General features: G+C 63.7%; 11 protein-coding genes across 23 annotated transcripts; 5 read left to right on the top strand and 6 right to left on the bottom strand.

Moving 5' to 3' along the window:
* Window positions 1–176: 176 nt before the first annotated feature.
* On the bottom strand, window positions 177–7,095 carry LOC141734590 (SLAM family member 9-like). Of its 2 annotated transcripts, none has more exons than XR_012584555.1 (7): window positions 6,441–6,738; window positions 3,211–3,552; window positions 2,445–2,738; window positions 2,207–2,326; window positions 2,027–2,107; window positions 1,147–1,271; window positions 177–1,051 (listed from the first exon to the last, which is right to left on the bottom strand). XR_012584555.1 is itself a non-coding variant. In XM_074566499.1 (7 exons), exons 1-6 carry the CDS (start codon window positions 6,511–6,513, stop codon window positions 1,155–1,157), a joined length of 1,038 nt encoding a protein of 345 aa, XP_074422600.1. In that variant the 5' UTR covers window positions 6,514–7,095; the 3' UTR covers window positions 177–1,051; window positions 1,147–1,154. The 2 variants fall into 2 exon arrangements, 1 of the variants encoding a protein (XP_074422600.1); XM_074566499.1 differs by having other exon boundaries at window positions 2,016–2,107; window positions 6,441–7,095.
* Window positions 7,096–7,236: 141 nt separating this feature from the next.
* Window positions 7,237–10,088, bottom strand: LOC141734736 (SLAM family member 9-like). Its single transcript, XM_074566847.1, has 4 exons — window positions 10,005–10,088; window positions 9,434–9,751; window positions 8,546–8,830; window positions 7,237–8,393 (listed from the first exon to the last, which is right to left on the bottom strand). Exons 1-4 carry the CDS (start codon window positions 10,066–10,068, stop codon window positions 8,281–8,283), a joined length of 780 nt encoding a protein of 259 aa, XP_074422948.1. The 5' UTR covers window positions 10,069–10,088; the 3' UTR covers window positions 7,237–8,280.
* A 4,596-nt stretch (window positions 10,089–14,684) lies between these two features.
* KIRREL1 (kirre like nephrin family adhesion molecule 1) lies at window positions 14,685–46,904 on the bottom strand. Of its 3 annotated transcripts, none has more exons than XM_074566494.1 (15): window positions 46,665–46,904; window positions 23,753–23,902; window positions 22,997–23,146; window positions 21,361–21,518; window positions 21,100–21,250; window positions 19,908–20,013; window positions 19,618–19,766; window positions 19,398–19,525; window positions 19,180–19,306; window positions 18,929–19,029; window positions 18,622–18,820; window positions 18,345–18,476; window positions 18,043–18,182; window positions 17,854–17,931; window positions 14,685–17,704 (listed from the first exon to the last, which is right to left on the bottom strand). In XM_074566494.1, the coding sequence occupies exons 1-15, from the start codon at window positions 46,714–46,716 to the stop codon at window positions 17,234–17,236; spliced, it is 2,292 nt and encodes a 763-aa protein (XP_074422595.1). In that variant the 5' UTR covers window positions 46,717–46,904; the 3' UTR covers window positions 14,685–17,233. The 3 variants fall into 3 exon arrangements, with proteins under 3 accessions (XP_074422595.1, XP_074422596.1, XP_074422594.1); XM_074566495.1 differs by having other exon boundaries at window positions 18,345–18,452; XM_074566493.1 differs by lacking the exon at window positions 46,665–46,904 and having other exon boundaries at window positions 23,753–23,987.
* Window positions 46,905–59,896: 12,992 nt separating this feature from the next.
* On the bottom strand, window positions 59,897–62,722 carry LOC141734728 (CD48 antigen-like). Its single transcript, XM_074566828.1, has 4 exons — window positions 62,481–62,722; window positions 60,819–61,139; window positions 60,459–60,743; window positions 59,897–60,186 (listed from the first exon to the last, which is right to left on the bottom strand). The coding sequence occupies exons 1-4, from the start codon at window positions 62,539–62,541 to the stop codon at window positions 60,038–60,040; spliced, it is 816 nt and encodes a 271-aa protein (XP_074422929.1). The 5' UTR covers window positions 62,542–62,722; the 3' UTR covers window positions 59,897–60,037.
* On the top strand, window positions 62,252–68,852 carry LOC141734510 (natural killer cell receptor 2B4-like). Of its 5 annotated transcripts, none has more exons than XM_074566357.1 (10): window positions 62,252–62,558; window positions 62,883–63,266; window positions 65,594–65,914; window positions 65,991–66,272; window positions 66,527–66,649; window positions 67,128–67,201; window positions 67,310–67,378; window positions 68,015–68,080; window positions 68,189–68,248; window positions 68,344–68,852. In XM_074566357.1, exons 1-10 carry the CDS (start codon window positions 62,510–62,512, stop codon window positions 68,419–68,421), a joined length of 1,506 nt encoding a protein of 501 aa, XP_074422458.1. In that variant the 5' UTR covers window positions 62,252–62,509; the 3' UTR covers window positions 68,422–68,852. The 5 variants fall into 5 exon arrangements, with proteins under 5 accessions (XP_074422458.1, XP_074422457.1, XP_074422459.1 ...); XM_074566356.1 differs by having other exon boundaries at window positions 68,189–68,266; XM_074566358.1 differs by having other exon boundaries at window positions 62,693–63,266; window positions 68,189–68,266.
* Window positions 68,853–72,459: 3,607 nt separating this feature from the next.
* On the top strand, window positions 72,460–75,353 carry LOC141734535 (CD48 antigen-like). 2 transcript variants are annotated; one of them, XM_074566392.1, is made up of 4 exons: window positions 72,460–72,740; window positions 73,646–73,954; window positions 74,037–74,300; window positions 74,570–75,353. In XM_074566392.1, exons 1-4 carry the CDS (start codon window positions 72,689–72,691, stop codon window positions 74,662–74,664), a joined length of 720 nt encoding a protein of 239 aa, XP_074422493.1. In that variant the 5' UTR covers window positions 72,460–72,688; the 3' UTR covers window positions 74,665–75,353. The 2 variants fall into 2 exon arrangements, with proteins under 2 accessions (XP_074422493.1, XP_074422492.1); XM_074566391.1 differs by having other exon boundaries at window positions 74,037–74,348.
* A 3,158-nt stretch (window positions 75,354–78,511) lies between these two features.
* Window positions 78,512–86,803, top strand: LOC141734529 (signaling lymphocytic activation molecule-like). Its single transcript, XM_074566382.1, has 7 exons — window positions 78,512–79,152; window positions 82,008–82,334; window positions 82,645–82,926; window positions 83,945–84,055; window positions 84,590–84,669; window positions 85,385–85,552; window positions 85,683–86,803. Exons 1-7 carry the CDS (start codon window positions 79,101–79,103, stop codon window positions 85,737–85,739), a joined length of 1,077 nt encoding a protein of 358 aa, XP_074422483.1. The 5' UTR covers window positions 78,512–79,100; the 3' UTR covers window positions 85,740–86,803.
* Window positions 86,804–89,379: 2,576 nt separating this feature from the next.
* Window positions 89,380–98,598, top strand: LOC141734724 (SLAM family member 7-like). 3 transcript variants are annotated; one of them, XM_074566823.1, is made up of 9 exons: window positions 89,380–89,575; window positions 91,356–91,646; window positions 91,739–92,002; window positions 93,177–93,203; window positions 93,930–94,031; window positions 94,215–94,259; window positions 95,653–95,705; window positions 96,034–96,132; window positions 96,353–96,618. In XM_074566823.1, the coding sequence occupies exons 1-9, from the start codon at window positions 89,524–89,526 to the stop codon at window positions 96,488–96,490; spliced, it is 1,071 nt and encodes a 356-aa protein (XP_074422924.1). In that variant the 5' UTR covers window positions 89,380–89,523; the 3' UTR covers window positions 96,491–96,618. The 3 variants fall into 3 exon arrangements, with proteins under 3 accessions (XP_074422924.1, XP_074422925.1, XP_074422926.1); XM_074566824.1 differs by lacking the exon at window positions 93,177–93,203 and having other exon boundaries at window positions 96,353–98,598; XM_074566825.1 differs by lacking the exons at window positions 95,653–95,705; window positions 96,034–96,132; window positions 96,353–96,618 and adding an exon at window positions 94,510–95,013.
* A 506-nt stretch (window positions 98,599–99,104) lies between these two features.
* LOC141734737 (uncharacterized) lies at window positions 99,105–102,521 on the top strand. Of its 2 annotated transcripts, XM_074566848.1 has the most exons (7): window positions 99,105–99,176; window positions 100,054–100,260; window positions 100,870–100,971; window positions 101,540–101,578; window positions 101,698–101,759; window positions 101,960–102,043; window positions 102,184–102,521. In XM_074566848.1, the coding sequence occupies exons 1-7, from the start codon at window positions 99,116–99,118 to the stop codon at window positions 102,241–102,243; spliced, it is 615 nt and encodes a 204-aa protein (XP_074422949.1). In that variant the 5' UTR covers window positions 99,105–99,115; the 3' UTR covers window positions 102,244–102,521. The 2 variants fall into 2 exon arrangements, with proteins under 2 accessions (XP_074422949.1, XP_074422950.1); XM_074566849.1 differs by lacking the exon at window positions 101,540–101,578 and having other exon boundaries at window positions 102,184–102,452.
* A 2,168-nt stretch (window positions 102,522–104,689) lies between these two features.
* On the bottom strand, window positions 104,690–121,952 carry VANGL2 (VANGL planar cell polarity protein 2). Of its 2 annotated transcripts, none has more exons than XM_074566821.1 (9): window positions 121,901–121,952; window positions 115,360–115,553; window positions 113,421–113,688; window positions 113,203–113,323; window positions 111,190–111,797; window positions 108,305–108,441; window positions 107,990–108,125; window positions 107,113–107,344; window positions 104,690–106,803 (listed from the first exon to the last, which is right to left on the bottom strand). In XM_074566821.1, the coding sequence occupies exons 3-9, from the start codon at window positions 113,489–113,491 to the stop codon at window positions 106,543–106,545; spliced, it is 1,566 nt and encodes a 521-aa protein (XP_074422922.1). In that variant the 5' UTR covers window positions 113,492–113,688; window positions 115,360–115,553; window positions 121,901–121,952; the 3' UTR covers window positions 104,690–106,542. The 2 variants fall into 2 exon arrangements, with proteins under 2 accessions (XP_074422922.1, XP_074422923.1); XM_074566822.1 differs by lacking the exon at window positions 121,901–121,952 and adding an exon at window positions 121,720–121,804.
* Window positions 121,953–130,502: 8,550 nt separating this feature from the next.
* Window positions 130,503–131,257, bottom strand: NHLH1 (nescient helix-loop-helix 1). Its single transcript, XM_074566799.1, has one exon. The coding sequence runs from the start codon at window positions 130,899–130,901 to the stop codon at window positions 130,503–130,505; it is 399 nt and encodes a 132-aa protein (XP_074422900.1). The 5' UTR covers window positions 130,902–131,257.
* Window positions 131,258–131,481: the final 224 nt, after the last annotated feature.

Below are 131,481 nucleotides of genomic sequence, written 5' to 3'. Positions count from 1 at the left end.
TGGGGTTTCTCGGGGTGCAGCCCCCAACCTGGGCAGTTTGCGCGGCCCCGGGGATGCTTTTGGTGCAACGGGTCCATGACTGGCTGCACAGAGAGCAACAGGCATGTACACGCATGTATGCACGTGTATGCACACGCGTGCCCACGTGTGCCCACCCCCCTGCCAGCTCTCCCCTGTGATCTCACCAACATTTATTTGCTGTTTGTACAGCGGCGGGAGGTCCGGCTGAGCGAGGGGCCCCGTGACAGTAGGTGCTGGACACACAGGCAGTGACACCCCCTCCGTCGCGACGGTGCACAAGCTGCACGGGCAACGGCTACGGCGGTGTGGGGGATGGGGGGGAAACGGGGGTGCTTCTTGGTGGATCTGCACGGGCGACGGTCCCTTCTGCATCCCTCTTTGGCCCCGGAGATGCCACCCGGGTCCCCTCCAATGGAGCCGCATGGGACGGGGCTGGGGGGGACATGCTGGGGTGTCTCCCCCCCTCCGTGTCTCTGTGGCAGTGGTGAAGCGGGTGGGACAGCACAGAAGGTCCCCGTGAGGAGCTGGAGGCTGGGAGGGGGCTGGGGAAGGATGGGGGGGGTCAGTGTCCCCCCAGGGGTCTCATCCTGGACCCGCAGTGCTGTGCCAGAGTGGCACGGCCCAACCAGCACCAGAATGTGTCCCTGTGCCCTCCCCAGTGTCCCCAGCCCTGGCCGAGCCTGGCAGTGGTGGCACGCGGGAGGTGAACCCCGGTGTCATCCCCCCCCCATTCCCAGAGCATCCCGGGGCATCCAGGGACCACGGAAGATCCCCCAGCTTCGCCGCCGCTGGTCTCTGCCTCGGTCCGAGATCCCGCTCCCCAGAAAGTCTCGGAGGGCGTCAGACAAGGAGGTTGGAGAGAAACTGGAGGTGTCGGGGGGAGAGGGGGGGCAAGCGTCCGTCCGGCTGTCACCCCGAGATGGGGCCTCCCATCCCCGGAGCCAAAACAGGGGCTGGAGGGTTCGGATTTGGCACACAACGCACTTTACAGCCCTTCCGGAAAATCCCGATGCTCCGGCTCTGCGGGTGCCTAGGGGAGAGAGGAACCCTTCAGCTGGGGGGGGATCCCCACATGCAGACGCCCCCTAGTCCCTGGTCCCCTTTTGGGGGCAGCCCCCGCCGCACCTGAGGGTCTATGTCACCTCCTCGGCCGTGTCCTCTGGCGCCCGGCGGATCTGCTCGTAGACGGTGGTGACTGGTGCTTTCTGCGGCGAGCTCTGCTCCTGGCTATTTTCGGGGTGACCCAGGCCCTGCAGCAGGAATTTGGGGGAACGAGGAGGGGGGATGGTGAGGGACCCACTGGCCCTGGGGAGCCCCTGCGGGATGCTCTGCCCCAGCAGAGCCGTGCACCCATGGGTGTCTGGGTGTCCCCTGGGGCCAGGACCCCGCTGTGGCTGGGACCCCTGGGGTTGCTGGGACCCCCAGTTTGGCTGAGACTCTCCAGTATGGCCGTGACTCCAGTGTGGCTGGGACCTTGATGCGGCTGGGACCCCCATGATGCCATGACCTCAGTGTAGCTGGGACCCCTGGGGTTGCTGGGACCCCCAGTTTGGCTGAGACTCTCCAGTATGGCCGTGACTCCAGTGTGGCTGGGACCCCCAGCATGGCTGGGACCCTGACGTGGCTGGGACCCCTGTGATGCCATGACCCCAGCATGGCTGGGACCCCCAGTTTGGCCTGAACCCTCCAGCATGGCCAGGACCCCTAGTATTGTTGGGACCTCAGTGTGGCTGTGACCCCAGTGTGGCCAGGACCCCCAGTTTGGGCTGTGGTTGGGACCCCCAGTGTTACCGGGACCCCTGGCGTGGCTGGACCCCCAGTGTGGCCAGGACTCCCATGTGTCCCAGCCCCCCGACACGGCTGTGACCCCGGTGTGGTGGGGCCCCCTGGTATGGCTGAGGACCCCCAGAGTGGCTGCACCCCCAGTTGGACTGTGACCCCCCGGCACAACCCTCCCCGGGTAGCAGCCCCCAGCCCCCCCCCGGGGGCCTCACCTGGTCATTACCTTCCGGGGGGCTCCGGCGCACGATCTCGGTGTACTGGGGGTCGGAGGGGCTCTCCTCGGCAGGGACCGTGGGGGTGGCAGCTGCAGGGGACCGGGACATCACGGGGGGCTGGGGAACACCCTCAGCCCCCCCAAAGCCGTGCCGGCTCTCGGAATGCCGGGGGCGGGGGCTTCACTTGCCTGGGTCTGCCGCCTTCTCGCTATTCATCCGCCAGCACCAGAAGGCTCCCCCCAGGCTCACCGCCAGCAGGATGAGGGTCAGGACGATGTACCCCGACTTGGAGAAGGACGTCTGTCCCCCTGGGGGGGAGCAGAGAGAGGCAACTGAGGGGTGCCAACCCCCCCGCCAAGGGCTGAGCCCACCCACCCCAGGAGGTGTGGGACCCCCGAGCCCCCCTCCCGGGTGCGAGGGTCTCACCTCCGCTTTGGCAGATGGCTTGCAGGTCAAAGAGGACGACCTTTTGGTCGGCGGGGTTGCTGACGGTGCAGGCGTAGGTGACGTTGGCGGCGGTGGGTGGCAGGGCCACCCGTAAGGTGGTGCCGTCCGGGGAGAGCTGGTGGCGGTCGGAGGTCAGGTCCCGGATGATGTTGTCCCTCTTCCAGGTGACGTTGACGGCGCCTTTGCCGGTGCCCTGGCACTGCAGCGTCAGGTTGCACCACTCCAGGGTGCTGGCCAGGAGCTGGCTGCGGGTCCGGGGGCTCGGCACCGACTCTGCGACCCATGGCAGGGACAGGTCACCATGGGGTGGCAGATTTTTCTCCACCCCGCTCGTCCCCACTGTCACGCTGGTCCCCAGCAAGGCACGGCACGGCCAGCCCAGGGAGCCCTGGGGTGACAGGATTTGGCCTTTTACAGAGCTTGAGGGGCTGCAAGCACTGGGGCACAAAGGTTGGGGTTTCACCTAACCCTGGGAAACCCATCAGTGCTCCCTGCCTCAGTTTCCCCACCTGTAAAAGGGGTTAGTACCCGTACTCAGGGCTTTTGATTTACCCCGGCGAACTCCATCATTGCTCTGTGCCTCAGTTTCCCCACCTGTAGAAGGGGTTAGTGCCTGTACTCAGGGCTTTCAATTTACCCTGGCAAACTCCATCATTGCTCCGTGCCTCAGTTTCCCCACCTGTAAAAGGGGTTAGTGCTCACATTCAGGGTTTTCTATTTCTGGCCCCAGCACGCAGCCGCTCACCGTAGATGGAGAGGTTGAAGGACTGATCCTCCACCAGCGCCGGGTGCAGTTTAATCCGAGCCCCGTAGACCCCGCTGTCGCCCCTCTCCAGGGCCCTGATCTTCAGCGCCGTCGCGTTGAACATCTCCAGCCGCTCCTTGAACTGGTCCTTGGGGTCGGGGCGCTCGAAGCCGCCGGGGCCGAACTCTGCCACTTGAATGGTGGCACCGGCGCCGGCTGAAAAGCTCCACTCGATCTCCTTCACCGTCTTGTTGGGGGGCAGAAGTGGGGAGAGCAGCACGGACCCCCCCAGGACGCCGTTCACCTGCCGGGGCTGCGCCCGGGCTTGGCCGAAGAGGAGCTCTGTGGACAAAGCTGAAAGTCACCGGGCGTCTGGGGACAAGACAGGGACAGCGGGGACAAGACAGGGACAGCAGGGACAAGTTGGGGACAGAAGGACCCTCAGGGATGAGTCCCTTTTTGGGGAGGGGGGGGAAGAAGCAGCATCTTCCTGCCCTGATGCAGCCGCCTGGTCTCCCCTCCGCCGGCCGGTCCCTCTCCAGGCTGGGGACAGGGATGTCCCCCCCAGGATGACCCGCTGTCCTGCTGGAGCCACCTCCTGCTCCGGCAGGGAAGGAAGGATGCCGGGCTTGGAAACTGGTTGCCACAGGAAAAATATAAAGCATCTACTGGTTCAGATGGAACGGCCCCATCTGAACGCTGCCGATCCCGGGGCTGCGGCCGGGCTCTCACCAGTACAACGTTCCAAGAGGCTCTGGGAGGAATTCCCAGCCAGCAGCTCCAAAACCTCATTGTCCGCCTTAAACCGCCCCTCGGCCAAGATGCCTATGAAAGATCGACAAGGGTTAAGGGGACGGCCGGGGGGTCCCTGCGTGGTGGGGGGCCGCTGCATCCGGGAGGGACAGAGCCACCCGGGGGGTGCAGGACCAGAGCGATTCCCGGTGGGATGGAGTTTGTTGCCTCCATCCCGGGCGAGTTTTGGCCCCTTCGCCTGAGCCTCCACCACGGCTTGGGTGGGTTTTTTTCGGCAGCATCACCAGCTCTCTGCAAAATCATGCCAGGAGCTGCTCGGCACCACCTCCCTCGCTCCTGGCAGCTCCCGCCTACCTACAAGCTGTCTCCTCTGCCGGCCCCCGCGGCCCCCCACGTCCCCTCTGCCGTGGGGAGAACAGCCCCCCCTTCTCCCGCTCCTCGGCCCACGCGGGGACCGGGATGCTCAGCCCTGGGGACGGCGAGGTCGGGGCAAGCGGCTTTGTCCCCGTCCCGGCTGGGTCCCCGCCATGGTGAGGGGTCCCGCATGGCCTGGGTGCCCCCCCTCGCCGCCCCCCTGGCCCGCGGGAGGCAGAAGCAGATGTGCCAGTATATTAAAGCAGATTAAACGCAGCCATCCCAGTGTTTACTTCGTATAAACCCCTCCCGCAGCCCCGCGTTACAAGCTGCCTCTTTGCTTCGCTGTATAAGACGCGCTCCGCGTCGCCGGAGCTTTTGTTGCTCTGATCCTGCTTATCCCCGGCCGCGATTCCCGTTCTTCCGGCCGAAATCTTAACCCTGACCAAATTTCGGACTCTTTTCTGGGGCAATTTGTGAAGTTTTTGGGGCCCCGCCTGATGCTGCCCCGGCCGCGGGCACTGTCGCTGCATGGCTCCGGAGGGAGGATGCTGAGCCCATGTGGGGGACGTCGGGGCGGGGGGGGATCAGTGGGGTGCTGATGGGGAAGCTGGGGGTCCCCAGGCGCCAAGGGGGACAGTAGGGGACAGCCACCACCCTGAGCAGGAGAAAGGAGCTGGGGGCGGGGGGATGCCTGGGGGAGGCTCATCGGGATTCTTATGGAGGAGCTTGGGCAGATGCGTCGGCCGTGGGAAGGCTGGAGGTGCACGTGTGCTGTCCCTCTGTCCCTCTGTCCCTCTGTCCCGCCATCCATGGGCTGTCCCTCCCTGGCGGGACAATGCCCACTGCGGTGAAACCAGGGGCTGCTGGCCCAGGGCACCCCGCAGGCAGGAGAAGAGGCAGGAGAAGAGGCAGCAGCATGGGCAGCGACACGGGCAGCGACACGGGCATCCTCCCTGCACCCCTCCCGGCATTTTCCACCCTCCCCTGGCACATCCGCGGCTCTCCGGGGGAAGTGTGTGTGTGGGGGGGGTCCCCACCGGCCGCCCCCGCGCTATTGTATGAGCGGCCGGAGGAAATGACGGCTGGGAAAAGGCGGCCGGTGCCAGGCCTCTGCCGAGCCTGGCCGTCGCCTCACCCCCCCTACCCGCCCCCGGCATCCTCCCGGCTCATCCTGTTTACCCCAGGATTTGGGGAACCCACCGCCTTGACACCCCCCCCATCCCCCGGCAGGATCCGGTGGGTGAGGAAGGGGGTAAAGGCGTCGATGCCCGATGCATCCTCTCGCATTCGGCACCTGGATTCACCCGACTGGGGGGGTCTCTGGGGCTGATTTTAGCCCAGGTTTTGCTCTTTCCCACCACTGCCCCACCCCCGCCCCCCCACTGCCGCCGCGCTCCGCTCTGATATCAAATAATTTTGATCAAAGAAAGCAGCTGGAAAACTCCGAAGCGTCGTTAACAGCCTATTTTCCGTCTAGCTGGGTCAGAGATTTGTCATCAGCGCTGGCAGGGCTGGCACCTTGTGCCATCACCGCCCGGTGACAGCCTGTCGTGCTCGTGAAGCTAATTAATCGTTAGGAAGATACCCCGTCCCCCCCCGTCCCCCCTCCCTGGCTAATCTGCCTGTACTATTAGATGCTTTCTGTAGGAATTGGGAGGTTTTATGGGAATTATTGAACGTGCGGATTAGCGGGCTGGGAATTAAGGGGATTCCTTGCTCCCGCTTTACGTAAGGAGCCGCTTTGCAGCCGCATCCGCCACGGCCCCGGGGGGTTAAAGGGCTCCTTGGGGCGACACGTTGGGGGCGAGGGGACCCTCACAGGGGGATGGAGCCGGTGGAAGGGGGGGGGTGGCATCCGCGGTTGCTCGGCCACCGCCTCGTTACGAAACCTCTCGTTAAGGCTGGACCGCTTGAAACCAGCGTTGCCCAAAACCATCCGGGGAGCACGGAGGGCTGGAGGATGGCGGTGGGGGGGGAGGCATCGGGGCGGGTCGGGATGAGCCCCCAGCGGGCAGGGAGAAGGCGGGATGGGGTCGGCATCCCTGCCCGCAGCCCACCCCACCGCCAGCCCCCTGCCACCCGCGGGACGGCGGCTGGGTGGCGGCCACCCACGCACTCACCTGGCCCAAGGCCCAGCAGCGCCAGCAGCAGCGAGGGCAGCCGGGCTTTGCTCCTGGCCAATTCCCCCTCCATTTCTCCTCCTCGGCTCTTCGTGCGGCTCAGTGGGCAGAGTCAGCGGCAGGAGAGACGGGGAGGAGCAAAGCCGCCTCTCGCCGCAACCCGTAGGAAGCCCTGCATCGCGGGGCGCAGCGAGCTTATTAATTAGCTCGCCAGAAATGATTAGGGAAGCGTGCAGGACCCACGCCGGCGGGGATGCGGAGGGAGCGTGGTGGGGGCTGACGGGTGACCCCCGACCCCGCGCGTCCCGCGTCAGTGCCCGGATTAACGGCGGCGATGCCCGTGCTGGGTGTCCCGCTGGCCCTGGGGGCTCGTTGAAACGGGCGTTTCCCAATGTCCAGAGCCCTTAACTGGGAAAAGCCAGGCAGCAGGAGCATCCCAGAGCCGGGTCGGGGGAGCACCCCCAGCTCCGCTCCCGGGGTCGGGGGTATGAGGGTGCCCGAGCACCCTTGGGTGCCGAAAGCAGCAGGGGAAGGGATGTCCCATGGGGCTGCGAGGTCTTGGCTGAATCACGGGGGATGCACCCGCGGAATGGGATGCCCTGGCAAGGGTGCGGCGGTGATGCCGACGCAACCGTGGACCTGCCAAACCATCCCCACGGGCTCCCCCCCCACCTCTCCCCCTTTGGGGGGGCTGCAGAAAACTGCCCCCCTGCTCCCCCCCGCGAGCCCTCCCAGCCAAGATTTAGGAGCCCTGAGCTGCTGCGGGGGCTGTGGCTGGAAGGAAGCGCTTTCCATTAGCGGCGCAGAAAGCTTATTTTTTATTTAAAAGCTCCAGCATGTCGAAGTGGAAAACAGGGAGGGGGGAAGCAGCCCCCGCAGCGGGGCTGCTCTCCCTGCAGCGGGACGGAGCGGGGGCGACAGCGTTGGCCGCCCCCTGCCTCTGAGCGAAATGAGTAACCTGCACGCCGGGGACAATTCACTCCAGCCCTTCTCACGGGGCGCATTCAAACGAGGATCCTCAAAGTGCTGGGGAAACTGAGGGCGGCCTGGGGAAGGGACACGGGATGTTTGTGACAAGTGAACGCCCCAAAATTGCCCGCCGGGGTCTCCCCGAGCGGAGCGGGCAGCCGAGCAGGGGCTGGACGCGCCACCCGCTCCGCCAGTTCCTCCCACACCTCTGGAAGGCGGAGGGGAAATGAAAGTTGCTGAGTTGAAACGGGGAAAACTGGCTGGTCTGAGAGCTGAGGAACAACGTGGCTGGGTGGCACGAAGACCATCCATCCGGCGACGGGGCTCTGCGGCAGGCGCTGGCCGGGGGTGACACCAGCCCTTGCGCGAGGCGGGGGTTTCCTTCTGCCGAACCCTCCTGCCCACGAGCCGGCGCTGAGGGGTTTTGCAGGCGGGGATGTCCCCGGCGAGGTGAAGCGTCACCATGTCAGACATCCCCCGTGGTCCCTGCGGGACGGGGAGATGGCAGCACCTCGCCGGGGCTTGCCCGAAGGCGTGGGGTGCCGGCTCCAGACATTGGGAAGCACCGAACTTTGGGAACCTTTGGGTCCATCACTCCCCCACCATTGCGCCGGAAAATGCCGCCAGCTCCATCCTCTGCCGGGATGTTCGGGGTGGGACCCAGGAGAAGGACACGGGATCGGTCCTAAGGTCGCCATTCCCGTTGGCATGCGCTGCTGCCGGAGCTGCTCCCTGCGGCTGGGAGAAGTTCTTGGCATGTGACAGACAGGGATGTCCCCACGGCACAGGGAGCGGCCGGGCAGCACCAGAGTGAAGCAGAGAGCGTCGGCGAAGGCGGGCACGGAGGTCTGAGCTGTCACCGCATCCCTCTTCATTGGTGACGGTGCCACGGAGGGACTTTGGGAAACTCCAGCCTGGCGGCGTAGGCTGCCAGCAGCATCCCTGCAGCCACCACGGTCCAGCGGCCGGGCCTGACGCCATCCCCTGCGCGGGGGAAAGGACAGCAGTGAGGGGATGCCCGGCTGCCAAAACAGCCCTTTTGGGGGGCAGGAGGGAGCTCGGGGGTACCTGGAGATACCAGGAGACCCCCCAAAAGCCCGTCGCCCTCCCCTCTGACCCCTCCACGCCGCTCTCACCTCCGTTCCAGCAGATGCTGGCCAGGTGGATGGATCGTCTCCGCTCCTCCAGGGCACGCCAGGCCCTGCAGGTGAAGGTGGTGTTGGGGGAGCCGGGCTGCACCCCAACCTGGAGCACCCCGCCGCAGAGGGCACGCACCCTGACACCCCCCGGCTCCCCCCAGCCTCTCATCCAGGCGACGGTGCCCCCCGTCCCGCTGGGTAGGTGGCACTCCAGCAGGAGGTGGCACCACGCGGGGCTCTTCGAAAGCAGCCAGCTCCGGATTCCAGGCTCCGGCAGCGGCTCTGTGACAGGAAGGGATTACACACACGGGTAAAAGCGGATCCTCCCCCCTGCCCTCCCATCGCGGGGGCAACCGAAAGGCTGGGAGCAGCCGGGATGCGGCCCAAGAAGCAGCATGGCCGCGGGGACCGGCCACACGCCCCGTTGCCGTGGCCGGCTGCCAGAGCCGATTAGCTCAAGCCCGGCACGGCCGCAGCGTGCCAGAGCCGGGAGGTCGGGAAATGGCATGGGGAGCTCAGAGCTGGAGCTGCCAACGTGCTCACCCGCCTGGGCTCGGCAGCCACCGTTTGGCAAGCGAGGTGCAGCGAGTGGCTATCTGCTGTGCGGGGGGAGAGCAGGGCCCTGGTCAGCGGCCGACGCTGAGCCCCGGGCAGGCAGGAGGGCAGGCACCGCGCTTGTTCGCGGCCAGGAAAACCACACGCCTTGCTGAGAACTCAGCTCGAGGTGACAGCAAATCGTCACTTCGCAGACGCGGAGGGCCGGGGACAGAGGGGCGAATCAGTCCCCAGGGCTGGGAACATCCCAGCTGTGCCAACGGAGGGGCCACGTCCTGAAAATAAATAATTCCTATGGTCTCCATCCCTCCCTGCTTTGCAGCCGCTCACCATAGACGGAGAGGTTGAAGGACTGATCCTCCACCAGCGCCGGGTGCAGTTTAATCCGAGCCCCGTAGACCCCGCTGTCGCCCCTCTCCAGGGCCCTGATCTTCAGCGCCGTCGCGTTGAACATCTCCAGCCGCTCCTTGAACCGGTCCTTGGGGTCGGGGCGCTCGAAGCCGCCGGGGCCGAACCCTGCCACCACAACGGTGGCACCGGCTGAAAAGCTCCACTCGATCTCCGTCACCGTCTTGTTGGGGGGCAGAAGCGGGGAGAGCAGCACGGACCCCCCCAGGACGCCGTTCACTTGCCGGGGCTGCGCCCGGGCTTGGGGTAATTTGAGCATCAGAAAAAAATGGGTGCATCAGGAAAAACAGGGTGCAGAAAAAAAGTGAAGGCAGGTGCCAGGAGCCCGTTTTCCCCCTTCCTTCCCCCCGGGGCTAAAGACACAGAAAGATGGGGGACCCCAAAACGCCCCCTCCGGGGGGGGGTCTGGCTGGCATGGTGGGATGCTCTGGCTGACCCCAGCCCTCCCTCCCCGTCTGTTTTGCAGACACCCCCTCCCTCACCCTCCACCCACCTGCAAAGCCGATGGTCGTGGCCAGCAAGGCAACCCCGAAAAGGCCGCCGCGGCACCGGCCCATCCTCGACCCTCCGCTGCCTTCTCGCCCTGCAGCAAACGAAAGCACAAAGCGGGGGTGGGAGGGGGGGGGGTCCGCGTTTGCAATATCGCACCGACACCACTTCCCCCCCCCCCGGCCGCGATTTCACACCTCGGCAAAGCCCTTCCTTCACCTCCTGCGCTGCCGGCCCCGCGGCAGCCAGCTCAGGGTGACACGGAGGGCACAATGAGTCGCCGGCCAAGTTGCCCCTTGGCTCGGCTCGGCGGAGGGGGGCGAGGAGCAGGAGCGATGCCCCGCCAGGCTGCGCCCCTCGCTTCAGCTCCCGAGAACGGGTGGCCGAGGCACCGCTGCGTGTTTTCCCCACCCGGTTTCTCTCCCTGCAGGTGACAGCCCGAGGCTGGGGGGGGCTTTCTCTGCTCCCAGTAACTCCAGAGATCTCCTGGCTGGAGAAGGATGCGCCCGCGTGGCCTTCCAGCAGAGGGAAGTGTGGCCTCAGGAAAGGACTCCCTGACAGTCCCGGCTGCTTGTCACCCGCCGCAGACAGAAAACAGGGTATTTTTGCGGGGATCTGGTGGGTGCCGTGGGTGGCATCTCACCCCCCACGCCTGGGGCTCACCCCCAGCGCTGCCGTCGCACGAGACGAAGGGCCAGGCCAGCGCTGGAGGAGGCACTGACCCCCGTGGCAAGCCGATGCCAGCCCCCCTTTCCCTCCAGCACACGCTGGTGACCAAAACCCACCCATTTAAAACCAGGAGGTAACATAAACGGGGGGGGGCCCGTGCCCCCCGCAGCCACGGCCGGAGCGGAACCTGCCAGCGCTGGGGCTGGGTCCCGGTTTCGCCGCGCTGCGAGGGGCAGGGGCAGCCGAACTCGGGAGAGCGAAGCCCCTTCGCCGCGGCCGAAGCACGCCAGGCTGCCGTGAGCGGCTCCCGCTGGCACTCGGTGTGTGTCCCCCCACAGCCCCCGCCAAAGCGCCGTGCTGCGAACTAGGCCAGCGCTCCAGAAACGGCCGCCGGAGGGGGCTGAGAAGAGAAACGCAGCGTTTTATTATTCATCACCGACAGTCTGGGATAGAGATTTCACTCTTACGGCGCGCTCCCTCCCGGGGCCGCGCCGGCAGTAACACTATTTAGCACTTTGCGAGCGGCGTCTTCCCCGGGAGAGCCCTGAAGCGCTCGGCAAACCCATCCCGTCCCCTCCTGCCCCCGCTCCGGGCTCGGCCGTGTCCTCCGGCACCCCCCGTGCTGCTCGGGGACGGCGTGTCGGCGTTCAGTCCCCCCAGGGACCTGCGTGTGGGTGAGGCTGCGGACGGAGGGACCCAGCTCTGGCCGCCGCCCCCCAGCCAGGGAGCAGAACAGGGTTATGGGGGTGGCGGACCCCCACCAGGGTCCCCAGTGTCCCCCAGCCTTGGGTCCCCCCAGCCCTGGCCCCTCCAGAGCCCCTGAGCTCGGGGTCAGATGCCAGCCCTGGCCCCTCCAGCCCTAAAATCATAGAATTGTTTGGAAAAGAGCTTTAAGATCAAACCCAACAGTTAACCCATGTGCCGGGGAGGTTTAGGATCGATTTTTAGGAAATATTTCTTTGCTGAAAGGGTTGTCAACCATCGGAATGGGCTGCCCATGGGAGGGCGGGGGGTCACCATCCCTGGAGGGATTTAAAAGCCGGGCAGACGCGGTGCTGAGGGCCGTGGGGGTTTGGGCAGGGCTGGGTTAAGGGTTGGACTCGATGATCTGAAAGGTCTCTCCCAACCCAGACCGTTCCATGATGCTACAAAGGCCACCACTAAAGCGTGGCCCTGAGCACCGCACCCACAGAGCTCCAGCCGGGCTGGTCAGCCTGGAGAAGAGAAGGCTCCGCGGAGACATTGGAGCCCCTTCCAGGCCCTCAAGGAGCTCCAGGAAAGCTGGGGAGGGACTCTGGAGCAGGGAGGGGAGCCATGGGACGAGGGGGAAGGGTTTCACACTGAAGGAGGGGAGACTGAGATTGGATATTGGGAAGGAATTCTTGGCTGTGAGGGGGGTGAGCCCCTGGCCCAGGTTGCCCAGAGAAGCTGTGGCTGCCCCATCCCTGGAGGGGTTCAAGGCCAGGTTGGACGGGGCTTGGAGCCACCTGGGCTGGTGGGAGGTGTCCCTGCCCAGGGCAGGGGGGACGGGATGGTCCTTAAGGTCCCTTCCCACACGAACCATTCCACGGCTCCATGATCTGCTCCACGAAGGGGCCCAGGCCCAAGCCCCCCCCATTCCCCCTGGACCCTCCAGCCCTCTCACCCCCCCCAGCCCCGTTCCCTTCAGGCCCTACCGAGACCATCGCCCCCCCCGCCCCCCGCCGCCGAGCTCCCCCCGGCCCTTCCCGGGGCCCTCTCGGTTCCCCCCACCGGCGACCCCACACCCCCCTGGGGCCGGGCGCGCAGTGATGACGTAGGAAGAGGGCGAAGCGAGCGCCCAGTGAGGACGTAAAGCGGGCGCAGCGGTGGCGCAAGCCCCGCCCCGCGCCTCGTTCTCACACGACTGCGGTACCACCCCCTCCCAAGTCTCGCGGGATTTGCCGGGGTTATAAATGGCCCCGCGGCGGGGAGGGACTCGCAGTGCCCGGGCGGGCCGGGTGTGGGAGGGAGGGTGTGTGCTGTGCGGCGAGCCCCCGCCCCGCCCCGCCCCGCCCCGCCCCGCCCCGCCCCGCCCCGCCCCGCCCCGCCCCGCCCCGCCCCGCCCCGCCCCGCCCCGCCCCGCCCCGCCCCGCCCCGCCCCGCCCCGCCCCGCCCCGCCCCTCTCAGGTGAGACAGGGCGGTTGCCCTGAAGGGGCGAGGCAGAGCTCTGTGAGCGTTGAAGCGTGTGAGGGCCCAGGCCTGCAGCTGAGGGCTGTGAGGGCAGAGGCCCAACGCTGAGCCTGGTCGCGAGGCCTGTGAAGACCAAGGCCTGGTGCGGATCCTGGCTCCCGAGGTCTGTGAGGGTAGAAGCCTGGCTCCCGAGGCCCGTGAGGGCAGAGGCCTGGTGCGGAGCCTGGCTCCCGAGGCCCGTGAGGGCAGAGGCCTGGTGCGGAGCCTGGCTCCCGAGGCCTGTGAGGGCAAAGGCCTGGTGCTGGGGTCTGTGAGGGCCGAGGTCTGATGCTGAGGCTGGCTCCTGAGCCCTTTGAGGCCCAGGACTGGCACTGAGACCTGTGAGAGCCGAGGCCTGGCGCTTAGGCCGGCTTCTGAGCCCTTTGAGGACTGAGGCCTGGGGCTGAGGGGGGAATCTCACCCCCTTGGTCCCTCTCTCCGCTCAAAGCAGCCGCCCTACCCAGGGTAGGCCCTGCCGGGCTGCAGCTGGAGGGGCGGTTGCTGTGTCAGACTGTCCCGCAGTCACTGCCCTCGTGGTTTGTTCCCGCTGCGGCCCTGCGGGAGCCCTGGGAACATGGGGAAACTGAGGCCTGTCGGCAGCTCCTGCCTGTAACAGCTGCTTTGCCTCGCTGCTTCCTGCGTCTGCCAGCACTGGGGGCGGCTGCTGATGCCGAGCACGGTGCTGGGGTGCTGGGTTAACCCACTTTTCCATCCTTCTGCCGTGCAGACAAATTCAGGGAACCTGAACCCTCCCTCTGTCTTTTTTTCCTTCCAAGAGCTCGTGATTTATTAGGAGCAAAATCAAATTATATTTTATCACCAGCCTGGGTAACAGAGGGCTGAAAGATTAAATTCCAGCGTGACAGCCGGCGGTGAGGGAAGGGACGGGAATCATATCTCTGTTTGGTTACAGCGTGTTATTATCGGGTGCTGGGCTCTGAGAGACAAATTACGGTTTTCTTGAGGGAATCTTTATTTAATTATTTTTTCCTTCTTTTTTAACCTGCTGCAGCTGTCAGGGTGACTCGGAGTGAAATCGCGGCTGTCTGTACCCCCCCAGTAAACAAGCTCCAGGCTGCGGGTTGGCAGTTTTGCTGGCACGGGATGGACTTTGGAGAAAATCCTGCGACCTGAGGGTGAGTATGTGTTGGTCCACGGGGGAGTTTTTCTTCCCCCACAAACGTGGGGATGAGGGCAGGGGTTTCACCCACCACCGCAAACTTTGGCAGAGACGCTTGCCTCCTGCCTGCCGCCCTCCTCTCCGTCGCATCGAGGGGAGAACGGGCCTGCAGGGATGGAATAGAAATAAAATCCCGCAGCCCACCCCGAATTCCTCCCCCCCTGCTCCCCCGAAGGCTGCAGCCTCGCGAGGGAAGCGGGAGGAAGAACAAGGCGAGAGATTTCTGTGCCGCTGTGAGGAGGCGGTGAGCCTGCCGCCGTCCTGGGGAATAAATTAGAATACAGCTCGGGAATAAATTAGCCGGATGGCGAGGAGGGGAGATTTGTTTCCTGGGGAAAGGAAGCTGCCTCTTCAGCGAGGTAGAGACACCTCTGGGGCTTGGATTTCGGGGCTGAGCCCGTCTCTTTGAAGCTGCCTGGCTTGGTTCGCACGGTGGTGTTGGAGTTAGAGGGGTTATGGACGGAGAAGAAACTTAATTTCTCTCCCTCCGTGTCCATCCATCCGTCTATCCGTGCTTCCATCCGCCTGCTCCTCGCTCCAGCAAAAGCCATTAAGAATGACAAAGCACCTTTTTTGTTTTAAAGATGGGTCCCGGGAGCAGCAGGCAAATTGCTTGGTTCATGCATAATAAACCAGGCGTGGAAACACACCAAGTAATAGGCTACATTTGTAGGGAAACAAAATCGTTAAGCGAGCCTGTTTGCAGGGGTTTCTGGAAAAAAAAAAAAACAAAACACAAATATATATATATAAAATAAAGGCAGGCTGGGTGCGGAGGGGCTGGCAGACCTCCCCTGCCCCTCCTGGCATCAGCTCCAGCTAAAAGCTCTGGTGAAACAGGTCGGCGGAGCCCGGCGCAACTGGCACCCGAGGTCCAAGTACTGCCCTGTGCTGGGCACGGGGAAGGAACTTGTCCCTGTAGCACCCCTGTCCCCAACCCTGCTGGCCGTGCACCGCTGGGTCCCCCCCAGACCTTGCGGCCCCCGCTCTGTCGTCCCCCCGGCCCCTTCCCCACCCCGTCACGATGCTCCCGCAGAACAAAGGTGACCTGCAGCCCCTTTTTTTTTTTTTAACATTTATATTTATATATATATATATAAAAAAATTAAATATATATAATATATCGTGTTTAAGACTAAAAATATAGTACATAATATTTAAAAAAAAAAAGGAAAATGGAAAATAAAAAAATGGGAGGTTTGGGGCAGGGTGGGGGATCACAGATACGTGTCTCTAGGGGGGGTCTAAAACAGCCTGTGCTAAGGAGGGGACCCACTTGCCCACTGCCGGGGGGCTCGCCCGTGGCCTGGGGGGGCCCCGTTCCCCCCCCCCATCCCCTGGGGGGGGGTTAATTTAAAGCTTCGGCTTTGATTAAGGGCCCCCGGGGGTGGCTGGGGAGGGACACGGCCCGCGGTGGCTATTGCTATCGACGTGGGGGTGCAGCACCTGGGGCGGGAGCCCCCCACCCCCAAAACAGGGCTGTCCCTGGGGGGTGGGGGGGATTCGGGTGTGAGGAGGAAGGGGGTGGGGGTTAAATCAGGCACCATTGCAAGAAATGGCACGCAGTCCTGCAGTCGGAGGCTCAGGCTGGGCGCGGGCTCAGCACCTTCCAGGGTTTGGCCCGTCCTGACAGTACCTTATGGGGGGGGGTGTGGGTTGAGTGGGGGAAAAGCGAGGGGCAGGGGACCCCCCCGGCCGTGCCGCTGGGGCTGCGTTGGCTCCATGGCTCTGTCAGCACCCCCCCGTATCGTACCTGCTCGCCACGGGGCCAGCTCCAGCCCCACGGGGGCCGGCTCCATCGGTGGCTGGGAGCGGGGTGCTCGGTGGGATGGGGACAAAGCCTGTCGCCCCCCTCCCCGGGGGACACCCCATGGGGTGGCCGCGCGTGGCACGGGGGGGTGTGTTTCGTACCTAATCCTGGGGGACTTTGGGGACAGCTTCGGGCAGTAATGTGACTGGGAAGCCAAAACCTTCCCTCCCAAACTCACCCCCACAAGACCCCCGTCCCCCCCAGCTCTGTGGCTGGGAGACCGTCATCGCCGCAGGCAGCGAAACGGGGGGGTCCCCATTGCCCCGGCTGCCCAGTGCCTCCCAGTCCCTGGAACTGGGGGAACTGGCCAAGCTCCCGCTTCCCAGCTGGTTTGGTTTGCCGCGGCTCAAAACATTCGCCAAACCTTGGGGTGCCGGGGTGGGAGTGTGCTGGGGAGGGGGCGGTAACGCTCGCTGGTGGCTGGGGGGGTGCCGACACCCCCTTATTTACACCTTTCTGTACATTCATAAGAGGTAGCCCCCCCCATCGCCAACGCCGGCGGTGGGATGGAGACGGTTCCACCGGGTGTTGCTTGGGGTCCCGCTGACAAGGGCAGGGTGGGAGCCCGTCCCGTAGGTACCAGTGTGCGTATGGGGGGGGACACGGGGCTGCTGGGGGGGGGATTGCTGCTGTGAACTCGCCAGTCCCCATCCCCTGGGGCACCCCCTGCTCCGAGGGTTGGCGTGGGGGCTGTTGGGAAGCGGGACGGATGGGGAGGGGGGGGAGCTGTCCCCAAAATCAAGGCACAGGGCACGGGAATGGGCTGGGAAGGGGCGTTTTTGGGCAAAACCAGAACCCGGGCATTGCATATACGTATATACACACGTATGGCACCCCCCTTTGCCCCTGCGTGGGGGGGCTGGACGGCATGGGGGGGGTTCTGGCGGCAGCTCATGTACGGCCCCTTGCTCCTGGGTGCTGCTCAGGGGTGCTGGGGACCCATCGGGGAAGGATCCGGCCCCCTGGTGCTTGTGGGGGGGATCCGGAGGCTGCAGAGCCGGCCCCGACAGCCGCGCGGACCCGCACGCACCCACTGGGGCTGGGTGGGATTGGGGGAGGGGGGGGGACACGGGGTGGGGGATGGGGTGAGGGGGAAAGATGCCCCCCCAACCCTCTCCCTGCTGCGGGAAGGTACCGAAAAGAATGAACTGAAGAGTGGAAGCTCGAAGAGACTCGGGGCACGTCCCCGCTGCCGTCAAACCCCCGGGAGGCGGCGGGGGTGGCACGGCACACGGAGTCCAGCCGCCGGAGGAGAAGCGGGGCAGGAGGGTCAGGATGAGCCCCTGAATATCAGGGGACAGTCGTGAGGTACCTGGGGACCCCCGCTGCCTGTGCCGCCCCCCCACCCCCAGTTTCGGCGCTGCCTTGCTCCCCCCCCCCTCCCTTAGACGTGCGTCTGCATCCGCTGCTGGAAGCGCTGCCCGTAGTCCGAGTGCTGGGAGGTGTAGGAGAAGCGGGTGGCACTGGCGTACTTGCCCATGGGGTCGTAGGCGTCGTAGGGTGCCCTCTCCAAGCTGGGGGGCTGACCGTACCCCAGGCGATAGGTGGCATAACCGGCGCCCGCCGGGAAGGCGGCGTGACCCCCGTAGTTCTCGTAGGAGAGTTGACTCGCCGTCTCGCCCCCCGCCGTGCCGGGAGGGGGGCCGGGACCCGGCGCCGTTTCGGGATTGTAGTCGGACGCGGGGCCGCGGCTGTAGGTGTTGAGCTGAGCGTAACCGCTGGAGTGGGAGAGGCGGGAGGGCGGGCGGGTGTCGTACCGCGCCGGGCCGGGGTTGCGGTAGTCGGCGTAGAGGACGGTGCGGGAGGATGGACGGTCCTCGTGGGCGCGGACATTGTAGTAGCCGTTGGTGGGGTCCTGTGAGGAGAAGGGGGGGATGAGCTGAGAGGGCACACGCGTCCCAGCCCTTTCCCCTGCGCCGAGCATCCCGCAGCCACCCGGCGCGGGACAAAACTGGGACCTGCCCTTCTTCTACACCCCCCCGCGCCCTGGCACTGTCACCGGACCTTGAGCTCGTACTCCTCGCGGGGGTCGATGGTGTCACAGCGAAGGTCCTGCTTCAAGTCCACGTCGTCCTTGAACGACTGCGGGAGAGGCGGGGAGAGACGGGCTCATTCCTTCCTGGTCCCATCCGTCCCAGCGTGGGGCGGGTAAGGATGCTGACGGGTGACCCCGTGCCATGGGGTGTCCCTTACCGAGTAGATGGCCTTCATGACGCGGGTGGCCGTGGAGACGCTGGCCGTGTCCTCCTCGCGGTCCGCGTGCAGCGTCAGGGGCTCCCTGTTGACCGTCTCCACCTTGATGTCCAGCTTGCGCAGGGTGACGTCCTTGCGACCTGGGGACACGCGGGACCGGGGATGGAGGGGACTGGGGAGGGATGGAGGCAGCCGCCGGCATCACCCTCCCGCTCCCACCCCGTGGCTGGCATCTCCGCCATGGGTGGCACCCACGGTCCCCTCTGCTGTGTCCGCAGACCCCCCCCTTGTCCCCCACTCACTTCCTTTCCGGCGCCGGTAGAGGAAGCAGGCGAGCGCCACGAGGAAGCTGATGACGAGGATGCTGGCCCCGATGGTGGCACCGGCGATGATGCCCACGGGCAAGACCTCTACAGGAGACGGGGAGACGTTAGCTGGGGACAGGGGACAGGGGAACTGCCAGGAGGTGGCCGCAGCAGGAGGGCGCTTGCCCTCGCCGAAGCCCTGTTGCCCACAACACCCGAGACCTAGCCAGCCCCCTCGGCGTGCCAGGTGGCTGCCGTGCCGTGCCGGCGCTACCTTTCTCCTCCAGCTGGATGATGGCGGTCCCCGGCCCGAAGCTGTTCCAGGCCGTGCAGTTGTAGCGGGTCTGGAAGTCGGCGTCCATGACGTTGTTGATGGTGAGGGTGGAGAGGACCCCGCTGCCCGTGTTAGTCCGCTCCACCGTGTACCGCTCCAGCGTCCCTGCCTCCAAAATGTTCTCCTTCCAGGCCCACGCCTGGCCCCACCGGGGAGGGGGGGAGAAGGGGCTGTGTCAGCACCCGCAGCTCAGCGTTGTCCCCAGAACTCCCCTGTCCCCCCCCCGGCCCCCTGCGGTGACACTCACGATGCGGTCCGGGGGCGGCGTGCTGCCGATGAAACACTCCACCTTGCCGCGGTCCCCACGCACCGCGTACTGCACGGCCTCGCTCGAGATGATGGGGGGGCCTGCGGGAGGCAAGGGGCGGGGGGGGCTTGACCGAAACCCCGGCTTGCGGGGGACACACAGTTGTCACGGGCATCACAACCGCATCCGCCCATCCGCATCCCGGATGGGGGTGTGGGACGGGGGGGGGGGCCTGGGGGGACGTCACTCACCGTTGACGAAGAGGGTGACCTCGCGCTCGCCCACGCCGATGCGGGGGACGATGGCTTTGCAGACGTACTGCCCCGCGTCCGCTTGCGTGACGGACTTCAGGTACAGCTGGTTGCTGTTGCTTAGGACCTGGGTGCAAGCGCCGTGGTAGCATCAGGGAGGGGGCACCAGACACCTCCCTGGCCCCCCCCCCACCCAAAGCTTGGCCACCGGACTCTACCATGTTGGACTCCTTTTTGGTCCAGGTGAGGGTCAGTGGCGGGTTGCCGGACCACACGCACGTCAGCGTCACGTCGGAGCCGATGTCCGTGACGGTGGGTTTGGGGTCCACCACGATGCGAGGGGCAACTGGAGAAATGGGGGAGAGGGTGAGGAGCGGAGCCGCGGGGGGGAAGTAGCACCCCGTGGGGGCTGGGGTCGGGGGGGGCCGCCCCACTCACAGTGCACGTCCACCAGCGTGCTGACGTTGGTGCTGCCGATGTCGTTGTGCACCTCGCAGGAGACGGGCTCCGTGAAGAAGGTGTAATCCACCTGCGTGTCGTACTTGTTCTCCTTGGCATCCTCGATGATCACCCCCCCCTTGGCCCACCTGGCGGGGGGCAGAGACCCGAGGCGGGTGCCTTCAGGGGGTGCGCGGGACCCTCATGGCCCCGTGTGGCCCCGCCCCGTCCCCATGTGATGCTAAAGCCAAGCCAGGAGGCTGGGGAGGGACCTCCTGGGGGACCCTCACCTGTAGCCTTTGATCTCGGGGTTGGCGGTCGCCATGCAGGTGAACACGACCCTCTCGCCCTCCTGCACCGTCTGGGGCTGGATGGACAGGGTGACGGTCGGGGGATCTGCGGGAGGGCGGACGGAGCCGTCACGGGCGCTGGCGCAGGGTCAGCGTGGCGGAGGGAGAGGGGACGAAGGGACAGTCCCCCTGCCCAGCGCTGCCGGGGCTGCCTGCGTCGCCCCCTCCCCGCACCGCCACCCAGGGCATGGCCCGCAGTGCTCTGATGCTCGCTGTGGGCACCCAGTATCCCTGCCTGGGGTGGGTGCTCACCATGGGTGCCCTCCATCCCTTCCCAGTGTGGGCATCCAGCATTCCTGCCCATCCTGGGTGCCTGCTGTGGGCACCCAGCATCCCTTCTCAGTGTGGGTGCTCACCATGGGTGCCCAGCATCCCTTCTCAGTGTGGGTGCTCACCATGGATGCCCAGCATCCCTTCTCAGTGTGGGTGCTCACCATGGGTGCCCAGCATCCCTTCTCAGTGTGGGTGCTTGCTATGGGCACCCAGCATCCCTGCCCGGTGTAGGTGCTCCTTGTGGGCACCCAGCATCCCTTCTCGGTGTGGGTGCTCACCATGGGTGCCCAGCATCCCTTCTCGGTGTGGGTGCTTGCTGTAGGCACCCAGCATTCCCTGCCCGATGTGAGTGCCCCACATCCCTTCTCGGTGCGGGTGCTCGCCATGGGTTCCCCACATCCCTGCCTGGTGTGGCTGCTTGCCGTGGGTGCCCAGCAGCTCTTCCCGGTCTGGGTCCCCAGCATCCCTTGTGGGTGCGGGTGCTCGCCATGGGCACCCAGCGTCCCTGCCCATGGTGGGTGCTGCCGGCCCCGGCAGGGCAGAGCCTTCCCGCAGCAGCCACTGGAGGTCGGTGTTCACCACGAAGTCCCAGTCTGGCCTCCAGCCTGGCACCGGCCAGCTGGGACTGGGCGAATCCGCAGCTGGGACTGGGCAAATTCCCAGCTGGGACTGGGCAAATCCCCCCTGCTGTGGGCACAGCACCACTGCAGGGACCCACTCCAACCACGGGGCCAGGATCCCCCGGCCACCCCGTGATGCCCAGGAACCCCAAGAACTCACCAACCCCGAGAGCCCCCACTACACCCCGGTGCCGCCCACACGCAGGGATTGTCCCCTCCGCCCCCCGGCAGCTACTCACGGTGAACGTTGAGTTTGACGAAGGTCTCCTTGCCCGCCGGGATGGCGTCGTTGGTGCTGCGGCAGGAGAACACCCGCCCAATGTCCAGGTCGGTTGGGTTGATGGCGAGTTGGCTGGTGGTTGTCTCCCGCTTGCCGTCGGCCAACACCTCCTGCCAGGGAGAGGGGACAGTCCCCGTTGGCTCCCAGCACCACGCTGGGGACACCGAGGCACGGCGTGGGGCGGAGGGGATGGACGCAGGGTCCCAGTGTGTCCCCATACCGTGCTGGTGATGGCTCCATCCTGCTGGAGCCCATCCCGGTACCAGACGATGGTGGCCGCCGGCTTGGCGCTGCGTGCCCGGCAGGTCAGGTTGTACGGCGTCCCCGCACGCAGCAGGATCTCGGGGGCTCCGTCGATGGTGGGGTCCTCGGGGGGGACTGCAGAGGGGAGAGGGGACACCGGGTGGGTGCTGGCTGCCTGGAGCCGGGGCTCCTTCCCACAGCCCCGGGCACAGACCCCGCTCCAGCCGACGTGATGCTGAAAAATTGATCGTGCTCCGACAACGGGAGGGTGATGGAGGGCAGCGGGGGCAGAACTCCTCCCCGACAGCGGATCCTCAATGGGGCCGGCGCCGCCTGGGTATTAATCCTCTTTTTGATCAGGAGCTAAAGCCCCGTTACTGATTTATTAGGGCTGGGCTCTCGGGGAGAGATAAAGGCACCGTTTGGCGTCGGGAAGGAAACCGCGTGCCGGCAGAGGCCAGGGCAGGAGGCTGGGCTGGGGGTCCCCGACGTGGGGGCTCGGAGAGGGGGGCTCAGGGCCGGGGGGGGGGTGGTTGGTGCCACGTATGCAGAGATGGATGTGCTGGAACGGCCTCGGCTGTTTGCGAACTCCCCCCTTGGGGGAGCTGGCGGTGACGGTGGAAATGGGGAGGAGGTGTCTGGAGGAGTGTGGCTGTAGGAAGGGCAGAGAGGGACCCCCCCCACCCCCCCCACCCCCCCTGTATGGGGACCCCAATGCCAACAGGAGCCTCCTCTGCCCAGGGAACCCCCATGTCCAGGGACCTCTTTGTCTGGGGACCCTCCAGGGACCTCTTTGTTTAGGGACCCCCCTGCCTGAGGAACTCCCTGCCCAGGGACCCCCATGCCCAGGGACCCCCATGCCTGGGGACCCCCCCTGCCTGGGGACCTCCTTGTTTGGGGACCCTCATGTCTGGGGACCCCCCTTCCCAGGGACCCCCGTTCCTGGGGACGCAGAGGGACCCCACTGAGCTTGCCCGGGGATGGAGTCCCCCCCCAGCTTTGGCAGTGCCACCCCAAAGACCCTGGGGCAGGGCTGTTCCCACCATCCCACAGCCCCCCCTAGGTCAAGCACGGCCCCTTCGGGCTGGGGGTCCCCGGGGACCATCCCTGTCTGGGGGGGCGCGGGGAGACGCTCCAGCGGCTGCAGCGTGGGGAGAGCCGCGCTGCTCAGTACCCCAGCCACATCTCCCGCTCGCGCGCCTTTTATCTCCCAGCTTTCTAATGGGAATTTCAATGCCAGGGGAAGAAGGAGAGAGAGGGGAAAAAAAAAAATTAAGAAAAGCAAGAAATCCGCCCCAAAACCCCATTCGTGCAACATTTCCTCTGCGGCTCCAGCATCTTCTTTCCTTATTTTTTTTTTTTTTTTTTTTTTTTTTTTACAAGACACAAAAGTCAGGGAAATCAAAGTTACTGCACTCGTAGGTCCCGTAACTCAGCCACGGCATGAATATAGATTAAGGCATTAAAGATAATGGCACATCCAGGCTGCCGGAGGGAAGGGGGAGGGCGGCAGCGCAGGCAGCGCCAGCCTTTCCCGCGCCTGCGAGCGGCCACGCTGCCCGCGACGGCATGGGGGACATGGGGGACACGACACGGGGGGGCTGGCTCCTTACTCAGCACGGTGAGCTTGGCCCGGCGGGACCGTAGCGCGGCCTCGGTGGCCTGGCACTCGTAGACGGCGTCATCGGAGAGCTCGGCGTCGGTGATCTCCAGGTTGTACTGGCCCGAGTCGGCCGTGCCCACGATGCGGTAGCGCGGCCAGGCTGCGGGGACGGCACCACGGGGGGGTCAGCGCGGAGGGGCCGGGGTTCACCCCAGTTCTTTGGGGGATACTCCAGGGCCCCTTTTTGAGGGTGGGAGGGACCCCCCTGTTCATGGAGGAGCAGCTCCTGCCCGTTGGGGTGCAGCCTGGGCAGAGCTGGGGTCTCCGCCTGCGCCCGGTGCCAGCCCCGGTGGGGACAGGGGCAGCCAGCGGGGACCCGGCACGGGTGGGATCCCTGGCACGGGTGGGATCTCTGGTGCGCGTGGGATGCTCAGTGCATGCAGGGACCCCGGTGCGCGCAGGGACCCCATAGTGTACAGGGACCCCGGTGCGTGCAGGACCCCCGGTTTGTGCAGGGACCCCGGTGCGCGCAGGGACCCTGGTGTGTGCAGGAAGGGGCAGAGCGCGGACACCCAGCCAGAGCCGGTGCTTCGCTGCTGGGACACGTGGCCCCGGCCCCACAGCAGCCAGGGATGCTGCACAGGGAGCTGGGAAACCCGGCGGAGGGAAGCAGCGCTGCCGATGTAACACTGGGAGCCTCCTGCGCGGTGACAGCCCCTGCCCCGCTCAGCGACATCCCCAGAGCCACCCGCTGCCCCGTGGGTACCTTTGAGCCCCTGCCCCATGCCCAGGGCGAGGCCGTCTTTGGTCCATTGCACGATGCCGGAGTAATTGAGCACCACGCAGGAGAGGACGATCCGCTGGCCGGCCACCACCGTCTGGTCCTCCGGCTCCTCCACGAACCGCGTCTGCGCCACTGGGGACAGAGGAGGGGGATCAGCCAAGGCCTGGGGTGCCACGCACGCCGGCGGCTGTGCCGGCAGCGCCCGGTGCTCCGTCATGCCAGTGGCTGCAGCACCGCGGAGTTGCCTCCAGCACGACCCCCCCCCCAAAGCTGCCCGTGGCCCCCGGAGGTTTCGGAGGGGTTGCTGAGGGTGCGGGACCCCCCGAGCCTGGCTCCGCCGCGCCCCTGAGCCCCTGCCCAGCGCAGCAGCCGGGATTGATCCCGGTGCCCCGGCATGGCGCCTGTCACGCGGCCAGCGGGTATTGAGCAGGACGCGGCGGCCAGGGGGGGGATGCATGGGGTGTGCCACCACGGTTGTGCCTCACACACGCGTGTGCTGCCGGCCGTGGGGCAGGGGATGGGGACCAGGACATCCCCAGGGATGGGGAGCGGGGCATCGCGGCGGAGCTGCCTCTCCCCTGGCAGTTTTTCCCCCGCTAAAGCCTATTTTCTAAAATATTCAAATGATTTCCGCCGTGGCGCGGGAGAGGGGGAGGCAGAAATCCCTTTTGGGGATGAGCGAGCTGCGGATAAGGAAGCCGCTAAGTCCCCAGCATGGCCTCTGCCGTGGCACGGCACGGCTGTGCCGCTCACGGGGTGCCCCATGCCCGTGCCACGGCCGTGCTGGGCACAGCCACAGCTTGGGCACCCCAACCCGCCTGGGTTTGTCCCCAGCTCGTGCTGTGTCCCCGGAGAGCCGGGGGCTCCCTCCTGCTTTTGATCCTGCAAAAAAAGCCCCTGACAGCTCCCCAGTTCCCCACGCTGCAGCCCGGGCTCCTGCCTCCCTTCCCGGCAGCGCTCGCTCTGCGCCGGCCCTGGGGACACCGCGGTGCTGCCGGGCTGCCTGTCCCCACCGAGGGACACACTGGCGCTTGGCACCCCCCTCACCATGGCCGGCGTGGGGGACCGAGCCGCCACCTGCCCGTGGGTGCTGGCACGGGGTGGGGTACGGCGGTGCCGCAGGGTCTTGAGCTGGAGACATCCCAGCACCCAGATGCCACCTGGTTATCCCCAAAACCCCGGGATGGGGTGCGCCAGGATCCCTGGGACATGGTACCCTGGGATTGCTGGGACGTGGCACCCAGGATCCCTGGGATGGGGTACCCCAGGATCCTCGGGACGTGGCGTCCCATGATCCCTGGGACAGGGCACCCCAGGATGCCTGGGATGGGGCACCTCCGGATCAGGCACCCCAAGATTCCCAGGAATGGGGCACCCCAGGATTCCTGGGACCTGGCACCCTGGGGTCGCCAGGACATGGCACCCAGGATCCCCTGGATCAGGCACCCCAGGTTCCCTGGGATGGGGCACCCAGGCATCCTTGGGATGGGGTACTCCCGGCTCAGGCACCCCAGGATCCCCAGGATGGGGCACCCCAGGATCCCTGGGATGGGGTACCCTCAGGGTGTGGTACCCAGGGATCCCTGGGATAGGACCCCCCTGGATCAGGCACCCCGTGACGGGGCACCCCAGCACAACAGGGTGCAACAAACAGGCCGCTGGCTGCGCAACAGGGACCCGCAGCCGTGGTTTGGGGACAATCCCAGCTCCCAGCCACCCTGGGGTGTCCCCGTGCCATCGCCCCAGCACCCCCCAGCCCACGCTCTCCAGTCCTGTGCCCACCCCCCCCCCTCCGGGAGGGGAGACAGAGCAGGGATGCGGGGAGGGAGCTAAAGGGAAGGAGAGGCAAGGGAAGGAGGGGAGCAGGGATGGGGGGGCCGAGGGGAGGGGGAGCGGAAAAGCAGAGCGGAGATCAAAGAGGAAGGTGCCTGGAGAGAGGTGGGTGGGAGGGAAGATCAGAGCCGGGGAAGGGGGGGGCGAGACAGGCGGGAGGAGGCGCAGGCAGCGGCGGCCGCCTGCCAACAGCATGGGGGGACAAGCAGCCCCCCGCCAGCCCGACGGCACGGGGGGACACGCAGCCCCCCGCCTGCCCGACGTCTCGGGGGGACACGCAGCCCCACGCCTGCCAACAGCACGGGGGGACACGCAGCCCCACGCCTGCCAACAGTACAGGGGGACACGCAGCCCCACGCCTGCCAACAGCACGGGGGGACACGCAGCCCCCCGCCTGCCCGTCGGCATGGGGGGACATGCAGCACCACGCCTGCCAAGAGCACGGGGGGACACGCAGCCCCCCGCCTGCCCGACGTCTTGGGGGGACACGCAGCCCCCCGCCTGCCAACAGCATGGGGGGACACGCAGCCCCCCGCCTGCCCGACGTCTTGGGGGGACACGCAGCCCCACGCCTGCCAACAGTACAGGGGGACACGCAGCCCCCCGCCTGCCCGACGGCACGGGGCTGGCACCGCCTGGCAGCAGGCGGGCACGGAATGGGGGTGGCATGGCACTGGGCTGGCACCAGGATGTCACCAGGCACCGTGCTGGTACAGGGCTGGCACTGGTCTGCATGGCACCAGCCTGGAATGACACGGGGCTGTCACCAGGCTGGCATGGCACAGGGCTGGCACTGGGCTGGAATGTCACCAGGCTGGCATGGCACCAGGCTGGCACGACACAGGGCTGGCACAGCACAGGGCTGGCACTGGGCTGGCATGGCACAGAGCTGGTACCGGTCCGCATGGCATCAGCCTGGCATGGCACAGGGCTGTCACCAGGCTGGCATGGCATCAGCCTGGCACTGGCCTGGCACGGCACCGGGCTGTCACAAGGCTGGCATGGCACTGGGCTGGAATGGCACCAGACTGGCATGGCACTGGGCTGTCACCAGGCTGGCATGGCACTGGGCTGGCACTGGGCTGGAATGACACAGGGCTGGCATGGCACAGCACGGGGGTGGCATGACACTATGCTGGCACCATGCTGCCATGGCACTGGGCTGGCACCAGCCTGGCATGGCACTGGGCTGGTGTGGGTGACAATGGCAGGCAGCGAGGAGCTGCCCGCTCTGGATGCTCTGCCCTCCTCCAGCCGTGCCAGCTGCCCCTGCCCAGTTGGCAAATTCCAAGCCGGCCGCTAATCCCGGCGGTGGGTAATCGGCTGCGGTGGGCATTTAGGCTGCGAGCTCCCCGGGCACCAGCTCCTTCTTCCCCGGCAGGGCAATGACGCCCCATGGTACCCACCTGGCGTGGCGGGGATGCGACCGCCACCATCCCCCCCCCGTGCCCATCACCGAAACACGGGACCCTCCTGCACCCCAGCGCCCGACGCAGCCATTCCCCAGGGCAGGCACCGGGGGGGGGGGGTGCCGGTGCCACCCACCCCATGCCAGCCGAGGTTGTCAGAGCAGGGCACCGTCAGCGCCCGATTCATGCCGGCTTCTGCCTCCTTCCCTTCCCCTCCTCTCCTGGAAGGGCCTTTGCTGGTGCCCCCAGGGACCGGCCCCCCCAGTCCTGGCGGGCGAAGGGCTGTTTAGTCTGGAGCAGGGCGATACGGGGCCAGCGGGCGCGGGGGAGGCCGCGGGCAGAGCCATTGCCGCGGCGCAGCCAGCGCTGAAAGCCTTTCCGTGGCGCGGGGCCTTGACGCGATGCCGAGGAGACGGGCGGCCTCCCGAAGGCTGGAGGCTCGCAAAGGCAGGGGGTGGCCCCCATGCCACCATGTCCCCCGCGGTGGCCCACCCCCCCCCCCGATACCGGTCCCCTGTGAAGCATCGACACCTCGGCACATCTCATGCCACCCACTCCTCGCCCTGCGCGGGCACTGGGGGTGGGGGGGGATCGTGGCACGGTGGCCCTGCGCTCTGAGCGTTCGCGCACACGCGTGTGCACGTGTACGTGGGCGTGTGTGCAGGGGAACATGCCTGTGCGCACGAAAACACATGCGTGTGCGCAAGGGAATACACGTGTGTGCATGGGAACGCATGGGAGCATGTGCCTGTGTGCATGGGAACACGTGTGTATGCATGGATATGTGCCTGTGTGCATGGGAACACATGCCGGCCTGCATGGGAATGTGCATGCATGCATGGGAATACACGTGTGTGCATGGGAATGTGCATGCATGCATGGGAATACACGTGCGTGCGTGGCAGCACGTGCTGCGTGCATGGATTGTGCATGCGTGCATGGGAATGTGTCTGTGTACATGGGACTGCACGGAAGCACGTACATGCGTGCACGGGAACACGCACATGAGCGTGGAAGTGCACATGTGTGCATGGGAATGTGCATGTGTGCATGGGAATACACGTGTGTGCATGGCAGCATGTGCCTGTGTGCATGGGAACACACATGTGTGCGTGGGAATGTGCGTGGGAATGTGCCTGCGTGCATGGGAATGCATGGGAGCATGTGCATGAGTGCATGGGATTACACACGTGTGCATGGGAGCATGTGCCTGTGTGCATGGGAACACACACGTGTGCGTGGGAATGTGCATGGGAATGTGCCTGTGTGCATGGGAACACACACGTGTGCGTGGGAATGTGCATGGGAATGTGCCTGTGTGCATGGGAACACACACGTGTGCGTGGGAATGTGCATGGGAATGTGTCTGTGTGCATGGGAACACACACGTGTGCGTGGGAATGTGCATGGGAGCATGTGCCTGTGTGCATGGGAACACACACGTGTGCGTGGGAATGTGCATGGGAATGTGCCTGTGTGCATGGGAACACACACGTGTGCGTGGGAATGTGCATGGGAATGTGTCTGTGTGCATGGGAATGCATGGGAGCATGTGCATGAGTGCATGGGATTACACACGTGTGCATGGGAGCATGTGCCTGTGTGCATGGGAACACACATGTGTGCGTGGGAATGTGCATGGGAATGTGCCTGCGTGCATGGGAACACACACGTGTGCGTGGGAATGTGCATGGGAATGTGCCTGTGTGCATGGGAACACACACGTGTGCGTGGGAATGTGCATGGGAATGTGTCTGTGTGCATGGGAACACACACGTGTGCGTGGGAATGTGCATGGGAATGTGTCTGTGTGCATGGGAACACACACGTGTGCGTGGGAATGTGCATGGGAATGTGTCTGTGTGCATGGGAACACACACGTGTGCGTGGGAATGTGCATGGGAATGTGCCTGTGTGCATGGGAACACACACGTGTGCGTGGGAATGTGCATGGGAATGTGCCTGTGTGCATGGGAACACACACGTGTGCGTGGGAATGTGCATGGGAATGTGTCTGTGTGCATGGGAACACACACGTGTGCGTGGGAATGTGCATGGGAATGTGCCTGTGTGCATGGGAACACACACGTGTGCGTGGGAATGTGCATGGGAATGTGCCTGTGTGCATGGGAACACACACGTGTGCGTGGGAATGTGCATGGGAATGTGCCTGTGTGCATGGGAACACACACGTGTGCGTGGGAATGTGCATGGGAATGTGCCTGCGTGCATGGGAATGCATGGGAGCATGTGCATGAGTGCATGGGATTACACACGTGTGCATGGGAGCATGTGCCTGTGTGCATGGGAATAGACGCGTGCATGGCAGCGTGTGCCTGTGCGCGTGAAAACACATGTGTGCGCGCCTGGGAGTGTGCGCGTGTGCGTGGGAATACGCGTGTGCGCGTGGGAGCACGCGCCTGCGCGTGTGGGAACGTGCCTGTGTGCCCGGCACCGCACGGGAGCACGCCCGTACGTGCCCGGGAACACGCACGCGTACATGGGGATACACACGTGTACGCGTTCCCCGTGTGCGCGGCACCGCGTCCCTGTGCCCGAGAGACACCCGTGTCACGGGCGCGGGGGCGCGTGCGCGCGGGCAGAGGCGGGTGGCGGGGCCCTGCAGGGCTCTCCCCGCGGGCACACGCGTGGCTGCTGCGTGTCAGCCCGTGTTGCCGGGCGCGGGGGGGCCGGGGAGCCCCACTCCCGGCCCTGTCTCCCTCTATTTATCAAATGAAGGGCTGATTAAGCCCTGGGGCTGCCGCTCCAATCTCCCTCTCTCTCCTCTCGCTATTAAACTCAGGGTTCAAAGAAAAGCTTTTTATTCGCGCTGACAGCTTTCAGATGGAGCTAAATCTCTCCGCGCTAGAGGTTTTTGCTTTTTTTTTTTTTTTTTAATTTTTTTTTTTTTGGCTTTTTTATTTTTTGTATTATTTTATCACTCTCCCTCCTCCCCTTCCTCTTCTCGCTGCTTTTAAATTTAAGCCTTCCCCCTCCCCCCCCCCCCCCCCGCCTCTTTCCTCTTCCCAAGTTCTTCGCTTCTATTTATATGGGGGAAAAAAAAAAACCTAGGCAGGGAAGGGAGGGAAAAAAATAAACCCACCCTTCACTGGTTTTATTCTGCGGGAGAGAAAAGAGGATTTGGCTTCCTTGGGGCCCTGCCCGGCAGAGCGGAAAAGGGAGAGAAGGGCAGGAGGAGAGCGCGGCTGGCTGCTGCGCGGGGGGCATCGCTCCCGTCCCCGTCCCCGTCGCTGTCACCGCGTTGTCACGGCCCCGGCGCCCCGAGCCACCCGTCACCCGGCGCGAGGCGATGGGATGGAAACAGAAAAAAAAACAAAACAAAAAAACCAAACGCAAAAGCGCCGCAAACCGGCCCTGAAACGACCCGGCGAGGGGCTGGCGATGGAGGGGGACCTCCATGGGGAAACTGAGGCACGGAGTGGGGGCTGAGCTCAGCCCCCGTGTCCCGCTGAGGGACGGGGACGGGGACGCAGCCCCCGCGGGGTCCCATCCTGTCGGGTACCGTGGCTCGCCGTGATGCGCCAGCACCGAGATGTGATCGGTCCTGGCACGTCCCCGTGCTCCCCCCGCTCCGCCTGGCGTCGGGGGCTATTTTAGGCTCCGGCAATTTGGGTCTTTCAGCTAAAAGCCGGCCACGGCTGGGGGCAGGGACACGGGTGGCTGGTGGGGGCTGGTCACCCCCCTGCCCTGCGCGGCCCTGGGGTGGCAGCAGGGCCCCATCCCGACCCCAGGGACGGGAGCAGGGCTGGGACAAGGCTCCGGTGAGGTTTCCCGGGGAGGGTCCTCGTTTCGGGGATGCCCCCGACCGTCTCCCGCAGCATCCCCGCGTCACCCCCGGCCCCCGCTCGGGGGGCCCATCCGGTGGCCGCCCTCCCTGGCAGCGCGCGCACCCGCAGCTCCCGGCCCCTAAATTGGTATTTGCTGGCGAGGGTCCCTGGTGCCATGAAGAATTGATGAGGCTCCTCCGCCGCGAGTACTGGCCGGGAGGAGGCCGAGCCGCCCGCTCCGAGAGCGGCTTGGCAGGAAAAGCCGCTTCCGCTCCCCGTTCGGAGTCCCGCAATGCCCTTCTTCTCTCGGCTCCTCGCGCCTCTCGGCTTTGCCACGCTAACGCGGCTGGATGGCGGGGGCCAAAGCCGGAGCAGCTCCTGGGGGGACCCTGGGATGGTGATGCTGGGGGGTATCAGCGTGGTGATACCGGGGGTACCAGTGTGGTGATGCCAGGGGTACCGGCGGTACCAGCGTGGTGATGCTGGGGGTACTGGCATGGTGGTGCTGGGGGGTACTGGTGTGGTGATGCCAGGGGTACTGGGGGTACCAGCGTGGTGATGCTGGGGGTACGAGCGTGGTGTTGCCAGGGGTACCAGCACGGTGATGCTGGGGGTACTGGGGGTACCAGTGTGGTGATGCTGGGGGTACTGGCATGGTGATGCTGGGCGTACCAGTGTGGTGATGCCAGGGGTACTGGGGGTACCAGCATAGTGATGCTGGGGGTACCAGTGTGGTGATGCCAGGGGTACTGGGGGTACCAGCATAGTGATGCTGGGGGTACCGGTGTGGTGATGCCAGGGGTACTGGGGGTACCAGCATAGTGATGCTGGGGGTACCGGTGTGGTGATGCCAGGGGTACTGGGGGTACCAGCATAGTGATGCTGGGGGTACCGGTGTGGTGATGCCAGGGGTACCGGGGATACTGGTGTGGTGATGCTGGGGATACTGGCATGGTGATGCCTGGGGTACCAGCATAGTGATGCTGGGGGTACTGGTGTGGTGACACCAGGGGTACCAGTGTGGTGACGCCGGGGGTACTGGCACCAGGGACCCATCCCAGTGCCGACCCCACCATTTGGGGGTCACAGCTCTGTGTCCCCCCGCCCCCCCCAGCTTCGTTACCAGCCCCTGGAGCATCCTCGGCGCGTCGACCCCATTTGACCAAAATCTCTCTCCTGTAATCCCGCTCTGATTGACATTAATTGAATATTACTATCCTTTAATTCCTCGTTAATTGAATCCCGCTGCCGCTGCTCCGGGATGCGCGGCGAGCTGGCAGCATCCCCGCTGTGCCAGCATCCTCCGTGCCTGGTTGCCCCCGTCCCCATCCCCTCCACGCTAGCATCCTTGGTGGCCGGTTGTCCCTGTCCCCATCCCCGCTGTGCCAGCGTCCCCGGTGACACGTTGTCCCCATCCCCGTCCCCATCCCCGCCATGCCAACAGCCTCAGTGGCTGGTTGTCCCCATCCCCTCCATGCCAGCATCCTTGGTGGACAATTTTCCCTGTCCCTGTCCCCATCCCTGCCATGCCATCATCCTTGGTGGCCGGTTGTCCCCATCCCCACCATGCCATCATCCTCGGCAGCCGGTTGTCCCCATTCCCGTCCCCATCCCCGCCACACCAGCATCCTCAGCAGCCAGTTGTCCCCATCCCTGCCACGCCAGCATCATCGGCAGCCGGTTGTCCTCGTCCCTGTCCCTGCCCCTGCCACGCCATCATCCTCGGCGGCCGGTTCTTCCCATCCCCATGCCCATGCCCATCCCCATCCCTGCCTCACCAGCATCCTCAGCAGCCAGTTGTCCCCGTCCCTGTCCCCGTCCCTGTCCCCGCCACACCATCATCCTCCGCAGCCTGTTGTCCCCGTCCCCATTCCGGCTGCCTCCGGACCCTGCGCCCTGGCTGCGCTCCCGGCACTGGCGAGTCCTCCCCATCCCGGCAGGAACGGAAAGTATTTCAACACCATCATATGACGCCAGCGCATCGTTGGCGAGTGCCCAGCGCCCGGGCTTGGGAGGCACCGGGACGGGGCCGCATCCAGCCTGTCCCCCCCCCGCCCCCCGCCCCCGCCGCCATCTCGGGGGATGTGGCTTTGCCCGGCCGAGCGTCCCCGGCTGCCGTGACCCCGTTACTTCTGCGCGTGCGATGGCGGTGGGAAAACCGGGGCTGTTTTACCCAAAACTGCCCCCCGAGGGGGGAAACCAGGCGGGGGGGGGGGGGCACAGGAGCCCCCGCAAACCACCCGCAGACCACACAGTGCCTCAGTTTCCCTCGGGGCTATGCGTCCCTCCCTGTGGCTGGGGACACTTGGGCATCCCCAGTGTCCCCTCAGGCTGGCGGGGGCCGCTCCGTGCTTCACCCCACCCCCCCCCCGCTCCCTGCTCCCGAAGCCGGCGGTAGCGGAGCTCTCCGGGGAAAGGATGCTCCAGTTATTTTCATTTTTTAAAAGGCAAAATTATAAAAACAAATGAGGAGGAGATTGGTTCCCCTCCCCCGGCCCCGCCGCCTCTCCTCCCCACCCGCTTTCGGCAGCGCCGGGTCCTCACCGCCTCCCTGCGCCCCCACCGCCGTCACCTTGACCATGCCACCCCGGCACGGCGCCCCCCCGGAGCACCGGGATGCAGGACGGGCATCCATTGGGACCGGGGCTCCCCATCCCCTCTGTGCCACCCCGGCATGGCATCCCCCGGAGCGCCGGGATGCGGGAAGGGCCACGCATCAGGACCGGGGCTCCCCGCACCCTCTGTGCCACCCCGGCATGGCATCCCCCGGAGCACCGGGATGCAGGACAGGCCACGCATCAGGACCGGGGCTCCCCGCACCCTCTGTGCCACCCCGGCATGGCATCCCCCGGAGCACCGGGATGCGGGAAGGGCCACGCATCAGGACTGGGGCTCCCTGCACCCTCTGTGCCACCCTGGCATGGCATCCCCCGGAGCGCCGGGATGCAGGACAGGCCACGCATCAGGACCGGGGCTCCCCGCACCCTCTGTGCCACCCCGGCATGGCATCCCCCGGAGCACCGGGATGCGGGAAGGGCCACGCATCAGGACTGGGGCTCCCCACACCCTCTGTGCCACCCCGGCATGGCATTCCCGGGAGCACCGGGATGCGGGACAGGCCACCCATCAGGACCGGGGCTCCCCGCGCCCTCTGTGCCACCCCGGCATGGCATCCCCCGGAGCACCGGGATGCGGGAAGGGCCACGCATCAGGACTGGGGCTCCCCACACCCTCTGTGCCACCCCGGCATGGCATCCCCCGGAGCACCGGGATGCGGGACAGGCCACCCATCAGGACCGGGGCTCCCTGCACCCTCTGTGCCACCCCGGCATGGCATCCCCCGGAGCACCGGGATGCGGGAAGGGCCACGCATCAGGACTGGGGCTCCCCACACCCTCTGTGCCACCCCGGCATGGCATTCCCGGGAGCACCGGGATGCGGGACAGGCCACCCATCAGGACCGGGGCTCCCCGCGCCCTCTGTGCCACCCCGGCATGGCATCCCCCGGAGCACCGGGATGCGGGAAGGGCCACGCATCAGGACTGGGGCTCCCCATCCCCTCCGTGCCACCGAAGCGCCTGCGGTGACCCCAGCTCTGCCATCCATCCATGTCCCCGAGAAACCAACGTGCCACGTCCGTCCCCGCCGCGGCGGCACCGGCTTCTCCCGTAACATCCCAATTTCTCATTTCCCGGCCCAGCCGCCGTCGTCGGCGACACCAATCTCACAACAAATTTAGCAGCTCATTTCCCAACCGCTCAAATATTCCACCTCCATTATTCCCTGGGCAGGGAGACGGGCGCTGGCGTGCCGCGCCGGCACCTCCGTGTCGGACCCCATCAAGCTCAGCCCGAGGGAGGGGCGCGGGGACAGCCCCCGCTACCCCGGGCACCGCTCCCCGGGCAGCAGCCTCAGGTTGCCACGGTCCCCAGGAGATGCCGGCCGCGCTCCCGGGGAAACTGAGGCAGGGGGAAGGGGGGGAGCAAAGGGAGATGGGGGGCCATCAGCCCCAGGATGACCCCCCCCCCCCCGTGGCCCCAGGTCGTCATTAGAGACGGGGTAAAAATGCGCAAGGCGGGGACCCCCACGAAACAATTTTCAATTAAAATCTCGTCGGGAAGAGGCGTAAATACCGGGGGAGATGACGTGGTGGAATTGGGTTCTATTTTTCCTTCCCGAGGAGCCTTAAATATTCCCCCACCTAATAATAATAATAATAATATAAAAAAAAAATAAAAAAAAGAACTCCCGACTTACGAAACAACATATAAATTCCCCTCGTAATTACATTATTTTCAGCGCTGCAAAGATGCCAATAAAACAGAAACCAGCGCCGGGGCAGAGAGAGAGAGAAAATAGAGATGAAAAGAAATGAATTGCTTTAGCGCGGTACGGCGAACGAGCCCGGCTGGGGCAGTGGGACCGTGGGGGCCGGACCCCCCCCCCCGTTGCTGCCCCACGGAGCCCCCACTGCCCCCCTCCCCACAGTGCCACATGGGTCCATCCCTTTGGGATCCCAGTTTGGGGGTCCCGGCAGGAATCCCCGCGCCCCCCCGCTGCAGGCAGAGGCTGAGGGGGGGTGGGGGGGTCGGGGGGGGGGGGGGGGGGGGCTGTGTGTTTGTCTCCCTCCCACCTGCCCCGCGCCGGGGAAGGACCCGTCGGGGGCCCGGAGTTGGTGGAAAAACTCGGCCCCTTTTCTGCTGCCGTGAAAGGGGGCAGCCAGGCAGAAAGACAAAGGGCTCGGCCGGCCCCGAGCGGGGCGACGGGGGGCACGGGGCGATGGGGGGCACGGGGGGGGCACGGGGGGCCAGGCAAGGCCAGCGGGCAAGGGTTGCAAGGAGCGACGCAGGGGGCACGCAGCGGCTGTGTGCTTGGACACAGGGGGAGTGTGTGTGTGTGTGTGTGTGTGCACATGTGTGTGTGTGTGTGTGCATACGTGTGTGTGTGCATACGTGTGTGTGCGCGCGTGTGGGTGTGTGTGCGTGTGTATGTGCATTTGCGTGTGTGTGTGCGCACGTGTGTGTGTGCATACATGTGTGTGCGCGTGTGCGTGCGTTTGCATGTGTGTGTGCGCACATGTTTGTGTGTGCGTGCACGTGTGTGTGCATACGTGTGTGTGCGTGTGTGCATACACGTGTGTGTGCACGTGTGTGTGCATACGTGTGTGTGCGTGTGTATGTGCGCGCACATGGGTGTGTGCGTGCATGTGTGTGCGTGCATGCATGTGTGTGTGCGCACGTGTGTGTGCGCATGTGCGTGCGTTTGCACGTGTTTGTGTGTGCGTGCACGTGTGTGTGCATACATGTGTGTGCGGGTGCACGTGTGTGTGCATGCACGTGTGTGTGCATACATGTGTGTGCACGTGTGTGTGTGGGTGTGCGCATGCGCCTGTACACGTGTGTGTGTGCGCACGTGTGCTTGGACAGGAGCACGTGTGTGCATGTGTGCGTGTGTATGGGCCGTGTGCTTGGATGGGAGAGTGTGTGTGTGTGTGTGCACGCGCACGTGTGCGATGCCGGCTTGCATGGGAGTGTGTGCATGCACCTCTGTGTGCACGCGCCTGTGTGTGCACGTGCCAGCTGTGTGCTTGCATAGAGTGCACGTGTGTGCGTGTGTGCCGTGTGCTTGCACGGGAGTGTGTGTGCGCGCGCGCGTGTGTGTGCACGTACCAGCTGCGTGCTTGCGTGGAAGTGCACATGTGTGTGCGTGTGTGTGTGTGCGTATGAGCTGTGTGCTGGCATGGGAGTGCGTGTGTGTGTGTGTGTGTGTGTGTACACACCAGCTGTGTGCTTGCACAAGAGTGTTTGCGTGTGTGTGCATGCACCCGCTGTGTGTACGTGTGTGTACGTGTGTGTACGTGTGACTACGTGTGTGTACATGTGTGTGTATGTGTGTTTGTATGTGTGTGTACGTGTGTACGTGTGAGTACGTGTGTGTACATGTGTGTGTATGTGTGTGTGTGTACGTGTGACTACGTGTGTGTACATGTGTGTGTACGTGTTTTTGTATGTGTGTGTACGTGTGTGTACGTGTGAGTATGTGTGTGTACATGTGTGTGTACGTGTGTGTGTATGTGTGTGTACGTGTGTGTACGTGTGTGTACGTGTGTGTACACGTGTGTTTGCATATGTGTGTGTGCGTGTGTGTGAGTACGTGTGTGTGCGTGTGTGTGCATGCCCCCTTCCCCCGGGAATATCCGTGCCCGTAAGAGCCGGGGGCCGTGCGCAGGCCGTGTGTGCACACGCGTGTGCAGCCACGTGCACGCCCCGCCCGAGGCTGGACACCCCCAAAGGAGCCCCTTCAGCCCCTGGCACCCCCGGGGGTGTGTGTGTGTGGGTGTGTGTGTGGGTGTGTGTGTCCCTGCTGGGGCTGCTCCGAGGCTCCGCAGAAGGGGCGAGGGCGCGGATGGGGGCTGCCTTCGCACCCCAGCCTTCCTCCTCCTCCTCCTCCTCCTCCTCCTCCTCCCCCCCCCCCCACCTCCCCGGCGCTGCCCTTTGCGCCGCTGCCAAACAAAGGCCTGCGCTGCAGATGTGCGGGACGCTCCAGATGTTGCTCCCGCCCCGGGCTTTCCCGGGGTCACCCCACCCCTCCCCACCCCCCCCGCGGTGTGTGCCCCCCCCGCCATAGTGTCCCCAGGGACACCCAGCATCTCCCAGTGGGGACCAGAGCCAGGTCCCCCCCACCCCGGCCTGAGCCCCCCCCCCGCCCCGAGGGAACGCAGGCATCCAGGCCCCCTCCTGACACCCCCCCGCACCGTGGTCCCCCCCCCCCCGCCCTGAGCATCCCCCCCCCCGTAGCGTCCCCAGGGACACCCAGCATCTCCCAGTGGGGACCAGAGCCAGGTCCCCCCCCACCCCGGCCCCGGCCTGAGCCCACCCCCCCCCCCCGCGAGGGAACGCAGGCATCCAGGCCCCCCCCCCCGACCCCCCCCAGCAGCCCGAAGGAGCTGGCGGAGCCTCTCCCCTTGTTATTTCCTCTTCAGTGCCGGGGCTGTCGGGATGCTGGAGCAGCGCTGTTTATTGGCTTGAGTTTAATTAATTTGTGTAATATCCCTGTTAGGAACAATGTCTAATTAAGACTTTTGTTTGTGTGTGTGGGGCGGCGGGGAGGGGAGGGGAGGGGAGGGGGGGGGGGGGAGAAGCTCTTCTTTGGGAAAAAGGGGTGGGGGGGGGGGGGGGAATAAAAATTCCCTCCTCATTAATGAAGGGGAGGAAAAAAAAAAAAAAAAAAAGGAAAAAAATCAAAAAATTTAAAGAGCGCTGGCAGCCTTCCACCGAGCCGCTCTCGTTACAGATGTCTTAATGAGACATCGCTTAATAATGGGATTATCGTTCACATTGAAGCGGGGCCGCGCAGCTGCGGGAGCGGGAGGGCTCCGAGACGGGCCCCCCCCGCGCCCCCCCCCCCCGTGTCCCAGGGCAGGGAGAAGGATGAGTCGGGGGACGGGGGAGGCCGCGGGCCACGCCACCCGTGGGCCCCCCCGCCCAACGCCGTGCCTCAGTTTCCCCCCCCCCCACGCGTGGCACCCCGAGCGTCGCCGAGGAGCTGAGGGCAACCCCCCCCCCCCCCCCCCCCCTCTCCGGCAGCTCGTTTCCATCCCCGGCAAACGGGGTTTAATTAAAAAAAAAAAAAAAAAGAAAAAAAAACACCAAAAAAACCCTGATCCGGGAGGAAATGGGTTTGAAGGGAAAGAATCGACGGGGGCGCGGGTTGGTGTGTGTCCCCCCCCCGCCCCGCTCCGGCTGGCCCCCCCCGCCCCAGCGCAGTGGGGACCCCAGGTTGTCCCCTTGGGGGCTCCCTTCCCCCTCGGCTCCCCAAAGGGAGGAATTTTGGCTCCTTGCCCTCCCCGGCAGCAGCCGGGGGAGGGGGGGGACGGACAAGGACAACCCTGGGGGGGTGGGACACCCCCCACCCAACCCCTCCTCGGACTGGGGAGCCCCAGTGGCACCCCCAAAACCGCCTCCATGACGATTTGGGGCTGCGGGGTCCCACCACCCCCCCTTGAATTATTTTTTTTTGGGGGGGGGAGGGGGGGGGGTCCCGCGGGAGTTTGAGCCCAGCAAAGACCCCCCCACAACCAGCTTGGTCACCCCAAACTGGGGACACTGGGGTCCTCGCTTGTTGTGGGGGGGGAGGGGTGGGGGAGAGGGGGATTGGGAGCATCCCGTCCCCAAGCGTGGGGGGATGCAGCGGGGTGACCCTGGATTTGGGGGGGGGGGGGGGGGGGCACACACCAGCCCCCCCCCCCCCCCGGGGCTCTGCGAAGGCTGGTGGGGAGAAGCCGGAGCTGGAGGGAGCAGCCCTGGCTCCCGCTCCCCGCTCCTGCGGTCGGAGCCCAGCAATGATCCCACAAGCCTGGAATTTGAGGAATTTCCTGCCAAGGCTCTCTGGAAAGACGAGGGAGAGAAAGAAAACCCAGAGCTTAACCCTCAGCTCCCCGCGCCCGGCCCAGACCCCCAGCAAGGGGGTGGCAGGGCTAGAGGTGGGAAGGGGGGGTGTGTGTGTGCATTTTTTTGGGAAGGGGGGGGAAATGTTTAGCTTTAGGGATTTCTTCTCGCTGCTCCATGGATTTTTGGGCCGCCGCCGGAGCGCCGGGGCCCCCGCGTTGGGGTTGCCCGCGTTTATAGAGACAGTAAAGAGCTTCGTGCCTCAGTTTCCCCACTGCTGCTCTCCCGCACCCCACCCCTCTGCCCCCCAGCCCAGCACGAGCCCCCGAGATGCCTTTGGTAGCCCACTGGCCCGGTCGGGGGGGGGTGGTGGTGGGGGGGAGCTCAGCACCCCCAGCCCTCCCCAGGGCCACGCCGCGGAGCTCTGCGGGCCCTCAGACCAAGGCTGGGAAATCTCCTCTTGAATGTTTAAAACTCTTATTTTTAAATCAAATCCACTTGAAACGGCGGGGGTTTGGTTTTTTGGGGGTTTTTTTGAATTAAAAAAAAAAAAAAAAAAAAAAAAAAAACAACAAGAAAGGAAGGGAGGAAGCACGAGAGGAGGCAGCTGGAGCCCCCCCCCCCCAGACCCCCCGTAAGGGGTTAAGGGGGTTTTGCAATGGGAGCTGGGCACCCAAACCCAGCCCAGGGCACCCAGACCCCCCCACCCCCCCCCCGGCTTTGTCCCCAGCCCCCTTCCCGCCCGGCAGCGGCACCGGGATATTCCCATCTCCAGCCCCTCGCTGCTCCCGTGCCCGGCGGGAGAGGTGACCTGGGGAGGGGCCACCCTGGGTGCCCCCCAGTCCCGCAGCTGCCCCGGGATGGGGCTCACTGGGTGTCCCCGGTGTCAGAGACCAAGGTGGGGGGGTGTCTTTGCCCGGGGGAGACCCCCGCGACGGGGCCGCAGCCTTCGTCCCGCTCCTCTGCATCACCCCGTGTCCCCCCGACGGGGCTCGGCCTTCGTCCCGCTCCTCTGCATCACCCCATGTCCCCCCAGACGGGGCTCAGCCTTCATCCCGCTCCTCTGCATCACCCCGTGTCCCCCCGACGGGGCTCGGCCTTCATCCCGCTCCTCTGCATCACACTGCGTCCCCCCGATGGGACTCAGCCTTCATCCCGCTCCTCTGCATCGCCCCATATCCCCCCGACGGGGCTCAGCCTTCGTCCCGCTCCTCTGCATCACCCCATGTCCCCCCGACGGGGCCACAGCCTTCATCCCGCTCCTCTGCATCACCCCACGTCGCCCCCGACGGCACCACAGCCTTCATCCCGCTCCTCTGCATCGCCCCACGTCCCCCCAGACGGGGCTCAGCCTTCATCCCGCTCCTCTGCATCATGCTGCGTCCCCCTCCGATGGGGCCTCAGCCTTCGTCCCACTCCTCTGCATCGCCCCATGTCCCCCCCGATGGGGCCACAGCCTTCATCCTGCTCCTCTGCATCACCCCATGTCCCCCCATGTCCCCCCCAACGGGGCCCACAGCCTTCATCCCGCTCCTCTGCATCGCCCTGCGTCCTCCCCCGATGGGGCCTCAGCCTTCGTCCCGCTCCTCTGCATCACCCCACGTCCCCCCAGACGGGGCCACAGCCTTCGTCCCACTCCTCTGCATCTCCCCTCCTGCCCCAGGGTGGTGGCGACGCTCCCGTGGGCGCAGCGGGGTGCACGCCCGCACCCCCTCGCACGCCCACGTGCTGCCTCGCACACCCACGCCCGCACGCTCCCTTGCACGCCCGCACGCACACTTTCCCCGGCTCCTTTTCTTTGCCGTTCCTATGGCAACCCCTCCAAGGCACACAACCGCTCTCCGATTGGAAATAAAAGTTGTTTTTCCTCCCCTCCTCCTTTACTCCACTCTTTCGCTTCTCCCCCCCCCCCCCCCTTATTTTGATTTCCATTTGGATCATAATCCGCCCGTTGCTATGGCAGCGCTGGCAGCCCTTTATGTCCCAGCCCTTGCAGAAAAGGCCTCTCTCCCCCTTTTTCCCTTCCCTGCGCCTTCCCCAAGTGGGTTTGCTCTTCAAATCCCTCCTTCCCGCCATCCCCTCGCAGCAGCGACCTCAGCATCGCCGCATCCAGCCCAGCACCGGGGCCCGGCGTCACCGGCTGCGCCACGTCCGATGCCACGCCAACGGGACTTTTGTGGCGGGTGGGTGGAAGGGAGCTCGTTTCCCAGTTCCCAGCCCCGATAGATGCATCCCGGCGGAGTCCAGGCTGGAGCCCGGACCAGAGCTCCATCCCTTTTGCAGACAGCCTTAACTCTGCCCCATCACCCGGCTGCGCTCCTCGCTGAGCATCCTCCCTGCGGGCTGGTACCCGATGGGGTCCTCACCCCAGCATCCTCCCCTCTGGGCTGGTACCCAGGGGGCTCCTCGCTGAGCATCCTCCCCTCTGGGCTGGTACCCAATGGGTTCTTCACCCGAGCATCCTCCCCTCTGGGCTGGTACCCGGGGGGCTCCTCGCCCGAGCATCCTCCCCTCTGGGCTGGTACCCGGGGGGCTCCTCGCTGAGCATCCTCCCCTCTGGGCTGATGCCCGGGGGGCTCCTCACTGAGCATCCTCCCTCCAGGCTCGTACCCGGGGGGCTCCTCGCCCGAGCATCCTCCCCTCTGGGCTGGTACCCGGGGGGCTCCTCGCCCGAGCATCCTCCCCTCTGGGCTGGTACCCGGGGGGCTCCTCACTGAGCATCCTCCCTCCAGGCTCGTACCCGGGGGGCTCCTCGCCCGAGCATCCTCCCCTCTGGGCTGGTACCCGGGGGGCTCCTCGCCCGAGCATCCTCCCCTCTGGGCTGGTACCCGGGGGGCTCCTCGCCCGAGCATCCTCCCCTCTGGGCTGGTACCCGGGGGGCTCCTCGCCCGAGCATCCTCCCCTCTGGGCTGGTACCCAGGGGGTTTCATCACCTGAGCATCCTCCCCTGCAGGCTGGTACCCAGGGGGCTCCTCACTGAGCATCCTCCCTCCAGGCTGGTACCTGGGGGTTTCTTCATCCAAGCATCCTCCTCTTTAGGTTGGTACCTGGGGGGGCTCCTCATGGAGCATGCTCCCCCTGGGCTGGTAGCCAGGGGGCTCCTTGCTGAGCGTCCTCTCCTTTAGGTTGGTACCCGATGGGTTCTTCACCCGAGCATCCTCCCCTCTGGGCTGGTACCCGGGGGGCTCCTCACTGAGCATCCTCCCCTCCAGGCTGGTACCTGGGGGTTTCTCCACCCGAGCATCCTCCCCTGCGGGCTGGTACCCAGCGCTGCCCACTTGCCCACGCGGAGGGCGACGTGGTGGCCATGCTGCCACCAAGAGAAGTGACTGTGGCTGACGCTGCCAGCGCGGGATGGTCCCTCCGTCACCTCCGTCTTTCCCTGCTCGCCGCCTCCCTCCCACACCGTGCCCACTCCTGGCTGGGAGCAGGAGGTTATGAAAATGAGCTGTGTGCCCAGGAGACTGTAATTATCTGCTAAGTGTGAAAGCTGGAGTGATTAATTAAGAGATAATAAAAAGAAAAGGAGGCTAGAGAGGGAATAACGGATGCTTTGATGATAAAAACCTGAGGTAAGGCAAGCAATTAGGGGAATCTTTATGGAGAGTTAGCTATAATCCCCGCGTTGCCCGCGCGGCGGGGGGCTGCGTGTCGGATGGATGGACCCACAGAAGGTGGCGGAGGAGCAGCGAGGCCGGGCAGGCACCGCGTTCCACCATCCCATGCCCGGAGCCGGCTCCGGCATCCCTGGGGATGCGCTGCCCGGGACGGTCGCGCATCCCAGGTAGGATCTAGGCCAGGAGGAGGAAAGCTGGCTCGGGATTAAACCAATCCCGAATTAAAAGGACGGGAATGTAATTAACGCCGCTCAGCTCTGATGGGGGGCAGAGAGGTGCCCAACGACCCTCAACTCACCTCCGGGCGGTCGGGCTGCCAGAGGTCACCGCGGACGGACAAACGGACGGCTCCGGCAGAAAACGGGTGGGATGCTGGCGGGGGCTACCGGGGTGGGGGGCTCTGCGGTTGGGCTGGCTGCCTCCCCGTCGGCAAACCGGGCCCCAGCGCGGCAGCGGGTGATTCAGCCCTGGCACGGGCTGCCCAGGCAAGTCCCGGCACGGGGCGGTGGCAGCAGAGCCCGTCCCGCCGGCCCCGAAGGCAGCGGGGCAGAGCCCGGGGGGCCGCATCCGGACCCTTCCCGCGGGGCTGCGGCACATCCCCACCTCGCTCCGCTCCCCCCCCCCCCCAGAGATGGAGCAGCCCCAGAGTGGGGAAGGGGCTTTGGTCCCTTCCCGCGCCCACCCCGGAGAAAGGAAAAGCGTCGGCAGAGCCCCACCAGCGCCTGCGAGCCCCCGTCCCAGTTGCCAAAATGGTTTCCTGCAGGGTGGCTGTGGGGCTGGGGGCGTCATCCTGCTGCGGGGCAGCGGGGGGAGGGACCCGCCACGGCTCCGTCCCCCCACCGAGGGTTTTGGGGACAAGGGGGGTGTTATGGTTGATCGCGGTGACCCAGGGTCTTGCCCAGGGGGGACGTGGGGGGGGCTGGCACGGGTCTGCCTGGCATCGGGGGACACACTGCAAGAGCCTGGCTGCTGCCACCGCGCTGCCGGCCACGGCGGGGCCAAACCGGAGCCGGAGCAGCTCCTGTGGGCCCAGGGCACCCTGTGCCCGCGGGGACTCGGGGGGGGACGGGGGTCACCCCGGGCCAGCGGCCGAGGGAAGCCCAGGGTCCCTGTGGCGGGGCAGGCAGAGCCACCAGCATGGCCACCGCTCCCCCGCTGCCCCCAGCCCACGGCCAGGGCACGACACCCAACGCCCGGAGCGGGGCAAGGGCCACCGTCCCGTCCCCCCCCACGTCTCAGCCCCGGAACGTCTCCGGAGGTGTGGGGGGGGCTTTTATTACCCTGCAGCAGACGACGACGGTCATCTTACAAACCACATCACGCCAGCGCCGCGCCGGCGGCACGCGGGGACCCAGCCGCTGCCCCTCCGCCGGAGGGAGGACGGGGGCAGGTGCCCCCCACTGTCCCCATCATCCCCCCGGGCTGTGCTGGGACCCTCAGGACCTTCCCTCCCCCTCCCCTGGCAGCGGGGGGGGCATTAACAGCCCGGATTGGGGCCAGGCCACCCTGGCATCATCCCTCCTGCCCTGGAAATCTGGGGCCAAGGGGCCAAATCCCCCCATGCCAGCCCCATGCCAGCCCCATGCCAGCCCCATGCCAGCCCCAAAGAGTCCCCACCAAAGGGACCAGCCTGACCTCAAACCACCCCGGTGCCACCCCCTGCTCCTACAGCGGTGACGGCCCCCCAAGGGAGCCGGGGCATGCACTGAGCGTGTTGGGTCTCAGCCACACACCGGGGTGGCCCACGAGCCCAGGAGGGGCCGGCACGAGCCCCCGTTGCCACCTCTCCACCAGCCCCCCCATCTCTCCACCGTCTCAGTTTTTGCTGCTTTTGAGAGGGAAAGGCGGGGGGGGGGGGGAATTAAAAAAAAAAAAAGAAGGCCTCACAGAGAGGAAAGAGAAGAAGAATCGCCCAGAAAATGAATAAATATTTCAATTTGAGGCGCAATCACGGCGAGTGATTGAAACGGGGGGAAGAATAATGGGTTTCATTTAGATAAGATACAGAAAATTATTTAGTGAGAAATGAAGAGTGATGAAACCCATTCAACATCTTTGTGCGCAGCGACATGAATGGCACCGACCCCCCCCCCCCGCCCGCCCCCAACATGCGCGCACACACCAGCCAGCTCACAATGGGGGGGGGAGGAACCCCAAATTTAGCCCCCTCCAACAACAGCGGGACACCCCCCCCCCCCAGCACCCCAGTTTGGAGCAAGGCTCGTCTCCGACGCAAGAGCAAAACTTCCATGGTGGGGACCACGCTGGGACGGGAGGGACTGGGGGGGGTCACTGGGTCCCTCGCCCAGGGGTGTGACCCCCCCCTCCCAGAGTCCCCATGGGACCCCCAGGCCCAGCCATCCGGCTTTTCCCTCCGCCGAAACGGCGATGCCGGAGCTGGGCCCCTTCTCCCAACCAGATCCACATGGCACCGGGCGGGAGAGCGGGCGCTTTTGTTCCTGGGAGGGCAGCGGAGCCCCCGCCGTGCTCCCCCCAAGCCCTGCGCGGGGGAGCCTGGGATCTGCCCCCCCCCCCCCCCCGGCCCCCCTAAGAGGCTTTACACGCTCCTTTTAAACCCCCGGGTCGACTCAATTTTTTTTTCCCCTCCTCCTGGCATCTTAGCAACGCCGCCCCCTTAATTAAAAATTAGATTGGATTTTGCAGCAGGGAAGGAGCCCGGAGGCCGAGCAGGGGCTGCCCCGGCTCCAGCCCCGCGGAGGGGGGGGACGAGCCGGGCTGAGACCTGGCGAGCTCACTGCACGCATGGGCGCGCTCCCCCGCTCCCCTCGCACCCCGGGGAGACCGAACCTCGGGGAGGCCCTGAAGGGGGGGGGGGGGGGGGGGCAATCGGGCCGTCGTCCCGTCCCCGTCCCCCCCCCCGTCTTGCTCTGCGTGACCTTGGCTGAGCGACTCCCCCGTGCCTCAGTTTCCCCGAGAGGGCACCGCGCAGCCCTTTGGGCGGGGGGTCAGAGAGGGGAGAGGGGGCTCTGGCCAGCCCCCCCCCCCCCCGGCTTGCAGCAAGCCCTGGAAAGCGGGGGGTGGGGGGAAGAGGGTGCCCCATGCTCCCCCCCCGGCCCCTCTCCAAAGGGCTGACCCCCTCCGCTCCCCACGGACGGACAGACGGCAGCCCCCCCTCGGCTCCCCGCCAGCATCGCCGCGTCCCCCCCCCGCCACCATCAGCCCCAGCAGCTGGGGGGGGCCAGGGCACAGTCCCCCATTGCTGGGGCACCCCGGGGTCCCCCCGCCTGCCCGACACACACAACTTCTCACCTCCGACCCCCCCACCGGCCCCCGGCTCCTCCGGCCTCGCCGCGACCCGCCCCGGCCCCGCCAGCACCGGGCCCTGGGACCCCGCGGGACCGGGACCAGCACCCAGACTCGGGGCGGGGCGGGGGGGGGGGGGGGGGGGGGGAAGACGGACAAAACCTTGACCCCAGAGCGGGGCATCCATCGGGACCAGAACCGGGGGGGACAGACGGGAGGGGAGAACCGGACCCCACGGTGAGGGGGTGTCCGCCGGGGACCGGACCGGGGGGTCCCAGCTGCGGGGCGGGGAGGGGGAGGGAAGGGGAAGCGTGGCGGGGGGGGGGGGGGTGGGGTGGGGGGGGTACCACCGTCCCCGGGACCGAACCGCCGCTTCCCGGGGGCCGAAGCCGGCCGGACCCGCTCTCATCCCAGCGGCAACCGGGCGGCACCGGAGCCGCTGCCGGAGCCCAGCCGGGGGCTGGAGCGCTGCCCGCCGAGTTGGGACTCGCACTTCGGGCGGCCCCGCCGCCGCCGCCGCCGCCCGGTGCCCGGTCCCCGATGCCCGGTGTCGGTCCCCGATGCTCGGCGCCCGGTTCCCGATGCCCGGTACCCACCTTGCCCGCGGGTATCAGCGAGAGTCAGAAGGCAGAGGAAGAGGATCCGCATGCTCCCGTCCCGGCCGCGCTCCGGGCAGGGGCCGCGGGGGGTGGCCGCTGCCCCGCTCCGCCCGGCCCCGCTACCGGCCCCGTTAGAGCATGGCCCGGCCGGGGAAGGGCCGCGGACTCCGCTGGCTCCGCTCCGCGCCCGACCGCGCCGCTCCGCGCCGAGCCCCGGAGTGTGCGGCCGGCGGGCGGGGCGGCGGGCGGGGCGGGGGGGCGGGGGCAGCGGGGCGGGGGGGAACGGGGGGGGGGGAACGGGGGGCGGGGGCACGGGCGGGTGGGTATGGGAGGGGGAATGGCGGGGCGGGGGCACGGGGGGGCAATGGGGGCAGTGGGCATGGAGGGGGAAATGGGGGGGCAATGGGGGGGCGGGGGCAAGGGGGGTAGGTATGGGAGGGGGAATGGGGGGGCGGGGGCACGGGGGGGGGAATGGGGGGAGTGGGCATGGAGGGGGAAATGGGGGGCGGGGGCATGGGGGGGGAATGGGGGGGCCAATAGGGGGGCGGGGACACGGGGGAGGTGGGTATGGGAGGGGGAATGGGGGGGGAAATGGGGGGCGTGCGTATAGGCGGTGAATGGGGGGGAGTGGGCGTGAAGGGTGGGGCATGGGGGGGAATGGGGGGAGTGGGCGGGGGGGGTGGGTATGGGGGGGGAATTGGGGGGGACAGGCATGAGGGGGCGGGGGCATGAAGGGGGGGGTAGGGATGGGGAGGGAATGGGGGGGCGTGGGAACGAAGGGGGGGGTGGGGATGGGGGGGAAACGGGGGAGGGGGTATGGGGGGGAGAAAAGGGGAGGGGGCGTGGGGATGCCGTGGGGGTGTTCGCGTGGTGCAGCGCTGGGGGGGGAGGGGGGGGGTGTCGGCTGCGTGTTGGGGTGCGAGAGTGAATGTTCACATGCATCACGCGTGTGCCGGGGGGGGTGTACATGCGTGTTGGGGGGGGGTGTATGCAGAGGTGTGTACATGCGTGTTGGGGGCGCGTACATGCGCGTGGGGGGGCGTGTTTGCGTGGGGGGGGGGCGTGTTGGGGTGTGCATTTGCTCCTGTGCGCGCGTTGGGCTGCCTACACGCGGCACCCACCCGGGACCCCCCCCGTCACTCGGGACCCCCCGACAGCCACCCGGGACCCCTCAGCACCCACTCGGGATCCCACAGCGCCCACTCGGGACCCCACTCCACCCCTTGTGACCCCTCAGCGCCCACCCAGGACCCCACACCGCCCAGTCGGGACGCCTCAGCACCCCCTGGGACCCTCCGGGACCCCCCAGCACCCACGCGGGACCCCCCACCACCCACTCGGGACCCCACACCAGGGACCCCCCAGCACCCACTCGGGACCCCACACCACCCTTTGTGACCCCACAGCACCCACCCAGGACCCTCCAACAGCCACCTCGGACCCCTCAGCACCCACCCAGGACCCCCCAGCACCCACTCGGGACCCACCACCACCCCTTGTGACCCCCCAGCACCTACTCAGCACCCCTCAGCACACACTCGGGACCCCCCCACCACCCCTCGTGACCCCTCAGCACCCCTCAGCACACACTCGGGACCCCCCCCCCCCCCCCCCGTGACCCCTCAGCACCCCTCAGCACCCACTCGGGACCACCCAGCACCCACCCGGGATCCCTCAGCACCCACTCGGGACCCCACACCACCCCTTGTCACCCCACACCACCCACCTGGACCCCACAGCACCCACCCAGGACCCTCCAACAGCCACCTGGGACCCCTCAGCACCCGCTCAGGACCCCAGACCACCCCTTGCGACCCCTCAGCACCCACTCGGGACCCCCCCAGCACCCACCCGGGACGCCGCAGCCCCGTCCCCTGTCCCCGTCCCCAGCCGAGTGGGGTGGGCTCAGGCCCCGGTGGCCGCAGGAGCTTCAGCTTCCCCCGTTGGGGCGCAGGGGTGGGTGGGGGGGGTGGGTTGTTTTTTGGTTGTTTTTGAGTTTCTTTCCTTTTTTTTTTTTATTTTTTTTTAAATTTTTTTTTTTTTCCCCTCAACTGGGATTTGGAGCCCCGAGGGTTTGGGAGCAACCGCTGCAGAACTGGGAACCAGCGCGGGGCTGAGTCAGCAGCTCCCGCTGCCAAGGGGGTGGGAGAGCAGCGCTGGCCCCCCCCCGGGGGACATCTGGGGGCCCGAGGCCACTGAACCGCCACATGCCACAGCAGAAAGGCCAATTTTTTTGGTTCTAGCAGGGATTTCCCCGCCCCCCCACCGCCGCTCCCCATCCTGGTGGCCGTGGCATCCCTTGTGTGACACGGCGGGGGGGGACTTGGGGGGCACCGGGGTCCCTGCTGGGGGGGTTCCAGCCCCCCTCCTCTTCCTCAGCGCCTTCCTTCAGCGGCGGCTTTTCCCTGGGGACCCGCCATTCTTGGGGGGAGGGGGGGGGGAGGTTACACCCAAGGGATAGAGCCCAGGGACCCCCAAAATCCCCCGGGGGAGGGGGGGGGGGGCACTGGGTGCCTTAACGCTGGGTTCTGGAGCATCCGAGACGGATGATTGCAATAAAAAGAGCAGAAAATAAAGGATTTTTTATTAAAAGCAATAACAGCGGCTTTCCGGGGGGAGGGGGGGGGAGGCGGTGGAGGTTGAGTCCGTCTGGGCTCGGGGTGGGGGGGGGCGGCTGCGATGGGGGGAGCGTGGCCGTGCCACCCCCGGGGGCTTCTCTATCCCCAAAGCCGGGCAAACTGTCCCCGGGAGGGTCTCCTGGGGGGTGAGGGGCCCCTCGGAGCCGTCGTTTCCCTCCTCCTCCTCCCCCCCCCCCCCCCCCCCGGGGGCACCCGGAGGAATGTGAGTGGGAGAGGAGGAGAAATATGAAGGATTTTGGGGAGGAAGAGGAGGGAGGGCCGGGAGGAGCCGGGAATGCGCTGACGGGAGGAGAAAGCCACCGCTCGGGGACACGAGGACAACTCCCAGGGTTGGCTTGTGGCGGGGGGGGGGGGGGGCAGCAGCAGAGGCAGCACCCCTAAAATCTTAGAAGATTCGGGGTGTGTGGGGGGGGCAAAGTCCCGATGGGGCAGCACGGCCGCATTGGGCCCCATCAACCCCGGCGTCGGGGCGGCTTGAGCTCCGGCCGCCTGGGGACGGCCTCAGTGGCGAGGTCCCCGCAAAATGTCCCCATGGTGGATGTGGGGGTGCAGCTGGACCCCGGGGTGGGGGGGGGGGGGGGGAGAGGGGGTCCCCCATCACCCCACGACATGGGATTTGTCGCTGAGCGCCGGAACGGGACCCCCCCCGCGGCGTGCGCCCGGCCACCAAAGCCCGTCCGCGCCAATAACAATAACGATCCTCACGGTCTCCATCCCGAGCCTTAACGTCTCCCAGCAGCTTCCAGAACCCGCTCGCCTTCCCTCGTTACCAGCCGGAGCGGAATGGCTAACGAAGCCGCTCGTTAGCCGGCCCCGGCCCGCGCGGGGTCAGGACTTGGGGGGGGTCCCCGGGGGTGTTGCCACGGATGGAAGCGAAGGGAAAAATAATTTAAGACATTTATGAGGCTTAAGAAAAGCGCCTCGGCAGGTGAATTCCCCGCTGAAAGAAGCGTCGGGGCTGGAGATGTCGATACCCCAACCCTTCAGCCCCACGTTAGGTCTCTTTATTTTTATTTATTTTTTTATTTTTTTATTTATTTTTAAGAAAAAGCGATTAGAAGGAAGCCTCTCCGCCCGCGTTCGTTAGCTCCTGCCGGCGTGCCCTCTACTCCGCCGTAATTAACCGCCTTCCAGGAGGGGCCGCGGCGGGCGCTGGGCCCCATGGCGGTTGGCGAAGAGCTGCGGGAAACACGATTTCCTAAGAAAAAAGCAGCTTCTCCCCGGCCTCCCCCTCCCCGCCAGCGACTCCCCGGCTCCCGGCGGAAAACAAATTTCACAAGCGGGTGGAAGTCACCGGGAGAAAGGAGACGGGGCGAGCGGGGGGCTGGGGGGAGGGACGCCTCAGCCCTGTATGAGCCACCAGAGAATCCCCACCGGGCGCTGCAAGAAGCTGGGTGCCAAAATTCCCCCCCCCCCCACCCCGCCCCAACTTGCCGATGCCAGTTTTTTTTCTTTAATTCATTTATTTTTGGGGGCAGACGAGTCCCGGGGAAAGGTGGCCGAGGCGGGACTCGGGCCCCCGGGGGGACCAGCGTGGCTCTGGCTTCCCCGGCCAGTTTCGGGGGGGCTCTGGGTGCCAGCGGGCGCCGGGTGCCAGCCGGGCGCCGGGTGCCAGCTCGCAGCTGGTCCTCACGGAGCCATTTGCTGAAGTGACACCAAACAGATGGGGACGTGCCGCAGAGCCCCCGCGGGGCCAGCGTGGCATCCATCGGTGCCTCGATCGCCGCCGTTCTCAGCCGCTGGGCATCTGGCCGCAGGCGGCGGGTGACGGTGACCCATGGGGGACCCCGTCCCCAGCACCCAGAACCGCTGGGCCAGTCACCCCCCCCCCACCCCTGACACAGCGCCTCGGAATAATCCTGCGCCGGGGGAAAATCCGCTCTCCTTCCCCCCCGCCTCAGCCCCCAGACGGCAGCCGAGGACTGAGCCTGGTTTTGCCGGCACTAATCCTGTCGCTGCCCTGGCTGCTGCCGGCACCGCCGTCGGGGGCTCCTCCACGAAGGGCTCCGTGAGATCCATCTCCCCTGGGCACCACAGACCGGTTCCTTTCCTCCGTGCCTCAGTTTCCCCATCGGGGGCTCCTCCGCGAAGGGCTCTGTGAGACCCATCTCCCCTGGGTGCCATGAACTGGCCGCTCTCCTCCGTGCCTCAGTTTCCCCATCGGGGGCTCCTCCACGAAGGGCTCCGTGAGACCCATCTCCCCTGGGCGCCGCAGACCAGACCCTTTGCTCCGTGCCTCAGTTTCCCCATGGGGGGCTCCTCCACAAAGGGCTCTGTGAGACCCATCTCCGCTGGGTGCAGTGGACTGGTCCATCTCCTCCGTGCCTCAGTTTCCCCATGGGGGGCTCCTCCATGAAGGGCTCCGTGAGACCCATCTCCCCCGGGTGCCGTGGACCGGTCCCTCTCCTCTGTGCCTCAGTTTCCCCACTGAGGCTGTTCCCCGCTGCCGGGCTGGGGCAAGAAGAGGCAGATTTGGGTGTCACGGGGCCAAAAGGGGACACCACCTCCCCCAGGTGCCGACCAGCCGGGGGTTTGGCCAAAGCGCCGCCTCCAGCATCACCGTTTCCAGCCCCAGCTCCGCGTCCCTCCACCCCACCCGGCACGAGCCGCCATGGCGGGAGGGGGGGCCGCTGCCTTTTAATATTTATTAAACCCCCCCCCCCCCCCAACTAATTTCTGGCGTGTGCTCACGTCTCCTAACGAGGGTTTTATTGCTGGCGGTTGTTTGTTCGCCTGCCGGGCTCGGCTCTGGGACGGAGGCGCTAATAAAGCCGACATCTGTCACCGGGGACGGCATCGGGTTCTTGTTAACACGCTGTTTCCTTTAAATAAATAATCGCCCCCCCCCCGCCCCCCGCAAACCGGCCGTCAATTATTAAAGCAAACGCCGACGCCGGCCGGGCGCCCGGGTGATGGGCGAGGGGGGGGCTCTCCCATGGCAAAGGGGTCGGGGGGGGCTTTTGTGCTGATGCAGGAGTGTCCCCAGCGACACCCGCCCCCCCACCATCCCACCCCCATCCCATCCCCATCCCCATCCCCATCCTATTCCATCCCATCCCCATCCCCATCCTGTCCTCATCCCCATCCCATCCTCATGCCCAGCCCATCCCGTCCCATCCCATCCCAACCCCATCCTATTCCATCCCACCCCCATCCCCATCCCTATCCCATCATTATCCCCATCCTCATCCCCATCCCATTCCATCCCCATCCCATCCCCATCCCCTTCCCCATCCCATCCCATCCCATCCCATCCCATCCCATCCCATCCTCATCCCCACCCCATCCCATCCCCATCCGCATCCCCATCCCCATCCCTATCCCCATCCCCATCCCTATCCCATCATTATCCCCATCCTCACCCCATCCCATCCCATCCCATCCCATCGCACCCCATCCCATCCAATCCCCATCCCCATCCCATCCCCGTCTCCATCCCTATCCCATCATTATCCCCATCCTCATCCCATCCCCATCCCCATCCTCATCCCCATCCCATCCCCATCCCAGCCCATCCCCATCCCTATTCCACCACTATCCCCAACCTCATCCTCATCCCATTCCATCCCCATCCCATCCCCATCCCATCTCATCCCATCCCCATCCTCATCCCCATCCCTTCCCCATCGTGTCACATCTCATCCTATCCCTATCCCATCCCCATCCTCATCCTCATCCCATCCCATCCCATCCCATCCCGTCCCCATCCCCATCCCCATCCCCATGCCCATCCCCTCCATGGGGGCAAATCCAGCTCTCCCAGCACGGATAACAGTGTGCCATCCCAATCTCCCATTAAACCCCCAGCTCTCACACGGGAATTTTCCTCTTTCCTGCCTCCCTCCCCAAGAAAAATCCGGCATCCCCCAGGAATGCTGCCTCACGGGGGGCCCTTCCCCACTCCCTCGCCCCTGGAGTCACAACGTGTTATTTTAATCAGCTCCGCAGCCGGAATACGAGGCAGAGCGAAGCTTCATGGAAAGCGGATGCAATTCCCGGGCTCCGCTGGCGGGGAGAGGGACGGTCGACCCGGAGAAATCCCCTCCCGGGGCTCCTCGCTCCCTGCCTGGCCTCCTCCGCTGGATCGCGCCTCTCCCGCTCCTTGGGCCGCGCTTTAATTCCGCCCGGGACCTGGGAGAAATGCGGTTCTCGGGGCGCTCCGGATGCGGCGAGCATCCCCCGGGGCTGCCAGCGGGGAGGATTTCGGGAGAGACGGAGACGCGCGTTCTCCGGGCGATGGTTGTAACGGCAATAAAACCCCGGGGCCTGCGGGCGCTAAAGCGCGAGTAATGAGCCCGGGGTGCCCAGGTAACGAGCCGCGGGGCGCTGGGGGCACTGGGGGGTCTGGGGGAACCCCTCGGGCTCCCTCCGGCACCGGGGAAGTGCGGAGCAGGGTTGGGAGCGCATGGGAAGCTACGGGATGCCGGGATGCCAGGATGCCGGGAGCATGGTGGGAGCCCGGGATGGCTGCCCGGCGCCAGGATTGCTGCGGGATCCTGGGATGGCTGAGGGACCCCGAGGTCAGCGCTTGACTCCGGGATCGATGGAGGACCCTGGGATGGCTGCGGGATCCTGGGATCGCTGCAGGACCCTGGCATCACTGCCCGACCCTGGGATTGCTGTGGGACCCCGGGATCGCTGTGGGACCCCGGGATTGCTGTGGGACCCTGGGATCGCTGCGGGACCCTGGGATCAGTGCGGGAGCCTGGGGGTCACTGCCCGACCCCGGGATTGCTGCCGGATCCTGGGATCGCTGTGGGATCCCGGCATCGCTGCTTGACCCCAGGACTGCTGCAGGACCCTGGGATCGCTGTGGGAACTGGGATCACTTCCTGACCCTGGGATCGCTGCAGGACCCTGGGATTGCTGTGGGACACTGGAATTGCTGCCCGACACTGGGATCGCTGCCGGACCCTGAGATCGCTGGAGAACCCTGGGATCACTATGGGACTCTGGGATCGCTGCGGGATCGCGGGATTGCTGTGGGACCCCAGGATCGCTGTGGGATGCCAGGATTGCTGCGGGACCCTGGGATCGCTGTGGGACCCCGGGATTGCTGTGGGACCCTGGGATCGCTGTGGGACCCTGGGATCGCTGTGGGACACCGGGATCGCTGTGGGACACCAGGATCCCTGCCCAACCCCGGGATCGCTGCAGGACCCTGGGATCCCTGCCTGACCCCAGGATCGCTGCGGGATCGCGGGATTGCTGTGGGACCCTGGGATCGCTGTGGGACCCCAGGATCGCTGTGGGACCCCAGGATTGCTGTGGGACCCCGGGATTGCTGTGGGACCCTGGGATCGCTGTGGGACCCTAGGATCGCTGTGGGACCCCGGGATTGCTGTGGGACCCTGGGATCGCTGTGGGACCCCAGGATCGCTGTGGGACCCCGGGATCGCTGTGGGACCCTGGGATCGCTGTGGGACCCCGGGATTGCTGTGGGACCCCAGGATCGCTGTGGGACCCTGGGATTGCTGTGGGACCCTGGGATCGCTGTGGGACACCGGGGTCGCTGTGGGACCCTGGGATTGCTGTGGGACCCTGGGATCGCTGTGGGACACCGGGGTCGCTGTGGGACACCGGGATCCCTGCCCAACCCCGGGATCGCTGCAGGACCCTGGGATCCCTGCCTGACCCCAGGATCGCTGCGGGATCCCGGGATTGCTGTGGGACCCTGGGATCGCCCTGGGACCCTGCGCACCCCGGGGTGTGCGGACCCGCATCCGTCCCGCCCGGACCCCGGCGGCTGCGGGACGCGGCAGCAGCAGGTACACGCGCTCGGGATGAAACGTCCCGGGTAAGCGGGAGCCTGGGGTGTCCTGGCAGGACTCTCCTGCCGAATCCTCCGGATTTGCCCAGGCCTAATTCATAAATCAGCAGGCGCGAGTAATTTCCCCAGGAGAGCGTTTAGACGGGAGATTGAATGAGTAATTTACTGGGAACATTAAGACGGCACCGGATAACTTATTTATGAGAACTTTTTGACAGATCTGCCGCTCAATAATTTACGCCGTGCAGCATTTAGTCGGGGTCACCAGTAAATAATTCACTTCTTATAAACTGGAGAAGGTTTTATGAGACGCTGAATTATCCTCTCGCCCCGCGTTCGGGGCCGTAAATAGGGAACCCACGATGTCCCGCTAACGGAGGTGTCCCCGGATGGGGATGTGCCGAGACCCGGCGCCGCGGCACGCTCGGCGCAGGGGTGTGTTTTGGTGCCGGGGGGGTGGTGGTGGGGGGGGTGCTGCCGGGCCCCCCGTCACGGGCTGCGGTGGCCTCTGGGAGGAAGGAGAGGCGTTGCCGCATTTTGGGGCAGCTGCTTGCGCAAGAGATGAGGAAACCGAGTTTTTCGCTTCGCAGCCTCGCGGAGCTTTATTGGGGCAGCCTGGGCTCTGCCCAGCTGGGGAAACTGAGGCACGGGGACCACCCCCCGCCCCCCCCCCCCCCCCCCAAATCCAGGCTCCTCCGTGGGGACGGTCCCTGAGGAGCGGCGATGCCGGGGAGGCTCACGCCTCACCGGCCTCACCCCGAGCATCCCCCCGGCTCGGTGGCTTTGCCCCTGGTCACGATGTGGACGGCGGCCACCAGCATCAAGAGCGGCCCGAGGACGGCGGCCACGAGATACCCCTTCACCACGCAGTAACGGTCCTGCATCCGGCACGTCCCCGGCCCCCCACCTTCGCCCTGCGGCATGGCATCTCCAGCACCGGGCTCTGTCTCTCCCCAGGGTCCCGCCATGCTCCCGCTGTCTCCTCCGCTGTCACCGGTCCCGGCCGAGCCACCCGTGGGCACGGGGCACGGCGTGAGCCACGGGGCCACGGTTATTTGGGGGACAAAGGGACCAGTCCCCACCTTGGGGGGGTGTGTGTCCGGGTGCCCCCGAGGCCGTGCGGAGGAAAGAGGAAGGGGAATTTCTCCCATCCTGGGCTCCTCCGCACGGTTCAAGGTGGGGACGCCATGGGACGGGTGGGCTCGGGGAGCTCATGCGGTGGTAGCCCCCACCCCGCCACGGGGACATGCCGACGCCGCTCCCCTCCTCCCTCCATCCTTGGACTCACCACGAACCCGCAAGAAGTAGGAGAAGGTCTTCGGGTTGGTGGGGTGGGAGAAGGTGTCCACCCCCGCCTTGTGCCTCCCGCTGTCCCCCAGTTTGAGGGGGCTGATCTCCAGCCGCAGGTTGGTGGGGTGGAGGAGCAGCTGGCCACGCAAGCCGGGCAGGTAGTCCATGGCGAACAGCTTCTTCCTGGGCTTGGCCTCGGCCGTGTGGGTCCCTCGGGACCTCCAGGTGACCCGGGTGATGTCCCCGGCGTCGGAATGCAGGGCCGGGAAGGAGAGGGAATGTCCCTTCAGCCCCGTCAGCACCCCCACGCCGCAGCCGAGACGGGGACCTGCAAGGCCACGAGACACTTGTGGGGGCGACCGCAGCAGTGGCGCGGTCTCTATCTCCACCCCCCACCCCCCCCCAAAAAAGGCACCCTGAAGCATCCCTAGGGCACCCTGAAGCATCCCTAGGGATGCAGCCAGCATGCTCCAGGCATCCCAGCCCTGCCCGTGGCAAACTGCCCCCCCCCAGCCCCGTGAGCATCCTCACCCCCCGCCGCTGCCACCAGAGAATGGTGGCCCACCCCCTCCGGCCACGTCCCCTCCTCGCGTGGGGCTGAGCCGATGCTCTGGTCCCCCTGACCCATGGGGGGCTGAGCCCCAGAGGGGCAGGAAAGCCCCCCCCGGGAGGGCAAGCGGCGAGGGATTGCACAAGGCCGCGGGAAGGAGCTGGGGGGCCGGTGGGGGCGAGGGAAGCGGTAACTTGGCGGGTGGGACGGGCTTTGCGGAGGAAGCGGTGGCCGCTGGGCTTCGCCAGGACGTGCCAGGGCCCGATTCTGCCCCGGGGGGGGGGGCGGGGGCAGGAGGGGAAGGGGCAGCTCCCATTTCACCAGTACCTTGTGGGGAGGACGGATAACTCAGGGGGGGCGACGGCACCGGCGGCAGAAGGGACGCGGGGGTTTAAGATGCTGCTCGCGGGGTGCGACCGGCCAGGGGACACGTAATCCCTTACGCATCCCGGTTTTTACCCCGTGGGAGCCAAGCTGGGAACAGGGACACGGGGGGCTGCCCCCCAGCAGAGGGGAATTTTAGCAGGGGCTGGGGGTGTGTGTGGGGGGGGCTCAGGCGCTGCGTGAGATGCGGAAACTCGCTTTTCTCCCCCCTGCACGACCCGTCCCCCCTCCCCGTCCCGCCCAAAAGCGATCGTTTCCTCGCGGTTATCGCTTCCCTCGGTGATCTGGGACCAGTGCAGGGAGCCAGAGCTCAAACTGGGATGGGGATGGGGGGGCTCGGGGACGGGGGGGCTCGGGGACCCCAGCCAAGGCCAGACCTGGCCCCCCCCAGGGACAAGCCCGGCTGCCACCGAGCGCGGTCGCCTGCTGCCACCTTTGGGCAGAGCCACGCTCCAGCTCGGGAGAGCGTTTTGGGTGGAAAAACCCGCGGATTTTTCCCTCCTTCCGTGGTTTAGAAGGTGGGACGCAGCGGGGATGGGCGGCCCATTAAAAGAGAAAAGCATTTTCGCCTGGACGCGTTCCTGCGCGACCTGCTCTGGGTGACCCTGCTGTGGCGGGGGGTTGGAGGAGATGATCTCCAGAGGGCCCCGCCAACCCCCCGGTTCTAGGATTTAAAAAAGCTGCCTGTCTGAGAAGGATCGGGGGGACACACGACAGTGGGGGTCCCCCCCGGGGGACATCCGTGGGAAAGCCTGGCGCTGGGTGGCCTCCCGCATCCCGCTCCCGTCCTACGGCATCCTCTGCCCCGCGCCGCGTTCCCCGACACCCGAGGGATGCCGGAGCCGGGAAAACAGCCCCGCGTCCCCACAGCCATCGCAGCGCCACATGAGCATCCCCGCCTGCGCCGAAATCTGCCACCCCCAACCCCAAAAAACCCCTCCGCCGCCCTCCTCGCCTGCGCATCTCAGGGGCCAAATTTAGCTGGAAAGGGGGAATGAGAAACGGCGGATGATGCGCTGAATGAAAACACCCTCTGCAATGCGGTGCCTCGAGGATGCAGCGGCTTGCCTTCCTCCTCAACGCCCTCCGTCAAACGTGGCGAACGTTCCCCCCTTTCATTCCCTTCCCCTTTTTTCCCACCCTCCCCCCCCCTCCTTCTTGCGCTCCCCGGGAAAAGCTTCTCCAGCCCGGGAAGGTCGCCTTGATGTAAATTGTTCCCTCCATGTCGAAGGGAGCCGCAGACAAAAGCTCTAATTAATCGGCTCAGCCCCGGAGCGGAGGTTTTCAACCTTGCACAAACGCTGCTTTTCCCTTTGTAGCCTCAATTAGTTTTTTTTTTTCTTTTTTGCTCCTCCGCCTGCGAGGGGGAGGATTCCGTGGGAGCCAGCGTGTCCCACTGGGGAGCGTGCCGGGAGGGAAAGCCAGCGGAGCTCCTCCAGCCCGCTCCGTCCTCGTGGGGTCAGGCCGTGCCTCAGTTTCCCCGACCGGTGGGGGTTGAAGCCTTGAGGTCGCTGCCGGGAGACGGAGCAGGGACCCCATCACCTTGTGCATCCACTCTGGCAGTTTTTGGGCTTGCAGGAAACCCTCTGCGGCTACCGGAGAGGCTGAGCCGATCCCTTTCCGCTCCCCCCATCCCGCCACCTTTTTCCGAGGCACTTTTACTGGGAATCCGCCCCTTTCCCACCCATTTGCCCGGTTCCTGGCCGAACTCGGGCTGGCTGTTCCGCAGCCCCCCTGGTCCCCAGCTCATCCTGCGCATCCCACATTTCCCAGCCACGGATTCCATTCCCCGGCACTGGAGCCGGGGGACGGCTGGGGGCCGCCGGGGAGGCAATGAGCTTATCGTAAGGGGATTAGCGAGGCGGATCGGAGGGCAGAAGCAGACGGCGGGGCGATGGGATTAGGGGCTGCCGGCCCCGCGGCCTCTTGCTCTCTTCCAGCGCCACCGCGGCCGGCTGCGACCCACGGGATGCGGCTGTGGGGCAGGGGACAGCGTGGCACGGGGGCCTCAGTGGGGCCGGTGCTGGGCTCAGACCCCCCTGGTGTGGCAGGAAAAGCCGAGAGCGGGGCGGGACGGGGGTAAAACCACCCTCGGGACCAGCTCGTTAATACCTTCCAGCGATTTAACGAGGCAGCATGTGCGGGTCGGGGCTAGATAAGGGACAGACAAACTGCTGTGGCCCCCAGATAAGGCGATGCTCCTTCCACACGGCGCCGCATCCACGGTTTCTCTAAAATTCCGGAGTGAAGAGATTTAGGAGAGGGAATAAGCCCCCGGGCTGCTTCCTTAAAGGATGGAGGGGAGAGTTAAGGCAGGGCGGGGGGTGATGCTCCTCAGTCCCCGCATCCCGATCCCCGTTGGGACGGCTCCATCCCGGAGCTGGGGGTCTGGCAGGGCGCGGGGTAGGGGAGCGTGTCCCTTTTTGCTCAAAATAACCCCCCCGGGGGGGGCTCTTCTGGGGCAGGGGAAGCTTTGCCCTGGGCTGTTGGAGGGGAGCCCCATCTTTTGGGGTGAAAACCAGCGCAGCCCATTCGATCTCCTCCTCAGAAGAGCCCAGAACTTGTTCAAAAATGTGAAATACGAACTGCTGGGGTGGGGGGGGAGAAGTTGATTTTTTTCTTTAATCCACGCTCACCGTGGATAAAAATTGGGGAATTTTGAGGCCTGAACCGATGCGCGGAAAGGGGTGGGGGCCGGCGGCTGCTTTGCGGGGTCCCCACCTTGAGTGGGGGGGTCCTACCTGGCACCCGAATTGCTGGGAGCACCACGGGGGGGGGCACCCTGCTGCCGGACGAGGAAGTGCGTGACGGCCACGGCGGCGCCCAGGCTGCCCAGCACCAGCAGACAGAGCATCCCCTTCACGCTGCAGTAGGACCACGAAACGCCTGCGAATAGAGAGAGACGCTGGGGACAGCCGGGGGGGGCACAATATCCCCCTCCTACAACCCCCCCGAGGGCACTGAAACCGGGTTGCCCACGCTGTGGGACTGATCCTGCCATGTCCCCAGCGCTTCGCAGCCACGTGGCACCTCGCCCGCCCCGCGGCTGCGTCTCCCGCTTATGGATTTAAGTCCCAAGCCTAATTTTGGAGCCGGAGGGGCGAAAATTACAGCCTCCCCCCCAAAAAAAAAAAATAAATGTCACTTTATCCACAAACCTGGGCCCGTGGCATGGCGGCAGGCTGCTGCCAGGTCGGCGCTGGCCGTGCCCCAGCTCGCCGGGTTGCTGGCGTTGCAGCGGCAGACGGTGGCATCGGCGTCCCCAAGGACCTGCAGGTGCAGCCGGGGCTGGTGCTCCAGGGCTCCCAGGGGATCCCCGGAGCAGGACCAGCTGTAGGAGACGTTGGCGTTGGCGCCGGGCACGGTGCAGAGCAGGGAGAGGTTGCAGCGGTTCTGCTCCCGCTGCAGGATGCGCGTCTCCAGGCGCGGCTGGGGGACAGGCTCTGCGGGGACAGGGGCGGTGAGAAGGGACGGGGGGGACGGGGACCCGGCTACTCACCCCACACCCAGCTACTCACCCCACACCCACACGCGGGAGCACAGGACAGTAAGAGCTCCTGCTGCATCCTCAAATTCTGCCCGGTAGACCCCGCTGTCTGCCGTACTGACCCGGCTGATCCGCAGGGACAGGCTCTCCCGCTGGAAAAGGACTCTCCCAGAAAAAGGGCTATCCGCCAATTCGGCATCTTTATCCTTCTCAGCCTTTAGGATCCATTGCTTGAGTCCCGTATCCAGTCTCACTCTCCATAGGACCCTTACCCACCCCCACGGGGGTTTCTCCGGCAGCAGCCGCAGCTCTCCGCCGGCAGACACGGCTTGTTCCCGACACTCTGGGGAACCTAAAGCGGAGAGGGGTGAGCGAGGGACCGCAGCCCCGGGAGATGCTCCATGGTCGGGGCCACTGGAGCCCCCCCACGGCTCAGACCCACAGCGCCCAGCGCGGCCCCTCCTGCCCCCCACGGACGAGCTCCACCTGGTTCCCCAGCCCCAGCTCAGGGGTTCCCTTCTCTCTGCACCGCCCCTGGACGGCTGTGGGGCTGCCCACACGCTGCCAACGCTCACGCAACGTCCTCTGCCCTGCCCAGAGCAGGGATGGTCGCTGAGCATAGAGCCATGGAATGGGTTGGCTTGGAGGGGACATTGGAGACCATCCCGTTCCTGGGCAGGGACACCTCCCACCAGCCCAGGTGGCTCCAAGCTCCGTCCAACCTGGCCCTGAACCCCTCCAGGGATGGGGCAGCCACAGCTTCTCTGGGCAACCTGGGCCAGGGGCTCACCCCCCCTCCCAGTGGTGGCTGATGGTCCCATCTGTTGCACAAGGAGGGGACCTTAAAGAAAGGGGTGAGCGAGCGACCGCAGCCCCACGAGATGCTCCATGGCTGGGGCGGTGGCACCGCCACCACAGGGGTGTCCCACACCCAGCCCGGCCCCGCTCTGTCCATCCCCGGAGATCTGGGTTTTGAAACCTCCGGCAGCGCATCCCTTCAGCCCTCCCTTGGTTCCCCCCCCCAGCCCGGGGCGGCCGAGCACAGTTTGGGAACGTGTTTTCAGTTCCTCTTTCCCATCCTCCGCCCCCACTCACCGCCCGCTGGTGAGAAAGAGACACCCCCGACAATGGCCGTGGGCGATATTTTCTCCCGGTATATTTGTTACCTAAGGCCCATAATAAGGGTATCCCATTTTCCAAAGACAGGGAAGCTCTGACAAAGCTCCCCCTCCCCGCCCTCCCCTGCGCCTCCTACTGCAAGTCAAATCCTCAGGAGCAGAGAATTTTTTCCTAGATCCTTTAAAAAATGGACACTTTTTCCCGACAATTCCTTCTAAACAGCCCCATTTCCGTGATAACCCGGCGCGCTGAGGCTTCCTGATGCTCCGAAAGGGCCTTTTGCTTTCAGCTTCGGTTTGTGTGGGGGGGGTTGGTTTGTTTTTTTTTTTTTTCACAACCGACAAGCTGAGAGACGGCTCTTCCCCCCGCGACAAGCCGTTTTCTCGCTGGTTCGCATGAGAAAAGAAAACCCAAACCCGACCCGCAGCCAAGCGCTGGCCCCGGGTGTGGTGTGAAAAGCCTTTTCCCGAGGAACTCGCCAGGAACTCGCCAGCCCCACGCCAACGCCTGGTGCAGAGACCGGCCGCAACTCATTGCATCTCCCACGGCAGAACGTCCCCCCCGCCATGCTTACCGTGGGCTCGGCAGAGGAAGAAGAGGGAGATGAGGAGGAGGAGGAGGGCGACGTGCTCCATGGCTGTCCCAGGGAAAGGTGGGAATTGGGGTGAGAGATCAGCCCCGGCTCTGCGTCCGCCACCCGCCCCACATTCCCTGGGAGCCCCCCCCCCGGGCTGGGCTGCGCCGCTGCCCACGACGCGTGGGGCAACTTTCCTCCCCGATGGGCAGAATCCTGCTGCTGGGGGCCGTCCCTGGCCTGCGGTCGGGGCGCAGGACACGTCTGTACGCTACGGACCGCCGCTGTGCAGCGCCCGGCACGACTTCTCCTGAAGCCAGCAGCAAAGGGAAAGCAAAAGCCCCCCCACAAAAAACCAGACCCTCCTCCCAACCCGGGTAATTAAAATTAACTTCCTCGCAGGTTTGCAGCCACCCAGCCCCACAGCCGAACGCGGCAGCGCTTCCATCCCCGCCGCGCTCTGCCCCACGGGGATGCGGGGTACCCCGGCATCCCCCCAGACGTGCACCCCGGTGGGGGCTTGGGCTGTGTGTGTGTGGGGGGGACGACAGCGGGGGCGGCAGCATGGAGGAGACCGCGCAGGGGCGGAGGGTGCGAAGGAACCGCGGGCGGGAGAGGAAGTTGCTGCTGGACACAGCCGCCGGCTCCGAGGGGTTTCGCACCTCTCCGGCTGCGGGGAGCTCGCTCCGGTGCCACCGGAGATGCTGCGCCACTGGCGTCCCCGGCGCCCGCTGGCACCGCTGGCGATGCCCGTCCTGGTGCTGCTGGCCGCAGCCGGTGGCCGAGGTGAGATGGGGACGGGGTGCCGGGCTTGTTGGGAGGATGGAGGTTGGCTTGGTCCCACGGCACAGAGGGGAGGCTGGTGGGGGGCGACCCCGGCGCTGGCAGCGCCCGCAGGCAGGGCAGGAGGGATGCTGCCGCCTTCCCGGGTGCTGGGTGCCGGGGAAAGGCTGGGGCGAAGGCACCCACCGGCTCTCGGACCGGGGAGGGCTTGCGGGGTGACGGGCTCGGCGTCCCCGGGGGGATGGAGTGGGGCTGGGTGGGGTGGTTTTTTTGGCTTTTCTTCAGGATTCTGCATCCGGCGGTGGCCAGGGCAGGTAGAGGCGGAACGGTTCTCCCGCGGTGCCGGTTCCCCTCTGCGGGCAGCGGCACTGCCTGGGGCACACAGGGCTCGGCCAGAAGAAGTCACTTCCCTGCCAGAGCGGTGCCCGTGCCCCCTCCCTGCGTCCAGAAACGCGGCTTCTCAAGGCCAGGTCTCTCCGCCGAACAAACGCGGCGCCTTTCCCCCATGATTTCAGCGGAGCTGGTGGGGGCTGAAGGTCTTCACCCTAAAAACCAGCGACTTCTGCAGGAGGGGGACAGAGAAACGTCCGCATCCAGGGGCCAGCTTGGTGCCCGGAGCATCTCCCGGCTGCATCTCTGCGTCCCCCATCGTGCCACCCTTCCTGGCTCCCGGGGAGACACGTCGAGCATCACCTCCACCTTCCCTCTCCCGCCACCCTAAGATGTGTCTCCCAGCCCCATTGCCCACCCCGATGGTGCAGGGCTTGGGGGGGGAGCACGGGTTGCTCGGGGGTGTCACTTCCTTGAAGCATCAGAGGCTGCAGCGACGCAGGGGCTCAGCTGAGCTGCAAAACCTCCCCGCAGGAGCCGGCGTGGTTAACCTGCCATGCGCTGCGCTGCGTCGGGCCGGTCCCCGCGCTCGGGCCGGCTGCAGGCGGGGGGGTTACGATCGCACCTCCGGGCTGCAGGGTGTATTTTCGCATCATTTCACACCCCCCCCACCCCAACACCGTCTCTGCACACCCACTGCCCCAACACCTGCTCCTGGAGCCCAGGATGGGGGGGGATTAGAGGCACCCTCGTGTTTTTCTTGTGGCAGTAGGTGCCTCCTAAGGAATAGTCCCTGTTTCTCGCAGGTTGGTGAGTGCCTGGGGGGGTGGGAAGGGCCCCCTTTGCCGTGAGCTGCAGGTCCCAGGTGTGAGCCATTAGGGGTGGGAACGGATAAATAGCCCCTGCTCCTCACCCTGCTCCTTCCCGGCCCACAGGGAGGGTGTTTCTGCCTTTGCTTGCTCCGGCCTCGTATTCCTTGGCATGGGGATGTCGCCTCGGGGTCTGGTGAGGGCATCCTCACGTAAAGCCAAGGTTCAAGTTGGGCCTGCTTGAGGATCCCCTGGCCATGCCGTGAAATAGCCAAGCCTGGGGGCGTCCGTAGGTGTTTGGACCAGTTTTACGGAGCCGGAGCCCCACTGGGGGCTGTGGGATGAGTGGGCTAAACTGAGCTCCCGGAGGCTGGCGTTTGCCTCGGTGGCAAGTGCTCGCCTTGATGTGCAAAGCCGGGCTTTGCAAGACGGGCGGTTGCGTGGGGCTGTGCAAAGTCCACCCCCAGCGCTGCCCCGACCACACGCAGCCCTGAGGAAGCCGTGAGGTTGTTGCATGCTCGGCCCCGGCAGCCGCAGAGGTTCGTTTCTTTTAGGGGCTTTTTTTTATCTTGCCTCTGCCAGAGCCCTCGACATCCGGGGCCGTGCTGAAAAGAGGGAGGCACACACACAAACTCATGAAAAATGGGTCCAGGGGGCAAAATTCCTGCTGGTTCCTGGGCTGGGTGGGCGAGGGAAGAGCTGGGGCACAAATGTGCAACCAGATGGGACCATCAGCCACCACTGGGAGGGGGGGTGAGCCCCTGGCCCAGGTTGCCCAGAGAAGCTGTGGCTGCCCCATCCCTGGAGGGGTTCAAGGCCAGGTTGGATGGGGCTTGGGGCAGCCTGGGCTGGTGGGAGGTGTCCCTGCCCAGGAACGGGATGGTCTCCAAGGTCCCCTCCAAGCCAACCCATTCCATGGCTCTATGCTCAGCGACCATCCCTGCTCTGGGCAGGGCAGAGGACGTTGCGTGAGCGTTGGCAGCGTGTGGGCAGCCCCACAGCCGTCCAGGGGCGGTGCAGAGAGAAGGGAACCCCCGAGCTGGGGCTGGGGAACCAGGTGGAGCTCGTCCGTGGGGGGCAGGAGGGGCCGCGCTGGGCACTGTGGGTCTGAGCTGTGGGGGAGCTCCAGTGGCCCCGACCATGGAGCATCTCCCAGGGCTGCGGTCCCTCGCTCACCCCTCTCCGCTTTAGGCTCCCCGGAGTGTCGGGAACAAGCCGTGTCTGCCGGTGGAGAGCTGCGGCTGCTGCCAGAGAAACCCCTGCAGGGGTGGATAAAGGTCGTATGGAGAGTGAGACTGGATACGGGACTCAAGCAATGGATCCTAAAGGCTGAGAAGGATAAAGATGCCGAATTGGCGGATGGCCCTTTTTCTGGGAGAGCCCTTTTCCAGTGGGAGAGCCTGTCCCTGCGGATCAGCCGGGTCAGTACGGCAGACAGTGGGGTCTACCGAGCAGAATTTGAGGATGCAGCAGGAGCTCTTACTGTCCTGAGCTTCCGCGTGTGGGTGTGGGGTGAGTAGTCGGGTGTGGGGTGAGTAGCCGGGTCCCCGTCCCCCCCTGTCCCTTCTCACCGCCCCTGTCCCTGCAGAGCCCATCCCCCAGCCGCGCCTGGAGACGCGCGTCCTGCAGCGGGAGCAGAACCGCTGCAACCTCTCCCTGCTCTGCACCGTGCCCGGCGCCGACGCCAACGTCTCCTACAGCTGGTCCTGCTCCGGGGATCCCCTGGGAGCCCTGGAGCACCAGCCCCGGCTGCACCTGCAGGTCCTTGGGGACACCAAAGCCACCGTCTGCCGCTGCAACGCCAGCAACCCAGTGAGCTGGGGCACGGCCAGTGCCGACCTGGCAGCAGCCTGCCGCCACACCGCCCCAGGTAATTTGCCCTCAGCTCCATAAAAGCAGGATTTATTGGGTTTGAAAGCCCCACCTCTTCCAGTCTCCTCTCTTGGGGCCCTTCCCGGGCCGGTGAAACTGCGGAGGACGTCGCGGTGATGCCAAAACGTGCCCCGCGGGGAAGGGAAGCGTGAGAGCCGAGCGGGGCGATGGAACTCGGGCTGCCATGGAGACCGTGTTCTGCAATGGCTCCTGATGTCCAAGGTCTCCCCTTTTCCCTTCCTTCCTCCCCAGGGCTCTTCGACATTGTCCCATGGTGGGCAGTGGCCGTGTCCCTGCTGCTGGCGCTGCTCATCTCCGTCGCCATCGCTGTCACCTGCTACAGGTGGAGGAAGCGAAGAGAGGACGGTCTGGCAGGTTTGTCCCCGGGGCTGGGGCGGTAGCTCTTGGGACGGGGTTTGGCTGCGCGACCCTGCCCTCCTCTTCGCTGCTGTCATGCTCCTGACACTCTCCGTGCTGGCCCTGGGCTTTCCCTCCTGGGGCTGATGCGGGACAAGCCACGGGCGCTGTCACCCCCCTGCCGGGCGCTGCCGGGGGCATGACGTCTGTGCCCATCCCTGTTGATGCCGAGTGGTCCAGCTTGATTTGCTAAACGGAGCATCCCAAGCATTGGTACCCGAACCTGGGGGCTTCCTCCCATGGGGTCTAGAGGGCTCTTTGGGTTCGGATATTCATTTTATTTGGAGCTGGAGCACCCAACCCGGGGGTCAGCAAAGTCAAACCTCCCAGTTGCCAAGGGACCTCTTTCTCCCTCTGCTTTGCTTTGCTTGAGGGTTGAACCCCCCCCAGGTCTTGGGGGTCCAACGTATCAGCCGTCTTTCACTGGCCCTTCAAGCTCCCCTAGGAGACGTTGAGCCGAGTATGACCGTCTACGAGGAGGTGGGCAAAGCCCAAACCGGCCAAGGCCCTGTGAGTGCTGGGGTGTCCCTGGGTGTCCCCTCCCTGCACTGCCTGGAGGGACAGGACTCCTGGAAATGTCTGGTTTGCGTCCTTTAACCGGCCTGGGGTTGCTTTCAGCCCCGGAATGAGACCAGTGAGGCCGCTGTGGGAGGAAACACCATCTACGCCGTCATCACCAAAGCACAGGTACGGTCAGTCCCATGCCGGCGGTGGGGGGCCGGAGCTGCCCCACGGGCTGGGCTGTGCAGCCCCCGGGCTGGATGCATCCATGGCAGCTTCCAAGACCACCCTTTTTGCCCCAAATTTGAGGGGTTTATTTGCACATCTCGGCACAAGAAGGACACGGAGCTGTTGGAGCGGGGCCGGAGGAGGCCCCGGAGATGCTGGGAGGGCTGGAGCCCCTCTGCTGTGGGGACAGGCTGAGAGAGCTGGGGGGGTTCAGCCTGGAGAAGAGAAGGCTCCGGGGGGACCTTGGAGCCCCTTCCAGGCCCTCAAGGGGCTCTGGGAAAGCTGGGGAGGGACCCTGGAGTAGGGAGGGGAGCCATGGGACGAGGGGGAAGGGTTTTCCACTGGAAGAGGGGAGATTTAGATTGGATATTGGGAAGGAATTCTTGGCTGTGAGGGGGGTGAGCCCCTGGCGCAGGTTGCCCAGAGAAGCTGTGGCTGCCCCATCCCTGGAGGGGTTCAAGGCCAGGTTGGACGGGGCTTGGGGCAGCCTGGGCTGGTGGGAGGTGTCCCTGCCCAGGGCAGGGCAGGGGATGAGATGGTCTTTAAGGTTTCTTCCCACCCAAATCATTCTATGACTCTTTTTTCCCCTGGCAGGGACCCAGCCGCTCTCCGGAGCCCGAAAGCAGCACCATCTACTCCCTGATTCAGCCCAGCAGGAAGGTGAGGTTGCCCCGCTGTGAACATGGCCCCTTGGTTCATCAAACAGGTGCTGGGTTCGCCGTCCCGCTCCCATGATGTCTAACGGCAGGTTCTCGCTCTGCTCCACAGTCTCCTTCTCTCAAGAAGAAGCGGCTGGACCCAGCTTTGGTTTCCACGGCCTACGTAGAGGTAACAGGCACCGGACTGGTGAGAAGATGAGCCCAGGGTGTCTCCAAAACTCACCAGCTTTTTTGGTGTGTTGACCCTCACCCATTTCCTTGCAGGCTACGGGGGGTTCTAGACACTGGCGCCCCCCATTGCAGACCTCCGCACCGGCTCCTGTTGACCACCACCTCTCCTAGCGCCCTGGCCACCACAGCAAGAGCTGTCCTGGTTTCGGCTGGGATGGAGTTAATTTTCCTTTAGTGGCTGCTGCGTCTCAGATTTGGTATGAAAGGAATGTCGGTAATGCGTACTGGTTTAGTTGTTGCTGGGTGATGTTTATATTAGGCAAGGACTTTTTTCAGCTTCCCAGAGAAGCTGGGAAGGAGCAGAGATGGGACAAGTTGGCCAAGGGAATGTTCCACACCGTAGATGTCATGGTCAGTGTAGAAATGGGGGTTGGCTCGGGGAAAGGGATCCGCAATCGCTGCTGGGGATGAGCCAGGCAACCAGCCCCCAGGTGGTGAGAGCGCCTTGTGTTGTACTGCTTTATTTAGTATATTCTTTTACCATTATTATTATTATTGTCGTTATTTTCCTTTTCCGTTATTGTTCTATTAAACCATCTTTATCTCAACCCATGAGTTTGGTGGTTTTTTTTTTCCCCCCCGTTCTCCTCCTTTTCTCCCTCTTCTCCCTGCCCTTCTGGGGCGGAGGGGGAGAATTGAGTGAGCGGCTGCGTGGTCCCGGTTTCCAGCTGGGGTTAAAACCACGACGGAGCCTCTTCTCCTGGAGCACCCAGAGACCTCCAGCACCCACCAGGACCACCCCCCCCCCCCCACCCGGCAAACCCAGGGGTTCGTTTGGGATGGAAACGGTCAGACATGGGTTTCCGCAAGGACGCGAACACTCATTGCGCCTCGGAAGCTTCCCTGCGAGGGAAGGAAGGAAAGACTCGGTGATGGAAACCCATCTTCAGAGGAGACGGATGGGGAATTGCACGTGGATCCTGGGGGAAGGGGATAGGTGTGATGTGTGTGTGCTTAGTGCCAGCATGTGATCTGGGGGGGGTTTTCACACCTTGACAGGTTCGATGCACCTCGGGGAATTTATTTTTAGGTGCTAATATAAGCTGAACTGCACGAGGCAATTGTGGTGCTGGTTTAATTAGCTTAATTGGCTATTTATAGCCTGAGATGTACCTTGGGCACAGGGAGGGAGCGGGAATTGCCTTGTTTGTGGCTTGGGAACTTCTGAAGCGAAGGGGGTCTCACACCGAGATGCGCTTGGCAAAGTTTCAGGTAGGGGAGAGGTGGCCACGGGCATCGGCTTCGGGCAGGGCTGAGTGCTCCAGGGTGACCCGAGACCGGAGATGCCACCAAGTCCCTTCCCAGGAGTGGCCCTGGGGGAAGGAGGTGGAGACAGAAGAGGCTCCAGCTTCAAAGATCTTCCCCCACAGCAAGATCAAGGTCTTTTCTTTGGGATGAAAATGAAAGGTGGCACTTCTGATGGCAGCGTGGGGAGCGGCGGCGGCTCTGCAGCCCTCCCCTCCCGCCCCAGTCCCCGGATCAAAATGCTGCTCCCTATGAGACGAGCGTTAATTGGGCTCATTAACCGGGAGCTGCGCTGGGAGCCTGGCATGGGGAGGGAGGGGGTGTCCGGCTGCTGGGAGGAGGGAATTTAGGGGGCTGGGCTGGCACGGATCGGGGCTCAGGCACAATGTGCCCCGGAGCCGGGCTGGTTTGTGCCACCCTGAGCCCCATCCTCTGCTTTCCATGACGTGCAGGTGGGAGTCGAGGGCTTCTTGCACCGTAATGGCGTCGGCGTTGGTCATCGAGTAGAATCATAAGATTGAAAGGTTGGAAGAGACCTTTAATATCGTTGAGTCCAACTGTTAACCCAGCACTGCCAAGTTACCACTAAACCATGGGATGGTTTGGGTGGGAAGGGACCTAAAAGATCATCTTGTTCCAACCCCCCTGCCCTGGGCAGGGACACCTCCCACCAGCCCAGGTTGCCCCAAGCCCCGTCCAACCTGGCCTTGAACCCCTCCAGGGATGGGGCAGCCACAGCTTCTCTGGGCAACCTGGGCCAGGGGCTCACCCCCCTCACAGCCAAGAATTCCTTCCTCACATCTCATCTCAATCTCCCCTCTTCCAGTGGAAAACCCTTCCCCCTCGTCCCATGGCTCCCCTCCCTGCTCCAGAGTCCCTCCCCAGCTTTCCTGGAGCTCCTTGAGGGCCTGGAAGGGGCTCCAATGTCTCCCCGGAGCCTTCTCTTCTCCAGGCTGACCAGCCCGGCTGGAGCTCTGTGGGTGCGGTGCTCAGGGCCACGCTTTAGTGGTGGCCTTTGTAGCATCATGGAACAGTCTGGGTTGGGAGAGACCTTTCAGATCATCGAGTCCAACCCTTAACCCAGCCCTGCCCAAACCCCCACTACCCCACGGCCCTCAGCACCGCGTCTGCCCGGCTTTTAAATCCCTCCAGGGATGGTGACACCCCACTTCCCTGGGCAACCTGTCCCAATGTTTGACAGCCTTTTCGGGGAAGAAATTTTTGCCAATGTCCATCCTAAACCTCCCCTGGCGCAACTTGAGGCTGTTTCCTCTTGTCCTATCACCTGTTCCTTGGGAGAAGAGACCGACCCCCCCCCCCCCCTCCTCGCTACAACCTTGCAGGTGACAATGGAGAGCTGGTGGCCCGTGGCCGGCTGAATTCCGTGGGAAAAGTTCAGGTAGGATGGAGGGGATGGAAATCCTTTGGTGCAGACGCTGGGGATAGTCCCTGCTGGGCTGTGGCAGCTGCCAGGGAGTGGGGGCTACAGCGGGAGCCGCATCTCAGCCCCTTCGCAGCCCAAAACGCCGGGTCCCGACAGACAGAAGCGTCTGAAGGCGACAGCGTGGAGCCTGGGGCTGCCGCATCCATCAGCGCGTCGACTCCCGCCAAAGCCGCGCTCCATCACGGCGCCGTAATTTATGCTAATGACCTGCTTTTGCATATGGGAGATGATAATTTGCAGCGCTGGCTGCGAGTGCTGAGGCAGCGCTTTTGCTCCCTGCCGGGGAAGTTTTGTTTTTCCCACCTCCGTTGGGCACGGGGACCGGCCGGCGGGTGCTCGGCACCGCGGTGCCACCGGATGGGTGCCAGGGATCCGGCCGCAGCACCACGGCATGGCTCGTGTGGTAATCGTCCTGTGCTGACATCCGATCTCCCACCGCCCCCGATGGACGGGGACGGCTCAGGGCTGCAATTAAACTGGGTCAGGGCTCAGCGGGTGCCGCCGTCGCCCTTTGTCGCCCTTTGTTCGCGGCCGGGCTCAGCCCCAGGGGTCCTCGCTCTCCCCCACCCCCGGCATCCCGAACAAAGCTCCTGAAATGTCGTCTTTCAGGAAGGAATCCGGGCCATAATTAAAATCTGTCGTTTGAAGCATCTGCCCTGGTCTGAGGGCAGCACGATGGGGCTGCAGCACGTGCTCTTCCATCAGCGAGGCGTCCCTACCGTCTCCTTCCCACCGCAAAGTGGGGACACGGGGACACCCCGAAAGCTTGTGCTGGTGGTGTCTGCTCGAGCTGGAGCTGCTCGATGGATGGGGCTATGGAGATGTTCAGGGGAGTGGAGCATCTCTCTGCTGGGAAACGGCCGAGAGCCCTGGGGCTGTTCAGCCTGCAGAAGACCGAGAGGGGATCTCATCAATGCTCATCAAGAGCTAAAGGTGGGGTGTCAGGAGGACGGGGCCAGGCTCTTCTCAGTGGTGCCTGTGGACAGGACAAGGGGCAACGGGCACAAACTGGAACACGGGAAATTCCATCTGAACATGAGGGTGGCAGAGCCCTGGCACAGGCTGCCCAGAGAGGTGGTGGAGTCTCCTCCTCGGGAGAGATTCCAAACCCGCCTGGATGTGACCCTGGGTGACCTGCGCTGGGTGACCCTGCTCTGGCAGGGAGGGTGGGACGAGATGATCTCCAGAGGTCCCTTCTGACCCCCACCAGCCTGCGACAGCACATCTCGGGGCCAGACCTTGTCGAGGACACAGACATGGGTTTGCAGGGGGAGAAATGGGTCCCCCGTAGTTTGGTTCCAGCAGCTGTAAAGGCGAGACGTAACCCCTGGGATCTGCGTTTCAGGATGTTGGGATGACTCTGATGGCGGGGTCAGTGGCCCATGGGATGTGGTGTTCCCAGGGAGGCTCGGGCTGCCGCCTCTTTTGGTGGCCAACCATAGGGGTGACGTTGGTCTGGTGACATTTTTCGGTGGAGCCCGGAAAGGAAAGGGGAAACGGTGGGTTCATGAAGCTTCCTGTTCCTGCTGAGAGACCTCGCGGCCGCCCCGCCAGCCCCTTTCCTGCAGAGTCCCCCCCGGGTTTAGGCACGGCGGCAGGGGGCTGCAGGCTTGGGGGGGGTCCTTGGTGAGCAGCTGCCTGGCGAGGGGGACTTCCACCCCGGGGTTTGGGTGTGGAGGTGGAGACAAGATGGCGGGGAGGCTTACAGCAGTCGTCGTCTTCTTCCTCTTCATCACGCAAGGTACGGTGGTGGGTTCCCCTGGGGTGAGGGTGCTGGGTTGAGGGGAGATGGCGTTGGGGATGGTGGGGGAACCTTGGGGAGGTGCCTGTGGGTAAACCCCCCCCATCCCGCTGCTGTGCCTGAGGTGTGACCCACCGGCTCCCTTCCCGCGGGAGCCCCCGCCATCACCATCACCAGACCGGGGGCGAGGGGCTGGTCTGGGTGAGCCTGGAGGGGATGGAGGACCCCAAAAATGAAAGTAAAGGGGAAAAAAAAAGACTTCACTGGGGGATGTGGGTGGGGGGTGCTCGGGGTGGGGAGGCGGAAATCCTGCCACCAGCTACGGGGTTTGTCCCTGCTACACGCCTCCAGGGGCGAGAGAGGTCAAAGGCATTGGGAATTAATGAGGAAATGGGTTATTTGCATTATCAGAGAATGGTTGGGTTGGGAGGGATCTTGAAGATCACTCCGTTCCCCCCCCGCCCTGCCCTGGGCAGGGACACCTCCCACCAGCCCAGGCTGCTCCAAGCCCCGTCCAACCTGGCCTTGAACCCCTCCAGGGATGGGGCAGCCACAGCTTCTCTGGGCAACCTGGGCCAGGGGCTCACCCCCCTCACAGCCAAGAATTCCTTCCTCACATCTCATCTCAATCTCCCCTCTTCCAGTGGAAAACCCTTCCCCCTCGTCCCATGGCTCCCCTCCCTGCTCCAGAGTCCCTCCCCAGCTTTCCTGGAGCCCCTTGAGGGCCTGGAAGAGGCTCCAAGGTCTCCCCGGAGCCTTCTCTTCTCCAGGCTGAACCCCACAGCTCTCCCCCCAATTTTCCACATATCTGGGAGGAATCGAGGTCCCAAAGTGGGGACGAGCCCCGGGGAGGGGTGGGTTGTGTCCGACTGGCCAAGCAGCACCGGTCTCCGCTTTCTCTCCAGCCTGCGCACGCCATGGTCCGTTGGAGGTGGTGGGAGTTGTTCATGGGGCGGCGTATCTCAGCCCCAGCCTGCAAGACGGATACCCCCAAATCCACTGGCGGCGCAACAACACTCTGAAAATCGCCAGCTATGAGAATGGGCAGGAGGTCCAGTACCCCAGCACCACCTACAAGGGACGCCTCAAGCTCTTCCTCAACTACACCCTCAAGATCAGCCACCTGCAGAAAAGTGACAGCAGCGTGTACCAGGTCTACCTGGAGGACAAGAATGGCAAGGAGCACATTGAAAGCATCCTCCTGAAGGTTTACGGTGAGCCGGGAGGACGGGAAGGGTGGTCCCAGCGCCCCGCGGTGGGGACGGGGAGACTCTGACACCCCCCTGCCTCTTGCAGATCCGGTCCCGAAGCCCACTGTGAAGGCCAAAGTGATCAGGGATGAGCCGGCACTGTGCAAAGTCACCCTGGAGTGCTCGGTGGGGCTTGAAGGGGTGACCTACGAGTGGATCCCCCCCAGGAAGCTCCTGCTGAATGGTTCGGGTGGCTCTGAGCAGCTCGTGTCCTTCAACCCCTCAACAGAAACCTACATCTGCAAAGTCAGCAACCCCGTCTCCTCCAACTACGCCTCGCTGACCTACAAGCACCCCTGCTCCTGGATAGGTATCACCCCCCACCGCCACGGTGCTCACAGGAGATGGCAAAACTCAGGTGGGGTGGGCTGCGAGGGTGGCCTTGGCTTTGGAGGGTGCCCAGAGCAGCGGTGGTGGCCCTGAGGACAGCGGGTCCCTGCAAGGCTGGAGGTGGCCCATGGGTCAGGAGCGGTGGGTCGCACTGTGGGCTGGTGGGTGGCAGGAGCCCACCTGGGGAGGGGGGCCCCTGCCAGGGCAGCCCACAGCCCTCCCCACGCACTGAGTCTCCTCTGCCCCCAGGTGAGTCCTCAGCTGCTGCATCCCGCACTGTCACCAGTGTGCTGGTGGCACTGGGACACCTCCTCCTCCTCCTCCTCCTCCTCGTTCTGGCTTGAGGACGCTCTGCAGTTGACATCTCTCCTCGTCTCATCACCCCCTGCTGCAGGACCAGTGCCTGGATGAGGGCCCCAAACTGGCTGGATGAAGAAAGGTGTGGTTGCTCAAAGGACCCGTCACAACCAGTGTCCTTCACACCAGCACCCACTGTCTTGTCCACCGCCACCTGCTTCCCACCAGCCCAGTCCCTGGCCCCTGCCTTCAGAGTGGCTCCGTGCCTCAGTTTCCCTCCTCACCTTTTCTGCTTGGCTTTAATCAGAGGTCACGTTCTCCAGATCTGGGCAAAACGGTCATGAAGTTTGTTGCAATGGTGTTTTGAGAAGCCCAGCATTTTAAATTTCTAAATTAATCGTTATCTACTTGGAAATCCTCCCCTCCCCGGCCCTCGGGTCTGTGGGGAGACCCAGTCTGAGCCTTTCCTGGGGCTCCCCGTGGGTCTGGGGGGTCCTCGGCCATCGCCTGCTGGCGGTGATGCCCTCTATGGCTCTGATGAGCAGTGCGGGACATTGCACGACGTGTTTAGCCTGAAACCAGTTACACCAGCACGGGTGCAACCGGGTGCTGCCCAGCCTGCAGGTCAGAGCTAGCACGGCACCTTTGGCTTTCTCTGCAGGGGGGAGTTTTGCAGGGAGAGAACGGTCTCTTCCTTCAGAATTGTCGATGTTTACATTAAATTAATTTTAACCTCAAACCCCACGGTTTTAGGTGCCTGTTCTGCATTCTCCTCTGGGCTGGGGTCGGCCGCAGCGGGTGCTGGGGGACCGGTGGGGTGATGGAGGAAGCCACGCGTCCCCCCCAACACCCTCTCTGGGGACAAGAGCCCTTCCACAGTTGGCCCCCACAGGAGGAGCCAGCTCCGGGCGGCGGGACACGGGCCATTGGGGTGGGCGGAAGTGTCTTGCGTGGGATGGAAATGGTCCCTCAGCCTGCAGGGAGGGACGGGGACAAGTGTCAGGGCCACCGCAGCCCTAGGACGCTGCCAGCTCCAGCAAACCACCCTGAGAAAGGGGAGAACCGGGCTCTACCCTTTCTAAAACCCAAAAAGCATCACTTTCCAGAGCCATCTTTAAGCAAAGACCACCAAGGCCGGATTCGTCAGAGGGTCAACAGGGACCTGGCCAGCTCATTTCGAGATCAGTAACGAGCAGGAGTCATTCCGGCCTTGGGGGCTAATGAGTGGCTCGGGGTAATTCCTGCTGGGTGGCTGATGGTTTTAGCACCGATGGATATTTTTGCAGAGATTGAAAATATTTGCTTGGGTCTCGGTCCATTCCCGCGTGGAGGTTTGGGGCTCCTCCGCTTCTGACAAAACCCAGGACAAACACTGAGCACCACCATCATCATAAAACCTCCTGCCATGGATAAATACGGAGCCCGGGGCCGTGCCTCCGTCGCCTTTCCATCAGGGAGACTTCAGCCTGAGCTGATGGGGGAAGTAGAGGCATTTAGGATCATTATTTTCGGTTAAAGGTGGTTTTTCTGTGACTGCCTCTGTGTTTCCTGTGCCTCCGGGTCCTTCCTGGAAGGATTTTTTTTTTTTTTCTTGATGGTTTTGCTTGTTAAATCATTTTTCCCATCCCTCCTGGCCGGTGCCAGCCCAACCCTGGGTCACGCTGCTGCCGGAGTGTCCCACAGGTCATACTGGGGGTTTTGTGGCTTTCCTGGGCCAGTTTGTGGTCAGTGGTCTTCTCCATGCCGGCACATCTGTGGCAAGGGGAGGGCTGGGGACCGTCCTGCTGCCGTGATGGGGGGCTGAGCTGGTGGAGCCCATCCACTGGAGACCTTCCTTACCATTGGCTTTTGGGTGGCGTGGGATGGGCTGAGCTGGTGGAGCCCATCCACTGGAGACCTTCCTTCCTCACCACTGGTTTATGGGTGGCGTGGGATGGGCTGAGCTGGTGGAGCCCTTCCATTGGAGACCTTCCTTCCTCACCTCTGGTTTATGGGTGGGATGGGCTGAGTTGGTGGAGCCCATCCACTGGAGACCTTCCTTCCTCACCACTGGCTTTTGGGTGGAATTTGTGCCGGGGCAACTTGCCACTCTGCAAAACGCCCCAAGGTGATGGCTTCAACCCTCCATCATCTGCCCAAGACCTCGGTCCTGGAGCCTCCAGCAGGAACCACCGCCGTGTTCCAGCCAAGCCGAAGCTCCCGGTGGGGTGTGTGTGTGTGTGCACCAAGAAAAGGAGCCGGGTCCTTTCGCGTCCCACTCTCAGGAAAGAGGTGGAGTGACTTCAGATTCGTAAATTCCCAACAGCGCTAAGGTGAGATAAATCTCCAGGTCCATATCGAAACATTTATGAGCTTCCCAAAATGGTTAATATAGGTCTTAACGAGTCCACGATAATTGGTCAGGTATATAACAAGTTGAGGCGAGAGGTGAGGTATGCGTTGTGTTAATTAACAACAGGTATGCAACAACTTATGGCAAGAGGTACCTAAGGTCGTTACTTAACGACTCTAACCGTTAATTAACAATTCTAAGAGAAAAGAGAAACTGAGGGATGGAGAAAGGAAAAGACAGAGACAAAGAGATCACCGGTCCTGGTTCCAGTGTCTTTTTCAGGGAATCTTCCCAGGCGCGATCTTCTTCTTCCTTGGAAAAATCTTCCCAGGTGCGGTCTTCTTTCTTGGGAAGAATCTTCCAGTCCCCAGGCATGATCTTCTTTTGTTTCTTCTTTGTTCCCCCTCCAGGGGCACTTATTTTCCCCTTTTCTGTTTGCTGAATTAGCATGGTCCACCCCCCCTTGCCGAGGACAGCCTTGGCTCCGGTTTCTCCCTTCTCCCAGGTGACGTGGAGCACGATTTGGGTGGCGAGACGCGTGCCGCAGCCATACACGTCTAGCATGATCTCTACAATCTCCATCAGGGCGTGCGCTTTCCTATGCATTTCGCAGATAACGAAGCAAAGGCCGCTCATGGGCCACAATGGCCTCGAGAATTGAGAACTAGCGAGCTCACCACGCGAGTGGCAGAGCTCTCCTGTCTCCCCAAGACAGCTCTCCCACACTTTCAGGCGCCAGAAGCGTGAGTCTTATCAGCTCTTTGAAGGCCGGGCCTGCGTTATTGATTTCCTTGCCAGCGTTTGAGGCGTTCCATCGCAGGCTTGGCCGGCCTCCTGCCCCGCGGCAGGGAATTTATGGTCCGTCTCTTACAGGTCCCCCCGTCCCGCTCTCACTCATCCTCTCTTCTTTACACCTCTGCCGAACTCTTCCCTTCCATGAACTGCTGATTAACGGGCAATGGCTTGCTTGGTGGTTCGTTTTTTTTTTTTTTTCTCAGTCAGACGTTTTCCGAGAAGGAAGGAGCAGCCTAGCAGGCTGCCGGGGCGGTTCAGTGCGGTTTTAGGCTTTTTATCATCAGAAATAACTTACTGTCGACAAAACTCATGGAGGTCTAAGATCTGGGCTCCACCGGAGAGCGGTGGGATGCAAGTTCTCCTTTTATTCCCTTTTGGCGCTCGTGTTTGTTTGGTTTAAAACAGCGGCAGAATTCCCGCTTCGCGCTGTCGCCTCTGCTCTCCTCCGAAAACCGGGAAAAAAGCCACGGATGCGTGAAGAAAGCAAGAGGGGAAAAAAAAAAAACCCACAACCCACTTCTCCCATTTTTCAAGCTGCGCGGGCCGAGCATGGGAGGAGGTGAATAATTCATTACGCTGAACACGCACAAAGGAGGGAGCTTCTCTCTCCCCTTTTCCAGCAGCGGAACAAGTGAGCGGTGTTATCCCCGCTGCTCGTGGGAGGCTGCGGTCCCCGCTCCATCCCCACCCGGGGGGGACACCCGATGGAGAGGGGGGGACACCATCCCCGTCCCCGAGCACGCTGTGGGGATGGCGTTTAACGGGAGCAAATTCAAATCCAGACCCCTTTGCTGAGCGCTCAGCCCCAGGACAAGGGTTGGGCTTTTCCTCGGCGGGTTTTTAACGACCGCCCCCATCCTCCTCCCTGCGCATCCCACGGATGGAGCAGCAGCGGTTGAGATGCTGCCACGCCAGGGGACAGTCACCCACCTCTGTCCCCTCGGGGATGGCAGGGCCAGGAAGGCTCTGTACAGCCCCGGGAAGGTCTTACTGGAAGCCAAATGATTTTCTTCTCGTTTCCTCTTCTTTTGGGGTCGGGTTAAGGACCCGTGGCGGGGGGGATGATGCAGTTCTGGTACAAACTCTAAATTGATGTTCTGCTTCCTTCTGCAGGTCTCTTTGGGCTGTCTCCGGCGAAGCGTTCAGCAGCACGGCTCGGTGCTTTGAATAATTTCCACTCAAGAAAAAAAAAAAAAAAAAAAGAAAGAAAGAAAAAAAAAAAAAAAAGAGTTACTCAGCCAAAAACAGGAAACATATGGCCCAGGGCAGCGCCTCTGATTTGAGTACACCTGTTCTTATAATGAGCCCGGCAGCAGATATTAACTCCACTGCAACGCAGGCTCCGTGAAGCGAGGGATGGGCTGCAGCGAGCGTCTCCGGCTGCTGATCTCTCTCGCCTGCGTTTGGGGTACGTACCTTTCCCTCCCCGCCAAATACTCGCTTCGGCTTGTTTGGGTTTTTTTTTTTTTTGCAGGGGTAGATATTAAGAGTTTTAGAAATCGCGAGCTGTGTGCCGGGCACATATGGAGCGTAAATATTCCTGTAGAAGATAAACGGCTCGCGACTCCAAGCTGGATGCGTGGCGCATCCCTGATACGCTCCTGCGAGTGGGGCTGAGGGAGGAGGGAGTAAAAGACGATGGATGAGCAAAGATGGTGATGGACAAGGTGTAGCTGCAGCAGTGAAGCGCTCTACCCTCTGTTTTAATGGGGTATTAACAGCACCCAGGGAATAATTCCGTAGCAGATGCGAATTGGGGTGCTTGGGATGAAGGTCCTGGTCTGCCGTACTGGGATCAAGAGGTGCCGGTGGAATGGGAGACGGTTCCCAAGTAATAAAATGCACCTAAGGCGAGTGGAAAGGGACCGGCAGTGGGGCAAAGCCTGGTTTCTGGGTGCCCGAAGAGCCCTGGATGGTGTCCTGGGCTTGGTGGTGTCCTGGGGACGGCGGTCTCCTGGACACGTCGAGACCAGGGAGTGATGGACCCCCAGGGCTCCTGGGTCCTCTCCTCCCAGCCCATCGGCCGTTACGGGTGGCTGTTGTAAGATGGGGTTTGGTGGCCCGGAGCCAGCGCTGAAGTGCCCCCGAGCAGGGCAAAGGCGGCTGTGACTAATCCCAAACCTCCTCTCGGTGCCGGCCTGAGATCTGTACCCCTTCCCTGGGGACACCACGGAGCCCCAGGAGCCCTCTGCCACCGCATCTGGGTAATTACCCGCTGTAAACCGAAGGGCTCGGCCAGGAAACTGGGGACCTTGGCCGAGCTGGGGTTTCTCCTTGGCTCTGCTGGCTCACTCTGACTAGGATACCTTTAAAATCCCCCCCGGTGGTTTCTGCCCAGACACCGGAAGTCCCCCCGGCCCCATACCTGATGTTTGGGGCCTCTCCAGACCTAGAGCTGGGCCAGTGGGGGTCGCTCGCCTTCCTCCAGCCCCTCCAAACTGGGTTTCGGCTGGTTTCAGACAGCTTTCCATCCCTCCTCCCGCAGCCTTGCTCCGGCTGAGTCGTCTTCCCTGCAAAGGAGGGATGCTCCTCGCCCGGGGCGGAGGGGTTTTTTCTAAGGTGACGTCAAAAGGGCTTTTCCAGCTGGTAATTCATGAGGAGCCTGACCGCGGCAAGTCAAAAAAACCCATAAAAAATAAACGCACGTTGCTGAGAAAATATGGCATCCGCCTGCGCCCTGGGCTTTTACAGTAAATGCATCAGCAAAAGCCACGGGATGCGGCGGCGCAGGCAGGCAGGCGGCGGGGTTTCTGCGGGATGACGGCCGTGCCCGCCTGGCTGCTTCGATGCTGGCGAGACCAAGCCCTCAGGGACAGCCGAGAAACCGTTGTCCTTTGTGCCATGGAGATGGGGTGGGGGGGGCCAAAAATAAGCCATGGCATGGCTTGGGATGGCAGCGGGGAGAGCGTTTGCTGGGTGGTTTTTACTGGAACCATAGGAAGGAGAGGTGGAACTGGGCTCATCTGGGCCTCCCCTGCCCTGGTCTTCTGTGGTCTTCCCCCTGTTTTCTTTTTCCCCTCTGGGGTAAAGCCTTGCCCCGATGGAAAGAAGTCGGTAGGAAACATGGGGGTGAGACGGTGGGGTTCCTTCCATGCTGCCGCCGCCTGGCAGCAGCGATGAGCTGGCACCGCGCTATTTCCTACAAAAACAAACTTGTTTGCCCCAGGGCTGCGGGCAAATATGAATCACTGCCTTGTAGCCAAAGACGGGAAAAGATCTGGGGGGGGGAGAAGATCATCCCGCGTGCTCTCCAGGAAATCCCGGTGGTCGAGATGCTTTGGGGTGCGTGGGAGATGCTCGCACCCCTCTGCTTACGAGCACTTTTCCATGGGGCCACCAAGAAACCCACCTGGGACCACCTCAACGAGGAGAAGGACAACCTGGGGTTTACGCCTCCAGGAGGCTGCGCTTCCTGCAGTTTCTACAAGAAAAGTCCCACCGAAGGTTTCTGGAGCTGAGGAGCTTGAGGGAGGTGGGTGCACCCAACTGCAGGCGTTGGCCAAGGCCCACCAAGCATCGCTTCCCTCTGGAATGCCCTGGGGTCACCAGGACTTCTCCGGGCTGGTCCCACCACTGCCAGGACCCTTCTCCCAGGACCAGCATCTCCACCGGACTGGGACCGTGAGCCCTGCTGGAGGCAGCTCCGCTCCATGGGGTGATGTTTCGCTGCGCTGGCTGGTTTCATCGTGCCAACGGAAAGCCCAGGAGCCTTAAATCAGGATTTGGCCATTGCCCATGGTGGTACCCGATGCGGGAGGATGCTGAGGCTGATGCAAAGACTTCCCGGCCTTGCTCCGGGAAGGCAGGAGTGGGGATGAAGAGCAGAGGAAGACAATGCTTCCCCTCCGGCTCCTGAGCCCTCAACCTGCGTCCTCCGGGGTTAAGGATGTGGGGCTGGGGGTCGCTCCTTTGGTTCTGGGGACGGTGCTGTGGGGTGGGCGTGGGGCAGAGCTGGCACCAAGCAGCCCCGACGTGCAGCGGTGACTCTTGTTCCCACCTGCCAGCAATGGCTGGCGCAGGATGTGGTGGATAACCCGGCGCTCGAGCGCGCGGTTAGATAATCTCTTCAATTTTCCACCCCTTTATCTCACCCAACCCCAGACGTCCCCAGTCTGCAGATTACCGGCGTGGGTCCAACGCTGCATCCGGCTACCGCAGCTCTGCGGGCATCTGCCCTTCTCAGGCAGAGCCAGGATGGGGGGGGATGATGGTCTCTTGGAGCCCCCCTCCGTGTCTCAGCCCTTCTCTCCGCTCTCCTCCCAGGGATGTGCCGCGGGGCCAGGGAGACGGTGCTGGGCACCCTGGGGAAGGCGACGAGATTGCGGATCCCTCCGGATCTCCGTAACCTCACCCAGCACTTCGGGGCAGCCGTCTGGAAGCGGGACACGGAGGACCCGCAGAGGAAGCTGGTCCTGCTCAAGTACCTGGACGGCAACTACACCAACTACATGCCGGGACGAGCTCGCTTCCACATGGTGGACTTCTCCCTGGAGATCCTGAACACCAGCCGGGAGGACAGGCAGCTCCACGAGTACATCGTCAGCAACGGGCCGGAGGAGAAAGTCTGGCAGATCCAGCTGGAGGTGTACGGTGAGACCCGCCGCTCTGGGAGGACTGGGATGGGAGGTGGGTGGTGGTCGAGGAGGGTGGGAGATACCCACCCTGATGTCAAGGTGAAGTAGTGAGTCCAGGACCTTCTTGCAGCCCCATCTGGGTACCCCCAGGAGCTTTTGGGTTCCTGCATACCACGTCCCTCTCCAATGCATTCGCAGTGGGGCTGGGCCAGACCGGTTCTTCCCCATCTCCCAGGGATTTAGGAGAACCAGCAGGATTTCCCAGGCAGGGGCCAAGGCGACGTTTGCATCCTCCTCAGACGCAAACCTTTGTCCCCTCTCTCCAGAACCGGTGTCCCATGCCAGCATCCAGGTCCTCGGCCGGGCCTCGGCCAACGGCAGCTGCACCATCACCCTCAACTGCACGGCGGAGCGAGGGGACAACGTCTCCTACAGCTGGGGCAGCTGGGACACCAGCACCCTGGGACTCTGCTCCCACAATGGCAGCCTCCTGCACCTCTCCTACCCCCTGCAGAACACCAGCATCGCCTGTGCCTGCACGGCCAGCAACCCCGTCAGCCGCCGGGTCGTCACCTTCAACTCCTCCAAGTGCAGCTACGAGCAAGGGGGTAAGTTCCCAGTTGCCCACCCGGCTCTTTCCAGCCTCTCAGTCCCCACTCGTGCTTTGCAGGAGAAGTTTTTGCGCTGCTTTAGGCAGCCTCAAAGGAGCCTTGGGCAAGGAAAGCGGCTGCTGTGTCACCTGCTGAGGGTCGCCCAGTCCTTCCAGTCAACTCCGGCCATGGAGCCATCAGTCCCACCTGCTTCCCTGGCCACTGCGCTCCAGCGCCCTGGGCTCGTTTTAAACGTGCATCATTTATACGACGTCTGGTTTGGGGAGGAGGAAAACCTCAGTGACAACTTCCCCTCCGCAGGCTCTTGGGGGCCAAAGTCACGGTCTCTCTCGCCGGGGTTTTCTAGCACGCCCTCGTGACGTGGGGGACTTTCGCCGGGGCTGGGTGGCGTGGTGGCCGCCCCTCTCCCTAGGGACCTGGAGGAGAAGTCACACCTCTGCTGGGGCTCTCGCCGTGAGCCCTGCTGAGAAAATATCCCCACGGGGGAAAAAAAAAGGTCAGGACTCTTGCTTAAGAAAGGGAGATGCTGAAATGAGATGCTCCGGGGGGAGGAGTTTGAGCTTGTTTCTCACCCCCTTGCCCCCAGAGCTCCTTGCACCCTGCGACACCCCCGCGTGGTGGCACCGTTAGTGGTCCAGGAGCGGGGCCACAGCGGTGGGAGCCCGGCTGGAGCCGCAGAGCTGCGTCCCAGGGTCCCTTTCTCACCCACCTGCGATGCCAAGGCATCGAACAACCGCCCTGCAGGCCTCCAGAAAGCCACCAGAGAACTTTTGAGGTTTTTATCTGGCCCCCATCTGGCCCCCAGCAGGTTTTTCTCAGGCTGCGGCAGAAGAGAGCTCTGCTCGAGAGAGGCGTTTCCTGCCCTTTATTTCCTGTTCTGCCGACATTATCAGCCCCAAGTTAGGTGATGAGATGGAGAAAGGTTTTAGCAGCCCGTTGGGCTCAGCTCTGGGTGACTCGGGGCCCCAGGGCTGGTGGCTGACACCCTCCCCTCTCTGACCCCCCCCCTTCCCAGACGGCGCCGGGCTGAGGACGGAGCATCTCGTGCTGATGGTGGTGGTCCCCGTCGCCGCCGTGGTGATGCTCACCGGAGGCTTCATGGCTGCCCATTTGCCCATGGCCGTTGGTGAGTGCCCCAAGGGGAGGGGGTTGGGTGGTCCACAGGTGGGGTAAACGTTGCGGGGGAGACAGAAGGTGCCCCCAGCCAGCCCCAGAGGAATGGGCCGAGGGGCTCTTCCCCATGAGCAACCTCGTCTTAGGGGTTTTGCTCCTTGGGAAGGAGCAAAATGTGTTTTTCTTGAAGCAAAATGTGTTTTTCTTGAAGCAAAATGTGTTTTCTTGAAGAAAACCAGCTTAAAAACGTGGCTTTTCTTTCTTGAAGCAAAATGTGTTTTCTTGAAGGAAACCAGCTTAAAAAAAAAAAAAAAAAAAAAAAAAAAAAAAGGGAGAGAGAAAGAAATGTACCTGCACGTGATCTCCAACGCTTTACCCTGATGACGATGACGGGCTCCTGAGGTCATATTGCATGGCGTCACGGGGAACCGAGCGATCCCAGCCCAAATTAGAGCGAGCATCGTCTCTCCCAGGCAGGATGCGGCCTGGAAAGCGCCGGCGTCCCACCCTGGTCCCCTCACAGGTGACTTTTCTTGTCCCCCTGCAGCCGTCCGGGAGCAGCAGCACCCGCCGCTGGTTGAGGAAAACGCGGTGCACACCATCTACTCCCAAGTGCAGCGGGTGGAGGTGAGCCATGACCAGCACCCCCCAGGGGGGACAAACCCTCCTTTAATGGTGGAAACGCTGCTGCCCAGAGAAGCTGTGGCTGCCCCGTCCCTGGAGGGGTTCAAGGCCAGGTTGGACGGGGCTTGGAGCCACCTGGGCTGGTGGGAGGTGTCCCTGCCCAGGGCAGGGAGGCGATGCGATGATCTTTAGGGTCCCTTCCCACCCGAACCATTCCATGGTTCTATGGATGCTCCTGGACCCCGAGCGCTGCAGCTGGAGGGGAACATGGGCACGACCCTGCTGGGGTTTCTTGGGTGGGGGTCTCAGACGGCAGCAGCCCCCCCCCAAAGCCCTGGGTGGCACCTGGGTGCCTCCTGGCTGGTCTGCAGCACCCTCCGTGATGGGTTTCGGCCAGTGGGTGTCAACCCAGCCCCGCGGCTGGCGAGGGAGAGGGGGAAATTGGGGCTGGGGGGGGGGACTGGGGTGGCCGTGGGCTCCCCGGCTTCGCTCATCCCTGCCGTTCCAGGAGTCGGCCTGACCGCTGGGCATTTGGGAATCGCTGCAGCTTCCCCGGCATCCCAGGGTGGCTTTGGGGACAGACCCTGTGGTTTCCCCCCGCCCCCGCCCCGCGTCCTGCTCAGCACAAACGGGGGCAGAGGGTGGAGATGGGGGGGGTCCCTGTGTGATGGAGGGTGGCGAGCTGCCAGCAGCTGCCCTTCCTCCCCTCCCCACGCAGAAGCAGAAAGTGGCCCCCGTCGCCGAGCACCCCTCCTGCACCACCATCTACGCTGCAGCCACCGGCTTGCCCCCGGACACGGCCCCGTCCCCCCGCGCAGCCCCCCGGCCCCCGCGCAGCCCCCCGACAGACCCCCCCAGCCAGCAGGGCTGCCCGTCCCTCTCACAGGTAAGACTGGCTGCCCCCCCCCTTCCAAGGGCATCACCCCGGCTGGGCATCGCCGTGGGGCAACACATGGACCCCCCCCTCCAACTTGGGCACCTCGCTGACCCCTTTGCCCCCCTACTTTTTGCTTCAGAGCCCCGACAAGGAGCCCACGACGGTTTATGCCAGCGTGATGATGCCCGTGGCCTGAGCATCTCCGGCACCCCCTCTTGCTCGTTGGGCACCCGCCTCCACCTTCCCGGCTGGAAAACACCCAGCTCATCCCTGGGGAATTGGGGGGAAAACGCCTCCGGCATGGGCTGACCCCCCCCCCCCCACCGCAGCCGAGCTGGGGCTGCCCCGATGGCTGCGGGATGGCGGGGCTGAAGCAAGGCAAGGACGTCCCCGTACCGCGGCGAAGGGCGGCCGGGAAGACGCTGGAGCACCGGGAAAGGGCGGGGGGGCTCTGGATACGACCCCGCAGGGAGCATCGGCGCCTCGGGAGGGAAGGCACCGCGGAGCAGCACTGGGAAGCGTGGCCGCAGCCGGTTTGCGCCCCGAACTCATCCCTGCCCCATGGATTTTCACCCCACAGCCTCATCCTCCGGCCCCGGCTTCACTAGAGGGAGCCCCCGGCTCGTGGCAGCCGGTGACACCAGTGACACCGCAGCGTGGCGGGGGGGGGGAACATCACAAGTGATATATATATATATTTTTTTTTTTTCTTTCAACCTCTGCCCTGCAAGCGGTTACGAAACAGGCCGCTTTGGGCTGAAGCGATGAAGAAAAGTTTTCGCAAACCCTTGGCGGCCGAGCCCTGCCCGGCGCCCATCGGCCCCCCCATCCTGCACCGGGGAGCCGGGGGGGGAAGCACCCGCGTCCCACTGCACTTTTCCATCCCCCTCCTTTCCCACCTCCGACTCCGGGAACAGGCGAGGATCTTCCAGGTGGATTATTTAAAGCCGGATTTCTGGCTGAGAGAAGAGGGGGGGGCGGGGGGCAGCCCCTGGATGTGGCTTGGCCACCCTCTGCCAGCACCTCTCGGCTTCCCTGCGGGAACACCCGGCCTGGGAATGCTGGAAGTGGCCTGACGGGGACACCAGGGCTGGAAAATCCTTCCAACCTGCCCGCCCCCCCCCGGTCTGAGCTGTTTTATAACCCCGACATAACTCAGTCGGTACGGCAGGCCCGACCTCGCGCGCTGCTGCTAAGGGAAGGGAAAATAAATTTGTAGGGAAGCCTTTTGGAAAAGTTGGCTGGAGGAATGTGTCAGAGGCTGGATCAGGCTTTGGCGTCGGGGGGTGGGGGGAGGCGGGGAGAAGAGAAACCGCTGTTTGTGCACCTCCTCAGCTTCCCTCTTTCGTTACAATGGAAAATTATCTGAGCTGCTTTCTTGGAAAAGTCTGCCGGCAAAGCAACCGCTTCCCCCGGGAGCAGGGGCAGCTCCAGGGACGGGCAAGGTCACGCTCGCCCTCCTGCCCCTGAAACGGTGTAAAAAAAAACCCCCAGATTCCGTGCCTGGCACTTGGTGCGGGATGGAGCCCGGTGGTACCTCGCAGGACGATGGGACGCACTGGGATGGGTGTACCCCGAGGTCCCAGCCTGCCCCACGGCCGCGAGGGGACCTCGAGTGCCCAGGACGGGGAAGGGGGCATGGAAAAAGGTGAATTGCAGAGGAGCATCGAGCCGGGATGCCGCAGCCCCCCCTTGCTCCCAGGGGGTGATCAGAGGAGGTAAAGGGCGTTAGGGGGTGGCTCATCCTCCTCGTCGTCTCTTTGTGACACTCATTTTACCCTCCCTCGCCAGGGTGTTGCGAAAGAGAGGGGCTGGTTTTAGCCCTTCGGGGGCTACCGAATCCAGCAGCTCAGTTCAGCTTTTGTTTGGTCTTGAGCTTCTGCTTTGGGATTGAGCAACGGTGACAGTCATAGAATGGCATGGTGCGAGTTGGGAGGGACCGTAAAGATCATCTCATCCCCCCGCTCCCTGCCCTGGGCAGGGACACCTCCCACCAGCCCAGGTTGCTCCAAGCCCTGTCCAACCTGGCCTTGAACCCCTCCAGGGATGGGGCAGCCACAGCTTCTCTGGGCAACCTGGGCCAGGGGCTCACCCCCCTCACAGCCAAGAATTTCTTCCCAATATCCAATCTAAATCTCCCCTCCTTCAGTGTGAAACCCTTCCCCCTCGTCCCATGGCTCCCCTCCCTGCTCCAGAGTCCCTCCCCAGCTTTCCTGGAGCCCCTTTAGGCACTGGGAGGATGCTCTCCCTGTACCAACGCATCCCATCGCTCACCAGCACGGTGTCGGGGCGGCCCTGGAAGGCAACAGCAGCCCCCGCTCCATCGCTGGGGTAGAGGAACCGGGGCTATTTTAAAGCCTGACATCCTCGGCTGGGGCCAGCACGCTTCCTCCACCTGAATTTCAGTATGACGCCGGCATCACGCTACTTTCCAGAATCAGCTGAAATTATGGAAGCGGCTGCTTTCCTTGTGGTTGTCATTTGACTGCCCCATCCAGGGGGAGCATTTGGATCTCGGCATCCTTAGAATCACGGAATCCTAGAATCGCTGAGATTGGAAGGGACCTGTCAGATCATCGAGTCCAACCATCACCCTAACCCTGACAAAAACCATCACTAAACCATATTTCGAAGCACCACGTCTGCCCGGCTTTTAAATCCCTCCAGGGATGGTGCCTCCACCACTGCCCTGGGCAGCCTCTTCCAATCCTTGACAACCCTTTTGGTGAAGACATTTTTTCCAATATCCATCCTAAACTTCCCCTGGCGCAACTTGAGGCCGTTTCCTCTTGTCCCGTCGCCTGTTCCTTGGGGGAAGAGCCCGAGCCCCCCTGGCTACCCCCTCCTTTCAGGGAGCTGCAGAGAGCGAGAAGGTCTCCCCTCAGCCCCCTTTTCTCCAGGCTGAACACCCCCAGCTCCCTCAGCCGCTCCTCACCAGACTTGTGCTCCAGACCCCTCACCAGCTCCGTTGCCCTTCTCTGGACTCGCTCCAGCACCTCAGTGTCTTTTTTTGGGGTGAGGGGCCCAAAACTGGACACAGCCCTGGAGGTGGGGCCTCACCAGTGCCGAGTTCAGGGGGACCATCACTGCCCCAGTCCTGCTGGCCACACTGTTCCTGACACAGGCCAGGGTGCTGTTGGCCTTCTTGGCCACCTGGGCACACTGCTGGCTCGTATTTAGCCACCAGTCGACCAACACCCCCAACGTTCTTTCCAAAGGATGCGCCGGTGACGTTGGTCCCAGGCGCTGACACCCCGATGGTCCCCATGATACCCCTTATTTAGGGCTGGTTTCCATGGAGGAGCTGGGACACTGGTCACACACGGCCACAATGATGCTCTTTGCCCCGGCCGCCACACTCGTTTTTGCTTAGAAATGGAGTTTTGCAGCTCGTGTTTTCACTGTGGGGTTGTGTGCGCACGTGAGATATTTCTCCTTGTCCTACCCAGGGAGACCTTCCAGCCCATTCCAGTCCCTCAACGGGCTCCAGGAAAGCTGGGGAGGGACTCTGGAGCAGGGAGGGGAGCCATGGGACGAGGGGGAAGGGTTTTCCACTGGAAGAGGGGAGACTGAGATGAGATGTGAGGCAGAAATTCTTGGCTGTGAGGGGGGTGAGCCCCTGGCGCAGGTTGCCCAGAGAAGCTGTGGCTGCCCCATCCCTGGAGGGGTTCAAGGCCAGGTTGGACGGGGCTTGGAGCCACCTGGGCTGGTGGGAGGTGTCCCTGCCCAGGGCAGGGGGGGGAACTGGGTGATCTTTAAGGTCCCTTCCCACCCAAACCATTCTCTGACTCTACCCCTTCTAGTGCCAGTCTGGCAGCAGCCCCCGTGATGTGGAACCAGCCATTGGATGGGGCACGGACAGTTCTCTCCACCCATCCGTGCGTGGGAGGGAATGGTACACATGACTCCGTAGCAAGTTTCCTCTTCTCACCACGACTTGTCGCAGATGCCGGCTGCAGAGAGCCGCTCTCCGGGCATCCATGGACGTGCTTTGGTGCCTGCCGCTCGCCCTCCTCCTCCTCCACCGAGCAGGTAAGCGCGAGGTGCTCCTTTTCCCTCGGTGGTGGAAGGGAAGGAGCCCATGGGGGGCTCGGGGGGGGGTGGTTTAGGGACTCCCCGAAGAGCGGGGACAGGGCTGGCATGTGCGGGATGAGCGGTGCAGCCCCACGGGGATGGACTTTATCCCCAGGACGTCGGGCAAACCGGGGTGCGAGGTGCCCAGCGTGACCCGGCGCTGGCCTCTCGCTCTCCTGTGGTTCCCCCTCTCTGCTGATGAGTGAATGCATCGGGTCTCAGCTCCAGCCCGGGCTCCAGCCAGCTCGTTGACACACATTTGCCGTCCTGCGCCGGGCTCAGTATCTGCTGCCCCATGCGTTGCCTTTGAGTTTTTCCGTGCCACGGTTTCATTGGCGGGTATTTTGGTGCTGTCTGGAGACCAGGAGATGTCTTCTGCCACTTTTCAGGCGACGGGAAGCGGGCAGAGGCAGAGGCTCTGGGGCCCTTCGAGTTTATCTCCCCGGCCAGTTTTCCTTCCCTGCCATCGGAGATGTCTGTTGGCGGTGTCCCGGAGACGTCCCTTTGGGGCTCAGGAATGGCGAGCCCCGGGTAGAGGTGGCAGCCTCGGGGTCCAGCTGCCCGGCCGAGCCAGGATCCATCCCCTTGGCAGGAACAGGGGGAAAAACCCCTCCGTCCCCAGCCCATACTGGTCAGCACTGATTTTCAAAATGGAAATAAGCAAAAAAAGGGGGAAATGCTTTCTTCCTTCTCAGGAAAGGGGAGAGGCAGCTGCACATTTGGGGAAGAAGCCATCTGTTTTCTTGCGTGCTCGTGTTGGCCTTTCGGTCTGGAGATGAGAGGAAACCTGCCTGACATTTGAGTCCTTGCAATTTCAGTTTGCTCCTCAAGGCTCTGCCCCTTTCCCACTTTTTCCCCTTTTCCCTTCCCCTTTCAGGTGGGAAGCAGCGTGGGGTGTCCTGTAGCCACAGGGGAACCTGGAACGAGCCCTTTGGGGGATGCGAAAGCACCGGTCCTCCTGCGGGCCCTCAGCCCAGAGCCTCAGAGGCAATTAGTTCGTTTAAAATAAAACGGAATCTCTGAATTCCTGCAATCACCCTGAGACGGGGGGGTTTCTCAGTGCTCTCCGCATCCAGGGTCGGTGACCCAGTGCCTGTCCTCGTCCCCAGGGATGTCCCAGAGGGTTTTGGTGATGTGGCAACGTGCGCTGGCAGCCCAGGAACCCCCCGCACCCCGGGCTGCATCCCCAGCAGCGTGGGCGAGGGGAGGGATTCTGCCCCTCTGTCCCTCTCTGTGGTGCCTCCAGCTCTGGAGCCCTCAGCACAAGGACACGGAGCTGTCGGAGCGGGGCCGGAGGAGGCCCCGGAGATGCTGGGAGGGCTGCAGCCCCTCTACTGTGGGGACAGGCTGAGAGAGCTGGGGGGGTTCAGCCTGGAGAAGAGAAGGCTCCGCGGAGACCTCGGAGCCCCTTCCAGTCCCTCAAGGGGCTCCAGGAAAGCTGGGGAGGGACTCTGGAGCAGGGAGGGGAGCCATGGGATGAGGGGGAAGGGTTTGCCACTGGAAGAGGGGAGATTGAGATGAGATATCGGGAAGAAATTCTTGGCTGTGAGGGGGGTGAGCCCCTGGCCCAGGTTGCCCAGAGAAGCTGTGGCTGCCCCATCCCTGGAGGGGTTCACGGCCAACGGGGTTTGCAGCAACGTGGGCTGGCGGGAGGTGTCCCTGCCCAGGGCAGGGGGTGGAACCGGGTGATCTTTAAGGTCCCTCCCAGCCCAAACCATTTCTCTGATTCTCTCCCCAGCATGTGCCAGTGACCCGGTAGAAGTGGTGGGGGCCGTGGGCAGGTCCATCACCTTCTTTCTCCAGAGCATGGACACCACCACAGCCTGGAGCTTTCACAGTGAAGTCATAGTGACTGTGAAATTTGGCAATCCTCCCGAAGTCACGTTTTTTGACGACAACTACAAGTCGCGCTTGGCCTTCCCCAAGAATGGCAGCTCCCTCACCATCTCCCAGCTGAGGCTGGACGATGCTGGGACCTACACCGCGAAGCGCAAGGGGGCAAAAACCTCCTTCGCCTTACGTGTGTACAGTAAGTGCCTTTTAGTAGTGGTGGGTTGGGTTTTTTTCACCGTTTTCGGGAGGGTCGGGGATTTCCTGACAGCCCCCGGCTTCCCACCACAGGGGAGCTGGCGGTGCCGACGGTAACCTGCGTGGCACAGAACTGCTCGGCCAACGGCTGCCGCTACACCCTGCGCTGCACCGCGTCCAGCTCCGGCTCTGGCAACGTCTCCTACGTCTGGAGCGCGGGGGGGTGGCCGCTGAGTGAGGGGCCCACGGTGCTGGTGGAGGAGTCAGCCCTGGAGGAGCTGCCGCTCACGTGCGTGGCACGAAACCCCGTCAGCAGCCGCAACGCCACAGTCATCTCACCCGCTGCCCTCTGCGCAGGTAAAAGGCACGGAAAGACATAGAATCATGGAATGGTTTGGGTGGGAAGGGACCTTGAGGATCATCTCGTTCCACCCCCCTGCCCTGGGCAGGGACACCTCCCACCAGCCTAGGTTGCTCCAAGCCCCGTCCAACCTGGCCTCAAACCCCTCCAGGGATGGGGCAGCCACAGCTTCTCTGGGCAACCTGCGCCAGGGGCTCACCCCCCTCACAGCCAAGAATTCCTTCCTCACATCTCATCTCAGTCTCCCCTCTTCCAGTGGAAAACCCTTCCCCTCATCCCAGGGCTCCCCTCCCTGCTCCAGAGTCCCTCCCCAGCTTTCCTGGAGCCCCTTGAGGGACTGGAAGGGGCTCCGAGGTCTCCGCGGAGCCTTCTCTTCTCCAGGCTGAACCCCCCCAGCTCTCTCAGCCTGTCCCCACAGCAGAGGGGCTCCAGCCCTCCCGGCATCTCCGTGTTGCAATTTAACCCCAGCCAACAACTGGGACCACGCACCGCCTTTCACTGGCCACCACCGTTTCTCCCCCATAAGGGTGGGGAGAAAAGGAGGAGAAAGGGAACAAGAGGGAGAAAAAGAGGAGAAAGGGAAAAAAAAATCCTCATGGTTTGAGGTAGAGGCAGTTTAATAGAACAATAATGGAAAAGGAAAATAACAGTAGTAATAATAATAATAATAACGGTAAGAGAATATACGAGACACAAGTCCCTCACTGCCCAGTGAATTGGTTTCCTGGCCTGACCTGAGCAGCGATTGCGGATTTAATCCCCCTCCCAGCCAACCCCATTTATATGTCGAGCATGAAGTCTGTGGTATAGAATATTCCCTCGGTCAGCTTGTCCGTCTCTGCTCCTTCCCAGCTTCTATGGGAAGCTGAAAAAAGTCCTTGAATAGTAGAAACATCGCTTAGCAACAACTAAAACAATATGCATTGCCGACATCCCTTTCGTACCCGAGCTGAAAACGCAGCAAACACCAGAAAGCAAATTATCTCAGGTGAAACCAGGTCAGGAGGGTGTGGGGACGGGTGGTGGGGGTGGGTCGTATCCTGCTCCCGCTGGCTCCAGCTTTACCCCGAGCTGTGCCTCGGCGTGCAAAGAGAGGAACGCGGACCCGCAGCAGGGGCACTTACCTCTCTCCCTGTTCTCTCCCCTTGCCGCGCCGCCCGTGCCACCAAGAAAACACAACCCGCCCTCCTACCACCGGTGAGCTGCCGAACCGCCCGTCCCCGCTCTTCCCTGTCTGAGTGTGCCCGAACTCACTAACAGCCCCAGGCCACCCCGGGCCCCCCCGCCGGGGCAGGGGGAGGTGGGGAGCTTGAGGCCAGCATGGTCCGTCTCCTCCCAAAAAAGAGCCCGGGGGGGCATATCCAGGCTTTCTGGGCATCCATGTGCTCTTAGCATCCGTGTGCTGCCTTTGTCACCTGGGGAAGTTGGGAAGGTGGGGTCCAGGTTTTGAGATTGTTCCCCCCTAAAAGTCCCAACTTGGGATGGGAGCATCGAATCGATGAGCGTAACCCGAGAGGCAAAGCCAGGGAGGGGCTGGAGGCGGGAGCCTGGCTCCACGTCCACCTGCTGCCCCCAGCCCACGTGGGGCTTCCCCCCCCCTCCCCACAAAAAAAAAGCCACCCGTGAGGTCCCTGGAGCTCAAAGGGACATCGGCGGGGGCGGCCGCAGCCATGGAAGGGCTGGGGTGGGATTCTCCCAGCCGTCGCTCTGTCTGCAAAGCCGCTCGTCCTCGTGCAACGCGTCGCCTCTGTTTGTGTTGGACCCTGTCGGGGTGAAATCAGGGTCCCCGTGAAGCGGGAAAGGGCTCAGCGGGGCGTCGGAGCGGAGACGTGGCCCTTCCCCCCGCCCCCCGCCCTGACTCCGATGCTGGGAAGAGGCAGCTACGTTTTGGGATGTTGTTACCGGACCTTCTTCTCTTTCAAGGCGCCTACTCCGGCAGCCAGGCTGGAATCGTGGCTGCATGCATGGCGGGAGCCGTGGTGCTCGTGGCAGCGCTTGTCTTCTTGATCTACTGTAAATGCAAAGGTGAGCGGCGTCCCCACCGCGGGCAACCAGCCCAGTGGGAGACGGGACCTGGGAGGGGACACAGGAGCCAGCCCTGGGGTCTGGGCACCCGGGGAGGGGCTGTGGTAGCCAGAGCTGGGGATGCTGCGGTGGCCACTTTGGCCATCACCGCTGACGGGAGCCCCCGTGTCGCTTCTCCCCCAGGCTGGAGCGTCTTCCGTTTGCCCGCAGCTGAGGCCATGAGCACAGGTAGGACTTTGGGGGCTCCCCCAGGCATTTCCCTCCCTCCCCGCCCCGACTTTTTTCCCGAAGGGGAACAACCTGGTCGCATTTAAGATCAGGAGGGAAATCATCCACCGCCGGGGGCTGGGTGGCGGAGCGTACCCCGGCTGGCAGGACCCCCCGCCTCCCCGTGCCCCCCACCCTGCGCACGTGGAGGCGAGTGGAAGGGGACGAGCCCAGGCGACGTCGTGGTGGCTGAAGCCTTGCTCCCCCCCAGTCTTCCGCTGGAAAACTTCGTGCCCGCCCACCAAGAAGGAGCCGGGAGCGCAGCCATAAGACCCCCAGCACGAGGAGGGGCTGCCAGCCCCATGGCCAGAAATATCCCCCTGCGGCACCACACGCGGCTCCAGCCACCGCTGCTGGGGGTCGCTGCCTGAACCCGCCGCCGCCGGCCCTTGGGGACAGAGATGTGAAGCTCCTGGAGCAGCGGGATGGTGGCACCAGGAGTGAAGGACCCCCGTCGGCATCGCTTCGGGATCGGCTCCGCAAAACTCAGGGGTCCAGGGTGCGAATCCAGCCGAGAAAGAGCAGAGACCCCCGAAGCAGTCCCGTCTCCTCTCCCTCCATTCAGGGCCATTCTGTGCTGGGCCGTGCTGGGCCCGTCACTGCCACAACCGCGCCAGTGCTCAGCGGACAACTGCCCGACTTCTTAAATTTTTTTTTTTACGTCTCTGTTTTGTTGTTTCCATTATCTGAAATAAAGCTGATGCGAATGGGGGAATTCCTGCCTCCTGTTTTGCATTCGCCCCTGCCTGAGCGGGATGTCGGGGACGCAGCCAAGCACCAGGACCACGGGCTCCTCCCGGCCGGTGATTCGGATCCAGTTCTCCCATTGGGAATCACGGGCAAAACCTCTCCCCGAAGCCATCCTCTCCGCACGGGCTGACGCGGCTGTTCCTCTGCGGGGCTGGCAGCAGCGCTTCTACTGAGAGGCACGGAAATTTTGACCCAAAACCCGGGATTATGAAGGATTTACATCCTCTCTCCCCTCCTCTGTTTGACGAGCCAAAGAACGAGTTGCCAGTAACGCTTGCCACGATGGTGGCGACACGGGAAGGAGAGACAAATGCATATCGCCCTCCAAAAGCTGCCGACAGTCTTGTATTTAAATACATTTTTTTTTAAAAAAAGCTGATTTTCACTAGCAAGTCCCTTCAACTGCTGTTCTTTCAGCTGGAAGCGAGTGTCCCCGCTCCCGCCATGGCCGGGAGGGACAGCGGGATGAGAAGCGATGCTCAACCTCCACCCGGGGGGGAGCAGCTCCCGGGGGCTGCTGGGTGCCAGGAGCATCCCGGGGGACCCACCACGGCCCCTTCCCGGCTGCTCCCTCACTGACCTTCCTCCTCTCTTCCCCCTGCAGAGCCCGGAGCAGAGTACATGACGGTGTACGCCCAAGTTGGCCCCTACCAGCAGGTGAGTTCGTGTGGGCTGAGCCCTCGGCACCGGGAAGTCCCTGCACGGGATGGGGATGGCCCCGGGGGCCACATGGTGGGGACGGTGGGGAAGGAGGGCAGCTGGACACCCCCCGGCTTCATGAATCGCTTCCTCCTGGAAGCCCGAAGGGGGATGTGCCAATGCTGGGGCTGGCCCAGGAGGATCCAGCACGGCCACGGTCACCTGCCTGCACTTCCCGGTGCATCCCCAGCATCCCGATCCCACCAAACTTGGCTCCTTTGCCTCGCCCAGGCTTTGAGGTCCCTTTGCCAGCTCCGGAAATGCTTTTAAAAACCTTTTTCACCAGAGTTTCTCCAGCGCAGAGCTACACAGCCCAAAGAAGATGCTGTCCACCAATGAGGAGACCTCCCAAACCATCTACTCCACCATCCAGGCTACAGCCCAGGTGAGTTGATGCCCGTGGCCACCACCCCCAGGGGGGCTCCAGCCCCAAGCAAGGCGATGGGCAAGACCCCGGAGCAAGGGGCGCCGACAGATGGGTCTTCACTTGGGTTTTCTTGGGGTCTGGAGCTTCCAACCAAGCCTGTGGGTCCCCTCTTTTTTGCCGACGGGAGGGATCGGCTCCCGCAAACCCAAGCAAAGCTTTTGTCCCTTTGCGATTGCAGACGGACGATGAGAAGATGGGCAACAGCGCGCCAGGGTGCCAGGAGCAGGCTGAGAAAACCATCTGCTCCTCGGCGGGGAAGCCGGAACGCCTGGAAGAGCCCCGGCACGGCTCCGCTGCGCCCATGAACCTGCTCTGAGCGTGGTGCTCCTCTCCGCCCGGCTCAGCATCCCCCCGCTTCCCTCCCATCACTGCTGCCTCCGATGCCAGCCGCGGTGCCCGGCCATCCATCTGCAAACGCCGTGGAGACGGGAGGAATAAGTGCCCTGGAAGCTCCGGCTCGCCTGGCACAGGAGCTTTGCCTGGGTTTGGGGATCCACGTGGGGTTTGGGCTCCTTTTTCTGCCCTCTCTGAGCAGACCGAGGGACATGGACCAAAACGGTGGCTGCGAACCCAGCGCAAGGACGTGAGCTGATGCTCCTGGGATTCACCCGGCAGCCCCCACAGTGCGGAGCCGTGGGATTAGAGGATGGGAAAACTTGAGGAGCCTCTTAAAGCCCTTTTTAATATTTTTTTTTTTTAACTTTTTTTTCCTTTTGGCTGTACTTTTAAACTTGGCAAACACTTCGTTGGGTTGCTAAACCCCAAGAGAAAGCAAAAATAACACTTGGTGGCTGAAAGCCGGATCTGGAACCACAGGTGCCTTTGCCCAAGCCCACCCCCCAGGCGGCTGCGGTTTCGGTGGAGGCTCCTTCCTCAGCGCTCACAGCTCCTGGGCCTCATGGGGACCTTCCAAACCCCACAGCACCCTGCTCAGCACCGTTTTGGGCTGTGAACGAGCTGCCTGCAGTCCCCTGAGGTGCTGCAGGATGGTGCCGGGGTCCATGGGCAGGAGGTGGTGGCCCAGGCTTGGGACACCAAGCTGTGTTGGCACGCTGGAGGGAAGGAATGCCATCCAGAGGGACCTGGCCAGGCTGGAGAGGTGGGTCCGTGCCAACCTCATGAGGTTCAACCAGGCCGAGTGTAAGGTCCTGCACCTGGGTCACGGCAATCCCAGCACAAACAGAGCTTGGGCGGAGAATGGCTGGAGAGCAGCCCTGAGGAGAAGGACCTGGGGGCGCTGCTGGATGAGAAGCTCAACAGCAACGTGCGCTGGCAGCCCAGAACCCCCCACAGCCTGGGCTGCCTCAAAAGAAGCGTGGGCAGGGGGGCGAGGGGGGGATTCTGCCCCTCTGCTCCGCTCTGTGAGACCCCACCTGGAGCCCTGCATCCAGCTCTGGAGCCCTCAGCACAAGAAGGACACGGAGCTGTTGGAGCGGGGCCGGAGGAGGCCCCGGAGATGCTGGGAGGGCTGGAGCCCCTCTGCTGTGGGGACAGGCTGAGAGAGCTGGGGGGGTTCAGCCTGGAGAAGAGAAGGCTCCGCGGAGACCTTGGAGCCCCTTCCAGTCCCTCAAGGGGCTCCGGGAAAGCTGGGGAGGGACTCTGGAGCAGGGAGGGGAGCCATGGGACAAGGGGGAAGGGTTTCACACTGCAAGAGGGGAGATTGAGATGAGATATTGGGAAGAAATTCTTGGCTGTGAGGGGGGTGAGCCCCTGGCGCAGGTTGCCCAGAGAAGCTGTGGCTGCCCCATCCCTGGAGGGGTTCAAGGCCAGGTTGGACGGGGCTTGGAGCAACCTGGGCTGGTGGGAGGTGTCCCTGCCCAGGGCAGGGGGGGGATGAGATGATCTTTAAGGTCCCTTCCCACCCAAACTGTTCTGTGATTCTATGAAAACAGGACAAGGAAGGTGGCTGGTGCCGTTCTGCTCCGCTCCTTCGATGTGTTTGTATACGAGCTCTGGTTCTTGGGCGAAACATTTGTACATCAAGCGCTGTGTCTGCGGAATTTTGGTGGCTTCCCAGAGGAAGAGCATCTCTCCGAGCCCCACGGGATGCAGGGATGCTGCACAGCGTGGTACCGCCTGCATCCCGCCGGGATGCGTGTCCTGCAGCAGCTTCCCCTCCCCAGAGCTGGGACTTAGGGGGACCTGGGTGCCCAGCGAGGGGGATGTGGGGCACATCCCCACCCTCGCCGCTTCCCAAACCCGTCTCAAGCGAAACCCCCACATTGGCATCAATTTTCCGGTGCCGCCGGACAGACAGACGCCTCCCGCGCTGGGAAACCCCCTCCCATGCCGCTTCCCCCTGCTCTTTGTCTCGTCTGTGCCGATAGTAAATTATTCAGGGATGAAACCGGAGATTTCTTTGAAGTGCCTGGCACAGGAGAGCCCTCTAGGAGCTGCTGGAATAAAAATGCAAGGCACATCCGAGCTCAATTTCTGTCTGCATATTATTTGGGGTGAAAACAGGCCATTGTTGACGAGCCCGCGGAGTAATTTGTTTGTTCTCTGGGTTTTCACGGTATGTGCCAGGCTTGTTTTTTGAGTTCCTCGAATTCACGCTGAATTAAAATACGTACCTTGGCGGGTCGCGCGTTTTGACCAAGGGACTTGTCCGCGTGGCGCCACATCTGGCCTTGTCACCGCGATCTCCAGCCGGGACAGGGTTTAAGCCAGTGGTGGTGGCACCAGGGACCGGTCCCAGGGGAGCTGGGACAGTGACGGAGCATCACCTCCTCCTTCGCCCACGCCGAGGGCTGACGGGGCTCCATCCCTGACCCCAGAAGTGACCCCCCAGCCCCCCCCCGGGGATGATTTCTGGCCATTAATCACCCCGATTTCAGTGCCAACACCTTTGGGCAGGCAGGAAGCCGTTGGTGGGGCAGAAAGGGGAAGGAAGCCATTGCGAGCGGGGGGAGCGGCGGGGGGCTCGGTGGGGCAGAGGAGGATGGAGGCGCGAGGCGTGGGGACGGGCTGGCTCTGCCTCGCCGTGCTCTGCTCTGCAGCTGGTGAGTGGGGCTCGGGGGGGGGGACAGCGTTGGGTGTGGGGGGCTCCCCCCATCTCTGGGGCTGGAGGAGGAGGAGGAGGAGGAGAAGGAGGAGGAGGAAGGGGTGGTGTGAAGGCAGCAGGCACGATGCCTTCCCAGGGCACCCCCCCACAGCAGGGCAGGATGCTCACCCAGGCATTTTGGGGGGGGGGGGCAAGACTCAGGGCGCCACGTTATTGCTTGGCGTGGGTCTGGTGTGTGCGTGGAGGCGGGGATGGGGGTTTTCTGGGCTCCCCCAGCACCGTGTGGCAAAACCCCGGGCTCCCCCGGCTCCTGCCCAGCCCTTTGCTGGCCAAGCGGCCAGGATGCTCGTTGCCCTCCCAGGCCCTTTTCTGGAGCTGGGAGGCGGGGGGGGTCACTTTGGTCGGGGACCCCCATTTCGCCACCCCCACAGCACCCACCCACGCGGGCACCGCTGCTGCTTGCCCAACCTCCGGCGGGGCTGCGTCACGGTGGCGTGTGGCCACGCGTGACACCCAACGAGCCCTCGCCGTGGTCTCCCCGGCATCCGCCATGGCGCTGCCACAGCCCCCGTTAGCACTTTCTTCGTTAGCTGGGGGGGGGTGGGGTGGGAGGGGGGGGATGTTTGTCATGCAAGAGGGTGTCAGGATGTGGGGCGACTGCTGTGCTGTTCCCACCAGCCCCACACCCCCGTCCCACGTCACCTGGGGCTGGAGGGATGTGGGTTTGCCATTTCTCGCCCCCGACTTGCTGCGGTGCAGGATGCCGGGGGGGGCCATTGCAGCCCCCAGCTCTGCAACTCTGTTCCTGAGCCTCGGGAGGGGGGGCAGTTTGGTTTGGGGGGGCGTTATCGTGAATTAATCACCCCCGTGCCCAGCTCTCGACCTCCAAGACGAGGAGCCAGGGCATCAAAGCAGCACCCAGCACCATGATGTCCCGGCGCCGACAGGAGCCCCCACCACAAACGCTGGGGACGTGGACACGCTGACGACGTGGCCAACGGCCACCCCGACCCTTCCTTGGACTGGGGACCCTGTCACCACCCCCCTGGCCACGCGAGCGGGCACCGCGGGGAACAAAACCCGTGAGTCCCAACGGAGAAAGGAAGAGGTGGTGGAGCGGGGCTGGGAGGCCCCGGAGATGCTGGGAGGGCTGGAGCCCCTCTGCTGTGGGGACAGGCTGAGAGAGCTGGGGGGGTTCAGCCTGGAGAAGAGAAGGCTCCGGGGAGACCTTGGAGCCCCTTCCAGTCCCTCAAGGGGTTCCAGGAAAGCTGGGGAGGGACTCTGGAGCAGGGAGGGGAGCCATGGGATGAGGGGGAAGGGTTTTCCACTGGAAGAGGGGAGATTGAGATGAGATGTGAGGAAGGAATTCTTGGCTGTGAGGGGGGTGAGCCCCTGGCCCAGGTTGCCCAGAGAAGCTGTGGCTGCCCCATCCCTGGAGGGGTTCAAGGCCAGGTTGGACAAGGCTTGGGGCAACCTGGGCTGGTGGGAGGTGTCCCTGCCCAGGGCGGGTGGAATGACCTTCCAGGTCCCTTCCAACCCAAACCATTCTATGAGACGCCGTTTGGGGATATCCCACCATCCTGGAGGGTCCTGCGTCCCTAAAGACCCTCCAGTGCCTGCCCCTCCGCTCCCCCCCCCACTTCCAGCCACCATTGCGGTTGCGTCCCCACATCTCCTCTCTCTCCCCATAGAAAACACCTCGGCTGTTCCCGTCAGGTACTGGTCCCCCACCATTTTTGTGGTGGTGGCTCTGCTCGTGCTCTTCTTCGCCTACCGGCGGACCAAGGAGGAAGGTGAGCTCCCCCCCAGCCCCCCCAGCGCAGCAGCATCCCCCCCCCCGTGGGGCGCTGGGTGAGCAGGGAAGGCTGACGGCCGCCCCAGCCCACATCCTCCGAGTGTTGTTAAACGCTGCAAAACATCAGTTATTCTGGTGCAGCTCGATGAGGGGGGGGGTGTGTCTGGCTTCATGCTGGGGGCGGGGGGACAGGCAGGATCAGGCCCTCACACCCGCCACAGGCTTGTCCCCACAAACCCCTTTGGCCACGGTGTGGCCCCATGAGGTGTCCCCCCGCCCCCACCCCGTCTTCCCTCAGCTCTTGCTTTCAAACTTGAACCCAAAACTTCCTTTTCTGCTCAATTTTTGCCTCCCCGGGTGCCAGCTCTGCCCTCCCCCCCTCCGCTTTCCCCTTCCCTGCTCTGACACGAATCTGGTGCTCCAGGATTTTCTTCCTCCTGCAAACCCCAAAGCTCCCCCCCACCATCCCTCCCCCCACCATCCGCCTGGGGATCTTCTGGGATCTTCTGGGAATCTTACTGGGATCTTTTTGCCCCTGTGACACCCGCGTCTGCCCTGGCCCGCAGGGAGCCGAGACCAAGCCGCCCCCGCCAGTGACTCTTCAGGTGGGACGTGGGGTCACCCCAAAACCCCCGAGGCCGGGGGGTGACTCGTTACGCCATCCTGAGACGGTGTAACGCTCATCCCGGCGCCGCGATTCACATCCCGGCTCGTTGCCTTGCAGATTTGGGAGCCCTGGACCACCTCCCCACCCACGACACCACCGCCATAATCCCCGCTGCCCAGGTGAGCCCGGCGGATGGGGATCCTCCGGCTGGCGGCGCCTGAGCTGGGGGGGGTTCGGGGGGGTGGTGGGGGGGAAGAATTGCTTCGCTTTGGGCAAGCCCCAGCCCGTGCCTCAGTTTCCCCATCCACCAGCATGGTGGGACGCAGCGCGGGGGGGGTCGCTGAGGATGCTCCCCACGCAGCCGCTGCTTCTCTCGCAGGAGGAGAGGAAGGGGCCGGAGCCCCCCCCAGCCCCGCCGCACACCGAGACCACCTTCTGCGAGCCGGACCCCCCCCCGCCCCAGGTACGTCACCCCAATTCACTGAGCCTGGCTTGGGGGGCGGGGTGTGTGGGGGGGCGACCAGCTGGGCCCCAGCCCATGTGGGTCCCTCTGGAGGGTTCATAGCCCCCCCGCCCCCGGCACCTAATTTTGCTTCTCCCCAGCCCGACACCCCCCCAGCCCCCAGTGGGCCCCCCTGCTCCGGGGAGCCCGGGGCCGACTGAGGGGTCTCGGGGGAGCCCGGTGGCTTCCAGCCACCCCCAGGGAGCACGAGGCCACCCTCGAGGGACGACGTGGGGACCGAGCGGGGACGATGCTCCCGGCTGGGGGACGCGAGCGTCGCACGTGGCCTCGGCCCTTCCCATGGATGCTGGAGCGCGTGCCCAAATCCCGGTGGGAATTGGGACCCGCCTGTGTCGTGCGTGTGCCACGCGTGTGCAAGGACAGGGGCTCAGGGTGGCTGTGCCGGGCGCAGCCGAGCCAATAAAGCAGGATTTCACCCCAAAACCACTGGACTTTTCTCCAGCGGGGCGGGCAGCCCCCCCCCGACCCGGCCCAGCCGTCACTTTTTCCCCCGTGGCGTGGAAGGGCGCAAGGGCAGCCGGTGGCCGGCCCACGCCGAGAGCGCCGGGGGCTGAGTTTCTTGCGCTGCTCAGTTCCTCCCGCAGGTGACAAAAACCACAGAAGACTGAAATAACACCCCCCACCCCCCCACACACACACCCCCCCCCCCCTCGCCCCCAGCAGCTCCTCAGATGACTGTTGAACTCATGACGGGGGAAAAGATGGGGGCTGGAAACGAACACCCCCGCGTGCCACCGTGGGCAACGTGCCCTGGGAGAAGCAAGAATGGCCCTGGGGAAACGAGGAGCCTGGGGTGGGGGGGCACCCTGAGATTGGCGGGGGGGGCCAGCGACCCCCCCGACACCCTCCGTGCATGCGCTGTGCGGCTCCTGCCCCCGCTGCTGGGGCCAGCCCCGCAGTGGCCCTGACCTGCCTCAGTTTCCCTCGCTCTGTTCCCCCCACCCACACTTGTGAGGTGCACGGGGGGCGGGGGGGGCGGGAACGGGACAGAGTGGGGGCCCCAGGGGTGAGATGGGGGGAGAAAAGGTGCAAAAGCCAAAGGAAAAGCCGACGCTGGGTCCCGGTGAATCAACGCTGCCATTGCTGCAGTGGGGGGGGCCCCCCGCAAGCCCTGGGGGGGTTGCAGGTGGGTGCTGGGGGGGGTTGAAGGTGCCGGCACATCTGCCACCCGGGCTGTGGCAGCGAGGTGACCGCAGGCAGGAGCCCGGGGGGTGGCGGGGGGGGCTGTAGGCTGGGAGCAGCTCCACAGCCCTCCGGGAGCTGTTCCATGGGGGGGTTGGGTCTCGCTCCCCCCGCAAAAAGCCCTACAAACCCCAAACCCTCGGTCCTCAACCCCCGGATCTTTGGCCCCCATCAACTCCAAACCCTGGACCCCTAAACCCCAACCCCTTGGCCCCACAGACCCCAACCCCTTGGCTCCATAAAGCCCAAAACGTTGGCCCCCCAGACCCCAAATCTTTGGCCCCTTTAACCACGAACCCTTGGCCCTCAAGACTCCAAACCCTTGGCCCCATAAACTCCAAACCCTTGGCCCCACAAACTCCAAACCCTTGGCCCCATAAACTCCAAGCACTTTGTCCCACAGACCCCACATCCTTTGCCCTCAACACCCCAAGCCTTGGTCCCATAGACCCCAAACCCTCCAACCCCAAGCCCTTGGCCCTCCTCAACCCTTGGCCCTATAAACCCCAAACATTTGGCCCCCTCAAATCTCAAATCCTTGAGCCCCGTAACCCCCAAACCTTTGACACCTCGAACTCCAAACCCTTGGTCCTCAACCCCCAGACCTTTGGTCCCCACCAACTCCAAACCCTGGACCCCTAAACCCCAACTCCTTGGCCCTACAAGCCCCAAACCCTTGGCCCTCTAAACCCCAAACCCTTGGCCCCACAAAGCCCACGTCCTTGGCCCCGTAAACTCCAAGCACTTTGTCCCATAGACCCCAAATCCTTGGCCCCTCCAACCCCAAGCCCTTGGCTCCCCTCAACCCTTGGCCCTCTAAACCCCAAACCCTTGGCCCCACAGATCCCAAACCCTTGGCTCCATAAAGCCCAAACTCTTCGCCCCACAGACACCAAACCCTCGGCCCTATAACCCCCAAACATTTGGCCCCTCAAACCTCAAGTCCTTGACACCCATAACCCCCAAACCCTTGACACCTCAAACCCCAAGCCCTTGGCCCCACAGACCCCACACATCCATGGTCCCCACCAAGCCCAAGCCCTCGTCCTGCCCCCCAGCACCCTCCGAGGGCCAGGACGGGTTTCTCTCCGAGTGCTCCCTTGAGGCCGCATCCTGCCACTGCAGCATCTCGCCTGCGCGGGGACCTAAATCCCGCTGCCTCACCCCAAAGAACCGGGTGCGGGAAGACAAAGACGGGGTGGGGAAAGAAAAAAAAAAAAGTCAAAATGGGTTTATTTTATAAAAAAAAAAAAAACAAAAAAAAACCAAACAAAATTTGTACAATTTTAGTTCCTCTATGAAAAAAAAAAAACAACCAACCAACCAACCAACCAACAAAACTTCCTACCACGGCCGTACTGCTTCGATCCACTGCAAACTGGGAAAACAAAAAAAACCCAAAAAACAAACACAACCCCAAGCTTTTTATATATTAAAAAACAATTTTACATTTTACAACTTTCTACACGCATGCACAAGGGCTCGGCTCTGCGGGGGGGGGGGGAAAAAAAAAAAAAAATTAAAAAAAAAAATTCCAAACCCCAAAAATGAACCAAAAAGGGTTTATTCTTCTTAAATTCCAAGTGGAACCCCCCCCCACTCCCCCGCCCCGGCCGACCCATCCACTCGCGCTCACTGAAGTCGTTTTTGCAGTAGAACACCCCAAAACGGGCTCCCAGCGGCAGCAGCACGGAGGGAGTCGGGGGGAACACGACACCAAGCGGGTGAAACCCGGGTCCTTCGGCCTCAAAAGGCTGGAAGAGGAGGGGAGCGCAGGCAAGGGATGGAAACTCCTGAAAAACGGAGATTTCCTGGAATTTGGGACCCCACCGGCATCTTAACGTTGCTACTGGTACTCACTGGGGAAGCCCCTCTGGGGTGGCAGACGTGGCCAGCGTGCCGCGGCCCAAGTGGCATCGTGGGGTTGTCGTCCCCCACCCCGCAAACTCACCCCCTCTTTTAGTGCTTAGGACAAAATAAACCAAAATTAAATCCAATCCCAAGTGGAACTTGGCACGAACTTGGAACTCCCCACGATCAAACCAACCCCAATGGCAGCTCCCCATTAAACCACCCCCCCCCCCAGCCATAACCTCCCACCCCCCTGGGACCCCCCCGAGACCCCCGGCCTGGCGTGGCCGGACGACGGGCTCCAGAGGGGGGAAAAAAAAATAAAAAATTAAACAAAAAAAAAAAAAAGAAAATAAATCCATGAGGTATTCGCGACCTTAAACAAAACCAAGGGAAGGCAAAAGCTTTCGCGTCCCCCACGAGGAGCCGGGGGCCACCACGGGCCACCTGCCACCGCGGGACGTTAATTAAGGACCTCATCGAGCCACGAGCCCCTGTCACCCGTGCCAGGAACCCCTCCTTTCGTTCCCCCGCTGGCTCCGGCGCCGGGATCGGACCCCGTGAGACGTTTTAAGCTGCTCTGCCTGCAACCCACGGCGTGGGGAAGCCCCACGGAGATGCTGCCGGGAGACGGGTCACCTCGGGAGCGGGGAAACCGCTTACAAAAAAAAACCCAAACCAACCTTCTGCTTCTCTTAAAAACCCGATTTTCACTTGCTTTTGTTAAGAGCTGAGCGCGGAAACCATCAGCAGAGGGGCGAGGAGGACGTCCCTCCAGCCGGGAGCAGCACCGGTGTCTCGGATGCCGGGGGAGGTTTTCATAGCAGCCACGGATCGCTGAGGTGTTTGCAAAAAATATTCCCAAAACCCCCCCCCCCCCCAATCTCTAGGGTTAAAAACCAGCCCCAGACGGCGGGCAGTGGTTTAAGGCCAGAGCCAGGACAGTTGCCAGGTAGAAAACGGGCACGAGCCGAAGGTCCCTGGGACCGGATGGTGCTCGAAGACGCTGGTGAAGAACATGGAGATTTAGCCCTTGAGTTATGGCACCGAAACGCCGTCTCCTTCCTGGCCGCGCCGCCATCCTCCGCCGGCAGCGCCTTCTGGGGGGATGCTACACGCACCTGGGTTTCGGGGAGGAGGAGGAAGAGGAGGAGGAGGAAGAGGAGCAGGAAGAGGAGGAGGAGGAGGAGGAAGGGGCTCAGCCCACCCCAGCGGGGGCCAAGCCGAGGCGGAGGGCGAGTGGTCACAGGTAGGTGGTGGAGCCGGGCACGGGTGCTGCTCCCCGGCGCCCGCCGCAGTTCTGCCCTCGAGCCGTGGCCTTCCCTGAGCCCCGGCGGAGACTGGGGGGGGGGGTGTGCGCGGAGAGGGTCTCCCCCCCCCTCAACCCCTCTCCATCCCTCTTCAGCTCACACCGAGGTCTCCGACTGCAGCCTCATGACGAACTTGTGCGACTTGGGGTCCACGAACTCCTCCGAGAGCTTGAAGAAAGGGATCTTCTTGGTGCTCACCACGAGGCTGAAGTCCTGGCGCTTCAGCACAAAGACCACCCCGTCTTTCAGGCCGTTGGTCACCGGCTCCTCGCTCACCAGCGTCCACTGCTTGGCCAGCCAGCGGTCCTTGTGGTACTGGATGGTGGGGCCGGCCGTCAGGTACCGCTCAAGGAACGCCTTGGAGGAGGGGAAAAGACACGTGAACGTCACCTTCCTACAGCTCCACCTGGGGTTTTTTGCAGCCTCAAGCTGCTCGGCAGGTCCTGCAGGAAAAACGTCCCCGCGCGGCCGGTTCCCACCACAGTGTGTTGTTCCTTGGGGTTCCACCTGCTTTTCTGGCTCTATCTCCCAACCCTTGTCCTCCTCCCAGGGGGATGCTCTCACACAGTGGGGAAAAAAAAACCCCACCCAAGTCCTCGCCCTCTGGACCAAGCCCTTGGGCAAACCCGTGGACCCCGTCCCACCGCGCTGTGTCCCCCCACGCACCTTTGGCGTCATGTCGTGGGTGATGCAGAACTCGAGGTGCTGCAGGATGCTCTCCATGGTGTGGTAGGGCTGCTGCTTGGTGGTGCGCAGGTACTTCTGCATGGCCCGGGCCATGGAGGCGAAGATGGCCTGAGCCGCCTCCCGCGGGTCCATGATCTCCCGGGGGTTCTTCTGGTCCTCCTCCTGCAGCCGCTTGATGTGGGTGAAGGCTTCTTCCACCGCCACCACCAGCCTGCCGGGGGGAAAGCCAGGGATGTGGCTGCAGAGGGGCAGAGTCCGGCCATGGGCAGGAGATCCCATGGGGCTGGGGGCAGCCAGGAACCCAGCTTCTACCCCAAAACCAGTTTTGGGGAGATCTGGCTGTGCCATGCAACAGCCTGGAGAAGAGAAGGCTCCGCGGAGACCTTGGAGCCCCTTCCAGGCCCTCAAGGGGCTCCAGGAAAGCTGGGGAGGGACTCTGGAGCAGGGAGGGGAGCCATGGGACGAAGGGGAATGGTTTTCCACTGAAGGAGGGGAGATTGAGATTGGATATTAGGGAGAAATTCTTGGCTGTGAGGGGGGTGAGCCCCTGGCCCAGGTTGCCCAGAGAAGCTGTGGCTGCCCCATCCCTGGAGGGGTTCAAGGCCAGGTTGGACGGGGCTTGGAGCGACCTGGGCTGGTGGGAGGTGTCCCTGCCCAGGGCAGGGGGGCGACGGGATGGTCTTCAAGGCCCCTTCCCACCCGAACCAATCCCAAGAGCAGGGACACCCTGTCCCCAGCCCCTCCCAGCACAGCCCAGGTCCTCAGGGGGGTGCTGGCATGGGCACCCCATGGGGGACACGCAGCAATGGGGGCACCCGGTGCCACCCGGAGGTGGTGCCCGCCACCGGCCCCGTACCTGGCGCGGCGTTTCCGCACCCGGCGCTCGTGCTCTGCTTCCTCGTAGTAATACTCGTTGTGGCTGTTGTCGCGCCGCCGGGCGGCCGCCGCGATGACGGCCCGGGACTGGCCCGTGGAGTTGTTCGTCGTGTTTTCTGCCGGGGGGAAATAAAAAAAGGGATGGAGGTTCCAGAGGGGTTGGGGGGGCAGCGGGGTGCCCGATGCTCCCCCTGCCCCACGGAGCCGAGAGCAGCCTCCGGAGAGGAAAACACAGGGATGGGGAAGGGAAGGAAGAGAGAGAACGAGAGGAGATGCCAAGGGAAGGGGAGCTCACCCTCGCCGAGGGAATAGACTTTAAACCCGGACATTTTCTTGGACAGGACGGATTTTGGCAGGTTGAGGAGGGCAGGGTTGTAGACCGGGAAATCGTGGTAATAGTTCTCCAGGATCCAGACGGCCGCTCGCTGGATGCTGTGGGGAGACACAGCCGGGCCCAGGGGGGCACAGAGAGCCGGTTAGCGCCGTGCCGAGGGCAGGGGGGCACACGGAGCGGGGCAGGACCAGGATGGGGGACATGGACCACGCGTGGCACCGCGGGGACGGGTCAGCCCCCCAGCAGCTCCTCCGGCCAGAGCCGGGTGCCGCAGAGGGAAGCGGCGTGGGCACAACGGCTGGTGAACGCACGTGTGCACGTGCACACGCGTGTCTGCGCACACAGGAACGCGCACGGACTCATGTGCGTGCACACGGATGAACTTCACGGTTGGGCTTGACGATCTTAAAAGGTCTTTCCCAACTGAAATGATTCCATGAATACACACACGTCAATGCCCGTGTGCGTACGCACACGCGCACACATCAATGCCCGTGCACATATGTACACGCACACGCACATACGTACGCTCGCACACATGAATTTCACAGTCGGACTTGACGATCTTCAAGGTCCTTTCCAACCTGAATGATTCTAAGACTCTATGAATGGACACACATCATAGAATCACGGAACGGTTCGGGTTCGACGGCTGTACATGTATACACGTGCACACACATGGGCGCGCACGCATCGATGCCCGCGCACATATGCACGTGCGCCGCTGATGAATTTTACGGTTGGACTTGATGATCTTCAAGGTCTTTCCCAACCTAAATGATTCTACGATTCCATGAAGGTACACGCGCGTCAGTGCCCGCGCACGTATGCTCGCGCACACGCACAAAATGCCCGTGCACACACATCAACGCACGTGCACATGCATGAATTTCACGGTTGGACTCGACGATCTTCAAGGTCCTTTCCCACCTAAACCGTTCTGTGATTCTACGAACGCACACGCATCGAGGCCTGTGCACACATGCACGGGCACACACACGCCTGCACGCACGCATATGCATACGAACACAGACGAACGCATACGCACCGATGCCCACGCACTTGTGTACGTGCGCACACAAATTTCACGGTTGGACTTGACGATCTTAGAGGTCTTTTCCAACCTAAACGACTCTACAATTCCAGGAATGTACACGCATCGATGCCCGCGCGCATGCGCACCTGCACACACATCAACGCATGTGCACACGTGTACGTGCACACGCACCACTGCACACGCACACACGTCCGCGCACAAACATGAATTTCGCGGATGGACTCGATGACCTTAAAGGTCCTTTCCCACCTGAATGATTCTCCGATTCATGGCTGGGTTTGAGGACCTTGTAGGTCCTTTCCCACCTAAACGATTCCGTGTTTCTGTGAATGCACAGGCATTAACGCACGTGCACACACAAGAATTTCATGGTTGGACTCGATGATCTCAAACGTCCTTTTCCACCTACACGATTCTCTGATCATGGTTGGATTTGACAATCTCAAAGGTCCTTTCCCACCTAAACGATTCTATAATTCTACGAATGCACCCGCGTCAACACACGTGCACACATGTACGTGCACACACACGAATTTTACAGTTGGACTTGACAATCTTCAGGTTCCTCTCCAACCTAAATGATTCCCTGATTCATGGCTGGATTTGACAATCTCAAAGGTCCTTTCCCACCTAAAAGATTCTCTGATTCATGGTTGGGCTTAATGATCTCAAAGGCCCTTTCCAACCTAAACGATTCCATGTTTCTGTGAACGCACAGGCATCAATGCATGTGCACACACAGGAATTTCATGGTTGGACTCAACAACCTTAAAGGTCCTTTCCCACCTGAATGATTCTCCAATTCCTGGTTACGTTTGAGGACCTTGTAGGTCCTTTCCCACCTAAACGATTCCGTGTTTCTGTGAATGCACAGGCATCAACGCACATGCACACACAGGAATTTCATGGTTGGATTTGACAATCTCAAAGGTCCTTTCCCACCTAAAAGATTCTCTGATTCATGGTTGGGCTTGATGATCTCAAAGGCCCTTTCCAACCTAAATGATTCCATGTTTCTGTGAATGCACAGGCATCAACGCACGTGCACACACAGGAATTTCATGGTTGGACTTGACAATCTCAAAGGTCCTTTCCCACCTAAAAGATTCACTGATTCATGGTTGGGTTTGACGACCTTAAAGGTCCTTTCCCACCTAAATGATTCTGTAATTCTATGACTGCACAGGCATCAACGCACGTGCACACACGTATGTGCACACACAAGAATTTCACGGTTGGACTTGACAATCTTCAAGGTCCTTTCCCACCTAAACGATTCTCTGATCATGTGTGGGTTTGATGATTTTGAAGGTCCTTTCCCACCTAAATGGTTCTGTAATTCTACGAATGCACTCACATCAATGCCCGTGCACACACGTACGTGCACACACACGAATTTCACGGTTGGACTTGGCAATCTCAAAGGTCCTTTCCCACCTAAAAGATTCTCTGATTCATGGTTGGGTTTGACAATCTTAAAGGTCTTTTCCAACCTAAACGATTCCGCGTTTCTGTGAATGCACAGGCATCAACGCACGTGCACACACAGGAATTTCATGGTTGGACTTGACAATCTCAAGAGTCCTTTCCCACCTACAACGTTCTCTGATCATGGTTGGGTTTGACGACCTTAAAGGTCCTTTCCAACCTAAACAATTCTATAATTCTAGGAATGCACCCGCACCAATGCCCGTGCACATCCGTAGGTGCACCCACACCCCTCGTGCGCACCCACAAACACGTGAAGCTCCTCCCCGCGGCAGCACCCTGGCCCCCAACCCCCCCGTACCTGAGATGGCCGACATTGTAGAAGCGGCTGGCCCCGTCGGCGGAGCGCACGGCCTTGAGGGTGAACTGGGGCTGGAGCTGCCGCAGCTCCAGCAGCACCACCGCCAGGTAGTGCACGAAGAGCAGGGCGTCCACCAGCGAGACGGCGTACTGAACCACCCCCTGGTAGTTACGGTCCCGCGAGTCCAGGATCCGCACGCCGTAGAACAGCCAGTAGGAGACGACGAGGAGGAAGACCAGCACCATGAGCAAGGCTCGGAAGACAAAGACGCGGGGGAAGAAGGCTTTGGGGCGACGGAAGAAGAGAGCCCAGCTGCCCAGCAGGAGGATGAGGAGTTTGAAGGCCACGGAGATGAAGAGCCCTTCGCAGGGCGTCCCGCAGGGCTCCAGCTCCTCCCGCCACAGCAGCTGGGGCAGGAGCATGAAGGCGAGGGGGGTGAGGAAGGCGAGGAGGGCCAGCGCCCCAGCCAGCGAGACGCCCAGGTGCCGGGAGCAGTCCAGGTGGGCGCTGTCCTCCATGTCCTTGGTGATGCGGGTGATGTCATCGTGCGAGATGCTGTGCTCCGACGTCCCCGTCACCACCGTGGTGGTCTCCCCCCAGTTGTCGTCCTGGGGAGGGCGGACGGGAGGGTTAAACAGGGGATCGCACTGCGTCGCGTCCCCCCCCCTCCCATCCACAGCACCCTGGGGGGCTACCGGCCCTGCCGGACCCCCGCCCACCCCGACCCCACCGTCTCCCATCCACCAAACCTCCAAGCCCGGTGCGCTGCCCGGTGCCATCACCCCCATTTAGACGGTGCCTGGGACACGCGGCAATTTGGCCGGGACCCTCTAGAAAACCCCCGTCGGTGGCTCCGTGCCGCCGCGCTCCAAACTCTCCGGCACCGGCGCGAGCAGCTTTGGAAATGGGAAGCATCATCCCGCTTCCAGGCAAACCCCCTCATTAGCGGGGCCAGAAGGAACATGCCCGGCCGCCGTCCCAACACACCCCCGCCGCCGCCGCCGCCGCCGGGCGCTGCCTCCTCCCGCGCTGGGTAGGACAAAGTCCCCCATCATCCAGCAGCTCCGAGAGCTCCAGGGATCCCCCACCGCTTCCCAAATCCCCCCTCCTCAAACCAGAGGGGGTGTGGGAATGACTCGGCCCCGCTCGATTCCTTCCCAGTTAAAACAGGGGGGGGTTTCAGGGGAGGGAGAAGACGTTAGACGGAAAACGCCGCCCCGGGTCTGTCCGTCTCTCTGTCCTCTCCCTCAGACCCTCACGTTTTCTTTTCCAGCACTTTGGCATCCCTGGAACTTGAGGTTTTATCCCATTGTATGTTTTTCCCCGCTGAATTACTGCGGGAAAGCCAGCAATTTCATCCCAAACGGCAAAATAAAGCCCCAGCCTGGGCTTTTCCCAAGGGATGCGGAGGGGAAGAGGGTCCAGGAGGACCAGTCCGTATCCCAACCCGGCCCCAGGCGAACCCACGCCGCCATCGGCTCGCTCCGGCCGCGGCTGTACCGAGCAGGCTCAGCCGCCGCAAACCCTGCCGGCGCCGCCGTTTTGGTGGGGGAAGATGAAAAGCGCCAGAGCCGCCCGCGTAGGTGGCTGGGAGACGATTAAAACCGGTCTCCGCGGCGGCCGGAGGAGTGCCGGCACCCAGCGTGGGGGGGTCACAGCGGGACCCCCGTGGGACTGGGACCCCGGGAGCCGGGCTGGGGTTATTCCGCCTCGGCGCGGCCACGCTGGCATTGCCGAGCGAGGGGCTGGAGCCGGAGTGGATCCCCAGGGTGTTTTCCACCCCTGGGCAGCCCGTGCCCACCCCGGGGTGCCGCCACAGCCAGTCCCCTTTCATTTGCCACCCTCCCTCCCCGCCGGCACCGCCGCCAGCCCAGGGCCAGCCCAACCGGCTCAACCGCTCTGCTGGGGAGCAGCGGGCATGCCGGGAGCCCCCGCGCCCCGCCGGCGGCTCCCACCCTCGGCAGCATCCTCGCGGCGGGACGAAGATGCCGACCCCCGTCGCGCCCCACTCACCCTCTCATCCCCCCGCGTGGATTCGTTGTCCAACAAGGGCTCGCCCGGCGCTTGGATGGTCACCGACTTGTCCCCGCGGCTCCCGTCCCGGCTTTTGGAGCGATGCCGGTCCCGCCGGTCCCTGGGAGGCGAGAGAGTGGAGCGGGGTGGGTGCACCGGGGCGGCAGCACCCAAGGGAACCCCCCCCCACCTCGGGCACACACCCACCCCCTCCTCACCTGTGCTTGCGGGAGCTGCGGGAATGCCCGGATTTGTAGGAATATCCCGAGTATTGCGACTCATTGTCCATGGTGTCGGAGCGCCGGGGCTTGTGCCGCTCCACGCCGAGGGGCTTGGCTCTCCCCGGCCCTGGGACGGCGGCCAGGGCCTCCTTCAGGGGGGGCTTCTTCAGGCCCAGGGGCACCTTCAAGAAGTCGACCGTCACCTTGAGGGACTCTATTTTGATCACCTGGTTGGGCTCGTCTCAGGAGAAAACGGCTCGCCCGCCTGCGGAGGCCAAGGGAAGGCTCAGCGGCAATGCCCCCGGGGGTCCCGGCCACCGGCAAGCATCCCCTCGCCCCCATCCCCTGCACCACCACAGCTCCATCCCCGGTGCCAAACGGGGACAGGAGTCCAGCAGGGAAAGGGAATTTGGGTCACTTTCGATCTTTTCCCATGCCCAAGCTGTGTCGGGGACGGCCACCTTCCCCTTTATTAACGATACTCCACAATTAGCTCCTGTTTTGGGGGATTTACACTTTAGTTAATATCACGATCGTTATTTTAACTGCCAAAAGTGTGCCTAGGGTGGGGGCCAACAAAATAAGGAATGAATAATCGGGCGCAGGCAACGTTTCAGGCCAATCTCGCAGCTCGGGGGCTCTGCCCGGACACGTTTCCCAGCGCGGAGCTGGGATCTCAGCCCCGGTTTTTCCAGGAGCTGGGATCTCAGCCCCGTTTTTTCCAGGACCATCCACGGCTTTGCACCGGCTCCGGGGCTGGGGAGAGCTCGGAGCTGTTGGGGGAAACCGGGGGGACTCCCGGGCTGCCGGGAGCCAGCATGGCGGCTGCGAGGATGGGACCACTGGCCACCCCAGGGGACTGGTCCACCACGGCACGGCTGGCTGGGAGCCCCGCGCTGACTCACGGCTGCCACGTCGTTATTAGCCAACCCCAAACTCCCATTCCAGCCGTTTGTAGGCACAGGGGGATATAAATACACAAACGCGCGCGCGACACCCACCTACGCCGGCTTCTCTCTGCCGGGGTGGGAAAAGAACGCCCTGCGTACACCCCAGCCCGGCAGCACGCGGCGCCGGCACCGCGGGGAAAAGGCTCAGGGATGCGGGCAGGAACCGGGGTCTGCGTCGCTGGTCTGCCGGGGTCCCGGTCCCAGTCACCCCATTTTTGGGGGGCTTTTGGGGGCTCCCAAGCCGCTCGCAGCCCCCAGTGCTGGGTCTGTGACCCCACCAGGGAGGGGACCCAGCGGGGACATCAGGCTGCCTGACCCCCACCGGGGGATGCCGGACCCCGTCGGAGGGGTCCTGCCAAATCCTGCTGCCCTCCCCCTAAGGGTGCTGGGGGGCTGTGGGCGTGAGGCATCCCCCAGAGCCCCAACCCCCCTTCCCAGCCAGCCCCGCATGCCGGGGGGGGCCGTGCCGGCTGTGTTTGGGGGTGGGCCCGTGCCGGGTTACCACGGAAATGCCATTTCAACCAAATAAAACCCAAATGTCTTTTGGCCTCTTTTGCAAGGAGGGGGGAGATGGGGTCGAGGAGGCAAAAAGGGAGGGATTGGGGGGGGGGGATCCTTTTGTCCCAGATGCTGGATGCTCACACATTTATCACTATGGAAACAAAAGCCCCCCCCCACGCCGGTTGTCTAGGAGATGGCAACAGGGGCCCGGAGCTCGTCCCGGCATCCCCAGCGAGCGATGGGGGAAGGGGCTGGGAGAGAAAGGACCCCCCTGTGTCCGTCCCCCCCCCAGTCTCAAACCTCCTGCCAGCCCCCCTTTTCTGGGCTTTGTTTGCCAGCAGCGATCAGGTTTCTGCTGGGAACAATGCGGCCGCCTCCATCGGGGGGCCGAGGACCGGCTTGTCCCCAGTCTGGCCCATTAAAACCATTAAGAGGTTGATACTGGGGCAGGGGATGGATGCTGGGAGCGGGGGGACGGGACTCACCGGCGGGGCGGCGTGGGACGTGGGGGCGAGGCGGCTGCAGGCGGGTGTTGTCCCCCGTCCCAGCGGTCACCGAGGCACTTGGGGCATCCTGAGCCTCCGGCGGGGACGGCATCCAGCTGGCTGGAACCGGAGGGGGGCCGAGCATGGGGGGCTGCTCACGGGACGGGCGGCAGCGCCGAGGGTCCGCGGTCGAGCTGGGGGAAGGAAGAGAGGAGGAAATCAGGAGCCGAGCATCGCTGCCGCGCACCGATGCTCCGTGGCATTCCCCTCCCCGGGGACGGGGACCAGGCGTGTGCCGTGGCAGCCACCCAGCCACGTGTTTGGGGGAGTCACGGCGCGTCACGGCTGGCACCGCCAGTCAAAGTCCTTGTCCTGCGGGTCACCCACCCCAGTGGCCTTTGGGGGCATCTGCTCCATGAGAGCCCCTCACTTGGCCGTGACCCCCGGCGAGCACCCGAGACGAGCGATGGCCAGGGGAGGAAGGCAAGTGCTGGTCGGATGCCACCACAGCCCAAAACACACCCTGGCGTCGCCTCCACGCCACATCGGCACCCTGTCCCACACGCCAGCACCGCGTGGGTGCTGGATACGACCCTCCCGAGGTGTCCGGAGCCAGGCTGAACACCGTCTCCGCATCCCCCTGGCTCCTTCGCCTGCAGAGGCGAGGCCGATTTATCACCCAAAATCAAGACTTCTTTTTTTTTCAGCAATTCAAGGCTCCAGCCCGTGGATTTAACGCTCCTCGGTCACCACAATCCCGCGGCCAGTAGCCACACTTCAAGTTCGTCCCCAAGCCAGGGGACAGCCGCACCGGGGGCATGGGGACCCCCAAGCTGCCAATACAGCCTATGAGGACCCTCCGTCTTGCCCAAAATGGCCCAACTTTCTCCCCAGGAAAGGCTGGGGGTGGGAAAAAACCCTCCACCCAGCAGTTTTCCAAGGTTAATTTATAAATCAAGCAGCCATCCCGCAGGTCGCTGGAGCCAGGAGCTCCTCATCCTCCTGTCCTGTGGCCGCCCCGGTGCCGGTGGAGCAACTTGGGGAAGAAAGGGAATATTTTTTCATTTGATGGTTTGCCCAGCAGAGTGGGGAAAGCCGGTTCGGCAGCACGAGGCGCTCGGGCTGGAAATGGATGATGCCTCGGCTCCAGGAGGAGAAGCCGCTTCGCCTCCTTCCCGAGCCCGTGGAGATGCTGAGCGAGCGCCGAGGGCTGGGAGCGAGTGCCAGCCCCATGCAAACGAGGAGGAAAACTCACATTTTTAATAGCGAGGTGATTAACCACCAGAACTAACTCCCCAGGGGGGAGGAGAGGATTTGCCATTTCTTGACATCTTCAAGTCCAGACTGGATGGCTTCTCGGGAGGATGCTGGAGCACATCACAGGGTTCAAAGCCGCCAGAGCTCGGCTGGGGCTTCGGGGCGGTCAGAAAACCGTCTCTCCTGCCTTTGAGTCCATGAACCTCAAACACAAACCAGCTTTCGCATTCAAATGCCCCCCCCCGCCCCTCCTCCGAAAAAATAAATTTAAAAAAAAATTAGATCCAAGCGTTTCTAGATGAGAAAGCTTTCTTATTTCAAACAGCTCTGGGGCAAATCCTGAGAGGGGAATCCTCTCCTCCCATCCCCTCGGACCAGGCAGCTCAGACCCACGCTGTGTGGTTCTCTCCCCGGCTTTATTCAGAGCCGAGACCTCGTGTGAGCCGGGCACCACGTTTTCCGAAGGAAAAACCCGCTTTCGGTAAAGGGCGGAGGGAGAAACCGGCGCCTGAACAACTTCTCTCCCGGCCCAGAGGGTTGGGATTACACCGGCTCAGCGAGCGCCCACCCGCTCCCGCGCCAGATTTACGCCAGCGGTGCACTTTTCCCCAGCATCTGCCCATCGCGATCAATTAAATAACCCCCAGCGTTAAGTCAGGAGGCTCTAATGTGGTTTACGAGGGGTGCGAAGGCAGCCCTTCGCGCACCGGCGACAGCAAGCAGGAGCAGAAGGAAAACATCAGCCACACCTGGGCAGGTGTTTCCCTGCCAGACCCAACAAGCATCGCGGCAACCGGGAAACTGAGTCAGGGAGCGGGCTCAGGAGGAACCCCGGGGCCCTGGATTCCTCCAGGACTCCACCGTGGTTTAGAATCACGGAACGGTTTGGGTGGGAAGGGACCTTGAAGGCCATCTCGTCCCACCCAGGGACACCTCCCACCAGAGCAGGTTGCTCCAAGCCCAACCTGGCCTTGAACCCCTCCAGGGATGGGGCAACCACAGCTTTTCTGGGCAAGCTCTCCATGTTTATCCTGCTGACAAGCCCGGGAGGGCTGGAAGCACGGCTCTGCCCGTGGCGGAGATGGGGAAACTGAGGCAGGCCGCAAGCCGGAGCCCACAGCTGTTTGCGGACAAGCAGAAAACGTAACACAAGCCTCAGCCCTGCCTCACACCGTCATTTTGGGGCCGTCCTCCCCCCAGCGAGGTTGGCCCAGGGACCCCCGAGCAGCGATGCTGACGGTGGGGATGCCGCCAAAACGCCTCCCAGACGGTCCTGGGAACGGGGGGCACCTCCCAGCCCCGTCCCGCGGCTCCCCCGAGCCCGACGCCCGGCACATTTGCTTGCTTGGCTACACAAACACGCCTTGCTGCCTCCGCACAATAGCCGCCTTCCCCGGCCGGCTACCACCGCGCTCCCCCGCCGGCCACCGGCCCCCCGAGCCCCGCTGCCGAGCGGGAGGCGGTGGGGAAGGCGGGGGACACACAGCAATGACGGTATTTCACACACGCACCCCACGAAAGAGGCTGCCAGCGCCACGGGCGACCCACAAAGAGCAGAAGGTGCGTGCATGGCCAGGAAACCCCCCCACGGGTGCTCCTGCTTGGGTTGGGGGGGAAACAGGCTCCCCCGGCAGGAGTTGGGGGGTCAAAGCAGACCCTCCCCCCCGCCACGTCTATTCAGGCCGTGCATCATCTACTGAGGAGATGGGGAGAGGCCACCAAGCCAATTCGCTGCCCCCCATCCGTTTGCAAACCCTCTGCAGAAGCACAAACACCCCCAGTTCCCCCCCCCCTCCTCATCCAGCCCCACATCTCATCGAAGCTGAGGCTTCACAGCAAGCTCATCCCTCCAGCCAGAGGCTCCTCCGCTCCCTTCCGTGACCGAGTCCCCCCAATTCCAGGCTGGGAAAGCCCCTCCCCTGCCATCGCTCCATCCCCAGGAGATGCCACCGCTGGGAGGAATCCACAAACTTCCATCTTTTCGGTCCGTTGGCACGACCGGGCGCTTGAGAGGGACGCGGGAAAGGCCCATGGGGAGCCCGAGTGGCTTAATCCAACTCCCCCATGGGGTCTCATTCTGCTCTCAAATTGCTCAGCGTCAGCTTGGATGCAGAAGGTTTAATATCCCTTCCAAACTGCCAGCATTAATTACGATCACTCAGGATTGTTACAATATCCACGGGAACGTCCAGTCCCTCCAGCGCTCGGTGCCCACCAAGGTTCCTCCGGCGGGGAAAGTCCCACTGCGCGGCTACGGGACAAAGCCCGACCTTTCTCCCGGCATTTCAATCCCGTGGCGTGTCCGGGAGCGACGGAGGTGGCAGCCGTGGCGGGGATGCGGGTAAAAATGCCTGCACCGGGTAAAAATGCCTGCACCGAGATCTAGAACCAGAGGGAGAAAAGAAAAAAAAACAAAAAAAGTACAAAAACCCCAGGGATTTGCATGAGAACAGGGCTCGGAGCAAAGAGAAAGGGATTTGCATTGCAAAAGGTGCTGGCACCACCGAGGGATCCTAACTGGGGCTCCCAGTTGTCCACTGGCAGCTTACCTGCTCCGTCTCACCCTTCCTGAGGGGCTCAGCCTGCACCCCACGTCCTCGCAGCCCCCGCGGGGACGCGTGTCCCCCCCAGCTCGTGGGGAGACGAGCGGTGCCTTCGTCCTCACGGTTCCTCAATGGCGGGTCCAGGTGGGATGGGTGGGATGGCACCATCTCCAGGTGGGATGGCACCGGGATGCCCAGCACGTGGCCAACAAGATGCCACAGCTGCCAGGTCTACCCTGCTCCTGCCCAAATCCCATCCCCCCCCTCCCCTCCTGCTCCCACCGCCCCTCCAGGTGGCACCTCCGGGTGGGATGGCGGCGTGAGGTGACAAACCTACGGTCACCCTGGGGCACAGGGGGACGCAAACGCCGGCAGCCCAGGCTGCTCCTCCGGTGGCCATGAGCACCCGGGTGGGTGCGCAGGATGCGGGGACAGGGTGAGCCGAGGCGGCGCAGGGGCCCGACGCTTGTTATTTTGATGTCGGCGCTTCTCCAAGAGCATCGTCCCCAGGGTGCCGCAGTGACACCCCAAAAGGCGGGTTTCCTACCCCAAAAAGGACACCCGCAGCGTAAATGACGGCGCTTTTCCATCGATGGTAGCTCTGCTCCATCAGCTCCCGGTGCCTAACACTTAACCCGAGTAAATCCTGCCGGGCTGCGTCGGGCAGACAGCATCATCCACCTCTCAGAGTCTGGAAAAGCAGCGTGGAGCCGGGATCATCTGGATCCTGGCAAGGAGCAAGCGACCGTGCTCACCCACTGACCGCCGCGCTCGAGGTGGCGAACACCTTTGGGAGGGGACGAGGGAAGAAAAAAATCCCCCTGGCGTGGGGTCCGGCTTTGGTGGCCGGCACCGCCACCCCCGTGCCACGCTGCCCGCGGGGCCGGGCACTCACATGAGGACAGCCAGGGAGGTGGTTTCCTCCCAACGCCCCTTCCCAAGCATCCCGTCTGGACAATAAAAACCACAAAGCATCTGCCCCGCAGAAAACAGACCCGAAAATCTAAAATTAATTTGAGACTGAAGACCCAAGGCTGGTTCGGCCCTGCCCGACGCCGGGGTGATGGGCTCCCTGCCTCCCCCCACGCCCCCTTCGGCCCCATTGTCTGCGAGCGGATGAAAACAAGAAAACCCCATTTGACGATTCCAATGGCCGAAGGGAGCCCAGAAGGGACGCGGGGACGGGCAGCCGGTGTCCCCCAGCCCCGCGCCCATCCTCGGGGCCGTCCCCACGGGCCCCAGCGACCCCGCAACCCTCCAACGCCCACCCCAGGGTCCCACAGCCGGGTGAGGAGCCACGGCCGGCCCCAATCAAGCTGTCTGCTAATTAAATCAGCCGGTCTCCTCCTGAGCTTCCCCCCCCCCACCCCCCCAGCACAAAGACAGCGTAAATACACAGGAGAAGCCGGGCTGCGAGATCGCGTCTGACTCAGGCTGCCTCGGAGCCCGGTCCCAGCACAATCCCCAATTGCTGTGATTAAGCAACAGCCATCCCCAGAGGCTCCGTGAAGATAATATTTAATTCTTCTTCTTTTTTTTTTTTTTTTTTTTTTTTTTTTTTAAACCTCCGCCTCGGTTATTATCCCAAGGCCTGGAGCAGGGAGCGCGGGGGGGGGGCTGTGTGTGGGGGGGGAAGCAGGCTCTACGCCCTCTCCCAAGGAAATAAAGCCTCTCTCGCCCCAGACGGAGCAGCGGGGCCGATGTCTGAGCTGGGCGCAGGGAACTCCCTCTCGGCTCAGGGCGCCGCGCCAGGAGGGGACCAAGATAAACCGGATCAGAATCCGGCCGGGTCCCCCCCCGGAGGCAGGTAAAGGGGGGTGCTGGCAGGGACGGACCCTGCCCGGCGGGTCCCCCCAGGAGCGCGGGGGGGGCCGTTTTCGCCTCCTTCGTCGTCCCTCAAAACGGCCACCCAGCCCTGGCACCCGGCCACCGGCCCTGGCACCCGTCAGTGCCCACCCTCGTCCCCCCGTTGCCGTCTCACGCCCGCGGCGGGCACAAAGGGCTCGGAGGCCAAGGGCCGGCTGACCGCAGCGGGGCAGCTCGGCCAGTAAACTCCAGTATAAGCGTGCCCACCGAGGGGGAAAGCCACAGGCACCGCTGCCAGGCTGGATGCGACTTGGGGGTGGGGGGGGGACGGGACGCACACGGGACACGACCCAGCCCCACTGCGTCTCCCACCGCGGAGGGTCCCCAGGGCCAGCACAGCCCGGCGAAAAGGCAGCGGGGCATCCTCAGAGCCCCCCCGCCCCCCGCCCCAAATTCCGGCTTATGGGGGGAGATGGGGGGCAAACCCACCGTTCCCCCCACCCCCCCGGGCCACCCCGGCATCTCCCCCCCGCCCCCGTCCCGACCCCCGGCAGCGGGTCTCGCCGAGCGGCCGCTCCCCGCCTGGCTGCGGGCCCAGGAAAGTCCCCGGCTTCCCAGGCCCTTCCAGCGGGGAGGCGCCGAGCCCGGCCCCGCTCCCCCCACCGCGCCCGCCCCGCTCCCCCCGCGCTGCGTGTCCCCCTCCTCCCCAACCCCCCCCACCCCCCCCAAAAAAAAAACCCAACCCCGCACTCACCATCGCCGCCGCACCTTTGTGCGCGTCCCCCCCCCCCGCACCCAAATCCCGGGGCTGCCGCTGGTGCTGCCGCGGCGGCGGCGGCGGAGGAGGAGGAGGAAGAGGAGGAGGAGGCGGAGGAAACCCCGAATCCCAGCGGAGCGCCCCCCCCCCCCCAAACACACACACACCCCCGACCCACCCGTCCCCGTTCGCTCCGCTCCGCCGTCCCACCGGCCCCGCCGCCCCCCCCCCCGCCCCGCCGCTGTTCCCGGCCGCTCCCCCCGCGCCCGCCCATTGTCTCCGCTCCGCGCTCCCGGCGCCCCTCGGGGGCCATTGTCTGAGGGGGGGGGACACACACGGACACCGGCATCCTCCCCCTGTACCTGCAGGTGGGGAGGGGGCACCGCCCGGGGGGGGTCCCGTCCGTGGCGGGGTTGCGTGGGGGGCGGATCTCCCCCGGTCCTCCAGCCGCAGCCCAGGCTTTTGGGATAAGGATGGCGGTGGTTGGGGTGGGGGCCCCCACTGCCTGGGGGTGGGCGTGTGTGTGTGTGTGGGGGGGGCTCGGGGTGAAACCCCACTGGAGTCTCCCCCCCACTTCAGCGGTCGGTGGGGTGATGCAGAGCCCGTGAGGGCGGTCACCGTGCCCCCCCAAGTGCCCCTCTTGTGCCCGGGGGTCGCCGTGGCCCCCAACTGCCCCTCTGTACCTGGGGGTCACCCTGCCCCCCAAGTGCCCCTCTACACCTGGGGGTCACCCTGCCCCCCAAAGTGCCACTGCACCCGGGGGTCACTGTGCCCCCCAGCTGCCCCTCTGCACCCAGGCATGAGCATGGCTGGGTCAGGGGTGCCCCCAAAGGGGCAAAGCCCCTGGGGGTCCCTCTCCTGCTCCCACCCTTGTGCCAGGCTGGGCTGTTTTGGGGTGGGGGCGAGGACGTGTCTGGGAACAAGGGGATCCCTGTGGCCCTTGGGTGCCTCCACCCACAAAAACTGGGTGCATGGCCTAGGTCTGTCCCCTGGGGGGTCTGGATAGGGAGCCCCCCCATGACCCACATGGTAAAGGTGTCCTGGCTTGGCCCAGGAAGGGGTCACAGCACATGGGACCCCCCACCCTCCGCTCCAGCCAGGCTCCTGCTGCCCCGGGCTGGGTGGGGGTACCTGGAAGACCCCCACCCCATCTCCCAGCCCTGCTCCCTAGGGACACACAGGGAACGAGGAGGGATGGGGGGGGGGAACAGGGGACAGCAGCTCAGCACACACCTGCAGACCCCCAGGGAGCTGCTGGGGGGGCGGGTGCTGGAAAGAATAATGAGGCATGATGGGCCTCAGGGCCCAGTGCCTTGGGGCAGCAGCCCCCCCCCTCCTCACCCAGTGGGGCCCGTGGGAAGGAGACTGGCCTTTCACAGGCCACTCGCACCCCCCGGCAGCAGGGGGGGCACTACACATGATTGGGGGGGGGGGGGGGGAGCGGGGGGCAAAGCAGCGCCCCCAACCTGCTCCAGAGGGAGGGATCCCCTCACCCCAGGGGCCAGGGACCCCCACGCAGAGCGCCCAGTAAAACCAGTCCCTGCACTGGAGGAGGCGTGGGTCACCCCCACGCGTGGGGCTGCCAGCGGCGGGGGGAGGGCGCCCCATGCCCGGAACAGCCGGGCCGCGCCGCCGGGCGCTTTATATGAATGAGCGGAGGCTGGGAAAGGGGCGGGGCCCCCTCCCCTCCCCACGCTGCCCAATGGCGTGCGGCGCTCTCCTCTGGGCGCACGTCATTGGCCGGATTTAAATGGCTCGTTTGGCCTCAATGGGGAGAAGGGTTTGGGGTCGGGGGGGGGCGTGATGGGGCAGGGGCAGGGGCAGGGGCAGGGGCAGGGGCAGGGGCAGGGGCAGGGGCAGGGGCAGGGGCAGGGGCAGGGGCAGGGGCAGGTTAATGCTTGGTTTGTCCCAGGCCGGGCTGGGATGGGGGGGAAGGGGTGGGATCCTGCCCCACCTGAGCCCCAGCACAACTCAGCCCACGTATTTTGGGTCCCCTCCCCTCCAGCCTGTGCCCCATAAGCCGAAGCACCCGGCGGGTGGTGGCCGGCATTATCCTCTCCGCAGCGTCCAGAGGTCTGGGCTGAGCTCGGTGAGAGAAGGGAGGAAAAAGCCGGAGCTGTCAGCTGGAGGGCAGAGCTCGGGGGCACCTCTGGGACACCCTGGGTCTGGCCACTTGTTCCTCCTTTTCTTCTTAATTGTGGGTCTTGGCTCTGGTGGAGGAGGCCGTCGAGGAACCATCATTGTGGCTTCTGGCCCAGGGTGCTCCATGCCGTGGTGCCGGTGATGCTTAACCCGCGGTGTGTTTTCCTGCCATCAGTTGGACTCCGTGCTGTAGCTGTCCTGGGGGAGCCCAGCTCCAGCCTGTTCCCAGCTCCAGCCTGTTCCCTGGGACCTGCTCCAGGTCCCTCTCCACCTACGAAACACCAAGGAGACCCCACGCTGCATCCTGCACCAGCCACGGAGCCTTAAAGGGAGGTGGATCCCAGAGCTGGGGGGTCGGTGTCCCCCCTTTTCCCGTGGCTCAATGGGCCATGTGAGTCCCTGGAGCAGCCTTGAGGTCTAACCTTGGGGTTGCAGGAGCTGTGGCCGAGTTTGGGTCCTTGTCACCCAGCAGAGTCGGGTACGGGCCCCCTCTGCTCTCCTCTGCCCTGCCCTCCTCTGCGCCAGCTGCCCTGGGTGTCCTCTCGCTCCTGCTCCGGGAGTGATTAATGGCCCCTCGGAGCTCATTCCTGGCTATCTGAGGTTGCTGGAGCCTCCCTGCCATCTGGGAAGAGCCGCATTGTTCCACCTTGTGATTTACAGGGACGGTCCCCTCCCTCCGCGTCCTGCTCTCGGGACAGAGGAGCCTGCCCGGCTCTGCAAGGTGCCTGTCCCATGTGGGGCACCCGGGATTGGCAGGGTGCTGGGTGCTTCCCACCCATCTCTGGGGAAGAAGGAATCCCCAAAACTGGCTCTGTCCTGCCTTGTTCTTGGAAATGACCTTCTGCAGAGCAGGGAGGACCCAGGGCCCTTGTGAAGTCCTCGAACACCTCCCTGAGCGGAGGGAGGGGACAGTCGTGTCCCTTTCACACCCATCAGACCCCCCTGCAGGGCCACCCCACCACCTTACCTGCTAAGAACCGCACCCCAGACAGATCCCATCGGTCCCAAGGTGTCACAGCTGGGTGTCCCGCTCTGCAGGGAGGGGGGACAGAAGCTCCCGGCATGTAATTCCAGAGATTTGGAGTTGCAGAAAGCAGGGTGGGGGGCACCCAGCCTCTCCCTGCCCCGCCAGGATCTCACCCATCCCCACAGAGGTTTGGGTGCCAGCCCCGGGGGTGGCAAGCGGCCGGCGATGCTGCCAGCCCCTCCTCATCCTGCTGGCCTTCCTCTCCCAGCACCACGCACTGGGGACCATGCCTGAGGGGGAACGCAGGGGTCCCAAACTGCCCACCACCTCTTGCCACGCCGCCGTCCCCAGTCTCCGTCCAGCCGGGCTCTTTATCTCCGGCATGCGATGGCCAGCGCGAGGTAGCCGATGGCTCACGCTCCTTGTCTGGAGGGAAGGGATCGGATCCGTGCTTTATCGAGGGAGACCCTCGGCCCTTTTAGGGCCAGGGCCTGTCTGTCCCCGCCACCCGTCTCTGACCAGGGGACCCTCGTGCTCTAAACCAGGTGTGAAACAGGCATTTACAAGGATGGGTCACGGCGGATGCTTTTGGGAAGGTCCCGCGTGCAGGTGCCGTTTGCCTTTGTCCCTTGCACCGGTCGCAGTCCCAGGAGGGTTTGCAGTGGGTCCCTTCGCAGGGCACAGGGATGGTCCAGGGCCAGGGGGTGCCCAGGCCGGGGAGGGGGATGACGGGGGTCTGGTGTGACCGTCCCCATCCTGGGGACCCAGCAGATGGCACTGCCGCCTCGCGCAGCCGAGCTGGGGACACAGCTGTGGCCCACGGTGGCATTCCCGGGGGACCCAGGGAACGCAAAGGCTGAGACAAGGGGTGTCCTTCCCCCCTTCTCAACCCGGGGCATCACCTCCTGCCCCTTTTTGGGAGAGGAAGGGAGGTGGAAGGGGGCCAGCGGCCAGCCCCACGCCATTGTCCCCAGGGCAGGGACACAGAAATGCCGCGGGGCAGCAGCAGCCGCCGAGCAGTTTCCCATCTGTCTCTTTATCTGCACCTTCACGACTATTTTCCATGGGTATTTTTCCAATGAAAAGCCATTGGGAATTATTCCTCCTGCACAAACCTACCTGCTCACCGGGACCAGCATCATCCAGAAGCCGGGGAAGGGATGGAGAGATGTGGAAGGAGAGAGTGAAGGAAATAGCTGTGGGAACAGAGAAGGAGTTGGGAACCGGCTAGGAAAACGCTCAGGGAGGTAGAGGAGAAGCCGAGCTGCCTGCTCCCCTGCCCGCCCGCCAGCACAAAGAGCCCACGAGGGACCCAATCTGTTGGAGATGACAGCAAGGCCAGAACCAGCATCTAAATTAGCATGAAGTGTTTCCATTGTGCGAGGCACAATGAGGACCATATGTCAGGGCTGGGGCTGGCAGCCGGCGACAACGGGCCCCATGGAGGTTTGGTAGCTGCCACCGCGGAGCTACGGCTGCCCCAACACAATTAGGTCCTCCTGGGGTGCATGCAGCTGGGGGTGGGATGGAGAGGGCCATCCCCAACCAACCTCTGTGGGATGGAGATGGAGGTCCCACACCAACCTCCGTGGGATGGAGATGGAGGTCCCACACCAACCTCCATGGGATGGAGGTCCCACACCAACCTCCATGGGATGGAGGTGGCCATCCAGCATCAACATCCACGGGATGGAGACACCCGTCCTGCTCCAGTCTCTGTGGGATGGAGCCGGCCACCCCCAACCAACCTCCGTGGCATGGAAATGGCCATCCCGAAGAAACCTCTGTGAGATGGAGATGGCTGTCCCACACAAACCTCCATGGGCTGGAGACACCTGTCTCGCACCAACCTCCATGGGCTGGAGCCGGCCGGAGGGGTTGGGAGCAGAGCTGGGTCTGGAGGCAGGCACCAAAGACACGGCGCATCCCAGGGGATGAACACCAGGGAGAAACCCCTGAGCTGGGACAAAAAGGGCACTGAGGTCCCCCCCGGTCCACTGCCGTGCCCCACCAGCCGCTCTTGCCCCTGCAGCCCGATGGGGTGCAGCGCCGCCCCGCTTGCTTCCCCCGCTCCCCCCCCCCCGATGTTCGTTATTTCCCCTCTGACGCGTCTGCGCTGCGCTGAGCTGCAGCCGAGGCCAATTGATTATATGAAGAAATTTGGAGCCAGTCGGGGAACAGCTGCAACCTGCCCCCGGGGACGCGCAGGAGCCGCGCAGACAAAGGAGAAGACCCGCAAACTTGCTTCCCTGCGGAGCTCGGGGTGGGCCGGGGCTGCGGGGACAGCGCTGGGGGGACACGGAGAAGGGGACACGGAGAAGGGGACCTCGCGAGGTGCACAGTCGAGTGATGGTTGACATGGGAGTAGGGGCCGCAGGGATTTCCCAGGGGTGCGCAGGGGAGAGAAGGTGGTTTACTGGGGGCGTTGGGAGATGCTGGTGGCCGGAGCAGATGTCCTTGTCCCTCTGCTGTCACCAGAGGGACTGGGCCATTTGGGGATGGGGCTTGGAGCAACCGGGTCCGGTGGGACACTAGTGGGTCTGGGTCCAGCGGGAGGCGTCCCTGCCCAGGGCACGGGAGGGGACGAGATGCTCCTTAAAGTCCCTTCCCACCCAAACCAATCTGGGATGTTTCCAGCAGACACAAGCTGGGCTCAAAGATTTTTTTTTTTTTTTTTAAAAAAAAAAAAAAGGGAAGAAAAAGGGGAGCCGGGCACTCCAAGTTCAAGATCTCTCTTTTGCTGGCAGTTTAATTATTTATTTCCCCCTCCCCGACTTCCTTGTGAACTCAGAAATAATAAATCCTCGCACAGTCTGAAGAGCCAAGACAAACACACGCTGGGGCACACCGCGTACGGGGGGGGGGCGGTTGCTTTTCCGCCGTGGTCATTATTATTATTTCATTCGTTCGTTCGTTTGTTTTCTAGTTTTCCTTTCCCCAAAAGTGCACAACACAGCAAATAAATAATAACATTTCTCAATAAATTAATTCAATAAATATCCTCGTGGCACAGAGAGGTGGCTGGTGAGTGGAGGGGGGGGAAGGGGGGGGGCTGCCCTGCTCTGCTTTTGCTCTGCCGCTGCCCCCCAGTGATGGGGGGGGGGGCTGGGGGTCCCCTGCTCCGGTCCTGGGGGATCCCACGTTTCCCAGTGAGACGGAGGTAGCGATGGATCTCCCTAGTTTTATTGGGAGGGGGAAGATGAGGTCCGGAGCTGGGTGACGCTGGGGGCTGGGGGCAGAGATAGGGCTGGGATGGACATGGGAGGGCAGGGATGGAGCTGGGGGGTCTGGGATGGACATGGGAGGGCAGGGATGGAGCTGGGAGGGCTGGGATGGACATGGGAGGGCAGGGATGGAGCTGGGATGGAGCTGGGAGGGCAGGGATGGACATGGGAGGGCAGGGATGGAGCTGGGATGGAGCTAGGAGGGCTGGGATGGACATGGGAGGGCAGGGATGGAGCTGGGATGGAGCTGGGAGGGCTGGGATGGACATGGGAGGGCAGGGATGGAGCTGGGATGGAGCTGGGAGGGCTGGGATGGAGACAGGAGGGCTGGGATGGAGACGGGAGGACTGGGATGGACATGGGATGGAGCTGGGAGGGCTGGGATGGAGACAGGAGGGCTGGGATGGAGACGGGAGGACTGGGATGGACATGGGATGGAGCTGGGAGGGCTGGGATGGAGACGGGAGGACTGGGAGACCCTGGGAAGCCCAGCTGAGGCTCGGACACCCGGCACGGGCAGCGGCCAACACCTCGGGAAAGCAAAAGGCAGAGGGGGGGTGGGACACTGGGACCCCCTTCTCCGGCTGCGGGGGTTCGCCGGCATTGGCAGGATGCGGCGCGGAGCCTCTCGCCACCACCGTCCCAGCTCTGGAGCAGCGAAGTCCATCTCTCCCAGTGCCCAACCCGCGGGACGGACCATCGCCTTGTCTCCCGATGAGGCTCAGCCCCAGCCCGTTCCCCATGGCTCTGCTCCGGGCCCGGAGCGTTGGCTCCAAGCACATCCAGTGGTTTCTGCCTGGTCCTGGTGTCCCCCCCCCCACCCTGGGCTCTGCTTCTGCTCTTGCCACCGCCAGTGCAAACTGAACTCTTCAGACAAATAAACACCCATAAAACGAAGCAAAACATTCACTCGTGCAATGAGTTTCACCCAGCCTCAGCCTTGCTGGAGGAGAGGCTGCTCAGCTCTGCTTTCCCCTCCCGCTCCCCTCCCAGTCCCAAAGTGCTGACCCGTGGTATGGGGGGGGGAGGGGGGGGGGGCAGGGAGAGCGCCGGCTGCTGGAAGGGGCTGCACAGGGGCCATGTCTGCTTCCCCCCCAACCCATTCCGACCCCGCCACCCTGCCAGCCACGGGTAAAGTGCAGTTTACCCCAGCAGAGCCCGTGCTGTGAAACGTCACGCTGCACCAGCACCATACTGGTGTAAACGGGGGAAGGAGGGGGGGGGCTGTGGCACCCCGGGGTGCGTCCTCTTTGTACATGAGCCCCGGCAGCACCAGGGGGGACACAACGCTGTGGAAGCCGGGTGTCGGTGTCCCCCCCCATGCTGGGGTATGTGCCACCCTTGTGTCCCCACTCGAGCCTTTTTCACCAGGAGAACCCAGCTGGGGGGGGACAGAGGAGGAGTGGGGGGGTGAAGCGCTGCCAGGCGGGTGCCCCAGGGTGGTCACGGCCGTCGGTGTCACTGGGGAGGGTTTCACACTCATTGTCCACTAGTGCAAAGAGGGGTCGGGCAGCAAAGCCTGGGGAACAGAGCGCTGAGGTTCGGGGTGACCAGCAACGGAGGGGCTCGGGCACGCCCCGGGGGCTGCCCCAGCCTGGCACGGGAGTGGGGCCGGCGCCCGTGAGCGAGCACCGTCTCTGGAACCCGCCGCTGCCGTCCATGGAGAGCGTGGCCGGGTCCTGCCAGCTCCGCACCGCCCTTGGTGCTTTCTTGCGGGGGGCCAAAAGCCCGGGCAAGCGCAGAAGAGCCACTCTGTGCCCAAGGATGCTCCCGGGCTCTGCTCCCTCTGCCGAGAGGATGCTCCCGACGTGGGCCTTGAGGTGCCCAGCACGACGGCAGGGGCAGAGCAGGGGCAAAGAGACAAAAGGCCCAGCCTGGCCGGGCTGGGGGAGCGGCTGGTGGCAGAAGGTGCAGACAGACGGACGCACAGACAAGCCCCCGGGGGCTGCTTGGTGCTGCAGGGCTTCCCAGGTCCATTTTTGGGGGAGGCTCATAGAAAAGAGGTGACGCCCAGACAGAACTTGGGCTCAGCGGCTCCTCTTGTGGGTCAGGACGGGGCGGATGGACTGAGGGATGCGGGCTTGGGATCCCGTAGGATCAGGAGGAGGACGAGCGGGATGCGCAGCAGAAGGAAGGACAGAAGTCGGGAGCATCCACGGGCAGCAGATCCAGCAGGACGGACAGATGGCTGATGGACCAAACATCCAACCTGAACTCCGGCGGGATGGAAAGACAGACGGACGCGGGCTTGGCGGCGGGGAGATAGTTCAGACAGGGGGTAGAGCAGACAGCCGGGGGCTCGGTCCATTTGAAGAGACGGATGGACGCAGGCACAGCATTTCGGATGGCCGACACGCGGTTCAGGTCGTGGACGGACAGACGGACCCGAGCTCTCGGTCAGGTAGGAGATGTGGCAGAGACAGACAGCCGGACGGCGGGCGGGCGGCTCAGACGTCCAGCACGTGGTTCAGGTAGGAGATGTAGCAGATGGCCAGGCGCAGGATCTCGATCTTGGAGAGCTTCTTGTCGGGCGGCAGGGTGGGCAGCAGCTTCCGCAGCTCGGCGAAGGCCATGTTGAAGGCTTCGACGCGGATGCGCTCCCGCGTGGCGTGGGCTGTCCGGTATTTGGCCGTGGCGCGGCGCCGGCGCCGACGTTCCTCCCGACTCAGGTGCTGCAGGTCTTTCTTCACGGCCTCACCTGCTTCGGCTACCCGGGACTGGGCGCACAAGCCGACGCCGCCGGCGTCCTCCGGGCCGCCCGCGCGGCCGCAGTCGCTGAAGACGGATTCGGACTCGGAGTGTGTCGGGGGCAGGTCGATGTCGGTCTGGTCCGAATTGAGCATCATCTTGGCAGAAGAGGGGTGGGCAGAGGGACGGGGGGTTCAGGAGGACAGACCGAGCTGGGCACGACGCCGAAGCAAAACTCTATTTTAAAGAGGTCTCCAGCTCACGACGAGGTTATTCTCCTCCTCTTCCTCCTCATCACACACGGCCTCCGCAAGGGGATTTCAAAATTTTCCCTTTTCCCTGGAGAATTCCTTGGGCGGGTGACAGCTTTCACCACAAATAGCGGAAGAAAGACAGCAGGATGCATATAAAATAAATACAATAAAGAAATTAATATCCTCCGTGCGTCCCTGCGCAGGGAGACTGCCGGCTCTTCCCCGCAGCCGTGGCAGGATCCAGTTTCGGAGCCGTCAGGTGTCGGAGTCGTTCCGTGCACTCTAGAAAAGAGAAGGAGAGGGGCTCTCAGTGCCCCCCCGGCTCCCGGAGAGCAGGGTGCTGGGCTCCGGCCGGGACAGGGCTCAATCCGTCCCCTCCTGGCTGGGACGGGGCTCCGGGTCCCCGGAGCGGAGGGGGAGCCGGCGGGGTGGCTGCGGGAGAAGGTAGATGCCATTTCTCCGGGCTCTCCGGAGGGATGACAGG

This window comes from Larus michahellis, chromosome 24, assembly GCF_964199755.1.
Source record: "Larus michahellis chromosome 24, bLarMic1.1, whole genome shotgun sequence".
Taxonomy (NCBI): Eukaryota; Metazoa; Chordata; class Aves; order Charadriiformes; family Laridae; genus Larus; species Larus michahellis.
This window is presented reverse-complemented; position numbering and strand designations above follow the sequence as displayed.

Excerpts from the sequence above, each read along its gene's own strand:
- NHLH1 (XM_074566799.1), bottom strand. The coding sequence starts at position 130,901 with ATGATGCTCAATTCGGACCAGACCGACATCGACCTGCCCCCGACACAC.
- LOC141734737 (XM_074566848.1), top strand. The coding sequence starts at position 99,116 with ATGGAGGCGCGAGGCGTGGGGACGGGCTGGCTCTGCCTCGCCGTGCTC. Across the intron at positions 99,177-100,053 it reads CGTGCTCTGCTCTGCAGCTG|CTCTCGACCTCCAAGACGAG; the intron begins GTGAGTGGGGCT and ends CCCCGTGCCCAG. Across the intron at positions 102,044-102,183 it reads CGGACCCCCCCCCGCCCCAG|CCCGACACCCCCCCAGCCCC; the intron begins GTACGTCACCCC and ends GCTTCTCCCCAG.
- VANGL2 (XM_074566821.1), bottom strand. The coding sequence starts at position 113,491 with ATGGACAATGAGTCGCAATACTCGGGATATTCCTACAAATCCGGGCAT. Across the intron at positions 113,324-113,420 it reads CGCAGCTCCCGCAAGCACAG|GGACCGGCGGGACCGGCATC; the intron begins GTGAGGAGGGGG and ends CTCGCCTCCCAG. Across the intron at positions 107,345-107,989 it reads GTGCGGAAACGCCGCGCCAG|GCTGGTGGTGGCGGTGGAAG; the intron begins GTACGGGGCCGG and ends TCCCCCCGGCAG.
- LOC141734529 (XM_074566382.1), top strand. The coding sequence starts at position 79,101 with ATGGGCTGCAGCGAGCGTCTCCGGCTGCTGATCTCTCTCGCCTGCGTT. Across the intron at positions 82,335-82,644 it reads GATCCAGCTGGAGGTGTACG|AACCGGTGTCCCATGCCAGC; the intron begins GTGAGACCCGCC and ends CCCTCTCTCCAG. Across the intron at positions 84,056-84,589 it reads CCATTTGCCCATGGCCGTTG|CCGTCCGGGAGCAGCAGCAC; the intron begins GTGAGTGCCCCA and ends GTCCCCCTGCAG.
- LOC141734728 (XM_074566828.1), bottom strand. The coding sequence starts at position 62,541 with ATGGAGCACGTCGCCCTCCTCCTCCTCCTCATCTCCCTCTTCTTCCTC. Across the intron at positions 61,140-62,480 it reads CTTCCTCTGCCGAGCCCACG|GTTCCCCAGAGTGTCGGGAA; the intron begins GTAAGCATGGCG and ends TCTCCGCTTTAG. Across the intron at positions 60,744-60,818 it reads CTCCCGCGTGTGGGTGTGGG|AGCCTGTCCCCCAGCCGCGC; the intron begins GTGAGTAGCTGG and ends CTGTCCCCGCAG.
- LOC141734724 (XM_074566823.1), top strand. The coding sequence starts at position 89,524 with ATGGACGTGCTTTGGTGCCTGCCGCTCGCCCTCCTCCTCCTCCACCGA. Across the intron at positions 93,204-93,929 it reads AACCCGCCCTCCTACCACCG|GCGCCTACTCCGGCAGCCAG; the intron begins GTGAGCTGCCGA and ends TTCTCTTTCAAG. Across the intron at positions 96,133-96,352 it reads CCATCCAGGCTACAGCCCAG|ACGGACGATGAGAAGATGGG; the intron begins GTGAGTTGATGC and ends TTGCGATTGCAG.
- KIRREL1 (XM_074566493.1), bottom strand. The coding sequence starts at position 23,987 with ATGACGGAGCACCGGGCGCTGCCGGCACAGCCGCCGGCGTGCGTGGCA. Across the intron at positions 23,147-23,752 it reads CATGGGGCAGGGGCTCAAAG|CCTGGCCGCGCTACCGCATC; the intron begins GTACCCACGGGG and ends CCGTCCCCGCAG. Across the intron at positions 17,932-18,042 it reads TCATGAAGGCCATCTACTCG|TCGTTCAAGGACGACGTGGA; the intron begins GTAAGGGACACC and ends CCTCTCCCGCAG.
- LOC141734590 (XM_074566499.1), bottom strand. The coding sequence starts at position 6,513 with ATGGAGGGGGAATTGGCCAGGAGCAAAGCCCGGCTGCCCTCGCTGCTG. Across the intron at positions 3,553-6,440 it reads GCTGCTGGGCCTTGGGCCAG|AGCTCCTCTTCGGCCAAGCC; the intron begins GTGAGTGCGTGG and ends CTTTGTCCACAG. Across the intron at positions 2,739-3,210 it reads CTTCAACCTCTCCATCTACG|AGTCGGTGCCGAGCCCCCGG; the intron begins GTGAGCGGCTGC and ends CATGGGTCGCAG.
- LOC141734736 (XM_074566847.1), bottom strand. The coding sequence starts at position 10,068 with ATGGGCCGGTGCCGCGGCGGCCTTTTCGGGGTTGCCTTGCTGGCCACG. Across the intron at positions 9,752-10,004 it reads CACGACCATCGGCTTTGCAG|CCCGGGCGCAGCCCCGGCAA; the intron begins GTGGGTGGAGGG and ends AATTACCCCAAG. Across the intron at positions 8,831-9,433 it reads CTTCAACCTCTCCGTCTATG|AGCCGCTGCCGGAGCCTGGA; the intron begins GTGAGCGGCTGC and ends TTCCTGTCACAG.
- LOC141734535 (XM_074566391.1), top strand. The coding sequence starts at position 72,689 with ATGGCGGGGAGGCTTACAGCAGTCGTCGTCTTCTTCCTCTTCATCACG. Across the intron at positions 72,741-73,645 it reads CTTCCTCTTCATCACGCAAG|CCTGCGCACGCCATGGTCCG; the intron begins GTACGGTGGTGG and ends CTTTCTCTCCAG. Across the intron at positions 73,955-74,036 it reads CATCCTCCTGAAGGTTTACG|ATCCGGTCCCGAAGCCCACT; the intron begins GTGAGCCGGGAG and ends TGCCTCTTGCAG.
- LOC141734510 (XM_074566354.1), top strand. The coding sequence starts at position 65,038 with ATGAAAAATGGGTCCAGGGGGCAAAATTCCTGCTGGTTCCTGGGCTGG. Across the intron at positions 66,273-66,526 it reads CTGCCGCCACACCGCCCCAG|GGCTCTTCGACATTGTCCCA; the intron begins GTAATTTGCCCT and ends CTTCCTCCCCAG. Across the intron at positions 68,267-68,343 it reads AGGTAACAGGCACCGGACTG|GCTACGGGGGGTTCTAGACA; the intron begins GTGAGAAGATGA and ends ATTTCCTTGCAG.